The sequence below is a fragment of the Anser brachyrhynchus genome (assembly GCF_964034855.1).
Source record: "Anser brachyrhynchus genome assembly, chromosome: 1".
Taxonomy (NCBI): domain Eukaryota; kingdom Metazoa; phylum Chordata; class Aves; order Anseriformes; family Anatidae; genus Anser; species Anser brachyrhynchus.
Genome location: NC_137694.1, coordinates 111,403,520 through 111,547,698, shown reverse-complemented (window position 1 = coordinate 111,547,698; position 144,179 = coordinate 111,403,520). Strand labels below are relative to the sequence as shown.

Genomic DNA, 144,179 nt, shown 5'->3' with positions numbered 1-144,179 from the left:
TAAGAACCTCAGCCTTTTCCTTACCCTCTGTAGTCATGTTTCCCCCTGCATCCAGTAAAGGATGAAGATTCTCCTTGGCTCTCTTCTCGCCATTAATATATTTATAAAAACATTTTTTGTTATCCTTAACCACAGTGGTCAGGTTAAGCTTGTACTGGGCTTTGGCCTTCCTGATCTTTTCTCTGCATATACTGGCAACTTCCTTTACCCTCCCTGAGCTACCTCCCTTCTTCCACTGGACATAAACTCTCTTTTTCTCCCAGACACTCAGCAAAAGTTTCCAGTTCAGCCATGCTGGTCTTCTTGCCTGCGGGCTCATCTTATGGCACACAGGGACAGCCTGCTCCTGAGCCTTTAAGATTTCCTTCTCAAGGAGCGTCCAGCCTTCCTAGACACCTCTGCCCTCAGGACTGACTCCCAAGGGACCCTCCCTACCACTGTCCTGAAAGCCTATTGTCTGGTGAAAAGTTTCTAGAGCTTCAGTTATAGCTGGAGGTCAGCCTAAAACATTCCTGGACATAAACACCAGCAAAAAAAATGTCAAAGTTTCAGTATTGTAACTGTACAACACAAGCTGAAGAGTAGAGAGAGGTACTTTATAATTTCTAAAGAACTAAAGTTAGAAACAATAACACTTCTGGTAGAAAGAATATATATATATATAACTGAATAAACATTGTTTTCTAAGGTGTAGTCAGTTTTTCTAGTCTACAGAAAAAAATGTCCATCCTTGGACCCTTGCCAAGTGACTACAGCTAGTCATTTTCTAGCAGTGCAACTTTATATCGTGTCAGAGTAAAACTAGGTCAGAAACTGTCCCAGATCCTAGAAAATGTTACACTTTTTACTAATGCTTTTTCTTCTATTTCGAAGAGTACATAAAATATCAGTACAAGGTAGGTCTCTGCTAATTCGTACTTAAGTAAAGAGCACACAAATACATTCCTTATGCAGAATCTGTTTTCACTAAAACTCTAGGGCCTGTGCATACCTAGGTAGGTTAACACTCAGCTACTGCCCCTCTTGCACTACTCAGTAGTCCTTTTCATTCTCCCAACATGCTCATTGTTTCTGAAGGGTTCCTGCTGCAGTATAGAGAGAGGGAAAATTAGTCTCTAATGTCAGTTGACTAATAATGGGTCTGCTGTCACTGTCACCACAGCAGTGCTCCAGAAAATAAATAAATAAAATAAATAAATAAACAAACAAACAAACAAACAAATAAATAAATAAATAAATCTTGTACTCTTGTCAGGAAGGTGTTATCTTTATGTTTTGGGGTTTGGTTTTGGTTTTGGTTTTGTTTAAACACCCTAAAATCACTAGTGCTGGTTTTCACTTATATACATAGTTACATTTACTGACAGGTTTTAAGACGAGTCAGTCACCTGTTAGCCACACTAATTTATTTTCTGTGAAGACCTCAACTCAAGATTGTACACAATATATCTTCTTTTGTAGCCCTTCCAAAATCAGCCAGAAAGACTTCAGTCATTGCTTCCTTATCCTTTTCCTGTCATATGATCCAAAGTGATGCCTATATTTTACAAAGTACAGCAACCAACTAGCCGTGATGGCCTTTTTTTTCAGTATCATTTTTCAGACATTTCAAAAGTTTTTGAGGCAAAGCTCTGCTTGTAAGTTGCTGAGATGCAGAATGTAGAAGGTAGCTATGGCATGCCATTTATTGTCAGCTGATTTTTTAATACTGAAATTTCCTTAAGGAACTGAAGTTCTAAGAGCTCCACAGAAGAAGGTGGAGGGGGTGGGGGAGAAAGAGTTACCACTTCTTTCTTACGCTTCCAGATTTTGATTCATATCTACATTTGGGAGTGGGAGGGAGGGGGGAGGAATAAAAAATAAATAAAAAAAGGATGTAGGATGGTTGTTAATTCATCCAAAATGAGGAGTTCATTGTAGCTATTCTGTTCCTCTTGAAAGCAGCATTACAAGTTGCAAACACTGGAGACTCATCATAATGTTTTGTCCATCTTTTACTGGTGATTATTTTTTCCAAAAAATGTTATCCTATGTGGTCTTATGTTCTCCCCGTGATGACACCATTCAGTATTAAATCCTATATAATATTCTGCAGATTTGTAGGAGTTGCATTATTGTTTTGAGACTGACAATATAAAGAGACTGATGCAAATTTTATTTTTCTCAGAGAAACATCTCAGAACTTATCTTCTGTCTTTATGAAAGATCATTTCTCTTGGAAGTCATCTATTCTCTTTTGCAAGACCAAACCTCATAGCATAAATATCTACAGCAATCTTTCTACTGGTTTAATTTGAACTGTTTGTGATTTAATCACAAATACTTGGAGTAGAAAGTAGCTTTGGTTATGAATATTTGTACCTTTCATTTTGTATTATCATTTTTAGTTTTCCCTTACTTTATATGATATATCATAGAATCATTGAATCATCTGGGTTGGAAAAGACCTCTAAGATCATCTAGTCCAACCCTTAACCTAGTACTAAAGTCAACCTCTAAACCATGCTACTAAGTTCTACATCTAAATGTTTTTTGAAGACCTCCAGGAATACAGACTCAACCACGTCCCTGGGCAGCCTATTCCAATGCCATACAACCCTTTTAGTAAAGAAATTAATATCATAATAATTAATATAAAATTATATTTATCATTATTATATTGTTTTACTTTACACCTTATTTAGACTTGCTTGCTATGATTCTGATTAAGTCACAGTCTTTTTTTCTGCAAGGTATCAGTGTCTCCATCTTTCAGAACAGATTTCAATTTCTTGACATTTACTTTTTTTAGTATCATTACACCATGTGTAACACAGAGTCGAAATATGGCAGGATTTAACCTTATCAAGCCAATTCAGCTGAACGCATTCAAGAATCTAATTAGAAGATGTACACCAGATTTTTACTCTACATCAAAACTGAAGACTTGCCCTCTCTTCATTTTATAATTGCATATTATTATTTTTATGCTACTACCTAAATTTTAGTTTTATTTTTCTCTTTTTCATATCTATTTCTATACACCTCTGAAATGTCTTTTTTCTTTTTTTCTTTTTTTCTTTTTTTTCTTTTTTTTTTCTTTTTTGTTTCCTTTTTTTCCCCAAATAGTTTCATTTTCTAATTGGTACCTATGGGTGGATTCAATCTATAGTAATTCTCAGCAACAATATGGCACTAAATATTTTCTATACTGAATGGAGTCATAGTTTGACTCCATTTAAATGCACCGAAAGAGTGTACTCTAACTGTGAGAATACTCTGAGCTGTGATGTTTGATTCAGCTCAAATTTACACTGAGAGGAAATGTGTCAATAAAGCACTCTTATTGTGGTGTGCATGGGGGGATGGGGATTAATGACTTAATTTAGCCATTAAAAGATTCCACGTGATTTCAGTTCAGAACTATTTATCCAAATGCAAGTGCCATATTCCTACTTCCCTGGTACTTGTCCAGACTGTGCAATGCCACATACTGCAGACAAACTATTTTTTGCACACTATTGCATTCAAACTTATTAATGCCAACTTTAAATGATATAGCAACTCAGCTTGGCAGAGCACTGTTTATCTACAGTAGTGCAAGCTCTAACAACTCAGAGCACCACTGCCATGTTGAACCCATGTTAATAAGACATTTTCCTCAATGAGTCTCAGCTCCTGTGACTCACCCTAGGAGCTTTATGTTATCAAGATTCCAGACAATCAACCCTGTGTATGTGGAGTAAACTACAAAAGAGAAGGTATGTAAAATTTCTTTGTGTTTTGCCATTTTTTAGTTTTTATTATGATTATCATTTATCCAGGAAAGTAACCAACATGCAATACTTTAGAAATAATGTTCCAATGTCTCATCAACAAACATGATGTCAGTCATTGCTGAAAATATTCAGAGGGTGCTCCAGCCCTCTGACCGTCTTTGTGACCCTGCTCTGGACCCACTCTAACAGTTCCATGTCTTCCTTGTGCTGAGGGACCCAGACCTGGATGCAGTACTGCAGCTGGGGCCTCACAAGGCAGAGCAGAGGGGGACAATCACCTCCCTGGACCCGCTGGCCACTCCTCTGTTGATGCCGCCCAAGATGCAATAGGACTTCTGGTCTGTAAGGTCACACTGCTGGCTCTTGTCGAGCCTTTCATCCACCAGAACCCCTGAGTCTTTCTCTGCAGGGCTTCTCTCAATGAGTTCCTCTCCCAGTCCGTACTCATGTCTGGGATTGCCCCAACCAAGGTGCAGTACCTTGTACTTGGATTTGTTGAACCTCATTAGGTTCATGGGGGCCCACTTCTCAAGCTTGTCCAGGTCCCTTTGAATGTCATTCCTTCTTTCTGTTGTATTGACTGTACCACTCATTTTGGTGTTGTCTGCAAACTTGCTGAGGGTACATCATACAAAATGCATCATATAATTTCAGTCACATTCAAAGGTTCTGTTATAACTAGTCTCTCTACCATGAAAAATTTAGCAATGCTTGGCTTCATATACAGTACTCTTCATTCTTTAGTCTCAAAGCCTTTTCAGGGAAGGAAGTACTTTGTGTCATTTCCAGATGAGGTAAATTAGAAACTAATTAGTATTCCCAGCACCTCATAAATTGAGCAGTAATAATATTTCCACTTTGATTATGGGGTAGCTGAGGTACAAAGAGACTAGTTTATTTGTGTAAAGTCACTCAGGAATCAATGGCAAATAGGGGAATAAATGACAGATTATTTTTCTTTTTTCAAAAAAGAATGTTCTAACCACAAGACATTCTCTTTTTCCTCAATAATAAAGTTAAATATGTGAAGTAAAATAATGAAGTTGTTCTACAGATTAAATTCACAGTAATAACAGATGTTCAACAGTTTTTAATTTCTCTGTTTCAGTAATGTGGTCTGTGTACTGCCTGAAGCAGGATTTAATTTGTCTCATTGCGTTATCAGACAACTAAGCTGCTGTCAAAACAGGCAGATCAGGAATTAATGAAAACATTTCTATATACAGTTCTCTGATTATAGTATAGACAGCTGTATTTTAATTTCCAGGCATTTGAGTTTCACATTCATAGAGTTTGGGTTTAAACTAAAATCAGATAAGAATACAGGCTAAGGCTTGCTTCACATCTGAAAATCTGGTGTGAAGGGGTGAATCTACACACAGACCTACATAAATACTCATTAATAATAATGTTTCTCAAAACCCCTATCACAATTGGCATTGAATGAAACCTTTCATTGCCGACTAGTCTCAACAGCCAGAATAGGGAAAGACAACACAAGGTCTCATGATCCACACAAAAATAGTTCAAAAGCATGTTTAAACCAGAAGGATTAGTTAGCTGCCTAACTTCTGCGGCTATACTTACAAGAATTCGTGTGACCTTGACTAAGCTATCTTCTTCCTTATCTCTCATTGTAGGTCTAAGTCCTTTAGTTTGATATAGTGTTCAAATCAGTGAGCTGCACTTGGAAAAAGCAAACTAATAAAGTTCCTCAGGGCACTTTGCTATCATCATTAACATGAATAAACCTGTAGTCTGGAATTACTGGTTTTGGTTCCTACCTTTTATGCAACTTAGCAACAGTGTCCTAAGTCCAGTAAATTCTGTTAATATCTTCAAAATGTAGTCTTTTAAATATTTGCATTTTAATAAGCAACTACAAGTGGCAATTTAAACATTAGATCCTAAAATCCCTCTTCAGGAGGTGCCTGTCTGTCTCTATTTACTATAGCGAGAACCAGAAGCATTTGGGTTATGAAGTTATAAAGGGGAAAACTTCAGCTTTATTCTTCAAATGAATTTGTGTGTAATAGAGTTCATGTCTGTCAAGATTCACAGAGGTGCATGTAGTCAGCAATACTCACCAGAAAGCTTTGGTGTGATGTTCTGGATCTTTTTTAAATGTAAAAATGTTTCTTTTCTAGTAAATTAGGAATGCTGGTGCAGAAATCTGTAAAGCCTTTACTGACCTGATTTTTCACGGTCCTTGGACTCCTGCTTAAGCAATCTCCCCTTTCTGCAGCCACATATTTTTCCTGCATTATCCCTTAGATTATTCTGGGACAAATGCTTGTACTAGTGCACAGAGTGATCTAATGGGAAACTAATCTGACAGAAATACAGTTCAATCTATGCCCTCCTTTCCTTCTCCTTAACATAAATAAATAAATAAATAGAATTACTATGCTGCCATAACACAATTAGCAAGAGTTAGACAGATGTTGACTATCTATGCCCATCCTGTCACCAGAAAATATTTGTTCAATAACATCCTTAACCTGCTTGCACAAAAGCCCATTCTAGTCCAAATTTCATGCAGTAGTTATAGACCTTGTATTAAAAGTTACTGATTCAGTGTGGAGAACTGCACTTATCTCTGTTTCCATTTAATTGTTTATTGTTTTCTGATACCTTGAAAATTAGGAGTCCTTCACTCTAGTTTAATGCTATCAGAAAATCAAGAATTGGATTGAACATTGGTTCAAGTAGTACTTGATTTCAAGAAAGATAAAAGAAAAAAGAGTGACATGGACATAACCTAATGAGATACCTACCATCTATCTAATGCAATTAAAGTCAAGTGAGTATATTTTGGGTTATGGGGAAACATGGATGTTACTTTTTCTTTTATTGCAATAAAGTAGATGTTAAGAGGATGGCAGGTTATAGCATATTAAAGAATCAAAGATTTGTTTCACTGTGGGTTTTTTGTTGGTGGTGGTGGGGTTTTGGGGTTTTTGTTTGTTTCTTTGAAATTAGACGTTAACGTCTGATTAGGCTTTTTGCATGAAAGTTCTCCAACATTGCTAAGCACTCTCCTGGGAAGGAAATTAATTAGTAAACTGAATCACTTAATTATTTAATTAGTAAAATATGTACCTGATTGATTTATTTATATCATACCTATACTGGAAGAGACCTCATTAAAATCATTATTATTTCTGTATTTTAAGACATACCAAGTCCATGTGTTCATCCAGTTTCAGTCAGCTGTTTAGAAGTTTAACACTCTGGCTGTTGACCAAAATAAATGGCATGCTCTTGATATAACATCCCTGTAAAATCTGTACTCACACAACAAAATCGATAAGTCTTGAAGAGAAATTAAGACTTTCATTAATTCTTCTTTCATGTCTTCAGCGTGGCAAGACATTACAAAAAAAAAAAAAAATCCTTCTTTTCACCCTCCCTCCAGCCTTACAATGTAATATATGTGTTGGCTCCAAGTAGCTAAAATATTCATTTTAAATCCGAAGGTCATAGCACTGTGTCTGGATAACATACCATTCTTGATTGCTGTTTGAACAAAACAAAAATGCTGTTTGGCATGGTCAGAAGTAGAAAACCAAAATTATAGACCACAATAAAGTCTGCCTGTAATAATCTACAGTCTTTAAGAAGAGACAAAACATATGCTGTGATTTCAGTATTCTTATCTTCCCTGGGGTTCACTAGCAAATGACATTTCCCTTCCCTTACTTTTCCGTAAAGTCATTTTATTAATAATTAATTATAAGCTTGCATATATAAAGTATAGAGGTTGCTCTCCAGCCCCCTCCAGATAGTATGGATGCTGCTGCAGAGTTATATGGCTTATGATGGCTTTTCAACTCCACTGTTGTATACAAGCACACAAACACCCCAGAGGGAACAGAGGAGAAAATGAACATGACCAAAATGTTTAGTCCACCTGGGATGTAGTGTTGTGTGAAAATCCTGAGCAGCACTTTCAACAAAGAAATTCAGCCAGATGGATTCAGAGCAGTCCTGAAGCTGTGCTAGCTATTCAAACTAAACTGTGAAGAGGTTAGGAAAATTCAAGGAAATAAGGAAGTTTTAAACATCTTGTGAGAGAGGTACAATTATTGTGACAATAAAGATGGTTGCAAAAGGTTTCAGTTTCCTCTCAAAGAGAAGTTCTCTCTGAGAAACTCGGGCACACACAGTGCAGCTAAGAGACATCCCATCTTTACATGTCAATCCAATGCAGTTGTTATGGCAAACAAAATAACCAATGATGGAAATGGTAAGTGTTCCTTTTCTCTGCACAGCAGTCACAGTGGGAGTGATGCTGCTGTCATTCAACTCTTCCACACAGAAGGCTGATGTAATCAAAAAACAATACTGAAATCTTTTAAAGCCCTTCACTGTCTACCACTTAAGTACAGTCTCCTGGGAATCAGTATAAACATTTGGTCTCTGGTTGCTCTAACTTATCATCTTCTCACTAAACATTTGTTTACTTTTAAATCACTGCACCCCATAGGAAGTGTGGAATATTTCCAAAATTAGAGCATGAATTACTGGTGAGGCTGGCCGAGGCACAAGGTTATGTGCAGTGGGAGACTGGAACGATGCAGCAGCTTCCAGTGGAAAGACTGAGGTGGTGATTTTGGTCCTGCTAATTAACTCCCAGTGGTATTAAGGATGTTTTCTCCTCCATACAGTCAATAAAATAAAAATAAATAAAATATAGGATATGGTTATATAAGTCCTTCACAGCTGGCATACCACAGAGCTTAACAGATCAAGGAGATATGTTCCAGTGGTCCAAAACCTTTCTTTACGCCCATCTGATATTCTTAAAATGCTTAGTAAAAGCTGATGCATGTCTTTGGACACGGCTGAAGGATCTCTGTGTTGTGGTAGATAATCTATCTGTAGTATCCATGTGATCTGTAGTGACAGTGTGAAACCTAAGCCAAAGCTGGGGACACCTGTTGCGGTTGCTTCCAATCCCCATGCAGAGAAGAGCTAAGGCGAGAAGAGCTAAGAGCCAGATCTGCACACTTCACACCTTGTGCAGCCAGCACAGCAGTTACTGGCATATCCACAGTAAAAACAAAGGGCTTTTTGTCCCCTGGAGCGCCTCCACAAACACTTTCTGAAGCCCATGTGCTTCATCTGTGGCCTTTCCAATAACTACCAGAAAGCAGACAGAGATAATGGTTTATGTTGGTTAAAAGTAGAAGATAGGCCACAGAAACACAGAATCACAGAATCGTCTAGGTTGGAAGAGACCTCCAAGATCACCCAGTCCAACCTCTTACCTAATACTAACAAGTCCTCCACTAAACCATATCACTAAGCTCGACATCTAAACGTCTCTTAAAGACCTCCAGGGATGGTGACTCAACCACTTCCCTGGGCAGCCCATTCCAATGCCTAACAACCCTTTCAGTAAAGAAGTTCTTCCTAATATCCAACCTAAACCTCCCCTGGCAAAACTTTAGCCCATTCCCCCTCGTCCTGTCACCAGGCACGTAGGAAAATAGACCAACCCCCACCTCTCTACAGCCTTCTTTAAGGTACTTGTAGAGAGCAATAAGGTCGCCCCGAGCCTCCTCTTCTCCAGGCTGAACAAGCCCAGCTCCCTCAGCCGCTCCTCATAAGACTTGTTCTCCAGACCCCCCACCAGCCTTGTCGCCCTTCTCTGGACTCTCTCAAGCACCTCGATGTCCTTCTTGTAGTAAGGGGCCCAAAACTGAACACAGTACTCGAGGTGCGGCCTCACCAGAGCCGAGTACAGGGGGACAATCACTTCCCTAGACCTACTGGTCACGCTGCTTCTTATACAAGCCAGGATGCTGTTGGCCTTCTTGGCCACCTGAGCACACTGCTGGCTCATATTCAGCCAACTATCAACCAGTACTCCCAGGTTCTTCTCTGCCAGGCAGCTTTCCAACCACTCATCTCCCAGCCTGTAGCGCTGCTTGGGGTTGTTACGCCCCAGGTGCAGGACCCGGCACTTGGCCTTGTTGAACTTCATACAGCTGACCTCAGCCCATCAGTCCAGCCTATCCAGATCCTCCTGCAGAGCCTTCCTACCCACGAGCAGATCAACACACGCACCTAACTCGGTGTCGTCTGCAAACTTACTGAGGGTGCACTCAATCCCCTCATCCAGATCATCGATAAAGATATTAAAGAGGACTGGCCCCAGTACTGAGCCCTGGGGGACTCCACTAGTGACCGGCCTCCAACTGGATTTGACTCCATTCACCACAACTCTTTGGGCCCGGCTACCCAGCCAGTTTCTAACCCAACAAAGCGTACGCCAGTCCAAGCTACAAGCAGCCAGGTTTTTGAAGAGAATGTTGTGGGAAACGGTGTCAAAAGCCTTACTGAAGTCAAGGTAGACCACATCCACAGCCTTATATGTCCTCTGCCACACCTTGAGCCAGACCTCCCAAACTGCTCAGCAGCATCTATAATCTGTAATTTATATTATGAAGGCTACAGATTTTAAAATGAAAGTGCTCTACTGGTAGGGAAAAGTGGGACTCAGCTGTAGGTACTTACTATGCCTAGGTCTTGTCTTCAAGTACACTCCAATGTCTGTCATGCACAGCATGTGTTGGACAAATTTGGTATAGAGCAGGAAATAAAGCATTTTAGAAGCTTTTAAAGATATAACATCAAAACTCTACAATAATAATCATCATCATCATCATCATCATCATCATCATCTTGGTTTTGGTAGCTTTTACGTTCACTGACCTGAAGCCTTAGAAGTTGTGCTCATAAATACAATGAATGCCTCCAACCACTGCTGGAAGAGCTAGCAAATACAATTGATGGTACTGAAGTCACTTGTTCAAAATACAAACATTACATGTTAAGTGCCATAAAGATAACAGGTTAAGCAAACCATATATACTACATTTTTTTCAAAGCCTGATTGTCTATGTATGCATAGGCCTCTGTGTTGCAGAAAGAATCTCCTGTGATGAAACTGCAGTCTGTGTGAGTAAGAAGGTTTATTTCTTACCCAACCAGCATCTGGTATAATGGCTAGATAACAATTCCCTGATTACCTAGTCCCAGAGTATTTTAGATGAACTAGATAAACTTTGCATAACTGCTTTTTCTATGTGTAAAACTGACAGCGATATTTAATACAGTTTTAGGTCCTTACCTAGATGTAGGTTTGTTCTTCAGCAAGTGTTTTGTCCACAGTTTCTTTATCAGCAGATCATATGACTACCAAAGTACAATATAATCATATGTAAGCACAACAAGGGATCTCTGAAGCAATCCACATGCATGCCAAACATTTCATCATTTTGTAGCAGTAATTAACAATACTTCATACAATCTTTTAAGGTCCAAGTAAATACTCAGTATTATTGAGCTAGAAATATATCCTTTTATTATTAATATTATTTTTTCTCAAAATAGCGGAAGCAAGTAACAGAAACCAACAGTTTTATGAGGAAAAAGAACTGTTTTCCAATAACAAAAATTAAACATTATAATGGATAGCCTGATCTTTTATAAAAATCAAAATCCATTCATTTGTGATTGCTAGTATTAAAATCTATTGATTCAAAAGATTCAGCAGAAAAGGAAGTATGTGGTCTTGTTGTTTTTTCTTCCCTGTAGTATATTTGTTCATAACATGTCACTTAGCATGCCGCTTAGAATTATAGGGCCATACTCACACAACTTTGTGATATTTTATCTTATATCTTCAAATCTGGCACTTGTTTTAAGAAACTATACATGATTTGTGAAGGTTAAGAGAAATATGGTGGGGTGGAATTTTTTTTTTCCTGTAATACAAACTGAGTGTGAAATTACCCTGCAGAACTTCCTCTATGAGAAAATGAGTTTGTGTGGTCACTTAACCACTGACCTTAATGCCTTCTGTCCAATTTAAAAACACTTCCAGAAAACCGATGGAAATGACTATTTAATATTTCCTGTGCTACCTCTCCCCATGCTGCAAAACCATTGTAAATTCCATGTTTTCAAGGTTCTCCAAGCACAGATTAAGATGAATAAACCCAGATTTTTTAATCAATTGTGAAATGATATCTGAATACATTTTATGGTCAGGTTTTGTAGACAGTAAAAGGTAAACCTTTTTGAAAAGGAGCATAACATAATAAATTGTTGTTCTGATGACCTGTTCAGCCCAGTTCTTTTGCACAAAGACTGGAAATATGGAGTAGAGCATGCTTGCTTCCCCTCAGATAGGGCAGCATGGATGGGATACAATCCATCTCTCATGAAGTCTTGTCCCACAACATAGGTTGTCCTGACAAAACAGCTGATGGTTCCATTTGCATAGCCAGCACTCCCCAGGCCAAGCTCTAGCTCACAAGTAGCAAAAACTTTGTCAGCTTTCTAACCCTCCCTTGAAAAAAAAAAAAAAAAAAGTCTTTCTAAGCTGGGAGATGATTTTTTTAAGCTGTATTCTTATAAGGCTAGAAGGTATTGAAACTAAACTCACCAGCCTCTCTAGTCATGTATATGCCTGTGGCATGTGAATTATTTGCTGAAGTCTGAACTTGGCAAAACAAATGTGAAAATGCTAACCAAGATTCACATAACACCTCCTCCTCTATAGACAAGGTCAACCAATGTATCACTTTAATAAAGAATGGTTATTTTAATAGCATTTTTTTAATTGCAGTGGAAGAGGTAGAGAGAAAAAAAAAATGTTGTTCTGAAATGGAGCAAATGTATACATATAAATTACTAACGTTCTAAAGTGTGTTTCAGTTCTTGGGACTAAAGGGTGGAATTTCTCCAAAATATAATTCAGTTCTGAAAAAAATGTATTATGATTCACTTCTATGCTATCTGATTTACAGTTTAGCTACTTATGATAAATAGATAGTGTTAATTCTTATAAGTAAATTATATTTTCTGATAGAAGAGGGACAATTCATTTACAGGACCTGATAAATTCCACCATGTTGGTTTTATATTGACATGACTTGTAATTGTTAACATTAATTCATAAAGGAACTGAATTCCTTATCATTGATGCTCTTCCTTTATGAGTCCCTACCCTCCAAAACGTTAAACCTTTAACTTTCCAGCAATGTACTCTGCATTTATTAAGATTGCTCAAGCCGTGCCTTGGAAACATCTTTTTCATTTTTCCTTCAATAATTTGTTAAAAGTAATACCATGTTTAACCCTAATCTAGCAAAATATTTTAGCATACTCTTAAAATTAACCCTACCAACCTAAGAAAAAATGAGAATCAGCTTTTCAAAATGTAAAGGGGAAGAGAGGAAGTAGCTGAAAATTGTCATGACTGTGATTTATTTTAAACTGGAAAGCAGGGATTTTAGTAGTTGTTTGTTTATTTATACCTTTTCAATGTCAGTTCAATCTTTCTGATCTAATATTTTACACCTATGTTTCTCTGGTTTAAATTATTTTAAAAGAACAAGGTAGAAGACAATCTCCATAACAGCTTTTTTTCTTGTGATAAGGCAGTATCCATAAGAAAATATCTTCTTTCCAAAACACTCTTTAGGCTGTGGAGCAGAATTGCCTCTGCTTTTCACAAAAGATTTACAAGGAAACTTTAAATGTGTCTGATCGTCAGATTTCTCATAAAAGCATACACCTTCATTCATCTTCCACTGAGATGCAGGGGCAGAATTTTGTGAAGGATACAGCCTACATTTCAAGTGCTTCGATGTAAAATAGAATTGTCTATTACCTTATCTTTTCTCCTGAAGTGTTAAAAGTGCATCCTCCGTATGTTAATGATGATGGTTGATTTTTCTGTGATTTACACTGGACAACTGAAAGTTCAATAGCTATAGTAATGAGTGGTATTTATTTATTTATTTTTGGCCTGTAGCTAAGAATTCTTTTTCTAACCTTTCTAAGGTTTTTTTTTTTCTTTTAATATTGATTGCTTTTATCCATTTTGTGGGAGAAATGTCATGTGCTTCTGTACCACTGAATCTGACTGGGAAGACATCAACAGTAACAATACTTTCTATTCAGCTGTTTGTATTTCTTATATAATATTTGCTACAATTAAAATAATATTTCCTCCTACTCTATCCCCTTTATTTTTGACATTCTTCTAACCTTAAACTGGAAAGTAAAAAAAAAAAAAAAAAAAAGCTTAAAGAAAAAAGATGCACACTAAGTATCTCTCTCACATCTGTGGTGTTTCTTAAACAACATAAAAGTTTAGGTTGTATATATTCTTACAAGGTTGACACCTGGAAGTATAGATCTCCACTTGTACCTAATCTTGCTAATGAACTTTACACTTCCTTACAGATCAGAGAACTGTTAGCGGGAATGCAAACTTTGTGTTTATATACAGTAGTAGAGCTGACATAGCTGACTTGTTAATGGAGATTTTTTTTCATAAAGTAAAAAGAGAGCTCTTTCCTTTTTATATGGATTTATGCTGAGCCAATATGAAATCCCCTGGTCAAAATACATACAGAGCAACACTTCTTGTACTTTTTTTACTTAACCAGCTTTGTCTTATTAGATGTCTTTTCCACCACAGTTACAGGTTTCATTTTATTAGGAGAGTGTGACCACTGGCTCCCCAGAAGGGAAAGGCTTGTTTCCATATTGCTTTCCAGACCACACCCTTCACTGGGAATTAGGTTGCCTGCTTGCAACAGTAAAATAATTTTGAGCTCATGTGAAAAAGCCATTTGCATCTTGGATGGATTTCACAAAAAATCAGTTCATAGGGTAATAACCAGATTAAACAGGCCATTCTGTATCTCATAATGCATGAAATAATGGATTCCACATTTTTTAATCATCAGTTTAATCACTGCCGATGAGACAAGATGCTGAAAGACCAAACTGCATGAATATGTTGATTTAATAAATACATGTGAGTAGCTGTCATTTTATTGACAAAGACTTGTACTTTCGCTAGCTGCATTGACAATGCAGTTGTCTCTCTGTATCAGTTACTTTATACATAAACATTCAATGCTCATTTTGCCTCTCTCATTAGAGATGTATCTTTTTGATACTGTCTAGATGTATGTTGTTTCTGATAACCGTTGTATGTCCCTGAATCACAAAAATATCTTTACGTAGAGATAATTAAAACATTCTAATTTTTTGTTCCAAGATAAAAGTCATTCAGTACATTTTTAAACTGCTTTAATTCGTTTTCCTATTTGTACAACAAAATAATATGTACTCAGATTCAAACAAAAGTCCTTGTTTCTTTTTTGGGGGAGGGTGTGGAGGTAGAGGGGAGGGAAGGGTCCTTTCACTGTTTCTACTGAAAAAAAAAAAAAAAAAGTCAGGAGAAAATTACATAGATTCCTAAGTAAATGAAAGCTGAATATTTTCAATCAAACCTCTAATACTACTTTATGGAAAACTATTTCCTTTTGCTTTTTTTTTTTTCCCCCACCCACACATTATATGACCTATTTCATTAATTTAAGCAGTTCATCATGTATTAGTGCTGTTCTTTAGCAAGGACTCTGAGGCCATGATTTCACTGAGGTACTCTGATTAAAAACTACAAAGGCATTGAATACCCGAAGTTGTATAAGCTAGTAATGTTACAAAGGCTATGTCAAATGAAAAAGAAAAATGTTTTTACTCAGTAATGTATATTTGATGTTATTTTGTTCCCATTAAGTGCATGAGCAAAAAGTTTCAATTCTGGACCAGATTTTCATTTCTAACCTCATTGATGAGAGCATCAACACTTTATCTCGCTACTAGTTGAAGCAGCATTTTCTGTCTAATGGAAAATACCAACCAAATAGGCATGTTAAAAGACTTCTTCCCACTAAAGAACATCAGTTTCATCATTTAAATTGGGCAAGAATTTTACAGATCAAGCTAATTTTGACATCCATAATGTAAAATACAAAGACTGATACATCAGGGTCCAATACATTTGTATTGAACAAAAACGAGTCAGTGAGAATGAGCATCAGCAGCACATTGATAGACTGGGCATGGCATGTCCCCCAGATATCTCCCCAAGGATGTGACACAGCTGGTACTGGAGGAAAGGAGAATTGGGGACTGAAGCCAACTCAGCCATGGCAGCTGAGAGCCCCCATGGAGTGTGTGCTCGGGCCCCTGAGCTCCTCCTGGGAGTAACAAGGGGAGTTGCAGGCTGGTGGTTCTTGTTCAGCCAGTGGAGAATCCACAGCTGAGTCAATAGCAGTGGGCTGGAAGGAAAGGTCAATACATGTCCAAGTACATGCACATTGTTTTGTACATAAAAACAATTTGGTCTCTCTTTGCCCTGGGGAGCTTATAGACGAAGGGTAGCAATGCTGTTTTCATGCTCTGCCCTGGTCTGTGGTCTCACTGATTGGGGTCCAAGGAATGTGAGGATATAAAACCTTGTTCCAAGAAAAGGTGGGTGAGATGCTGGGGGAGAATTGGCAAGGATGTTAATCTGCAAAACTATGTTCCTGGTTAGGGAAAGACCACAGTGTATTTTAAGGTTTCTGCCTTCTTTACCTCCCTATGGGGGCACTGCTAGTGTATACCAGGCACAAATATATATTTAAAGTCTATAAACAAAAATAGGAGTGCAAATGTTTTAATAGGAGTGTGGATCTTTAACCTGGGCAGTTATGAGGCTGTAGCTGATTCCTTCTTCATAGTGTTAGCCTCTGGAGTCTGCCTGTCCCATTGCTTTAATCCTAACTAAATATCATATCCATCTGTGGCTTTTCCATTTTTCCGTGTAAACTGAAACACTGTGCATTATCTTTGATTGTTCTTCTAGGAAAATAACAAAACAAAACAAACAAACAAAAATGTTTGTTTGTTTTACACTTCTCCTTCTTTTACAATTATATCTGAACCTCTGGAGAACACAAGACGCGCCTAAATATTTTCTTCAGAACCAATCTGACCAGTTCCTCAGACTAAGATACCAGTGGCCATCCATCATGATGCCTTTCCCCCTTTTAGATCTCTGGTTCAAATATAACAGCCTTTGAATCATGCGTGTGATGTGTTACCATGTGGATGGTTCTTCAGCTTTGAGAGGAAAAACTGGTACAGACCTATTCCCATTAGGTGTTTACATCACAGAAAATGGCAGCATCACTTGTACTAGCTACGACCACATAATTTTTATTCAGGTTTAATTAAAGAGCTCTGGAGATGGAATAGGAATAGCCACAGCCTCTGAGGAAGTCTTGTGAGCTGATGTTGAAGCACTTTTGCAGAGTAGTGGAGAAAAAAAAAATCCCCGGCATTCCTCTGTCTTGTGGTGTATTTGATCTATGGGAAAAACAAGGATTCTAATTTAATTTTACGGTCTACTGTGATATTTTTATGAAGGGTGTGATGCATGCACTATTTGAGTTTTTTTCTCTCTTTCTTGGGTTGCCAGTCTAACACCTTTCACAGGAATTAAATCCTAATTTAAAATGTGGAAAGCCAAAATATAGAGGATAATGCCCAAATATTAAGCACTGACAGACAAAAACTGAGAGAAGGTTGTACGCTTCAATTATTTTACCAATATCACTGCATACTTGTCTCTCTCCTTAAATTATACAAAACTTTAAAGGAAAAACAAGTTTGGCATTTTTTTCTGAGAATTTAATTTTGCATGTTAGTCCTAATATATTGCAAACAAGGTGAAATATTGTACAAAGACTACCTATAATTTTTATTCCTGACTGAATTCTTCTCTGCTCATCCACCATCTCTTCCTTTCTGAACCATGTTAGAATAGGCTAAGAGTGATAAAAAAAAAAAATCCCTTGACAGCAGCAAACAAAATCATTTTCTGTAGGAACACTATCTGCAGTTTCAGTATCCCTTCCTCCTCTGTCTTTGCATTTTTTAAAAACAGTGCCTACCTGTGTCCTAAAGTATTTGCTCTCCATCAATAGGTAACATCATTTCTTTGTAAAACCACCTTCTTTTTCACTCCTTGAAGAGGGAAAAAAAAGGCACTTGCTGCTTCCTGGACACTAGACAGTAGAATATTTCCCACTGCTCTGTTCTTTCCCTTTAAATAGTTTCAAATGATAGGACTTACTGGGACAATGGACCAATTCTTCAGACATTTACATTTCTTACAGGCTTGAAGAAATAGGCAGTATCCATCCTCAAATTAGATGTAAAAAGATACAACTTTTTTATATATTTCTCCTTGACTGCATTTGAAAAGTGGATGTCAAAATCAGCATGCAAACTTAGTAAGAGATATGTATCTTTTAGAAAAAAAAATAATAATAAAGCCAACTAACTAAGTGTATGGAAAACATCTGAGCACAGACCATTTGTATCAGAGTGCTAGGGCCTTTACACTCACAGAATAAGAAGTTCTTCAGCACACAGGCTCATAACATTTCCAGAAATAGTTCCACCCTTAAATTAGTGGGTTAGGAATTGAGTGTTCCCAATGCAAGAATGTTTTACCCGTTCCACTTATGACACAATCTACAAAGATTCTGCTGGATGCAGGGGAAAAAGCAAAATGAAAAAGACAAAACCTATATGTGCGAAACCAACAAAGAAAATAAACATGAAAGAATATACAGATATAATCAGGAAATATTGGACAGCTAATCAAAATGTTATGTCCTTTGACAAAAAATGCTGAAAGATGTAATGATGGGCCAGAACTGTTAAATAACAGTGCCTCATCCTTATTGCTGCATACTTTAGAATAAACGCTTTGTAAGAGAAAATTTATAACTGTTGAAATTATTACTGCTTAGGAGATACAAATTGTAAGTTTCAGGTCTGCTCAGTATTAGAAAAAATTAGATTTTCACTTGTAGTTTTTCTGTGTATTCTTTAAACATGTGGCATATATTGAGGACAAAGTGTTGAAATATGTAACATATGTGAAGTTGGAACAAAATGCATAGTGCTTGCTTACATTGCCAAAGGTGTTTATTTCATTGTTTTCACACTCTGACAAATGAAAACATATTATTCTGAAAGTAAGACCCATGCTCCTCTGAAGAACAGGCCTTTTTACCCATGCATACACAAATAATCAGGAATGCTTGTAGATATATCTACTTTTTCAAAAACAAAAAAATCATTCACAAGTTTATTGATATTTCTTCTTGAAATAACATTACTAAATGGGGTGAGGAGTGATTTCATAATTTTCTGACAAAATCAGTTGAAATTTTCCATAGTATTTACTGAAATGACATAGTCAGTGATGAAAGTTTCTATTCCAGTCCACTTCAAAATAAAGTAAAAAAAAAAGTAAAAAAAAGTAAAAAAAAAAGTAAAAAAAAAAAAAAGCTTGTGAGCTAAACATTTTGACCAGCATTTTTGCACATGCTTTCTTAATTCTTAACTCGGTGACTATAGAAATCAAACTCATAAATATACATCATTGTGGGTGAGCTTTAAATCAGCATATCCAACATTTCCACACCGAGAATGAATAATGCATTGAATGACTCTTGCCTTCCTAGTAACACTTTGATTCTGAGGTAGTGAGATTGCTTTCCTGTACAATAGCCTGTCAAGTCATATAAGCACATATATTTAGCTGTCTTCAACTCTGGATTACTGGCTAATTAATGCCATGTATTAAGTCTTCTTTGTATGTGTAAGGTCTTTGCAGACATTGGAGATAAGATTTTTAAACTCCTTTCCTGATCTCTAGTGTGGAGATGCTGAAAGGAGCAAGATAAAGATCTGATTTAATATGTGTCAGCAAGATTGCAGCTATGGTTGTTTCATGTGATTATAAAGACAGATGAAACAAACAAACAACAACAACAAAAATGACCCACCCACCTAGCAAATGTTTATACTGACTTTTTTCTTTTCCTTGGAATGATACTTCAGAATAGACCTCCCCATTACATCTGAAAACATTTCAAAACACTTAAAATTTCCTAATCTTCTTTCTCAGCAATTTCATTTTAAGTGCTCCTTTCTACCAAGACATAGCCCTTGAAATAGCATTTCTTACAAAAGCAGTCAAGCTAGGGCATTTTTCACCTTTGTGTTTTGTCTTTAGTGACATTTCTGAAGATTTTATTCATTGCTGTCTGGCCTCAGCTGTAGCCACCACATATGCTTTTGAGAAGAAACTTATTGAGACTTGGGAGAAAAATTTGTCATGAGGCAAAAACAGAGCTAGTGCTTGTTTCACTTAATCATTTCTAACATTGAAATATCACTGTTAAGTCTATGTGAATCACAGAATCACTTAGGTTGGGAAAGATCATCTAAGATCAACAAATCCAACCGTTAACCTAGCATTGCCAAGTCTACTGCTAACATATGTCCCTAAGCACCACATCTACAATTCTTTTGGATACCTCCAGAGATGGTGACTCCCTCCTGGGTACTTTTCTGGGCAGCCTGTTCCAATGTTTCTCAACCCTTTCAGTGAAGAAATTTTTCCTAATATCCAACCTAAACCACTCCCAGCACAACTTGAGGCAATGTCCCTTAGGGGTCTGTCTTGGGACCAGTGTTTTCAATATCTTCATCAATGACATATACGATGGGATTGAGTGAACCCTCAGCAAGTTGGCAGATGACAAAAAGCTGAGTGGTGCAGTTGATACCAAAGAAGGAAAAGATGCCATTTAAAGGGACCTGGACAGGCTGGAGAAGTGGGCCCATGTGAACCACATGAAGTTCAACAAGTCCAAGTGCAAGGTACTGCACCCAGGTTGAGGCAACCCCAGACATGCATACAGACTGGGAGAAGAACTAATTGAGAGAAGACCGCAGAGAAGGACTTGGGGGTTCTGGTAGATGAAAGGCTCGACAAGAGCCAGCAGTGCGTACTTGCAGCCCAAAAGGCCAACTGCATCCTGGGATGCATCAACAGAGGCGTGGCCAGCAGGTACAGGGAGGTGATTGTCCCCCTCTACTCTGCCTTCATGAGGCCCCAGATGCAGTACTGTATCCAGGTCTGGGACCCCAAGCACAAGGAAGACATGGACCTGTTAGAGCGAGTCCAGAGGAGGACTATAAAGACGACCATAGGAGCACCTCTCCAGATGATCATAGGAGCACCTCTTCTATGAAGAAAGGCGGAGAGAGCTAGGGATGTTCAGCCTGGAGAAGAGAAGTCTTTGGGGAGACCTCATTGCAACCTTTCAATACTTAAAGGGGTCTTAGAAAAAAAGATGGAGGAGGACTTTTTATTTGGGTAGATAACGATAGGAGAAGGGGGAATGGTCTTAAACTAAAAGAGGATAGATTTAGACTAGACATAAGGAGGAAAATCTTCACTGTAAGCGTGATGAGACATTGGAACAGGTTGCCCAGAGAAGTTGTGGATGCTCCATCCTTGGAGGTGTTCAAGGCCAGGCTGGATGGGGCCTTGGCTAACCTGATCTAGTGGGTGGCATCCCTGCCTGGGAATGGTGTGGGGGTAGAGTTAGATGACCTTTAAGGTTCCTTCCAACCCAAGCCACTCTATGATTCTATGTTTCTATGATTTCCTCTTATCTTACCACTTGGGGTTTGGGAGAAGAAACCAACCCCCACCCTGCAACAACCTCCTTTGAGGTAGTTAGTTAGGCTGATAAGGTCTCCCATTAGCTTCCTTTTTTCCAAGTTAAATAACCACCATTCCCTCAGACATTTCTCAAAGGATTTGTTTCTCAAAGGATTTGTTCTATACACCCTTCACCAGCTTCGTTGTCCTTGAGACCCTGAAATGCACATAACTGAATGCAAGCAGAGTTTGTTTGTTTGTTTGTTTGTTTGCAAAATCTCTTTTTATTGTTGTCTTTCACATCAAATGCAAACCAACTGTTTTTTTTCTTTATTCAGTAGAGCTAACTCCCTGTTCATATTATGAGAATACCTCAAAAAAATACTTACTTTCAGCTATACATTTACCAGGAAAATTGTGCAACCACCCACCCTTCCTCACATCTGTGAGTAGTCTGACATGAAATTATGCCTTTGCTCATATTTCCACCAGGTATGCATTCTTTATCCTCTCTTTGAAAAATGGCTCCTGTAGTATGTATGTAAGCATTTTCTTTTCTACATTATTCCAAATATATCCTTTGGCTCCATAAATCTTTGTGTTTTTAAAGATTTCCCCAAAATGGTGCATTTTTAAGGTTCTAAATCTCTTGCTGTTCAGTAAAAACAGTCATTTTTAGGTTGGTGGTCTGCATTTGTTCTTCCTCAAATACAATTTTTAACTGAATGTTTAGAATTGGCCAGAATCTTAAAACGGTCATGTTATTTGTTAAGAGGTCAACCAGCACCAGAGATTGACTCTCTGATAGTGCAGAGATTGACTTCAAGTCATGTTTATGTACCTATTCTCTTCCCACTAATGATCTGGTAGCATTGTTCAGGGCAATCTCCCACAGAATTGTAATATTAGGGAGGTGCTTCTTGTACTTTTTAGACCCAGTGGTGCATTTTTTCATACAGGGACATATAGGCACCTAATGGCCACAGTTCAGGAACAATTTTTTAAGTTTTAAAATACTTTCAACCTATGTATTTTTGTTTTCAATATCTTTGTACAAAAAAAAAAAAAAAACACTCTCCTCGGAATTTCAGAAAGTACATTAAAGCACTCCATGCCTGTTTGAATAACCTGGACATTGTGAGCTGCTCTTTTTAACTCATCCGCAAAGCTCCAGTTTCTTTCTTCCTCTCAATGCTCAGTCAAACTGCTGGAATCTTTTGTTCTGCTTTTACTCCCCCTCCTCTTCCCACAGTTTCAGTTGTCTGAACAGTGCATACAAAGATATCTGTGTTACTCTTCCTGGAAAGGGAATAGATTCTTCAGTCTTGTAGTACTCTGAGAATTTATCGAGTTTGAGATTTTAGTTGTCCCTTGCAAAGATCACCACACTGGCAGCAGAACTAGAGTACATTGACAAAGGTATTTAAAACTTCCTCACTTAGGCTGGTGGGTCAGAGCTCACAGTCCTCTTTTTCTCAAAATAAATAAATAAATAGATAAAATCTTGTTCCATACTTAAGACAAGCATAAGAAAGTCTCACCAGGATGAAATGTCCAATTATAAAAGCTAGGTAAAAATATCAAGATGTTAAAAAAGCCCTATCCAATACAGAACCAAATGTAATATACGACAGCAACTTTTTTTTTTTTCCTGAATCTGATAGAGCCTCATTTAACTCAGATGTGATTTCTGATATAACCATAATTGTGAATCTGAAATTTTGGTTCCATGTTAGAGTCTGAATGCAATCTCTCTGGATCCCACTGCTGAACCACTTCAATGCCTCATTGTAGTTACATCTATCCAGCAACTCTACATTTTAAATTTTAAATTTTAAATTTTAAATTTTGTTATACTATTATATTTTATTTTAATTTTAAATTTTATCTCTAAATCTTGGTGGCTAAAAGTAAAATTCAAGAGTTAATTTCATAAAACAGCTTCCTCACTTAAGAAAACATTCAAACTGATTTCTAAACCCAGAGTTTCCAAATCAGTAGCTAGGCCTGACCTTTGTAAGTTTCCTAGAAATGTATTATTATTATTGTGGACAGCTTTAATGTAAATAAAATGATCTTTAAGGGAGCCTTTTTAGAGGTCAAACATGGGTTATTTGAAAAGCTTGGACATCCGTTTGTTGTATCAGTTAGAAAGTAGTCTGAGTAATTCCAGTGTTTTACTCATACAGTCCCTACCACATCTGTTTTTTCATTCCACTGGCAGATCAATTTCATATTTCATTTCACATGTACCCCATATGCACAACTATAATTTGTGTACCTTTCAGCTGACTTTATGGAGTGAACTGATTTAACTTTTCCTCAGGAAAAGGCATCATAAAAGTAGGTGTTGGTATGCTGAGTCCAAGTGTTTTTCCTCAGAGTGAGCTATAGCAGTTCCTGTAGGCACTAAAGTCTGATAAGAACAGAGTTAAGATTCATTTCAGATTTAACCTAGAGAGATTTGTTTCCTTGTACAGATTTTTTTTCTGCTTGACATTGAGCACTGGGTAGCTATTTCAGCACTTTGCAGGCCTCAAATGGTCTGGTATGACTCCTGGGTTTAGGTTAACTTAATACACCACAAGTAATGTTTCAGTCTTCTGTAACAGTGCCACATTATTTCTTTCTTTGTTTTCTGATATTAAATAATTAGGCTTTTAGAAACTTTTTAACTAGTTCCATAACAAATACTGAATGCAAAAAGCAGATACCATTTGATGTTTCTGATAGCAGTGGAGGCTCTCCTGTGTTACATTTCTTTACAATTAAGAGGAAATACATGCTAACAAAAGACTGGATTTTCAAGCAAGAGCTTTTCACAGTATAAGACTTAGCTCTGTCTTGCCAAAATGCTGGATTTGGTGGGTTCATTTTTGTTTTAATTTAGAATAGTTGAAAATGTCTTGAAAGGAATTTGGAAAGATGTCGTGTTTGTTTGTTTGTTTTTTTTTTAAGAGAAACCGTCATTACAAAGGAACTTCTTAAACTCTTCTGTCTTGAATGTTGCTCTGGTATGGACTTCATGATTCAGCTTCATGATTCAGTATAACAGTCTAATTTTTTCTACCATCAGGGTGGTATTTTTGGCTTCATTTTAGAAAAGAGAGGAATCAAACATTCCAGCCCTAGGTAGTAAACAGTTTGCAAAATACTCTGAGGTGATGCAGTTATAGGTTGCTGGACCCCTGATCATCTCATATCTCCAAGCATGAAATTCATGGTCTCCTGTTGTCTCGTATCCACAGATTTGATAAATATATATGTATATATATATTATATATATATATAAATGGATTAAAGGCAGCACAGCATATACTTATGAGTCAAGTCAATAAAAGTCTAAATCAAAAGGACTGTAAATCTATGAAATCTTTACTGACATGTTAATGTTGTCTTTTCCATTTCTAAGCATACTCGGAGCATTTCCTGTGATGTTAATTAAACTTTTTACATTCTGTTTCTGCCCATTAGCCTAGGTGGCTGCTCAATCAATCAAAATTTGAGGCTGTGAGGGGGAAGCTGCAGTGTTAGGACTTCCCCTCACTCCAACTCACATGTTGAATCTCCTGAAAACAAACATTTATCCAGCTCTGGAATTAACAGTGAGGGCTTCATTAACTTCAGGGAGCTGTCTCACTTCATACAACTTGAGGCTCTTGCCCCATTGACCTTTAAGCAGTAACCTTTTTTTCAGAAGGGTTTTATCATTCTGGTCTAAATTTGAACTCATTTTAATTACCATTACCTAAAATCTGTACTGGGTCAGGCTGGGATGTTAACTTTCCCTGCAGCAGCCCATACAGTGCTGTGCTCTGCACTCATAACTAAAACAGCAATGGTATCACACCAGTGTTGTGTCTGCTGCTGAGCAGTGCTGGCACAGCATCAGAACTCTCTCTAACCCCCCTAGGGGTGGGCAAAGATATGAGAAAAGAAACATCACCAGGGCAGCTGACCTAAACCAACCGAAGGGATATTCCATACCATATGATGTCACACTCAGCAATAAAAGGTGGAAAAAGGAGCAAGAGGGGAGGGATGGGCTCTCGTTGTGAAAACATCTGTCCTCCTCCCGAACACTGGCTATGTGCGTTGAGGCCCTGCTTCAAGGATGTGGTCAAGCATCGCTCATTTGTGGGAAGTAGAGAGTAATGTCTTTCCCCTGCGCTTCCACATAGCCTTTACTCATTTTGTTTAGTCTTCCCTTTCCCCCTCCCTTTTCCCCTTTCCTTTTTCCCCTTTAGTTAAATTGTTAATTGTTTAGTTAAATTGTTTAGTTAAATTGTTTGATTAATAATAATCTTTCCTTAATACATATTTTTTTCTTCTCTTTAATTAAATCATCCTTATCTCAACCTGTGAGTTGTTCTTTCCTTTACTTCTTCCCCTCCTCATCTAAGGAGGGGGAGTGAGAGAGCGGTTGTTGTGTTCAGCTGCCTAGCACGGTAAAACCACCACAAATCCTTCCTTTTTTTTTTTTTTTTTTTCAGCAGTAGTTAGTTTTGTTTTGTTGTTCTTAAGAAGAAGTGTAGTATTCTTTTCTCCTCTATTGAATTGTATTTGAAACTGTGGTTTCCAGGGCCAGCAGCCAACTCAGCAATTGCCTCTTAGAATAGAGATTTGACTGGGCTTTATGGAAGAAATATAGGTGTGAGGCCTGCAAGCAAGCTCTAGCTAGGCCTGCTCTTACAACAGAATCTTTTGTCCTGCCTGTCATGGAAGTTAGGTATGTAAGCTCAGGGATCGTTGTGATGGTAGAGAAACTGGAGGTATTTAAACATGGAGAAAACCAGAAAATTGACCCTTTGGATTCTAAATGTGCAGATGGAGCAGCTCCATCAGAGCCTCTGAATCTATTAATGCCTCTGTTTTCTAGCTGGCAGGTCAGGATTCCTCTCTCTGCTCTTTGCACTAGGGCTAGTGGCAATCATTGCTTGCTCTAGAGGAAAAATCCAGATACCATTTTTGCTTTAGAAGAGAAAATTCATCCCATACAAGGGAAGAAATTATACAGTATTTTTATTTTTTCCCTATGCATCTCAGTTCTTTGTCCTTGCATTGGAGAAACATATAGGTTGTGCTAAACAAGTCCCCGTAAAATTTCTTGCAATGCAGCTGCTCTTTACTTTGGCCATTTTACAAATGCACTGAAGATGTGGTGACATAAGGAGAGGAGCAAAATTCACCTTCTCTGTTTTGAAAGATAAAGCAGCTTGACAGCACTTTAAGAACAATCTTGATGGATCTCTAAGACAGTTGTGGAGTTTGATGACTGTCTATCTCAGAGCCAAGTCTACAGCAGCTGCTGTAGGATCAGAGAGTTGTCACTTAGTCCTCTTTCTACCCACCTTTTTGTGCTGAATACTTTTCAAAACAGGAGAGAATTCAGACAAGCCTGACAGCATTTCAAGTTAGTGATTGCTCCTCTGCAAGCAGTTACAAGCTCTTCAAGGGAAGAGCGGCAGATTGCTGCTAAATTGACAAGCTGGTGGAGTTACTCAGCACGAAGAAGTCAGCCTCAGTGGCAGCTCAGTGGAAAACAAAAGATTTACAAGGGTAGAAAAATCAGAATCAAAAGACCTTTCCCTTGTCAGTTCATGTCTCAGTCTCAGGCTTGAGCCCAAACCATGATGTTTTGCACTTCCCTTCATGCCGACTGTCAACTATTTCTAGCTTGGAGCAAACCAAGAAGCAGCCACAGTTTTAAGCAGTGTCTCCCTTATGATGGGGACCATATGAGTCTCACATTCTCCACTTCTCCTAAATAGGATAGATACAGCCATCTTAAAGCAAGTGGTAAACAGAGAACTGGAGCTCATTGCTCTATGCATGGTTGTAAATGACAGTGTGTGTATAGGCAGGAGGTCCAAGACTATATAACTAGAAGCTCAGAACTTAATGTTTGCTTTTCTCTATTTGTGGTTTAGCTTCTAGTATTTCTTGATTTTTGTTGTAAATTGCACTTTGAATTTACTATAGCTTTGGTTTACAGTTTAAGGTCAACAATATTTTAAAATAATACAACATCTACGTAGTCCTTCCATGCCTTCTACTGCTCTGAAAACAAGCCTGTTTTCAATTTGAATGATATAAACAGTTTTGTGCCCTCAGACTGCTCCGTCACCACAGTTAACCTGGGTCACACTAAGTGGTGTGACATGGACCTAAAGACAAATTTATGTAAACTCTTTTCATTCTTGACGAGGAAGTTGTGGTTCTGGCCTTGGTAGGATCTTTATATAAGTAAGATGTTTGTATTGAGGGTTTCCAATCAAAACAAAATGACAAAAAACTTTCTGAATCTAGCTGAGGTTTGAAGTGTGCTTGTAATGTGTACTTGAAGTAATTTTAATGATGGGGAAAAAAAAAGAAAAAAAAAAGGAATATAATTCTGAAGCTAAGGAAGATGAGCAACAAGAGCAAAAGAGTTGATAAGTCAACAGGTTTGCCCACACATTCACATTCATACAGCCTTGCTGTACTCATGTATACTGTTACATTCACAGTCTTGCTCTTGCAATTTCCAATTAATGCTATTTACATTGATGTTGTGTGTTTATTTGGTTTTATTTATTAATTACAATTTTAACTATTCTTTTCCAAATCAGCTTTCTTTTGTCTCTCTTTCAGTCTTCTGTCTCTTCCAGAAGCCGCTCGCCATTTAATAAAAACTGTGCTACGTAATTTTTGAGATACCTGTACCCCGGCTAGCAACAGTGATTGGCTGAAAGAGTATTCCCAAATGGGTCAAGGAAGAGCACAGCCAAATTTTGCGTGTTGCCAATTATTCCTTATTCTCAGCTGGTGATCCCTGTTGGGAGGGAATGAGAAGGGTTCTGCAGATGCACTGAAATTGTTTTTTTTTTTCATGCCTGAGTATGTAAGACATGCAATGGTTCTAAAGACAAAGTTATCTACAGTGTGGTTTGAAAAGAAGGATCTGAACAGTATCCCCATCTGGAAAGATTTACAGGTCCAGCTTTTAAATGTGATTGGCTTTAGAGCACGTTGGTGGGGTTGGAAGCTTGGTAGGTAGAAAACTTCACTTCCCAAGAAATTGATAACAAAGTAATGTCCAAGTTTCTGATACTAACTAGGGTTATTATTTAATATCTGTCTTGGAGAGCAAGCATTAAAAAAAAAAAAAAAGCTGTCCTTTTACAAAGTTAAGACAATACCATTCTTCATGTCTGAGGTAGTCCCAGGAAGCATGAAGCACTGGGCAGTGGTTCATGCTGTCCCTAAAATCCACTGATACCAGAGTTGGTATCACAGACTGTTTGTCTGATGACAAACCAAGCCCAGAGTGACTAAATCTGTACAGAGCTATTACTGCTGGCTTCTTGACTATAGGACCTCTTCCTGTGGATATTCATATAGGGCTTGTCTACAAGATCTTTTTTGTCTTACAGGATTTTCTAAGCACTTTTTTCCCTTAAATTTAGTGCATGACTAATTCTGATATTGGTTGTTACATCTTTATATGTCTGAGTACTTTCAAAGAAAGGCTGAGTCTGTCTCCAGCCCTGTGTATTAATTTATTTAAATTTCAAATTCTCATATTTATTCAACCTATATTCAGAGAATATAACGTTTATTTTGAAGAATACATCCTATATTTTTATATGTTAAAGACAGCAGAGCTCCTTTAAAATTCAGCTCAAGCTAGACTATGACTGTTCGTCTAGGGTTTCTTTCATATATTTGATATAGGTTAATTTTAATACTATTAAATTGGCCTGCTGGATGTATCCGGTGTTCTCAAGCCTTGTCAGAGTCACTGTACTCAGTCACATTTACATCAGCACAAGCTGGGGCATGTTCTAACTTAAAAATTAGTCCAGTCAGAAACAGTTCTTGACAAGATTTTAAATGCACCTTACAGCTAACAGCATTTGTCAAATGACTTTTCTCATTAAGTTCAATTTGTGTCTTATACAAAGTTCCCTTGGAGATATCTGTTTTCATCTTTCTCAATTACTAAAGAGTATATAAAGAGTATAAATAGTATTTTAATTTATCCCTGGGGAACTGCAAATCTGAAAAACTGCTAATTTCTCAACTAGGTTCTCCCAGGGACATGAGCTCTTATCTAAATGTAAAGCTATAAGATGAACATCACATTTTAAACACATTTTTTGTTTCTGTGCTTCTGTTTTAATTGGACCAAAGTAAAGAAGAAGAATAATGAGCAGAGATTTTAGTTTTGCATTTGTATCAGGAAAAGGGCAAAATACTGATCAACTTTAGGATATAGGAATATGTAGAAATCAATCAGGCATTGTAGACTGGGAGTGTTTTGCTTTTCTTCGTATAGCTACATGTAACTCCTACTGTTACTCTCTTCACTCAGCTTTGACCATGTTGGTGCATGGCACACTGCATTGGGGCTGTGGGGCACTTTCATTACCACTGTGTATTTTGGGCCAAAAAGGAGACAACAACACCCCTGACAACTTCCAAATAGGTCTTCTGTAGGAATACATCCCATTCTGGCTATTTGCCACCCCTATTGCCACTTTCAGGGGCAGGGAAGGAGGTGGTGGGGAGCCAATCCAAACTCCTTAGCTGCCAGCAAAATCCTATTTTCCTCCTAAGCATCCCATGAGGGCCCTGAGGAATGAGGTAGAACAAGCAGGAAGAAGTAGAAAACAACAGCCTGGGGTGCAGGCCCTCTATTGCCACCTTTCCTCTTGTATTAGTATGAATGAAACAAGGTTTTCCTTTAGTCCTGTTTTCCCTTTGTGCTTCTCTCCTGCAGCAGAGTTATAGCAGGCATTATTTGCTATCTTCCCTACTGCCCACAGTGGGTTCACAGTGGTACATAGTTTTTGTTTATTCAGAAATTGTTTCACAGTCCCTCTTCAAAAATTGATTAGGAACTATTCACAGCACATTAAAACTCATGAGACATTAAGCTTCATGTAATACTTCCTGAAAAGTTCTGGCACCTAGCCTGTGTTTCAGGAAGGAGTTAACCAGGGATACACAAAGGGAAAGTGTATACATAAGGTTGTCTCCACCTTTCCCTTTCCAATAACAAAGCACAGACTTCTTCAAGCGGAAACTTGAGAAAGTCATTCATAAACAAGTCTTTCATAACATATCACTACCTTATATATTATATTCTACAGGTCTGACAATCCAATCCCACTCTCTCTTAACAATTTTTATACCAAATTGAGAATGTAAAAGGTCCATCTAGATTTCCTCCGGTTTTTCCTTCTACTATTATTCAGTCTCTTATTTCTTCAGTCTTTGCTAAGCTGCTGGAACACGCCCTAAAATGTCACTAATAGAACTTTCATATTATATACTGATAACATTAATGAAATAGAGTTTGCAATACAAATACTGCCACAGACATATGCTGAGGCAAAGTATTGAGGCTCAATTTAGAAGCTGTAAATTATTACATAACTAAAAATTCTTTTCCATTCCTGCATTAATGTTGTGCTACACTTAAGTAGAAAAAAAAAATAAAGACACTACAGTTTTCTAGAGCAGTTATCTGTATTCTATTTGCTATAAACAAGAACACACTGATGACCATGGTGTTTCTACAGCTATTGCTTCTATCTGTGACACCTACAACTCAAAATGAAAATCCAGTTCCTCAGCCATCTAGTTGAACTGTAGATTCCTCAGAGATGTTTAATATTTTCACTTTCTTGTGTTAGTACCTCTTATAAAAACAGCCTAGCAAAATCACAATCTGGTAGAGACTTAGCTAGTACTAATGACTAACAGATTGTTTTCTTTTACTAAATCATGTTCCTTCATTGAGACATCATAATCTGTCTTTCATAAGACATAGGAAAGCCAAGTTCTACCAGAGCACAGCAGGGAGGCAACTTCAACTCCAAAGGAGAAGAAATCATTCGCTGTAGGTCCTCAGGCCAGTATATCAGAGAGTTACGTCAAAAATATAGCCATTTTCTGTCAAAGTTGATGCTTCCACAGATACCTGCAAAGGTGTGTAGAAAATGCCTCCCTTTGCTGCAATTTGTAACATTAAGAATTATAATGGGAGCTGAGGAAGAGGCACTCTCTCACTTCCTTGCACATTTTATATGCCCATCTTCTTCCAGGTTTCATGGGTGGACTGCATAAATTATTATCTCTAATTTGGATCTCTTTCAGTTGAGTTGCATTCATTTCCTGTAAGTATTTTCCCTCATGAGTCAGGCATCTTTCTAAGGCTGAAGACTAGAATGGAGAAAAGAAGTCTGTATACCTTCAGATAAGAATCTTTTACAAAATAGTTTATTTCATCATAGAATCATAGAATCATTAAGGTTGGAAGAGACCTTCAAGACCATCTGGTCCAACCATCCCCCTACAACCAATGTCGCCCACTAAACCAGGTCCCTAAGCACCAGGCCCAAACTTTCCTTGAACACCCCCAAGGACGGTAGCTCCACCACTTCCCTGGGCAGCCCATTCCAAAGCCTGACTACTCTTTCTGAGAAGAAATGTTTCCTGATTTCCAACCTAAACCTTCGCTGGCACAACTTGAGGCTATTCCCTCTAGTCCTAGCACTAGTTACCTGTGAGAAGAGGCCAACCTCCAGCTCCCCACAACTCCCTTTCAGATAGTTGTAGAGAACAATAAGGTCTCCCCTGAGCCTGCTCTTCTCCAGACTAAACAACCCCAGTTCCCTCTGCCGCTCCTCATAGCACTTGTGTTGCAGGCCCTTCACCAGCTTCATATCATATTTCAATTTGTGCTCTTAAACTCTTCTATTCCCATTCTTTCCCACTCTGTATATGGTATTATTACATTTGTTTAGCATGAAGTCATGCTGCTCAGCAGTAAGAAGTTAAAGATTTGAAGGCTTTGATTTTTTGTACAAGGTCCAAACCTGAATAAGAAAAGCTAGAAAAGAAAGCATATCTAAAATGCAGTATGTTCAAGCTACAACCTCTTTTGTAACCAAGGAACAAGTTGCTGAGGGTGATATGAGGCCTCTGTGCAACTCGTGTATGCTATACAATTTCAAGTGAGACAGAGAGCACATAGTTATGAGAAGGGAAAACAATTCAAATCACTAGTCTGAGAAAAACTTCAGCAGTAAGCCAACAGGCACTGGATGCTGTAAGTTTTATATTAGCTGCAGTCTCCAAAAATTCTGCTTGTTATTTAACTCCCATCCCTTTATGATACTACACAGTTAATATTAACTTTGAAAGTGGGCTAAGATATCATGAAGTGTGCATTATTGCTTGGAGAAACTGTTACGTTTAAAATTATGAATAAAAAGTATTCGGTTTGTTTATTTTTCAAGACATAGGTTTAACAGAAGAATTAGTCTTTTTTTTTTAAGAACTAGTCTTTTTTTTTTTTTTTAAGAATCAGTCTGTTGAAAAGTGTAATTACTTACAAATGAAATAATAATGTTCATACAAATTTGAGTCCAACACTCACAAGGACCTTTCTGCAGGATGTCTTGGTCATTGATGCTGCAATCCTTTGTATAGAACCATCTATTCCACCTGAAATTCAGTTTGAAATTGAAGGTTAGGTCTCCTTTTAAAACAAACACACAAAAAAACACCCAAGAAAGAATGAATCAGTATGCCAACTCACAGCTGATGATTGATATACAGATGATGAACATTCATAAGTGCACACACAGTGATGTTTCTGAAAATCTTGGTCACTCATTGAGTATGATTTCTTTAGGTATCTCCATTTTTGGTTACCCAATTTAAAAAGCTGTAGAATAGCTAGAAATCCTTTATAGCTAAGGCCACGCCTACTTACACGGGAACAAGTAATCATGAGCACTGAACTAAGTGGCAGAAACTAATTTTTATATGGAGAAGGAGAGATATATTAACTTCCTAAAACTTGTCCCTAAGTTGAGATACCTAAAGACTGACTGCAAGAAGAATGTGGGCACTGGTAGGATTCATTCTTAAAAACGCTTTTGCAAGTTAGGTGCCTTCAACATCTTTGGGCATCTACACACCTTCATCCATTAATCTGGAATACATCAGGAAGCTTTCTGAGTACAGGAAAACTGAAGTATGTATGATAATACTAGGTACTGTGAAAGGAAATGCTTTTCTTACATTTTCTCAGGAAACAGCTGAAACTTTCTCAGAGATGCCTTGCAAGCCAAAGACGAAAGAATGTAAGATGTTTTTATCCCTGTTTTTGGACAAAGAAAAGAGATACAGTAATAGTAACTTCGAAAAAGATCTGAAAGATCAATAGTCTAGCCCTTTACAGACAAGTATGAGGTTGTACAACATCAAGCAGGCAGGCAGTGATATGGGAAAGAGTACAGAGTAGTATTTTTTAAAATACAGTCATTACATTAATGAAAAACTAAAAAAAATCAGGCACCTTAAGGGATGGGGTATCTTTTTTTCTTTTTCTTCTTCTTTTTCCAGGATTTCCTTTAAAGGAAAAAATAGGGGAAGAAGAAGAAGAAGAAGAAGAAGAAGAAGAACAACAACAACAACAACAACAACAACAAAGAACACGAAGAACAAGAAAAAGAATGCTGTCTGTGCCCCCATCCCATCTCATTAAAACCCTTCTCACCCTCCCTCATGGCAACAAATGAAGTTTCTGGGATTATACAGCGAAGTAGCAGCTGTGCAGCCCCTCCTGTCATACCAAGCATTTCAACGTAACGTCCATCTGTGGCACTACTGTTTCTGACTGACAACAGATGCTGGCTACAGCTTGGAGAGGGTTTCTTCAAACCAATCAACATCAATTTTGCAAGAAGAAGTTAAGACACTGACCACATTTGAAGTTTCATTTTCATGAGCCATGAGCAAAAGAAAAAGACTTACAGTTGTCCTATACTGGCTGTGTAATAAAACCACCCTACAGGGCAAATATTTAAAACTTGGCTATGATGTCACCAAGTACTAATATTAATCACAACACAAGTGTCTCCCCAAGATTATTTTGGAGGTTCCATTTAAGCAACTGTACGCCACAAGACGTAAGAGGTGTGTTGTTAAAAGAAATGCATTTGAGCACTTTTGAGCTGTAAAAAATTGTTTTATCCCTCATCTTCTTGGCTTATGCCTAGAAAACTTTATGTAACTCTACCAAAAAAAGTCAGTGTGGCTTGGACAAAATTATCTTCAGCAGTCAGAGACTGTCCTATATTAACGATCTTTGAAACTCTTTTCAAAATGTGTATTTCCTCTATTTCAGCAACCCTTTGCTCTCCTGTACAAGACCAAAAAAACAAAGTCAAAATTGTGATTGTTATCCTGGGTATTTAGTCAAAATGTCTTCATGTTTTCCTAGTAAGTGTTTATATATGTATATATATTTATGATAAAGGACTGCTGACAGGATAGTAGTTGTGAGAACAAATGAAGGTATTGAATGGTACAACAGCATTATAACAGCATTAAAGAATCACATCCAATAGAGTGTTTACAAATGGGCCAGGTTTGTTTGTGAGCTTTCCAAGTAGTTGTGTTTGACTTCACTGCTGCAGCAATGAAATATTTAGTGCTTACTAAACTATTATCTCTGGCATAATATTCTTAAATATGGAACGACAAAATGAGGATACCACTTAATATATAATCCCATAGCATAATATTTAAAACTGACTAGGTAAGGGTATTTCAGTACAGCCATCATGAGACATACTCTGTTATGAAGACAGGCTGATCTCCTGTGAAGACCAGCTAAAGACATTGGGGTTGTTCCGTCTGGAGGAGAGAAGGCTCCAGGGAGACCTTATAATAGTCTTCTAATACCTAAAGGAAGCCTACAGGAAAGCAGGGGAGGGACTCTTTGTCAGAGAGTGTATTGATAGGACAAGGAGTAATGGCTTTAAATTAAAAGAGGGTAGGTTTTGATTATATATAAGAAGGAAATTCTTTACTCAGGGCGGTGAGGCACTGGAACAGGTTGCCCAGAGTAGTTGTGGATGCCCCATCCCTGCAGGTGTTCAAAGCCAGGTTGGAGGGGCCTTTAGGCAACCTGGTCTAGTGGGAAGTGACCCTGCCCATAGCAGGGGGTTGGAATTAGATGATCTTTAAGTTCCCTTCCAACCCAAACCAATCTATGATTCTATACTGAAACTGTCAAAACTGAGCAAATCTAACTTCCTGAAACTATGATATGTGAGCCATTGCCATTCTATTTACTGCACTGAAGATGGCAAAAACACTGAACCATGACAAAGTCACAGACAGGGAAGGAATATTATGTGAATTTTATCTTCAGGCAGCCTGCACAGATTTTGGAAAACTGTAACCAGAAGTTAATGTGTGAAAATCTTTTTCAATAATGATTGGCTTTGCTGTCATCTGTGATCATCCAGGGAGGTGAGAATGAGAGCAGTCCTTTCAGGAATGCCGCTACAGTAGAGCCACATGAGCACACTCTTTTGGTGATATTGTGTTGGTTAATGACACTTCCAGACACGATGGTGGAGAACAGAAGTATTTCTGTCTTGTTCAAGTGAAGAGTTGGGAGTGAACAACGTCCAGAAATGACGGCACTTTGTTGTGTGGTAATAGATAGTTAGGATCTGAGTAAACAGCCAGTAAACAATTTCCACTGGGATCACAATACTAGAAGGTACACTTACTCCTGTGACCATTTCATTAGATCTGAAATAGTATCAGATGTGTAGATACCACTCTCATCAAGGGCTTCCATAAATTCTCTTTCCTGACTTAAGCTTCTGAAAGGCAGGTAGCTAATCAAAGCCAGAGGGCAGTTCATCCCATCACAAAAGCACCATGGTTTTAGGTGCCGTGAGTTGTAACTCTATTGAGTTACATTTCTGTAAAACCACCATCAGGAAGATGAGAATTTGCGTAAAAAATTCTGAGTGCAAGAACTGAGATTTAGATCACAGCAGTTGCTACGAAGTGCACAGTCTGGTCCAACGACAACAAAGCAATATACATCACAGAAAGGTGTGTTGTTTTTTTTTCTTGTGTCACGGTAGCAGGCAAGGGCACTTTTTAGAGAAGCAAGATGATAATAGGAAACTATGATAGACTAAAGCAAGGTGAGTGCTAATGTTGTCATATCCTATTTTGTAGGCATGCAGTTAATAAGCCATTGCAGTGACTAAAGAATCCAGACGATTCTGTGGCTACAGCTCTTAGTTAGACCTGTCCTCTGAAGTGAGAAGAAGAATGAGCCTGTAATAACATATAATTCAACATGCTTCACTCAGCTGGCCATCAGAAATAAGAACTGTTACAAAGCTTCTCTCATGGCTTTCTTAAAGTTCCCAGCTACAGCTAGTTGATGAGCTTGTCTAACTATAGAAAGTTGAGTTGTGCAATTTATAAAACACTGTTTTTATTTTAGACCAGAACTGTTGATCTCCAAAACCCTGCAACACAGGGAACAAAGCAAATATACCCTTTGATTCCCTGCATGTGATCTTGATATTATCATTTTATGTACATACCAGGACTTCATTCGGCAGAATTTTTTCAAGTCCTCTCTCTCTCCCATACATATTAACATAAAAGAAGACTATTCTTTAAATGCAGATTTCCCTTCCTCTAAAAGCCGTCTTGGGGGGGATGAAAAATATGATTCTCACCCTGTTCTCGTTGCCAGACAAGCATTTGGAAAGCCGTAAGATTATGCCTCCACATAGGGCCATAAGTAGTGACATATTTTTGTCATATAACTATCTGTTCAAGTTCAAGATGTGAGAAACTTGGCATCCTATGACACAGCCTAATCTTTCTACAGAGCTGGTTCACCCAGTAAAGAGGGTCTTCCAGGCAGCACACTAAAGCCGAAACTCTTGCAGTAGAAATTACATTTTTTCTTACAACATGGGTTATATTTAATTTGTTATGTAAAGAGTAAAATTACTTCTTATGAGTGTCCTTCTAGTATATTCCCATATACACTGTACCTTGGTGCCAGGGTGGTGGCATGACAAGGGAGTTAACTGCAAGCCATGTGGAGCCCATTTTGTAAGAACAGCTGGGCCAACTTGTTTTATAACTCATTTCATATCCTACATGTGAGACAATCTGAAATGCTGATCCACATGCATAGTTTCAGCTTCCTTACTTTTATTTTTTGCATGACTTTGTTTTAAGTACACATTATAAAAAAGAAAAGGAAAAAAAAAAAGCTTCAGATTTAACTATAAATTGCTAGCAAATCAAGTGGTAATGTTATTACCAAGTAGTTAGCTGCTCCTTATTTTGACAGGAATGGGCTAAATAGAAAGTCTTGTAGTGTTACATCCATTGTTGAATGGATGGGGAAAGCATGAAGACCAATGTGGGAAAAGAAGAAAAGAAAAAAGAAAAAAGAAAAAAGAAAAAAGAAAAAGAAAAAAGAAAAAAGAAAAAAGAAAAAAGAAAAAAGAAAAAAGAAAAAAGAAAAAAGAAAAAAGAAAAAAGAAAAAAGAAAAAAGAAAAAAGAAAAAAGAAAAAAGAAAAAAGAAAAAAGAAAAAAGAAAAAAGAAAAAAGAAAAAAAGAGAGTTAGCTACTGACATGTCCGTAGAAAGCTGTGCGGAAGAAAATTAGAAACTAGCAGGCTTTAAAAGTTGGGAAGAAAATAAAGGTGCTCATCACACCTGCAGTGTATAATTCAATATCTTGGAGTTACAGTTGAAATATTTTACTAAGTAATATATTTGAAGGAAAACATATTTTAGATAAAAGTTGCAATTTTCACAAAACAATGCACACTTCATAGCAAATCCATGTATTAGATAACAAAACTGAAAAGAAGATCAACAGGAAAAATATCATCATTCAAATATAATTTATTATTAGTTTAAAAAGGTAAGCTAATATCTGAAGTCTTATTCTTGCACAGAAACTAGGTTTCTTACAATATGTCAGCAAACTTTAATCCCTTGATAAAATTAACTAAAGCTTTTTACAAAAGTCTTTTTTCAAGCATTCATGGTTTGGGTTTTTTTTGTGTGTTTTTGTTTTGGTTTTACTTGTTTTTGTTTTTGTTTTGTTTTGTTTTTTTTTGACTACAGCTTTTAGTGGGAAGAGAATAAATTTTCCTCAAAACTTGTCACAAAAAAAATAATTATATTATTATGTTTTTTGCAATCTTTGTCTACCATTTTGACTAAAATTAAATGTTACCTTGCAGAAACATCTGTGGTAATGGACTCAGTTCAAAACTAACAGAAAGGAAAGTGCCTTAACATATTTCGTAGCATCTCCAGTTTTGCACACTTTTCAGAAACTTGCATGGGCTCATATTAAACTCTGGTATGTTATCTGAGCCTTAATAATACATATGTTTCTTTTCCAAAGGGATTTCAGGTTGGTCTTCTGTTTCAGGATTATTGATAAAAGAATAGTATTTATTTTGGGCAACAGTTGGGGCTGGACTATGTTGATAAGTGTTTGTATTAGGTCAGTGTATGATTTATTTGGGGGCTGCGTGATAATTGCTGTGATTTATTTTTTTCTCTTTTCGTTTTTAACTGTTTCTTATCCAGCTTTTTTAATGATAAGGCTTTTTCCATTATGTATTCCAGAATTTTTTTATTATTTTTTTTTCCAGGCAACTTCTTTGTTGAGTTGCATGGAACAGCTGCTGGGAAATTACAACCCAGAGTAAGTGACTTGCACTCCCTCCCTCTCCTGTTTTTCCTCCCTAGAAGGATAACTTTACTTTGTAAGCACAATGATTATTCTGGAATAAAGTAATATTTACTCTATGATATAGTGCTCCTGTGGGTGCAGGGGTATGCTGAAGTTATTCCTAAAGAATACTACTACAATTGCTCTAGTTAGTTTTCCTATTCACTAGCTTTTCATGCTTTGGAAAAAAAAAAAAAAGTCTTTTACCCTTTCCTTTTAAAGAAGAAAATAACTATGAGCAGGTGAAAAGGGGAAAAGTACAGCTCCTCCATTTAACTACAAGTCCAGCAGTTTCTTAAATTACATCTCATAAAAATTGGATTTATGAGTCTGTCTCACTCATCAACCTATATTTTTTTCTTTTCTTTTCTCAAGAAATATCAGATCCTTATGATAAAGTAAAGCAAGTGAAAGAGTGAGGAAATTAGTTGACCAGTTGAACTGTCGGTCTACAATGCAAGAAGAAAGATTTTGCTTCTTTGAAAATGGCTGTAGGTGGGGAAATCTATAAAATCTTGACCCTTTCTCAATTTATCAGTTGAGAATAGTTACTGAAGTGTTGAAGATGAATCATGCAAAGCTGCCATATGGCAGCAATTTGAGTAATAGTCAATATCTGTCTGGACATATTTGAGAAGTTTGAGGAAAAGGATTCTTATTATTTTATGGAAAAGTATTTTTTCTTTCATCCATGGTATCTTAAATTCTTCTGAACTGAATTATGCTAATCTGTGATCCCTAAAACAATCCAAAGATTTGTAAACCATTGCATTTCAGCTGAAATGAACAGTTTTTCAATGTTACATAGTTTCTATTGACTGAATGTTCAATTACAAGTTGTTGGGATCTGGAAAATTTCCTATATGTGTTCTGGGGAAAAATTAAACAATTTTATGTAGATGGCACATGTCATCTTGGAGGAGGAACAGAGGAAAGGTTTTCTGTGGCCTCCTTTGCACCCGTAATATATAGATGAAAAACACATGATCATATTTTGCAGCAATTTTGCTGGAAGAAACCACTGTCCTGGAAAAAAGCTTCACTCAGATTTCTCTTATTTCTTATGTGTTTTTTTTTAAATATTGTTTTTAAATGCCGAATAATGGAAAGCAGCACACATATCCTCTGAACTACGTAGCCTACTGACTCTGTAGTCATCCTTATACCAGTTCCTTTGTAAAACTAAAGATAAACTTGTGACGGCAGAAATAAATGGAATGAGGGCTCAGATAGCTATAAAGAAAAATGCTAACTGCATTTTTTTAGTGTAGTTAGACTTTTTTATGTTGAAATATATCTGAATTTTTGTGTAAAGAAATCATGGGATGTAGCATTAACAGGGCTGTAGATCAAAGTCAGCTTCATATTCATGGTGATTTTTCATGTGTTTTCTGTTTGATTTTTCAGGACTTCTCCTCCAGATTTTTGTGCCATGACAACTTTAAAGGTTGGTGATGCCAGCACCACAAGATGGTGCTGATGGCTGTCTGTCTGGACATGTTATTTGGTTTTGAGGAAGATCAGTCATGAGAACTTCTTATGCAGTCAGGCATGCAAAGTATGCATGCTCAATAAGAGATCAGCCAGAGGCCTGTAATACCTATGAGACCTTGACTACATGAGCACTGAGAGAAATTGCCAAGCAGACTTTGGAAGCACCACTATAACCCATAATTTGATGAGTCTAGAAGATCCTGAACATTGGCTCAAACTCAGGTAAAAAGCAGTAAGATATTTAAAAAGTCCTTCAGTTACCAAAGTCAAAAGACTGTTTAATTTCTCCCATTTGGGGGTGGATTTTGATTCTGTCATGATTCTACTGATCTCTATTTTGTTTCTTTCTGTTCTCCCTTTCTTCCTGTAAACTGGATTAAAGGCTAGTATGATTGTTACATGCAAAAGACTGAATTCATCAAGCACCAGATTAGGGTCAGAAGGAATTTCCATTAAAAGAAAAATGAAAATAACCTGAGGAAGCCTGGAAAAGGAGCAGAGGGGGAAGGAAGGGACGGTTGAACAAAGATATTTCTCCAGAGCATTTGGAATGGATCATTCTCATATTCAAACAATAAGCAAATCACTCTGATATTGCAGTTTGGAAGACTTTATTACAACACAGTCTCTGATATTCTCCAGTGTTCTTTCTTAAAGCATGTAATGCAGCATGGAGAGGCCATAATTTCAGGTCTTATTTTACTGAGGAAAAGAAAATCCCAGGACCAAGAAATGTGAAGGGAAATTGAGACAGAAGGCACCTATGTTTTACCCATTTCCACAGGAATTAAAAAGATTCAACCTCTCCTTTTATTGTGGGGGCTGAAGGGAGGAGGGATTTGTTTTCCTTTGCTTGTAAATAATTGCTTTCATAGGTTCATTTTTAATGATTTTCTGTGATGTTTCACAGATGAGTAATTAACAAATACCCCTTTAGCCAGGTATGTCTTAAATAAAGATACAGCCTTTAATTGTAATATTATTATGTGGAACATTCATTTGAAAGCGACATGCACAATCACAAAGCTCACTCATTGCTTTAACTTCTTTCAGAGAAGGTGTGGCTTAACCAGGAGACACGTAGAGAGAGATACTTAACCATATGCCAAGCTGACCTAAACTAGCATAACTTCATTTATTAATGATGTTATAGTAGTTTGCACTAGATAAGAAACCAGCCATCAGGTGTGATCAATCATCATCAGCACACTTTTCACTTTTCAATTCTCCATAGTCATCCTTACACCAGTTCCATGGCAAACTCCAGCAAATAGGCCAAGGAACATATTTCCCAGTATCATGTTCTAATGTGGTCATTGTGGTTCAGAACCTGGAAATGCAGAAAAGCATAATTGAGAATATGGTCTACAGGAGAACAAAGAGTCTCTGTTACGGTTACTGAGTGAAGGAAAACTGTGAACTTCCTAACGTGCTTCATTTTAAATTATAACCACAAAATATTAATAATATACTTTTTTCCATTGTTTTTTCTCTTAGCATTGAGGACTTTCAAATAGGGTTCTTCCTGGATACTTCAGGGACCAGATTTTGCTGGAATATCTATTCTACACTGCACAATACATGGCAGTCACTTAGGATGAACAGCCTTTTGCATCTACAGCATGTGCAAGCAGAGGTTAGAGACAAGTTAATACTTGTTTTATATTATCATTTGTGTTATCATAATCTGGTGTAGAGTTAAGAAAGTACCTACAATTTTTCTCTCTTAATACCTGGCATTTTCTGGCAGGGTAAAGTGTTGAATTTGGCCATTATGAGAACTGCACAGGGAAAGTTTACATGCATTTGTAGACTTGACTAGTGCTGTATGATCTGAAATGTCTTTGGTTCATGGTACTATATCTGTGGCTCAAGAGTAAAAACCTGGAGAGAAAAAAAAAAAAAAAGGAAAGAAAGAAATTTTGAAGAAATAGATTTGGAACTTACTGATCACTACTGGTTTCAATTTGTCTGCAGAAAGAATTCAAGTAAGCAGAACTGTAGTAAAAGTAAGAACTGAAAAAAGATGTGGTATATTAAAACCAAGCATTATCGAACATTGGCTCTTATCTCTCAAAAATATAATAAATCAGTGACTGATGAAAACAGAAAGCTCATTTTACAGATCAGATTAAGCAGCCCGTACAAATTTATTGCTTTTGGATTAAAAGTAATCACGCAACATTTGTAATCAACAGAAGAAAAAATAAATGTGATGCTTCTTACCGGGAAGGAGCTGAATTAATTGTTCTATTTATGTACTTTCAATCACACTAATAATTCCTAACAAACAGGTATCAGGTCACAGATGTTATTTTTTTCCAATATTTCTACCCCATGCATACACTTTTGTTTTCAAAATGAAAAACTCCTTTCTGGCAAAGTTAGTATTGAAGAGAGAAAGCATAATGTTTCATTTTAAAGTCTGATAGGAAGCCAGTTTAGGGACATGACTGCTTCACATTATGCTGTGAACTTGGAGACCTCAGCTGTGGAATGAATCAATCTGGATTCCTCAGCCCCCTACTCAGCACAGGGGAAGGGTGGGACCCCATTGCTTCATTTTCAGCATCCCTGGCAAAGAGTGCCTGGAGCAGCCTTCCTCTTGGCTCCAGGGAAAAGGCACTAGCAATGTCATCCTTTGGAGAAGAGGAGCAGTGCTCATCAAAACGCTTAAGTTAAATAATCAATTTCATGAGAAGCAGAGCTAATTCAGAATGAAGAGGTGCTCACTGGCATGAGCTAGTGGCCATGCAATGCATCTTACAAATAAAGTAACACTGTGTGTCTCTTGATGGAAAGAAGTTTTCAATATTTACAGTCCTACTCTTTGCTCTTGGAAGTCAACAGGTGTGACATTTTTATGGTCCTTTCTTGACCAATATTGATAGGGAGATATGCTGTGTAATAATTAGAGAACAATGTTAAAGGGGGGGGGCAAGGGAAGGATGAATTAACATTTCAGTTTTTCAGCTGAAACCAAAGAGAAGTGAATGAGGGAATAAACTATATTAGTATTAAGGTTAATTTTTCTTCACTGAGAGACTAAATGAATGAGTTCTGCCTGAAAGAAAATTCAGCAGGTGACTATTAGTTAAAATTTTCCCGTTGGATTACAACCTCTGTTATGGAAATTGAGGACATAAATGCAATTACATTGGAATTCATGAATATGACAACTCCACATGATTTATTAAGAACTGGAAATTGAAACATTTCTGCTGACTGGCTTATTTTGATTGTGGGTGCAAAATTCCTTCTCTGTGTTTAAAAAGTATTTGAAAAATGTAAGATAGAGAAACATAAGCTTAGATGTTGTCTGGTGAGAAAAACATTCAAATGTGATTCTGTACCAATAAAATTAGAATATGCATCTAAAGCACCAAGTGAATTACCTCTTTAAAACAGTTTAATGTGTGTTTAATCAGAATGGTTTTTCACTGTTCAGAGCTATGGGACCAGATCACTGGAGCCTGAGGGAAAACCCTACTTTGAAATGTTTTCACTGAGGTGAATTACAGCTAGCTTGGGGAAAAATATCTGTTGTTAATGGGTGTTTCTTTGTTGGTGTTTTTTGTTTGTTTGTTTGTTTGTTTAACTCTAGTTCAATTGAAATCTCTGTCTTCCCTCACATGGTACTGTAAAAACTCCAGAAATATTTCATATTGAATACAGGGCAATTTACTAGTTTGACTTGATTAATAAACTACATAAAAACTATGCTGCCATGAAGGAAGTATGACCACTGCATGAATGAATGCAAACACCTGAATATGAACCAAATACTTTAACTGAGGTTACAGCATTTGCTTATGGGCTAAAGCTTAGCGTGATGATGCAGGTTCTTGGGAATCAGCTTCTAAACAATCACAATGGTTTTCTCTGTATCCCAGGAGCTCAGCAGGTACTTGCAATATAACAAAATATATATATATATAACATATAAACACATATAAATATATAAAATATAACAAAAACAGAAATTACACTGAAGTTGTGAAAGTACAAGAGTTATTAAAACAGCTATGTTAAGTAAAGTGATGGATGCATTTTTTTGTTTCCTGTTATCAGAAAATATCACACAAATGATTTTCAGATGATTCATGGGAATTCGCTGATACAGGCCTGAACAGTTAAGATAAATATGATTTGAAGAATGTTATTGCTCATTTGTTGCCAGCCTTAAGTATTCTGCCAGTTGGTGGATCCTCTGCATGGGTGGACTGTCCTTGGGCCTTGCAACTCTCAAACTGCAGAACTGTATTCTGCTACTGAAATAGAACTCTGAATAAGTAGGGACTTTAACATTTTTATGTATACATATAATTACATAAAATATTTCAGATCAAAACAGATGCAATAAAATCAGAACATACATGTCAATTGTCAGAGTAGTTTTGTTGGCTTAGATGTAAAATGGAATAACTGACCTTTTGCTTCCACATTTACATAGTTATCAAGGTATTCATATCAGCAGATGTAAAACAAAAATAAATTCATTTTTATTAATGTACTGACAAAAAAAAATAATTAAAACATTTATTATGTTAGCATATACAGACTACAGCTGACAGATAATGTTCTGAAGTTCTGGGAGCTGCACAAATGCTTAGTAAAAGTCCCTGAAAGATCTATTTTGAAGCATTTGATTACAGTTATGTGACTTTTTTATTATAGTTTGTTTCAGAGAATGGAAGAAAAGCAGGAGCCCACTTCTTTCTTATGCACTGTAACAATCAAACCCAGTTTAGGAGACACGGTGTTTCAAGTGCCTTGTTGAGGTTTAGACAGCATAACTTCTTCATATAGAGGAGTCCAAGTCCAGTCATGGATCCACAGACTTAGAAAGCTGAGGAGGTAAAATGGAAATGATGGGACAAAGTGAAGAACTGATACCCACAGTTAACAGAGGGGAACTAAGTAAGATTGGCCTCAGTAGCATTTAACTAGGTTTCAGTCTGACCTGTTGAAACCCAGCGACTACTCACAGCAGTGAAGTTAGGAATTTGAATAAGTATTTTCAGGAATGGAGCCTGAGCTATCTACCCAAGAAAAAGCCTTAGGAATTAAAAGAGCAAAAATAACAATCAAGTCTGTTGTATCATAATTAAACTATTGTCTCAGAACAATCTATTTTCTTTCCGAGAATATTTTCAAGCTGTTGTTTTTGAGCGATTTTGTTTGTATGAATAATCAGTCTTTTGAAGCATGCCTCCAGTGTAAGGTCAAAGTTGTTTTTTATACTCTCCAAGCAGCTGAATTGCTCTCTGCTTATGTAATACAGATGTCAAGCTGCCTGAAATACTTATGCACTTTTGTGACTGTTAAGAAAAAGAAGCAAGTGCTCTCAAGTCCAAATGATTTAGTCAATTTGAAATTTTGTTTCTCCTTTAAAATGAATTTATAAGTCTCACCAAGCTTGTACTTGTGCAAAAACCACCTTCCTTACTAACAACACATAGTAATCACTAAGCTTTTAGCAATGAGTTTTTGTCAGAATTTAACCATGTTCTCATTGGAATGACAAATATTTCCCTATTTTTAGTGAGCAAATTTCAAGTAATTTGTAATCTTCTCTGAATTTCATTTTAATCTGACAGTTAACCGAATGTTTGTTTTTCATCTTGTGAAAACCGTAAATGTAATTCCAGTCAGAGAGAATGACCTATTGGTCACACTGAAGTTGTATAGGTTTTGTCCCATTGGGATTATGCACATTTTGTTGTACAAATAATAATAATGGTAAGGCTAGGCATAACAACAATAGTGTACAGCATGTTTCAGTTGAGATGTTTAGTGGGTTCTTCTGTTGGTTTTTGTTTTATTTTGTTTTGTTTTGTTTTGTTTTCCAGATATATAAGGCTGCCTATATCCATTGACTTGTGTAAGCTTGGAGCTTGCCTGTTACAGACCAAGACCAAATTTACAACACATCTTCAGAGGTAGGCTTGTACAGCCTGTGTATCCTGGGGCAATTCAATGTCTACATAACCAGAAGGCTCAATCTAAACTAGTCGTCTATTGTTAGGGGTGTAGACCCAGCCTCTGGCAAATTGCCATGTAACAGTGGTTAGACTGCTCCCAGTCACACAGGGCTATTCGGTATATCACATGGCTCAGATTTTCACTAGCTCAAGGATATTTGCACAATTGTCTGTTGTTCTGTATAGATAACTCTTAGGTTTTGCAGTAAGACAGTAAATATTCCCCTCCCCCCCCCCCCATTCCCAAGTAATGGAACTGTAGAAAAACAGAACTAAGTTTTTTAGAATCTCATAGGTATCTATCTCATAGATATCCCAACCAGTTAGAGGTTAGAGTTGGGAGTAGAAAAAAAGAAAAATTTAACTTTATATCCACATTCACCTTCATCTTCACAATCTGATCTGCACAATGTAAATGCAAATTACAGCTTCTCAGGAGAATTTAAGACTCACCTTTTACTAGAGATCTGAACATTTAATCTCATCAATGATGACAGAAATTGGAAATGCTGCGGTAATCTGTTTTATTCATCTTTGTCTCATCTTCTTCTTAGGATAGGTTTGACTCTCACAGGAAACTAAGGAATTCGAATTGGAAACTGCCGCTGCCAAATTTCTATGTTGTAATTTGGGTGGTTCCTGTCCTCTTCCTAGGTAATGTTCAGCTCAAAATTCATCTTTTTCAATGGTACACAAAATCTCCCTTTTGATTTGGGAAGTTATCTATCAGAGGAGTTTAATTTCATCACAAATAATCTTATTTGGCAAGGTTGGTATTCACACACACACAAAAAAAAAAATAAAAAGTATATGTTTGGTAGCTGAATTGGAATTAAAACAGAATGTCTGAACCATATGCATCTATTTTAACAAAAAAAAAACTATCTTTTTTCATTTTCTTTGAAGAACATTTCTTTAGAAAGCAGATTTCTTCACAAACTGAGCTTTCCTATCAAACGGCTGTAGATCTAAGAGGAATGTTGTATTTGTATAACAGCCTAAAATATGGCTCATTTCTTGGCAGATGATATACAGAAGGCCATATCTATCCAGTCTGAGAAGTCCAAATAAAGAGAATCTGCCATAGCTGAAAGTTTTCAGGCTGTAGAAAGAAATTAACTTTAGGAATAGAAAACTGCTCAACAGCAGTGACAGAATTACAGAATAAGCAAACTCACAAACTGCTAAAACAGCCTAGCTGCCAAAAATAAATTAGAAAAATCAATTAGAGATGGAAGAGAGTGAGATATGTATGGATATATTGAAGTAACAGCTACAGAGATAGGAGAGAATCAGAATGGAAAGTAACACTGGCTGGATTTATACCTTGAAATGAGGTGTGCCCACATTTAATGACCTAAGTATATCCAGTACAAGGAACATTTACATTGTCTGCCTTGGTAGTTGCCTAAAATACAGCTGAATACAGCTTGAAGTATCTCTGAAAAAGGGTGTTTGGGAAAGCCTGGCTGTGAGAAAGAAACATACTTATTCCATGAGCTGATGATGTAAACTGCTTATTGGTATTTAGTCACTATAATCTTAAATCCAAAGAAGGAACTATCAAGGAGAGTGAACCAAGATAAACTGGACAATCAGGAAAGAAATGAAGAGTAAGGTGACAGAAATAAAAACGAATATATGCTCAAGACATTTACAGGCAACAGAAATGATGGCTTGGGTGCTGATTTGAGAATTGTTGGGTTTAAGAAAGCTGTTTGGCTATATGAAGTGAGAAAGTAGACTGGTGTTGCCAGAGAATAAAACAGAAAGAGCAGAAAAAGGAGAAGAGTAAAATGAAGGATGATATTTGAGTCAAATGTCTCATTAAAGGAAGAGAATTGGGAGGGGAATGGAAACATAGAGGAGTGTGTTTTTCTCTTTAAAGCAAACAAGAAGTTAATACAATATAAAAGATTAAAAAAAGAAGAAAGGTCAACATTTTAAAGGGAACTTATGTTCCCATAGTTATGAGATTGTATCATGAATACAATTAGGGCAGGGATATTTCCCACTAAACCCAAAACTTTAAATGATAGTTCTTCAAATGTTTTCCAGTGTTTTATATTTCCTGTAATGGAAAATGTTATCCATCATTAAAGCCCAGCTATACTCTTTGTATTTTCCATCTCATTTTCTATTTTCTACTGAGTCTATATTATTATTTAACAGCATTCTTGATTTTCATCTTGCCATAAGTCATGAAGAAGTATACCAAGTTTCCCTTCTATATTTTCCTCAGAATTTTAAGACTTCTTTCCTCTGAGTAGAGTACAAACCCAGAATGCTTGCCAAGAACTTAAAGAACTACAAAGAAGATAGGTAAAGAATAGACATGGCCCTTCTGTGCTCTTTCCCTTCTCTCTCTTTCTCTCTCTCTCTCTGTCAAACTGACAATGGACACATAAGTCTTTCTGAAGTCTTTCCCTAAATATCTCTAGCTGTGACTACTGTGTATTCTGTTACTGGTTATTAATCTTATTAAAGTATCATCTTATAAGCCTTAGTTCATACAAATTCTCTGTTGAGTTGAATACGAAGTGGTGCTTGCTCTGAGAAAGTCCCTTCTCCAGACATTTTTAAGTAAAGTAAGGATGGAAAGGGAGGTTAAATATAACAGTGACTTAGACTCTTAGGAATTACAATATGTGTGTTGTCTCACAAAACCAGTCCTGATGCTTCAACAACATTAATTCTGTCTTTCCTTGAGCACAACACATTGCATTCAACATACACATTCTTCAGTAAACTGCCATTCTTTATGATACTTTGGCTGTTTAGCCACTGTAAATCGTCAGTACAGGCATTTCTTTTTCCTTCGTTACATACAGAAAATGTATAGCACACAGGAACCACTCTCAGCAGTAACAGGGTCCAGAATATTACACATAAGGGGTAAATTACTTGGGCTGCTATATTGGCTCATTGACACAAGCATCTAGTTTGTATCTCAGTTTTAGGCATGAAGAAAAGCAGCTGTTCTGAAGTTCATTATACCATCAACAGATATGCTTTTGAAGGCCTTTATATGTTACTTAGCTGAGCTGTGGAATTTTTTGTGGATCCTAAGAGTTTATATGGGTTCAGAAAGTAAATGAGTAAAGTCCTAGAATAAAAATCCCACTAAAGATCATTAAAGATCATAAAGATCATTGAGCACAAGAACATTAGCATACAGTTAGGGAATCTCTCTGCTACAAACTGCTGGACGCTGCAAGAGCATCCTGGGGGGAAGTATTCTTACACACCCATTTTTATGCTCTTTCCTACACAACGGTCAGAATAAAAACATTTTGGACAAATCTTTGATGTCATTTAGGAAGGCTATTGTTATGTAAAGAACTTCTCCAAATGGTGAAAATTTGCATGAAGGGAAAATGTAAAAAATAAATAAATTGACCCTTTCCCCATCCTCTACTACATTTTATAATAGGCTGATTTCAGTTGAAAATATTCAGTTTTCAAATACAGTTCCTTTAAAGTAATGAACTAAATTTTCTAGTTAGTTTTAGAGACAACTAATTGAAAGTCATATGGGATTCTTTGTTTCTAGGTTGTTATTTAAATAAGTCTTTTAGGAATAGCAGCACCAAGCAGAACTGTGCCATCTGCTACTCTCTGACCTGCTTTCCTTTTCACTCTCTGGTCTGTTCACTTGCTGTTATTGCTGTCAAATGCCCCTAAGCAAGCTGTCTAAGTGGGAGTTAGTGAGCACAATAGGGTACGAAACTGCAAGTGACACAATCAGAGAAAACTGTTAATATCAATTTAGAAATAGAAGGTACTGGTAAAAAGAGATTCCCACACTCTGACTTACTTTTATCTCTTTCATTTATAGTATCCACATCCAAAACTTGAAATGGGAATAGAATTGATTTCTGTTGGATCTCCCATTCACTTCACTCCTCAATTAGCTCAACTGTTTTACATTTTTTTCACAGTTAACTGCAGCCATTTCCAAGACTTACTTTGATTAATTACCTGTTTGTGTGTTTGATTCATTGTATTTTTAAAAGGTTTTACTTAAGTTCTATACAGCAAGATCTTCTATAGAAAAACAAAATGTAATATTAGAAAGCTTATCCCAGGAGCATGCAGGCTACAGAATATTTAAAGTTACAAGAACACTTCTATGGACTTATAGGATTTCTATAAGTTGACATACACAAAGTGTGCTTGTCCTTTTGTCTTCAAGAGAGTTAGCATGGTTAGGTAATCCATTTTATCTGGCGCATCTTTTCAATATTTAACCTGCATGAAATCTCCCTAAATTCTCTTTATGTTTTTCCAAAAAATAATATGAGCTTATTTCAACATGGTCTTTTTAATGTTTGGAATGTGTTTCCATTTTCTCAGTGTTTTCAAGGTTGCATTTCATTAACTAAGAAAGCTCTGACTACAAATGCAAATATCAAGAAAAGAATGAGTTGAGTGAAAGTCCATGTGTGGCATGTGCTTTCGAAATTTGAGATCTTTTGAACCTGTTTCCTTCTAGATGCTGTTTTTGCATGCTGTAACATGAATTTCTTACCTTTGGCAAAGTCAAACAAATACATAATGTCACTGAAATGAATCTCTAGCACATGTAAGCATGAAATTCACAGAATCACAGAATCACAGAATTGTCTAGGTTGGAAGAGACCTCCAAGATCATCTAGTCCAACCTCTGTCCTAACACTAAGACCTCCACTAAACACTCCACTTGTGCAGCTCACAAGATAGGATATTAATTTTGGCAGTGGTAAAGATGGGTTTTCAGATAGAGCTGATGAGCAGATATCTGGTGAAAAAGAAGGCCTTAACATCCTACAGCTTTTTGCATTGCTGAATTTAGGTTGGGGTCTTGAGCTTTTTGATTAGGTCGCAACCCATTTACCAAGGCAGCAGCTGAAACAACATTTTAGATGAGGCATTTGGACAACAAATTTCCTCACGATATGCAAAAACCTTGTCATCAGGGCTGAACACAAACTCAAAAATTTGTTACAGGAACAGGGAAATAAAACTTCCAGCTTGCCAGTGTGAATATATTCCCAACGAAGCAAAGCTGAGCTCCCCAGCCACTGGGGGAAAAGGTAAGCTTAAACCAAGAACAGTGCCCTGGAGTCAAACTGAAGAGAATATTCAGCCACCCTCCTAGTAGAGTGTTGTCTGAACATGTCCAGTACTCCGTAATACTGAACACACCATATACTTTTAAAGAATAACATAAAGCTCAAGTCTGTGCATTCAAACACTGGCTGCACTTTTTATCTTTGCGTAGTTTTGAAGAATACCAGAATTAACTACAATATCTTTCAGTAATGAATTTAAGTGTAGCTAATCAGTCCATTATGCAATAAGCTCAGTGTTTAAAATCCTTAAGCATGCCACTCTAATTTTGACAGTTAATTTTTTTTTAACGCATTTTTTCAATTTTCTTTTCAAACTAGCTCTCTAGACATCCAAGTTTCCTAAATGCTATTTCTAGTGTAAATTATCATCCTTTCCACATTTAGACACTGGAGATCAAGCTTTGCAAAACATTCATACATAAAGAAGGAGAAATCAAACTCTGGGAGCTGCAGAAAATAAGTGTTTAAGCTTTATCTTAGCAATATATTGGGGTTAATTAAGAAAACATTTATGGAAACTTTCTTTGCTTGGAAATGGAAATAAATTGTCATTTCAGTAATACCTCGGGGAGGAAAGAGGAAAGTTTCTTTCAAATATTCCTTTGGAAATTACAAAATGTTGTTTTTAACCTGTTCCTCACCATTTGCTAATGTCCATAGGAGACAATTTCTATGATCTACCCTAAAACTGATTTCTCTCTCTCTCTCTCTCTCTCTCTCTCTGTCTCCTAGCAGTTTCAGATAAGCATAGGTGACAATGTCCATACAAAAGACAGATAAATTAAAAAGGAAGTCAGATTGGCTATGGAAATCATTTGGACCCAAAATAATGTTTTCTCAGATACTTCTTTATTATTTCGAACAAGTAGGGAACATCTGTGTTTAGAGGAAAGTTTTTAAACATCACCCATAGTGAAATTAGTTCAAATACATACATTTTTAATTATCTTCCACCCTTTCTAGTTGTCAAGAATAACATACAGATAACGCAGTGATATGTAATAATTTGGCTAAGGTGTAAACTCTCAGTAAAATGGTGTATGGACTTAGACACTATATATTTAACATTGCTTTGGAATTTATCATGTAATATGGCTACTCTACTGGAAGCAGTCAGTAGTAAAATAAAATTAAAAATAAAAAAATAATATGGAAACTGTATTACATTTCAATTCTTGTAGATTTTTTTTTCATAAAAAAAATGCTTTCAGATTTACATTTTACTTTTCCATATAATACAGTTCATCTAAAATTCAGACTGTGAGTGAAGTGCTATTTGGAGAATTGATACAAGCACATATGCAATACCTGAACAATCCCAAACCAGTAGTCATTTCATGAAAACTTTACTTCTAGCTACCTAGAATATTTACTTCAGAGGCCTGATTCAGACACCTAGTGCCATTTGAAATGCTGTACAGCACCCATCAGCAATGGGCAGGCAGATGATATACCAGGTTTGCAGGGGACTTCTATCCTCAAGTACAACTGAATGCCATGAAGGATACCCTCAAGTACCAGGTACCCATGTGTAGGAAAGTGGATGAATTCAACGGCATTCTTATCCATTAGTAAGTCACAGATTTCTGAACAAATACAGTCAGACATGAGATTACTCTGGCCAAGCCAAATTGGCCAGACATAAACCAAAATGCAACAAGCAGTTAAAAACATAAAATAAAAATGCAGGTCTCTGCAATACATTTCAGTGGCTCTTAGAATTTCTGTGATTCCTGAGTCAGAGTGCTTTCTAAAATTAGCTACTTTTCCTTTGCTGTCTTCTAAGGTAATCAAAAATAAATCTCTTCCAATTACTTTAAAATATTTATTTATGCCTTATCTGAGCAACACTAGGTGCATACAAAAGCACAGCAGGTTTCCATGATAAAAATGACTATTCAGTTATCAGCATTTAAGTATCTCTGTATCCAAGAACAGTTATGGGAACATGATGCTCTATGGTTCAGTAGCAAGTTTAGTGCTACATTAGTTTCTGTACCTCTTCTGCATTAGGTAGAGTTTGGACAGGAGTGTGAGTTCTCAAGGTTAACTGATATTTCTTGTTGTTCTGAGGGGAAAGTACTTTTAAATTGGGCTAGGAGAGGAAGTAAGTTATTTTTCCTATGTAATCACCAGAGATGATCATCAAAACTGATCACCCAAATTTTCACTGCTTCTGTATCAGTTAGATGACATTTCTTCCATAAAAGTTTCCTGTGCTCTCTGAAAACTCATAATGATTCTGACTTTACCATGTTAATATCATGGCTTTTCTCTTATTTATTCTGATAAGATTTTAATAGAAAGAAACAGTTACGTATCCATTTAAGATCCTCATCTTAATCCAGACTCAGTATACCAAAATTTGTGTTATACATGCTGGAATGAAAAGACAATGTTTTATAATGGTGTTTCATCACTGTAAAATAAGACATTACAAGGGAGTCATTGCCCTCACTCTTATGTGGTACTGACAAATGTGAAAATAAAAGTCCAGCTGGAGCATTGGAGAAGTGCATGGAGCCAGACAGAAGTTTAAACATGCTTTGCTGGAGTCAGAAAGAGAAGAAAAGTAGCTGTATGATACACTGATCCAGTAATTTCCACGTTTGGTTTGGCCACTATTTCACTACAATAGGTTTTTTCTTTGCCTCCTGGCTGAGACAGTCTTCTATCCTCTATACAAGAATGGAGGCCATTCAAAACAGGCAAATATAATTGGGTCAAGATATCTAAGCCCTGAGGCAGGATTCAGGCCCAAATCAAAAGCACGTTTGACTACACTCTGCCATCATGAGGCCACTGCATTCTCATATTGTTGTATAATTTCTACTGATTTATCACTGTATTGCTTAGAATTTTAAGGCCTAGAAAAGGTTGTGTACATACAGATATACCAGATGAAGCACCATATTCCAAAAGAGCCAGTACAGTTGAACCTGACACTCTTCAAAATCTTAGTATTGTATAAATATATATATTTCATTAAACCAGAGAAAGCTGAAGTAACTGAAGGAAAATCCATCCAATTCTATAGTCTACAGTTTAAGTGGGAGCAAGGTGGTGAAAGCCTGAAAAAGAAGATGGGAACTGACTTGCTCAGCGACAGGTCAGGCAGACCCGTTGAAGCAGGTTTTGTATTTTGTAGGCTTTGAAGGCTGGTAGAGCCTTTCTGCCTGTGGAGTTTCTGTGGGGACAAACTTCTGTTCCTTCCATGCAAAGATTATTTTGTCAAGGGCATATCCCATGTTATCAGTCCCCTGTGTATTTTATTCACATGCAAAGAGTGTGGGTCATCTGTTATGCGATGCAGATCTCTTCAGTAAGGAAAGCAGGAGCAGTATCTGATGTTTGCAAAACTCTGGGTGATCAACTGTTCCTAATTTCCCCAAATTGTTCCGTTTTCTAGCCCCTTTTCCTTTGTTCTGTAATTAGGCCCACATGTTTCTATTTTTAACTCTTCTAGTCCTCAGGCCCAAAACATGTTTCTGATTGTAGATGCTGACCTTCTTTGAACCTTTCCCTCCCTGACTCAGCTGCTGGGTGTCTGAGCACTGAAGTACTCCAGTGCCATGTGTAGCTTTGCCACACTCTCTCTGTGAGCCGAATTCATCATTTTTTGTGCTTCCACCACCTCAGTACCCTATCACAGCCTGCAAGAGGGGACAACATGTCATAGAATCATAGAACATGTCATAGGATCATAGAATCGTAGAATCGTAGAATCGTAGAATCACAGAATCATAGACTGGTTGGAAGGGACCTCATAGATCATCTAGTTCCAACCCCCCTGCAATAGGCAGGGACGCCACCCACTAGATCAGGTTGCTCAGGGCCTCATCTGACCTGGTCTTGAACACCTACAGGGATAGGGCATCCATAGGCTCTCTGGGCAACCTGTTCTAGTGCTTCACCAAACTCTGATTGAAGAATTTCCTCCTAACCTCTAATCTAAATCTCCCCTCTTTTAGTTTAATACCATTCCCCTCATACTGTCATTATCTGATTGAGCAAAGAGTTGCTCCCCATCGTTTTTATAAGTCCCCTTCAAGTACTGAAATGCTGCAATAAGGCCTCCCTGGAACCTTCTCTTCTGCAGGCTGAACATCCCCAGCACCCTCAGCCTTTCTATGTAGGAGAGGTGCTTCAGCCCTCTGATCATCTTTGTGGCCCTCCTCTGGACCTGCTCTAACAGCTCCACATCCTTCTTGTGCTGGGGGCCCCAGACATGGACACAGTACTCCAAGTGAGGCCTCACAAGGGCAGAGTAGAGGGGGCAATCACCTCCCTCAACCTGCTAGCCACTCCTCTGTTGATGCAGCCCAGGATGCAGTTGGCCTTCTGGGCTGCAAGAGCACATTGCTTGCTCATGCCAAGCTTTTCATCCATCAGAACCCCTGAGTCCTTCTCTGCAGGACTGCTCTCAAAGAGTTCTTCTCCCAGTCTGTACTCATGCCTGGGACTGCCCTGACCCAGGTGCAGCACCTTGCACTTGGACTTGTTGAACCTTATTCGATTCACACGGGCCCGCTTCTCAAGCTTGTCCAGGTCCCTTTGGATTGCATCCCTTCCTTCTTTGGTATCAACTGCACCACTCATCTTGGTGTCATCTGCAAATTTTCTGAGGGTGCACTTGATCCCACTATGTCATTAATAAAGATATTGAACAGTACGTTTGTATGAAGACAGGTGGGGCTGCAATGATGGAGGCCAATGTGAAAAAGTTATCATGCTCATGTTATCAGTAATTATCACAGGACTAACATGAGCTGGGGCCTTCTCAGGAAGAACAGAGATTCAGCAGTTTGAGGTCTTCTGAGTCTTCATGTAGTATGTGAGTGTTTTTTGCTAGTATTTTTCTATGTGTAGCAAGAAAACGAGAATTTGAAAATAAATTGAGTTATTACAGGGTAACTTTGACAAAGAGAAGCATCTGACAGGAATAAGATGAGGATAACTAAAAAGGGAACAGCTGAAATCATAGCAGAGATGAATAAATAAAGTAAAAGGTAAGTTAAGAGAGAAAGTGAGAAAGACTACAATGAGGGGAAGAGAGGAAGTACAAAGTACAGAGGAATAGCAGCATTACAGTGAGCATGGAACAAACAAAGAGATACTGGGAAGAGAAAGGGAAAAGGAAAAATGTAGGAAAAAGAGAGGGAAAAACAGGGGGAGGAAACGGATACACAGCAAGTGAAGGAAATCACCCTGCATTTTTCTTTGGAGTAGACAAAACGCCTGGATAGTTTTCAGGATGCTCAAAGGACTGTTCCAACAGCACTACCAGAAGCACCCCTGTGGGCTTGGGTATGTCTCCAGGAGTTGTAGTCCCAACCATGTTGACAGGTTAGATGTGCCTTTGTGCTGGGACATCTGGCTCAGTAGCAGCTGATTTAGAAATCAGCAAGTACAGGAGTGCCTGGGAAGAATCTAACCATATGTATCATCAGAAGTAGGAAAACTGGGAAAGCAGAAAAGGAAACCCACAGGACAGTTAATCCAGTCTCAGAAGCTGCATGGCCCCGTGCTTAGCATTACTCATCAGTCTGTGGGAGGAGTGCTGAAGTTATATTTTTGTCTAAGAGGTTATTGGCTAAGGATATTGTCACTCCTGTGGGGAGGCTGTGTGTGTTTGGAGCACGGGCTTGGGCCAGACTGTCCTGTCCCATTCCATTCCTGCTGGTCATGCAGCTGCTGTGATCTTCCTCGTAAACAAGTTGATTATTTGTTTTGTTTTTTTTTTCCCTCTTGTTTGCTTCCAGATCCTCATTTCTTTTAACATAACAGGAAGGATATCAGACACCTTTGAGATTTGCATTTTTTCCAGTTAGCATGTTTTTTTTCCTACTTGTTTTTCATAGAAGGGAAATTTTCCAATTGCTTTTTCCTATTCCTTTTCATTAGTCATTATGTCATTGCCTGTCTATAGCTGCCCATTATAGCCTTTTTACTTGTCTCCAGTAGGGTATAAATAGTCTCTGTTTACCTGATTTGTACTTTTGTTCCTACTTAAAACATTTCCTGTAACCTGAGGGATGTCTGCATTTCATTGTGAGTATTATACCTGTTACAAAGATTACTAATGAAGACCACAAAAAAATAGTCACTTTTGTCTCATCTTGTGATATGGTTCTGTTAGCAATCCCATCATTACTGTCATTCTAAGACAAGACGATATTTGCCATGAATACACAGAGACAAAAAGAACTCTGATACATTTTTCTTTGAGAAACTGTTAAAGATTTCCTCAAGCATGGATCTTTACAAGTTGGTCTTATGCTTGGAGATACTTTTAGGGGAAAAAAAAAAAAGTATTAAATTAGAAAATAATTAAAAGTGTAGAAATTCTTGAAAAGACAATGTGAGTGGTAGTGGGGTACTTTGAACAGAGAGAAATCACAGAAATGTTGTACCAGAGGACAACCATCAGGATCTCCATGGAATCTGCATTTTGCATATACACAGTATATGTATTTGGGTTATATATGTGAGATGAATACCAAGTTTTTGCTTAAGACAAGCTGCAATGCATTTCTTACAATTGTTTTATAGAATAAAATGGTGTTCAGTGTGGTATCCTCTCCATCTTTGCATTTCTGATGTCCAGTTAAGATCATATTACATTAATGTAACAAACCAAATAGAAAGGACAAGACCTTTGTATCATGTGTCTTTGCATCATGATGCAGCACTATCATGTCAAGAGACCTAAAACACGTTTCACCATCTGAGGAGCCTAATTTGAATCAAGGATGTAGCAATTTTTTAATGAGAAATATTTGTATGCCACTCTGCCAGTCATGGATTCAGACCAGTTCAAGGAGGATTATAGCTAGAGAAATGAGATTTTCAAAGCAACAAATGGCCAATTGTTGTATAATTCCCAGTGCATTTCAGTAATAGTTTGACGTGTGTCTTTTGTCCCTTTGAAAATTTTTCTGATTGGATTTTGGAAAGACGTGAAAAAATTCTTTTGATAAGGCACATTTTTCTCTGAGGTACGCATAGAGCAACTTTTGCATTTATGCTCATTATATTCCTGTGAGGTAGGAAAAATTCTACCTATAAAATGTCCCATTTTCCAGTCTATAAATCCAAGTCAAAAAAAAGTAGGGTAGTAATACATCTGTGCAATGCCATGAAAAAATACCAGGGGAAAAAAAAATACGACATGGATTGCAGTAGTTTGCTTAGACTACACAAATATTCTCAGAAAGAAGCCAATATTTTAAAATTTTAGAACTGTTTTTTTCTTCTAATACTTAGGCATGGTTCTCTATTCGTGTTTTCTGGTAACAGGCTGACTCCAGTACAGTGAAGAAATGGGCCTGTGTATGAAATGCTAATTGCAACCGTGCAGCAACTCATTGGTAATTGTGAAATAATGATCAAAGAATAAAAGACTTTAAGTAGAAGAAAAATTGAGCAGGATACAAATGTCATTGAAAATTCTCCCCTTCCTATTTAAAGAAGAGTTACAGAGAATACATTATAGGGAAGATCTCATCAAAGTTTACAGTGAAAGGCTAAAAGGCAACAATCATGACTAGCAATGAAAGAAGCCCTAGCCAGACAGAAGGAAACACTGATTCACCATAACAGTGGCTGAGCACTAGCCCAGATGCCCAGGGAGGCTGTAGCATCTCCATCTTCATAGGTTTTCAGAATTCACCTGGACAAAGTCCTGTGTAAATTTGCAACTACCCTTCCTTTAAGCTGGAGTTTGTACTACCTGTCCTCCAGAGGTCCCTTCCAACCTAATTTTTGCTATGGTTTTCTGATTCTGGAATATCGCATTGAAATCAGTTCCTGAAGAATTCAAAATAGCAGTAGTGACAGGTTAAATTACAATCAGACTGGGTATGTTTACAACATGCTGGGTATGTTTTCCTTGCACTCTAACAGTCCAATGTAATGAAGGGAAGGGACGAAAGGTTAATGTTTCACTGGCAACAGATGGCATCATGTAGAAAATGGTGAAAGTGAGTGGTTATTTTAGTTTTGACTAAACGAGCTGTTGGTGTACACAATTACCCACTCCTAAAACGACATGAATTTCGTGGGCACAATTGGCAGAATTTAACATCCGTCTTGCATCACGGCTTCATATAGTATTTTCATGGTCATGCTGTCACTGGAAGACCCTATATGCTGGCAGTCTGATGCTGATATACAGCATGGCTACCTCACCCACTTCAGGAAGGAGCTGCTTTACAGTGACAGTTGTGCTCTGCATGGGCCCTCATGTTTCCATCTTAGCTCACCAGGCCTACCAAGCGTTTGCTTCACAGATGGCCTGCACATGCATGACAAATCTAATGTATTCTGGGCATACTGTGTGCATGCAGCAGCCATTTGTCCTGGGCTTCTGGGTGTCAGGCAGCCTGGTTCAGCTCTTGCCCCAGCTGGCCTCCCTGCCATCTGGAAACCCCTGACACACAGCCAAGCTGTTTTCCCTCCATCACCTTTTTCCTACCCATCTACTCCTTCCCTGTCCACCCGCTTTCAGTTAGCTATGCACTGAGGAAGTTTTGGAGGGGTGAGTCCTTCAGTTACAGAGCATTAACAGTCCATGATCTTGGCACAGATGGAAGTCGGGAAAGGTGAAGGAAGCAGCTCCATGCACCATTTCCTGCAAGGCACAGCTGTATAAAGACTGGGTGAAACTTACTTCTGCACCGCTGCTTACAATAAGCAATGGAATGCTACAACAGGTGTTTGCATTTTTTTTTATTTAAGGTAAGCATGATATGGCTCAACTGCAAGTGAATGACTATTTCCTGAAGAACAATTTTATTTTTTGTGTTAAGCAAAGGCCAAGCTTGGATCTCTGCAATTCTTCACACTCAGATTAACATTGTTGCCCTACAATTAGACTATTTCATGTAAAATATTGATGATTGAAGAAAGGTTCATTATCAAACCAAGGTCTATGCTGTCTTCTGTCAGCATGTACCCTGGCAAAGATCCCAGAGGCAATGCGAATTTTGTGCAATTACATGCAAAAGCAGCTAAATCCAAACATGTGGTGCCTTCTCAGCTTTTCTGTTGAGACACAGGGACAAAGAGAAGGGTTAAATTTCAAGTCCCAGAATTTTAGGATAAACAAAGCAGGAATCATCTGATTGACTGTTCCGTTTCTGGGGTCTTCTGGCAGCAGGGATAATTTACAGTGTCCTCTGAACTCATCAATGGAAAATTGGCTTGTCTGCCATCTACACTTGTGCATCTGTTATTCCATTTCTTTTGAGATCGCTAACCACCATTAGGAATCTGGAATAAATGTGTACCTAGAAGAAGTAAGAAAAATGACTTACCAAGTCCTGACTGTTACTTGGAAACTTTTGCACATGTAACTAGAGAGAATATTGCAAAATGATCGTGGTTTGCTTTACAGATTTTGAAAGTGAAGAAAGCACTTGAGTCACCACCAAGAAAAGAAAAACAACTCAAAAGGAAAAGACCACCTACAACTGATGAGGGGCCAGACACCTGCCTTTAATTGAGTGCCTAAAGAAAACACTATATGGCCACCCTTTAATTTGTAATGAGTTCTGACTTGCTTTGACACAAGCTATGTGAACTGCCATGTGTGCTGTTAGTTGATGGCAAAAAGGAAATTCTTATGCTGGAGCATGTTATGTGTCTGTGCAGACCTGAAGGATGGTCCAAAATGTGAAAAACAGAATAAAACCCTGCTTGGCTGAACAGAAAGTGTAGAAAAACTGTGGTACAGGATAAACTGGACAGGTAAAGTAACTCTATTGATTGAAGGGCAATAATGTGAACCCCTTTGTTGCAAAAATTTTCATTCTGTGTTTTTCTCCTCCTTCCTGAAGCTAATGAGGGAGAACATAGTGATTTTATTATCTAATATGGAAAAGAACATTACTTGTTTACCTGCTTGGAAATTAAGGAAAAACAGATGCAAGAATACAAAAGGTCAGCCTTAGCCCTGTTTTTTGTTTTGTTTTGTTTTGAACTCAGGCTGCCTCCTTTCATCTATTCCCTACATCATTGTCTTTCTGATACTTACTCCTGAAGAGTTTATCCTAAATATATCATGGCCAGGATCTTAACCCACTCTGCATTCCTATCTTTCTGTTACTGCTAGAAATATTGCTACCCTCCTACCCTACTGAATTACAAAAACGCTGTCATCTGTCACTGCTCTCTTTGTCACCCCACATATCTAGCTCTTTTTTGCTTTCCTCTCAAACTATTTACAAGACATTCTTCCACTGCCTAAGCAGCTTTTCTGCCTTCCAACTTCTCTCCCTATCATGGCCTTCTCTTTTCCTCTTGAATGCATGAGTGCACCTGTACTTCCTGCCAAAATTGTCTTCATAACTGCTAATTCTGCCTGTCAAACCTGCCTCCTCCAGCCTTTCATTGCTTTCCCCTTCACTACTTAATCTGCTCAAGCTCTTACCAAAAGCCAGCAAGGCCTCTCACACCTCTGCCCTTCTCCTTGGCTCCCGTAACTGACTGCCCCTTCCCAGTCATTCAAACCACCCTTTTAGCTATCTCCCACTGGCATGCCTGCAGCAATTAATAACATGCTCCTACAAATAAAATATTTTTTAATACTACTGTGCAAAAAACATTTTATTATCTTCCTCTGAAGGTACTAAATAGTAGCTGGATAAATACTGTCAGTGTCTCATCTATTAATTAAATAATCTGCTATAATTTGAAGACCACTACTTTTTAAGCTAGCTGCATCACATAATTCAGACAGTGAGCCTACTAATTTGCATACCATTTTTACTTCAGTCATAGGCCTGTTCCAGTCCTTCCTTTTGCTGTTGCTACATGTTTGGCATCATGATCTCGAATATCTTTTCCTGTTACTTTGTATTTATAGTTAATGTTGTGCAATATCTGCTACAGGTAGCACAAGATAAGGAAGGAAGAGGTAGTTCCTGAGAGTGAAAACATGACCCTAGAAAAAACTTAATATTAGTTAATTGACTTTAGGTCAGATATGGATTTATTTCCTTTACAGTTTATTTTGTAAATTCAAAATCCCTGAAAGAGTGCAAGTTTTCATTTGATACAAGGATATTTGATCCTGGACAATGATGTTACTTTATCATAATTTACACTTACAGACTTGTGTTAAATTGCTTTGGACTTACTTCAGAGAAAAAATAATGTCAGCTATTCATTGTATATTTTGCCTTACATAATAAGGGTTTTGGCTAAGTACCATCATGACATTTCTGGTCTGAAACTGCTCTTTCTTTAAACCAGAATCCATCAAACCATAGTAGTATGGAATAACGTTGAAGAACAACAGTAGCCTTACTTTTGTGTAATTTTAGATATATAACAGCCCCCAGATGACTCATTAGTATGTTGATGTTGCTGAATTAACAAATAAAGCCCTCAAACTTTTAATTAGATCTGTTTGGGAAGATCCCTAGGTTTTACAAAGTTGCACTGGAGCTGGAGAAGTTATTCTTGTTATATATTTAGGTGTAAATTAAAGCGTAGTTCATTTAAGGCTAAGCTTTGAGTATATTTCCATACAAAGCAAGAAATATGAGCTCAGGTTTTTAGAGTGCTTTGTATTTGCAAGAGCTCTCATATGGGTAATTAGTGTGCAAGAGATCTTCAGTGTGCTTGATATAAGAAACACAAACAGGTCTTTCATCATGCTCATTATACAAGAGTAATCTTTATATCAAGTACCGACTGATAATGTTAATAGCCATGATAAAACACAGTATAATGAGTAGTGCCTTCCAACAGTAAATCATGCAAAGCAACTGACTTAAAAGGGCTATTCCACATCCTTTCATTATACTTTTACAAAGCAAAGTTGAATTTTTAGTAAGCATACAGTGCAGGAGGCCTTGAAAAGGAGGAAAATTGGGCTTTGCATTCTGCTAGATGAAGATTGCTTAATCTTTCAGAACTTCCCAGCCATGGGCTGAGATATCATTTTACAGTGACTATTGTATGAGAACAAATTCAAAGGCTTTTAGATAGACTTCTGTGTAGCAGTGATGCCAGACACTATTTTCTTCTCAACTTATGGCATTAAAAGATGATGTAAAACAAGATGTGAATGATCTGGAATTTTCTGAAGCTACTATAGGGTCATTTTAATTAAACATAAAGCATTATTTTAAAAATAAAGGATAGACCCTTGAGAATTACAAGATTGGTTTAATCGAAAGATATCAGGAAAAAAAATGTTATCTTTAGTTTGATTCTCTGTCTTTTTTTAATGTCAGTTTCTTCTGCTGCTGCCTTAGCATTTGATTGGAGACAGTTCTCCATTTTGTTTTACTACCATTTCTTCCGAGAGTAAAATTGAATAAAAAAGAGCTTGTAGAGCCTAGAGTAGGAGTAGCATTATAAACAAAAGAGCTTTTAGGAAAGGTCTGCCATTATAGTTTTCCCATTTTTGTTTCTGTGAGACATGGAAAAGGAAAATACTTCAAAAATGCATTCCATACTCTGAAAAATAGCATGAGGGTTTCAGGTCAGACGGGTTTCAGTGACTGAAAGTCCAGTGAACTCATCTGAAATTCTGCTGCTGAATCCAATAGAATTACTGTTGTGATTTGTTTTAGATTCATTCCACATTTCATTTTTAACTATTTCAAGTTTTTAACTATCGGATATATTTTAAATCAAAATAAACACACTAAATCCCATAAAAATTTTATGCCTTTTTTTTTTTTAATTTCTCTGAGAGACTTTGGGTGTATCGCAGTGTCAAGAGAGTTCATCATTGTTTACCCTGAATATTCTGAAAACAGAAACAATAGGTTAAAAAAAAAAAAGTATTTTTCTCCAGTCCAGGCTGACAAGTTTTGTTGTACCAGATTCTTCCGTTAATGTTTTTCCTCTTTCTTCCTCTCTCCTCTGTGCTATTTTCCATTTCCTGTGGCACAAAAACTATATGGTCCAGATGTTCCCACAAACAGAACTCTTTCCTACCTTTCACCTATTGAAAAAGGGATAATTGATACACAGACAGAGGAATATACTGTAATGAAAGACCCTTAAATTCAGATTTCTCAGCAGAAGAATCATAGCAATATCTGAGACAAGGAGCCTTGATATCAGCTCTTCCCCTCTCTCAGGTTTCTACAGCACAATTTCAGCTCAATCAGCCTAGGAGACTTTAAATGTATATTTAAATGTCTGAGTTCCCCCATCCTGCCCAGGGCCCAGAACCCCAAAACATCAGCCCCTGCCCCAGTAAGGCCACAGCAGGGCTGGTCTCCAGCTCCCCACTGCTCTACCCTGCCCAGCCATGGCTCCTGCTCCACCACACTGATCCATGGGACCACATCCTGGTCCTGCCTTGGCCCAGCCCTGGCCCCACAGCCAGACCCAGCAATTGCAGGACCTGATCCTGGCCCTGACCTGTGTATTGACTTCCTGGCTTGACACAGATCTCTCTCATCATCACAACATTACCTTATGGTGTGGACTCTTGGTTGGGCCTTGCCACCACCTCTGGGCCTGTCCAGTTCCCTGTCTCAAGTGTTGTGGGAGAGACTGAGGAACAGGACTTGTTCTGAGGTGACATTCAAAATGTTTGGAATTGGTTTCCGTTACTTGGAAGATCCTAATCAAGGAGAAATGTTTGTTAATTAAGAGTGTAGACTAGCAACTTGGTATGTTTTATCATTTCTATTTTTACCTCTCCTTCTGCCACTGTCTTCATTCTTCCTTCAGAAAGCACACCCTCTTCAAGCAGGTTTCCCTGGTCCCAAACTGCTGCTTTTCATTAAAAAAGGCTTACAGGGTTCTGAAGACACACTCATCTGGCAAACTGTACACCACTGTCGGTACCAATGAAAGACTTTCAATGCTCATGCTTGATGGCATAGGTCTTAAGAGACCCATACAAATTAAATCACATAAACCTCAAGATATGGGAGGATAATGATTTCAGGCAATCCTTCAAGGAACATCCTAGGAGAACATTTAAGGATGATATATATGTTTCACAAAAGGTCCAGGGAGAGGGACATATGCCCTCAAAAGGCTATAAACCCTTGTTAAGTACCTCACAGCTCATTGCTGTGTTTTCTTGGAATGCACTTGCAGAGTGCTAGAAAATCACCAAATATCATAGAATCAGGGAATTACAAAATGGTTGGGGTTGGAAGGAACATGTGGAGGTCAACTGGTCCAACCCCCTTGTTCAAGCAGGGCCACCTAGAGCAGGTTACCCAGGACCATGTCCAGGTGGCTTTTGATTATCTCCAAGGAGGAAGACTCCACAACATCTCTGGGCAACTTGTGCAGCTCTCAGTTGTTGGCAGAATTAAGTGTTTTTCATGATACATGGAACATATTCTTGCAAAGGATAGTAGTAATTTGCAATTGCTCAGGAATTAGTTACACCGTTCAATGGGACTTTTTCTCAGAAGATGACAGTGGTGTTACTGACTGAAAAGTTGAGCTTTGTCTCAAAAAAAGTCAGGAATGAAATGGGACCTTCCTCAGGAAATTTTGACGGTGTTGCCTGTCAGCTGGGACCCAGAACATTCTGCTGCAGAGAAGGGAGCTGTGATGGTTGAATATTTGTGGTGGTTTTACTAGGGTGGGCAGCCGAACTCCACTACAACCTCTCTCTCACTCCCTCTCCTCAAAGGGAAAGGGGGAGAAAATACAATGCAAAAGGCTCAAGGTTTGAGATAAAGATGGGGAGATCGCTCTACAATTATCATGATGGGCAAAGCAGACTCAGAGTAGGGAGATGGTAAGATTTATTGCCTATTACTAACAAGCTAGAGAAGTAAGAAACAAAGGAAAGAAAACAAAAAAAAAAAACTTCCCCCCATCCACCCTCTTCCACCTCCTCCCCCCGAGGGGTGCAGGGGAATGGGGAATGGGGGCTGCGGTCAGTCTCTAATGCTTCGTATCCACCACTCCTTCACGGTCACTCTCTGCCCCTGCTCCACGTGGGGTCCCTCCCAAGGGATGCCGTCCTTTCCAAACTGAGCCTGCGGGGGCTGCCCACAAGCAGCTGCTCTTCAAGAACTGCTCCCACATGGCTCTGTACCACGGGGTCCATCCATCCCCCAGGAGCAAACTGCTCCAGCACGGGTCCCCCACGGGCGGCAGCTCCCCCCAGACCCCCTGCTCCTGCGGGGGCTCCTCTCCACAGGCTGCAGCTCCGGCCCGGGGCCTGCTCCTGTGGGGGCTCTCCATGGGCCGCAGCCTCCTCCAGGCCACATCCACCTGCTCCACCGGGGGCTCCTCCACGGGCTGCAGCGTGGAGATCTGCTCCGTGTGGGACCCGTGGGCTGCAGGGGGACAGCCTGCTCCACCGGGGGCCTCTCCACAGGCCACAGGGGAACTTACGCTCCGGTGCACTAACCCTGGTGTCTGCAAGGCTGTTTCTCACTCCTCTCTCTCCGAGTTGCTGTTCCCCAGCAGGTTTTTTTTGTTTGGTTGGTTGGTTGTTTTTTTTCCCCTTTCTTAAATCTGCTCTCACAGGGGCGCAAACAACATTGCTTATTGGCTCAGCTCTGGCCAGCAGCAGGCCCCTTGTCTAACATGGGGCAGCTTCTGGATTCTTCTCACAGAAGCCAGCCCTATGGCCCCCTGCTACCAAAACCGTGCCATGTAAACCCACTACAGTATTGCTGCTGGTCTTGCCTGTCTCTGTACTATGGAGTCTGGTGGATGACCTAATCTGAATTTTGAATGAAAGCAGCTGTAAAAAAATGAAGGGAAAACAAGAAAATCATGATCACTAAAGCAGACGTTTCCAGGTTTCCCGCTTTAATTGAGCCGAGTCCTTTACCATCTACCACTCTTCCAGATTACTGGTTTGAATGTGTCTTAGTCAGTATTACAGACTGATTGTTAATTAATTTTGTAAAGCCCAGAGCTTCCACATAGAGAAACAGATGAAGTTTGTACCTGACTAAAACAAAACATCAATTCTTAACAGAACTAAATGAAGATCAGGAAAAAAGCATACATCAGTGCTGAATGTACTCTTCTTCTAGCCAACAGAATATAAGTGTTTTCACAATTAATATGGGGCAGGAATTAGGCTTGTCTGCTATAGCCAATTTTTAGACAGACATATTTTTCTTCCCTTTTAACTGTGCTGCACTGACTTACACGAAGTGTGTAAAATAACTCATAGATGTAAGAGCAGGGTGGCCTACTGCCCCGTAAAAATGTGGGTAAAGGAGCTTTAAAATAGAACGCTAAGTACAGTCTCCACTACATTTAACAAACTCCGTATATATATTGTCTTTAGACCCGTACTGCTAAACCTATTTCTATGCTGAAGGTAAGTGAACCGTGTGTGAAGAGCATTTGAGTAACACCATGCAGACAGGATGATTTAACTTTTTATATGATTTATATGTTTTAACTTTTTATATGTGACTCAGTGGTGGCAATAATATGGTAATGCTACTAGCTTTCCTGGCCCACTGTGTCTGTGAAATCACACACCATACACCAGGCAATATTTCTCTTCATCATGTTCCCAAACCATCCAAGGAAAGCAGAACAATCAAAAGGGAGAGTATTTTCTGCAGCAGAAAATCTCACAACAGTTCACTCTCTCTTTATGGAATTAGGCAGTATTTAATAAGGCAGGTTGGCAACTGGAGAAATTATTTATAATCAAAGCTATTTTTTAACTATTATCACTGTTTCCAGTGCAGTTTCACATAGCATTTTAACAGAAGACAAATTCTGCCCATTTTTTAGTTTGTTTAAAGATTATTTTTAAGAGATTTTTGGTCCCTATTTAATTTTCTCACTGAGAGGCTTTTTGAATCATTCTCATCTTCCCTACAACTGAAAACACTCTCTCTTTCAGAGATTAGATTACCACCAAGTGACCCTTCTTTGTCAGGGCCACCTGCCTGATAAAATGGTTTCTTGCTGCAAGCACCGGTAGCAAGGCAGAAGTTTTAAAACAAGAGAGTTACTGGGCCCCACTGCCTAACGCTCTGCAGTTTCCATAAAGCCTGTAAATCATCCAGGTTTTCAGTGTTACTGATTGCTCTTTCTGTCCTCCAGAAGGCCTTAATCCAAGATTTAATCAAACAGCAGGGGTTCTCAAGCTTAAAAAACAAAGCAACTCCTTTTTAGAGCTAGAGTAGTTGCATCTAGAAAATAACTTTTATTACTATAAAGGTACACAAATTAATGTTTGCTCATTTACTCCACTTCTTTCAATGAATAGAAATCAGACAAGAAAAGGAAATGAACTTTAAAGATATTAGTACGCAATGGTCACTATTAACTTTTTTCTTTTTTATTTTTTCATTGTTGAAAAACAAATATTCTGTTTTGGGTTTTTAGAATGAAATTTTATGTTTTACTGCCTTACCATCTTTGAAAATAACCTTTCTGTGTTGTCACAGAGGTAGTAAGTTCAAAGCCAAAAGTGGATGCATACAAGACTTCTGCAAATTACTCTGCATCTCTTCATAAAATCAAATCACAGTCCAAAGCAATACTCAGTTATATTTACTTAGATCAGTTAGAGTTACTTATTTAAAATTTACTAATAGGTAATGGAACCTGGAATATATATGGAGCATAAGGTATTTGCTAAACATTCCATAAAACATATAGGCTTTCCAGGAACCCATATTCTAATGCATCTAGTTCTTCTGTGTTCTGAGCTATGAAAAATTCTGTTTCTTCAGTAGCTCCAGTATTGCAAAAACTTATGATTTTTTTTTAATGTTTCATATTTTTATTTTTGCACTTTTTCTTTTTTATACCTTTATCTCCTAAAACTATGTATGTCCTAGAACATAACTATGAAAAAAAACCTTCCAAGCATTTATAATTATAGAAAGGAGCTGATCAACATAGAAAGAGGGTGTCTTAACACGTTAGAAACAAGAATGAAAAATTAGAGACTGTTTTTTTTTTATGACGTATAATGATTTTAAGGGAGAAATGAAGTTGATTTATATGTTTAAAAATATAGTGTGACATCAATATGGTTTACCTATTCACTTTTCCAACTAATTGTTTTCAGCCTGTGAAGTCTAAAAGCTCGTCCTTATCTCATTACCTTTATTAGGAGTGTCATCAGTGTAAGTTGAATCATAGAATCATAGAATCATGGAATAAAGGAATTGTAGAATCACAGAATGGTTTGGGTTGGAAGGGTCCTTAAAGATCATCTAACTCCAACTCCCCTGCCATGGGCAGGGACACTTCCCACTAGACCAGGCTGCTCAAAGCCCCGTCCAGCCTGGCCTTGGACACCTCCAGGAATGGGGCAACCACGGCTTCTCTGGGCAACCTGTGCCAGTGCCTCACCACCCTCTGAGTAAAGAATTTCTTCCAATGCCTAATCTAAATCTACCCTCTTAGTTTGAAGTCATTACACTCTGTCCTATTACTACACTCCCTGATAGAGTCCCTCTCCAGCTTGTAGGCCCCCTTTAGGTACTAGAAGGACACTATAAGGTCTCCCAGGAGCCTTCTCTTCTCTAGGATGAACAACCCCAACTCCCTGTCCTGGTTTCATCTGGGATAGAATTAATTTTCTTCCTATTAGCTGGTATGGTGTTATGTTTTGGATTTAGGATGAGAAGAATAATGTCAATAACACACTGATGTTTTAGTTGTTGCTGAGCAGTGCTTAAACTATGCCAAGGCCTTTTCAGCTTCTCATGCTGCCCTGCCAGCAAGGACGCTGTGGGTTCTCAAGGAGCTGGGAGGGGACACAACCAGGACAGCTGACTTAAACTGGACAAAGGGATATTCCATACCATATGTAGTCATGTGGAACAGCAAAACTGGGGGAGTTGGACAGCGGGGCTGTCACTGACTGGGGACTGACTCGACATCAGTCAGAAAGTGGCAAGCAATTGCACTGTGCATTACTTGTTTCTATTATTATTATTATCCTTCCTTTTCTGTCCTATTAAGCTTTCTTTATCTTAACCCATGAGTTTTACCTTTTTTCAGATTCTCTCCCCCTTCCCAGTGGAAGGGCAGGGGACAGGGAGTGAGCAAATATCTATGTAGTGCTTAGCTGCCTACTGCATTAAACACAACTCTCTCGGCCTCTCTTCATAGGAGAGCTGCTCCAGCCCACTAATCATCCTCATGGTGCTTCTCTGGAATTTGTCCAGCAGGTCCCTGTCCTTCTTATGGTGGAGGACCCAGAGCTGAATGCAGCATTCCAGGTGGGGTCTCATGAGAGCAGAGTAGAGGGGGAGAATCACCTCCGTCAACCTGCTCATCACACTTCTTTTGATGCAGCCCAGGATACAGTTGGCTTTCTGGTCTGCAAGTGCACTGTGCCAGTTCATGTTGAGTTTTTCAACAAATGACACACACAAGTCATTCTCCCCAGGGCTGCTCTTAATCCACTCATCACCCAGCCTGTATTTGTGTTTGGGATTTCCCTGACCCAGGTGCACAACCTTGTTGAATCTCATGAGGTTCACACAGGCCCACCTCTCAAGCCTGTCCAGGTTCCTCTGAATATCATCCCCTCTCTCCAGTGGGTCAACAGTACCGCAGAGTTTGGAATCAGAATTATGCCTTCTTTAATGGGAGTGCTGCATTTCAGTACTGATTCAGTGGCCTGAACACAGGTGTTTAGGGACATTTGAGCTGCCCTAGGGATCCCACCTGGTCTCTAACTGCTGATCCAGAAGGACACAAGATTCCCGCAGGACATTTGCTAGTGCTGCCAACCCTGCATGGATGTCACAGCTACTTCAAGACATTTCCAATAACACAACTTCGCTACACTTATGCAACCGAGTCCTGCCATTTTGGACTGCCCCTGAAGAGCACCAAGTTTTGTGAGTTTCTGTTGTAATCAGCAAATAAGAGTGGGGTTGCTTTTGACTTTTCTACTTCTGAAGCCTCGATGTTTTCTTTATGCAAATCAACTTCCTCTTCAACTACAAGGGAAAAGGCCTCAGTGACTTTGAGAGATGAAAAGAGTTAATAGATGTTTAAAATGAAGAAACATACAAGTCCACAAAAGATTTTTAAAATATGATATATGCCATGTACCTCATTATTTACAAAGGTCAGTTTGAGGAAGAAATATGAAAATGGCTTATCGGTGAGAAAGGATGCTTTTTAAGAGATTTGACAACAAACTCTTAAAGACAAGTTAGAAAAATACAGCTGATGCACAGTGACTGCATGTACTCAGGATCAGAAGCAGGCACTCCTAAAAGTTGTCTTAATTTTGTGTGTCATTAAGTGGTGTGTAAATTAAAACCGCAATATAAGTATATCTTCCAGATGTTTTATTCTCCAGGTTAAAATTGTTCTTCTGGGGAGCAGCTTCTCCTATGGGAAAAGAAATATTGGAAGGAGGAGTTCTGTATGACCTTGTTTCACTGAGACAGTAAACCTCTTTGGGACAGTGGCTGATGTTGGCCACTGTCCATCACAAGGAGGTCTACAATGACATTATAGACTTTTTACCTCACCAGTGAAGGGTGTAACTGCATAGAAAGCCACATGAGAAAAAGAAGGAAAAGACGAGGAGTAACAACACAAGAACATTTAGAGCTGGAAGGGGTGGTGAGAGGAAAGGTTTCCAAATGATAGAGAGGTACAGCCAGAGAAATTACTCAATCCTTAGGCTGCTCTGGAATGCTTAACGCAGAACAGAGCTTCCCTCTCAGTTAATTGCCACACAACTGTGTCGAGAAAATGTGATAATGAATTGAGTGCAGTGAAAGCAGACATGGTTAGTGCATAGTAAAAGGCACCTGTTGACAAGTACTATAGTTATGACTATGAAAGTGCTTTATAGGGTAGTAACTGCTTGGAAGCAAATTTTAAAATAATGGAGGTTTAATAATAGTAATCATGTCATTGTTATTAGAGGGTTTAGCGTGTTTAAAATTGAAAGCTTAAACTCCCTAGCAGAGAACAAGTTATTTGTCCAATTATGCAAATGTGTGTTTAACACTCTCTGTCTACTAGATTAGCAAGCAATTTGACACTGCAAGGGCAGATGGTGCTCAGTCCCCTACCTGTTACATGCAACACAGGGGTTTTACTTTAGATTAGATTTAGTCTGGGCTGCTGCACAGAACATCCCCATCACATCTGAATCTGCCAAAAGGTCACATTGTTGCTTTGGGCTGTGGTCTTCATTAAGAGCTGAAATACAATTGGTGTCCAACTGGAACAGAGCATCCAGCTTAGGTGCCTCTGAAATGAATCAGTTGCTGAATCCCCCTGAGAACTGAACCAAAGTGTAGTAAGTGAAGGCAAGCAGAGCACTTTGCTTCAAAGCCATACTGCAGCTCCACACCAAAATACAGTTGTAGAAAATGCTTTTGTCTCTTTCTTTGTTAAATATCTTAAACTCAGTGTGATCCAGCTTAGATTGCAGGTGATCTGGGGAAAGAGACATGCAAAATGATGACCATTTGCAATAGCTGATATCACAAGGTACTCGTGGTATTGCTTGTGTCTCATTTACTTGTGAGATGGGCAGGACCATATGGAGCTCTGGTCTTCCTCTGGTTACAGTCTAGCCTGCTGTGGAAATAAAGGTGTGACAGTAAACTGACAGATTGGGAAGTCATGAAGTGTCAGACGCTTTGTTAGAGGGGCTAGGGGAGAAGCTGGGATGTGGTAAAGCCATTCTTCCTGGACTGATTCTGATTCTCATTTATTTATCCTTACTTCCCCCTTCCTCTTTCCACTGTAAGAGAGATTTATAAATATGGAACAGATATGATCAGGGCAAGAGAGAATACTTTTGCTCTCTGCTGAAAACTACTGATGTGTACGAGAAAATTTTCTTTGGAAAAATTTAACTTTTTATTGTAAAATCAATGTAAGTCTCTGAAAAAAATAATAAAAACAAGATGCTGGCAGCCATAGAGAAAATTTAAACAGTTGAAATCTGTCAAAACCATGAAAAAAAAAATAGTTTTCAGGTGAAAGTCTGTTTTTTCACAGAAAAATTTGTTACTGTTTTAAAAGGAAAACACATGTTTACAGGGTCTAATTTTGTTCTGTGAAAACACACATTTTTCTGAACGGATGGAGGTGAGGGAAAAAAAAAAGGTGTTGGGGAATTTTGGGAAATTTCTCAATGACGTATGTAGATGTTATCTTATACAATTTTGTGACTACATTACATGCTTTCTCTAGATTATTTTTTCCAGATCTTAAAGAAATAATTTCCAGGTCATATAAAATATTAGAACTTATTCTCTGGTCTTGAACAACCTCTTTGCAAGGGCAATATATTTGTTTGCAACCTATTGCACAGACTGGAAATTTGGAGGGCACATTTGAGCAAGATATGTGCTTATGTCTGTTTCCATTTAAATTTAAAGATATAGTTCTATGCTTGTTCTTACCCAGTACAGCAATGCTAAGCAGTTCTCTGGCCTACAGATGTCAGGAGTTATTTGATATATTGGGATATTTGTGATGTTCATCTTTAAATAGTCAGATTCCAGTGCTCCCCCAGTTCTTCGAGCAGAGTCACCACTTTGCTGTTATTGCTGCTTCAGCAGATGTCAGGAAGTTGTATGCCTTGTCAGGTACCATATGGGGACTCCCAGAAGAGGCTGAGCACTCTCAACTTCTCAACTTTTATTGCCTTCCCAGAGTTTCAGGTGACTCAGCACCATGCAAAACTGAACCCTTTAGCTGATTTAATAATGACCTTAACTTTTATTTAAAAAAAAAAAAAAAAAGAGAGAGACAAAAGAAGTAGCAACATATGTGCTGGCTCCAATATTTCCATTCTAATCCAGCCCAGCTTCTGGGGATGTTAAGTACGTGGCCTCTTTTGGACTTCAGAATTAAAAAGAGTATCTGAATAAAGCTTCGTTTTATTTGAGAAGAGAAGCATTCTTTTGAAACTGTCTCAAATATCATACTTGGCTGCCAGCACATTTTGGGAAAGACAGGTGAGAAGTGAAGCACATTCCTTCCATTATGCCTTTTGCCACAGTGTCCAGCTTTATCATTTCCTCTTATTGTTGAGAGTGTAAGACAGACACGGGAAAAATCTCTTGTATTGGAACATGCTTTGAAACAACCTGGGCATAAAGGACTCCCTCTTAATTGTTTACATTAGTATCTTATATTAAGTGCTCCAATACTGTAGTTAACAGATGATTTCTGAAATAGTGATAAACAACTGTGGCCAAGAAATGCTACCTACCATTTTAACAATGTTCATACATTTATCTGATATTTCTCTTCAGCAGTTATACATCATTTGTAATAACTACCTAAGAGACCACAGTCACTATATGAAGGGTCTTGCGCAGTAAATGCATTAAATGTCAAGGTGGTGTACTGCCTCTTGAGGGGCCTTACAGTCATACAATATTTCATGACCACACTGAAGTAAGAGAGAACCTTCAGTAGTCATGGGATCATTCCTATTATGTGTTCCTTCACGTGTTTTTCAAGGTTGGTTTTGTGTGGGTTTTTTTGTTTGTTTGTTTTTGTGGTTTTTTTTTAAGATTGCTAGGTTTCACTACCTAGTATTTTCATAGTCTTGTGCATGCTTCAGTTATCCTGGGTCTCATACTTTTTATGGTGTTCAGTGTCATAGAGGGGATTAACAGGCTATTCAGGAGGATGTTCGTATATGGGGAGCAGACATAGGATTGCTATATGCTGGTTGAACAATACTTATATTGCATGCCAGCTGTTCCATAGGCTTATGGAATAGCTGGGGAGCTGATCGCTTGGTTTAAGAGATGTTAATAATGTGTATAAGAAACTGACTTTTTAAGAGTTTGGGAATGAAATGTAATAACCTCTGTGAGACTGAAGTTAATAAATGTTTTTCTTAGTTTTTTTCAAAGCAGTCTTCTTGAGCAAAATGCAGATAGTCTCCTGCCCTCTTACATTTGCTATTTACCTGCTTATATTACAGACCCATTACAGAGGTAATAAGGTCCTGACCAGATTCTCCTTAATTACCACTTCATAGTACTAGAAAAATCAGTTTATCTTTTCTGGGGAAATCTTCTTCCTGAATAAAAAATGAGTCTGTGGTGTGCAGTATCTGCTGTTTTTATAGAAATGCCCTTGAGAGTTTTTACCGCTTTGCTAGCAAAACCAAGACCTTGAACTGAAAGGCTCATGTGCTGCACTTCAGTGCTGAGAGGTCAACATGAAGCCAGCAGGACTGGTGATTATAGTTCTCATAGTAAAATTCAGTTACTGAGTGGTAGTATCCTACATTTTTCATTTGGTTTTCAAGAGAAATACTAACACTTTAAGAAGCTGTAGCTGTGCTCAGCACATACTGTTTTCTCACAAGCTTCCCTGTCCCATCCACACCAGAGAAACCAGTTGGGCATGAAAACAAGGAGAAAAGAGGCTTATGAAAGGTTGTGGATATTTGGTTATTTTCTTTTAGTTGGGGTTTTAATTTAATTGACACTTATTCAGCAAAGCAATAGGGCCTGCCTTTTCTTGATTTAGGGCTTTAAAAACAAATGTTCTTTTAGTCCATAATCAGCTGTCTTCTCTAGCTAAACTTTACCAAAGTGCTCCGAGTCCTTCCAGAGGATCAGACACTGGTTCTGTATGATTCCTCCTGATTCCTGACAGATATTATTGGTATAGTGTAATAATATCTCCAGGAATTTTCAAACCTCTACCTCCTTATGTCTGTCAACAACTAGCCTGTGCACAAAAGCTCTTTGGCACATGCAAACTCGTAACAAAATAGGGAGTTTGAATGCCTGGCTTTCAGTCATGCTGTGTATGCAGCTGTGTTCGTTCTGCCCATAGACAATGCAGGGAAAACCTGAAAAAAAAATGCTATAAAAGGAAGAAAAATTCCCTGACAGATTGGATTGAAGGTGAAAATGAATGAAAACTACTGGCAGGTCTACATTAGTTATGCCAAGCTGGATACAAAGAGAGAGTGTTTTTTCACCAAACTATAGTGCAGACATGTATCTGGTTAGTAGACAGATAACAGAGGAGCAGAGGAAGTTCAAGTTTTACTGAATTTTATCAGTACATATGAGAAGACTTTGTTTCTTGTGCAATTAGCTGAGAGAAGAATATTCTCGTGAGCATATCTAGAATCTCAGCTTTATACAGGCAGCATTGAAAGAGAATCCTCTTAAAGAGAATTTGCTGAGAGGAGTTTATATTAGCTCCCTCTTGAATTGAAAGCTATTCCACCTGCTATCTGGCAGAACAGCAATGTGCATAATTAAAAGCAGACATTTCCAAGACTATGAGTACCCAGCAGGGTTTTGAATGCTGGGAGTAGTGAAGGGTTCTACCTCATCTACACAGTATTTCCATGCTTTAAGGACTCTGGAGACATTAAATAGCAATATTTGGTTATTATTAATCCTTTTTACAATGGAAAGAGCATCTCAAATAATTTTTGATGCCAAGAATCTGTTGTTTCAAGCAATTCACTAAGCAGGCTCAGATACCATGATCCCTCCCTATTTAAAGCTTCTTTGGCTTAATTTATTCCAGAAACTGGACCAGAAGTAGCAGAAAGGTGAAAATTTAGTGTTTGGTGTCCAGTTTAGTGGGAATGAGAAGTTGTTTTTCTTTTCAGGCTCAGAAGATAATCTGATTGTCATAGAATAAATTCTTCCTAGTGAAAAGGGTCTATTGGTATCACAGTCAAATTTGCACTTCAGGTAACTAATTCCAAAATACTTTTTCTTCAACAAAACCACGTCATTAGAAACTACAGATTTGTAGTTATTTCACCTGAAATGTAATTTGTGCTTGTTCATAAATTATCTGTTCTGAATAACAGATAACATTGCTGAGCTGGAGAGTCTAACATGTTCAGAGAATATCTTTTTGAATAGAATAAGTAGTAGCAATTAAAAGCAAATAAAAATATAATTGCCTGCCCACTATAAGTTTTCCATACTGGAATACCCATTCAACAAAAATAATCTTTGGATCAGAAATGGAAAAGCATTGAGTACATTAAAAAGCCAAATATTTAAAGAAATTACATGCTGATGGCATCCTTTATTGGCCATATAGTAACAGACTCTTTTTCTTCTAAGAATGTGAGAACTAATCACCAACTAATAAAAGTGTATTTTATGTTAATAAACTTAATTAGCACCAGACAAAGTTTCCCTTTCATTCTTTCTCATTACAATCTATAACCTCAATGGAGATGTGGAATGGATGACCACTTCATAGGTCTCCAAGGCTAATTTTTATGGCTTTAAATTCAAGTGAATATTTTTTAAAGTATTTTCCTTTCACCCCAGAAATATTATATCTGCACTGTTTTCCTCATATGAAAGAAATTCACATATAGTCTCCCATTTGGTTATTTGTCTGTAAGTAATCCTTTTCTGTCTTGAATATTTTATCTGCAAACAATACTGACTTTTTCTCAGAAGGTCCGATTCTGAAATGCATAAACCATATAATAAAAACCAGCATTGATTTTAAACAGTTATTCATATGAGCATATGTATTTCCATATGAAAAGGGTTGTAGAATCAGGACAGAATCATGCAAGTCACCACAGAAGGATGGATTATAGGATTGGAGATGGATAAATGCATAAACCTGTAAACCCTGTTGTATTTTTTTACTTTATTTTGAATGTCCTTTTGTATTAAAATTTTACAAGGTATAAAGACAGCCTATGAGAATTGCTAGACAGTGCTTTAATAAACATAGATCCTGCCTGACCAACCCTTCTACACATGCATAAATCCAATTCATTTCCTCTAGTATCTGATTTCAGCTGAAGTTGAAACCTGTCAAGGAACTAGCTAGCCCTCTGCACAACTGGGCCAAGAGAAATGAAACAGAGTACCTCTGTAAATGAGTAAGTATAATTAAACAGGTAATAGTATGCCTTAAATGGGTGATATACCAGAGTGGGACTTCCCTATTTCATCCTCTTTCTCTCCACCATCCTAGGTCAGCCTTGTTCTGCTACAGCCTTGTTTTTCTCCATAGTGTCAACATGGAACTCTCACATCTCCTGAATATTGACTTACAAGCAGCACAACTTTAAAACCTGCAAAGGTTCATTCCCTGCTCAAATATTAGGGAGCTATGAAAGAGTGGTCAGTGATGATGGAGAGAAGAGAGTTTCTCCTGGCAATTTGGGATTGCACTGAGCACTGTAACCACTCACAGAGGTCCTCTGACATCCCTGCCTCTGCTGCAATAGCACTGGGCAGTCAGCAGCCAGAGCAGCCCTTGGCAGCCTAAATGCCCTTAGACATATCCAACTGAGAGACAAGGTTTATGTAGCTGCACAAGTGGAAAGAGTGCTGATGTTTCTATTATGGCATACTTTAAATGTTGGGAGTTATTGCAAGAGTGATCTATTTCTCTATATATGTGAATAGTACATTAGTTGTCTGAATATGGCAGTCAAAAATAGGTGTCTGGCTAACAGAAGAGTTCCTGAGTTTTACGAGATCAATAAAACGTGTTGTTGCACAGAGCACTTGGCTTTCTCTGGTAGCCTCTTACATCATCTTTAATCAGGTTTCTCTCTGCATCATTGTGTGGGAGGCAGTACGATGAGTTTTTTCGACAGCTGTTACAGAAAGTCCAATGTGAGCCCAGGCTTAATGGCCCACTGGAATGAACGGGGCTTATGGATGAGCTTGAGTGCTTTGCTGAACCAGGGCCAGCATGGGTGACATTACCTCACCAAGGAGCCAGGCGCCTGGTCTCACTTGCTTTGGAGACACTTCCATGGTATGAGGTTTGTTGTGTTTTGTTTTTTTTTTTCCTTTTATGGGTTTTTGTTTTGTTATTTTTTTTTAATCTGGAATAAGCTCTCCAGAATGAAAATGTGTGATATCCCCTTGTATATGGAAAACTTCATAAATAAAAACAGATGCTTCTCATGCAGAGGCATTATAAAGGCATTTCTTTAGAAAACAACAGTTAGAGACTCTTCATAACTCTCCTCCTTTTCTTGGATGATGAAATCGTTGAGCACTGAGACCTGAGGTGGGAAGGCCCACTAACCAGTTCCTTCCTCTATAAAACAGACACTAAAAGGGAATTTGATCCAGATCCTCTCTTTTGCACATACCACCACACACCTTGGGTCTGAGCTCAAAACCACTGAGGTCAACTGGATGACTCCTCTGGAGTTCAGGGAATATTGTATCTGGTGCAGACTTGGAAAAAATCAAGGAGGCATTCCCGGTTTTGCTAAGGATGTGGGTTGGTCTCATTAATCATGAACTCAGAAACAGACAATTGGTGCTACATTTAAAGTAAAAATTTAGAGAAAACTAGAAAAGAAGCAATTGGCCCATTTACATTCACATTCCGTTTTTCACATCACCAAAATATAAAGCAGGGCCTAAGGTGAAAAAAGATTTTGTACTTGCTTTCTTCTAACACAGCTGTGACAAATGGTATTATACCTTTTATTATTATTATTAAAAAAAAAAAAAAAAAAAAAGCTAAAATGAGACAACAGGGAAAAAAAGATCCTTACAAATAAAGCTCATGATCTCCCATACAGTCTGCACAATGGGTGCCTCCCTTGTCCCTTGCTCCTGTAGGATGGATCCCCTCCAATTTCCCAGGTTACTTGTTTAAAAGAAAAAAAGAAAAATAAAAAGAAAAAGAAAAAAAAAGAAAAAAAAGAAAAAAAGAAAAAGTAAGGAAGGAAGGAAGGAAGGAAGGAAGGAAGGAAGGAGGGAAGGTGGGAAGGAGGGAAGGAGGTAGGGAAGGAGGGAAGGAAGGAGGGAAGGAGGGAAGGAGGGAAGGAAGGAGGGAGGGAAGGAAGGAGGGAAAGAAGGAAGGAAGGAAGGAAGGAAGGAAGGAGGGCGGGTGGGCAGGCAGCCGGAGAGGAAGACCTGATTTTTGCAGCAGAATAAGGTTCTGAACAGGCTGGCATATAACAATGCCATTATAATTGGGTTTAAGATGATAGGCAGCAAGATGAATTCATTTACTGCATTATAATATAAAGCATAGTTCAGGTTGGAATGTAACAAGCTGCCTTCCGTTTTACCAAGGGAAAAACTTACATTTTGAGGTATATGAAAATTCTTCTTTTTAATGTTATATTACCATTAAAATTACCCTATTTAGCTGGATAAAGACTGTTTTAGTTGAAACCCTGGCTTAGGTGAGTCAGTAAATATTTGTATGACTAACATCAGTAAAGGAAAAATTATGCAGGGCAAGTTTGCTTTTGTTTAGGCAAACAGAATTATAAAAATAAAATTGTGTCATGTAAAATTAATGCTTTGTGAAATCTTACTTTTTCAATTGCTGTTATTAGGCAAAGCTGTAGATTTGTCTGCATAGTCCTAACATCAAATGCATGAAATAGCAGGACTGTTTTCAATATCATAGTGATAATATTAATAGGTTTTAGAGGCTTTTAGACATAAGTAAGAAAACTGTGCTTGAAATTGGTTGAGTACTAAAGAGCTCATCTGTTCCAAGATTCGAGAACAAAGTGAGGTAGAGGTTCAGGAGAAGATAAAATATGCTAGCTGAAGTCTTCTAGAACTAAAAAGACTAGCCTTTTCACAGGTTTTCCAAAATCTTCTGTGATTTGGAACAATAAATCCACGTTAATGTTTTTTTCCAAAGTATGTGATTTCAATGGATTGCTGAATGTATTACTAAATTATGTGGGGTTTTAGAAAACACCATAGCCATTTCTCAGTGACTTTCAATGGCATGTAGGACTTCCAGAAAGGCCTTAGGCCTGGAATCTGGAATGTGAGTTTGGAAACCTGTGGAAAAGATTTTGTTCAAATTTCCCGAAAGCTGTCATGTACATTATTTGCAAATTTTAATGGTTTTGGTGTTTAGATGAGGTTCTGCCATGTTCAACATATCCTGAAAAAGTCCAAGAACAACAAGGAAAAATATATATATACGTTATGAGTTCTGAAAGATTCCTCATTTCTCACAGCTTCGAGGCCCATCAGCGTATCACCGTTCAGCCAGGATGTCCAGCTGACACTGTACTGGCCTGCCTCTCGTTTCTTTGTGCTTTGATCATCAATGAATCTGCAAGCCAGAAGGCCAAAGACCTGATCCCTTACATAATGAAACAGCAAAAGGCAACGCACAGAGCAGCGTGAAGTACTTGAAGGATTCAATCAGTGGTAAATGAGGAGACCAGAAGATCCTTCGAGGCATCAGCGTTGCCCTTTCACTGCTAGCAGGCAGCTGCCCTGCGTCTGCTCGGGTGCTGCGGCAGGGCGGGTGCAGCGAGCAGGGTGCTGGGGAGCAGCACAGCCCTCCCAGCTCCAGCACCTGCCGTTCCCGGGACTGCAGCCCAGCCTGCTCTCATTTCACAGCCCGTCAGCAGGTCTCAGAGGAAACAATTTATGATAATGGGGGTCACTGTGTTCCCAGGTCAGGCTAATGTATTGGTCCTTGGCTACTTGCTGCGCTTTTTGTTCCTGTTTAAATGAAAACACCTTTGCTGTTGGGCTTGCCTTGGCTCTAGTAGTTTGTTTCTCCAGCCCAGACTTTCCGTGTGACTCTGGCCACAATACCTGATGTTAAAATACCAGCTTTTCTCAGCTGCTTTGCTTCAAAAGGAGAGTAATGTGAATGTCCCTGTGGTGCAATGCCACACTGCAAGTGACTGCAAGAGTCTCAGATGCTGTGATAAAGGGGACCTTGGAAAAATAGATGCTGTTCAGGCTCCTTGCCTGGTGTCAGTCCCTTTATGAATAATTTCACCTGTTATTAGCCTGATTACATGTTTATCTACTGAATCTGTGCAGCTTCCTGCTGTGACTATTTGGTGTCCAGAGGAGTGGAGAAATTGGCAATAAAAGAGCATAGCGGTGATAGGGTATAAAAAGCTAGCTTTTGAATATGCTTGTTTACCAAGCATAGCACTAAAACCATAAAGTCTACAGATTTTTATGTATATTCAAGAGGCAGTGGATATTTCAATACCACTGTGCTGTGGCCTTAGAGAGTTCTCCAGCTTCCAGATCAAAAGCTGCTGTTTCTGAAATCTATAGAAGCAGACAATAGCCTTGCCAGGTACCAAATCTGTACTGGTTTTTAATCAAGGAACTTCTGTTGGTGTCATGCTAAACAAAAACAAACAAAAAACAACAACAACAACAACTGTGGCCATTAAGCTAAGGACAACTTCGTTATTTTGTGACAGCTTATTTGTTTATTTATTTATATTTTTTTATTGCAATTGGTCTCATTTAATTTCAGCTCCTGTTTCTCAACAAGAAGACGCTCCTGCCTCATCCCTGCTCCCTCCCCAGCTCCATGGCAGGGAAGGGCTTCCAGGCAAGTGAGAAGTCAACCTGGCGGCAGCCACCAGCCCTTCCCAGCAGGACACAGCTGGAGGCAAACAGCCTCATGGCCATTGGGAAAAGGTGGAAAGAAGCCACCAACCCACACAGCCAGGGCAGCTGGAGGCCACGCTACCGGTGCTGCCTGAGCAGAGGACACTGTGCCTGTGACTGAGACCAACAGGAATACTGAGGCAGTACCTGTTAGTGACATTTCTCAAAAGCGCTGCTGGCTGGAGGTAAGGGAGCTGGAAAGCACAAAGTGTAGCAAATGTAGTTTCACAAAAATCTCTCTGGCTTTCGGTGGGTTTTCATCCTTTCTTTATGGAGGCAGACAGAGGCAAAGAGGAGGGAAAGCAAATACAGGTTGAACATTCACAGTCACTAGATACTGCTAACAATCATTAAGCACAATCACCTGAGTCAGTAAAATACCTGTTGTCTCAGCCTCTGATTAAAATGCTACCTAACATCCTTTTGGAGTACACCCTTTTTACAGATGAGAGGTTTCATTCTTTTTGGTTTTGGTTTTGGGTGAGTTTTTCCAAAGCTGTGGGCAGCATCAACATAATGTAAAAGACAGACATCCATAAGTTTGACTTTTCAGGGTAAAAGAAAAAAAAATAAAAGCAGAGGAGTTATTCTGTACATTTTTTTAAGTGTAACAAAATTTTCATAATTATTCAGCAAACCTCATGTAGAAAGACTTCCCACTACCACTTTCCTCCTGCTCCTGTAAAAATGTTGTGAAAAAAAAAAAAAACTTGGAAATGATAGATTTAAATTCCATTTTGATAAAGTAAGTAGGCTGCCAATGACAAGGAACTTTACCTAAAGTATCTTTCTGAGCCTCAAACAAAACAAAGACTATCTTATCTCCACATCAGTTTACATGCTGTAATCCAGAATGCTTCCATGTTTCATTTTGTTTGAAGTAAAAAAGGTTTTACAGGAATTTCCCTCATTTTAAAATGACCTAATTAGTCCCAAAGTTTGTGTAGATTTTAAAAAAAAAATGTGCAGTGAGACATGGTCATTCTTTGCTTTGTTTACCCATCTGTTTCTCTGCACTGGGAGTAAGGGGGGAATGTGGCAGAACTACTTAATGCAAATGGTACTGAGAATATGGAACAAGTTACCAGTGCTGGGAGTTCGTGAAGAGCATACATGTGTTCAAATTACCGGAGATTTGTTTCTCTGGTAGGGAGGATTGAGGGATGAAAACACAAAACCATAGGATTCAGCTAAACTAAACAAAGGAATTGATACTGTATTTTGGAACGGATGCCTTTTTCCTGAAAAGATTTTGCTTTCCAAATGATTCAGGTGCAAACTTGTTGTCTGCAGAGACCGAGAGCCTTTGATATTGTTTCTGGGTGTGACATGTGACTTCAGGCTAGGGTTTTTTTGTTGTGTTTTGTTGTTGTTTTCCCTAAAGCAAGGCTTACCATTCTTATCTGTGAAGTATGTGTACTAGGAAAGGAGTTCTACAAGCTTCAGTTGAGGACTGGATTTTGGCCAGGCGTGAGTGGGTACAAAGGAAGAGAAAGATGGGCTGGGGGTGGGGTTTGGTAGGGAGCTGCTTGATCTTCCCAGGAGAGGCTGCTGGGTGCAAGCAGGTACTCTCTGAAGCTGGGTGTATGCTGAGCACTGGTTCTGTAGAAAAATCTGTTGGGCAAGAGGAAGGGTTATGTCATATGCATAACAGAAAGTAGAGAAACACGTATTCCCTTACATGTTTTTCTTCTGAGGCAAAATTCCTCTGACATCCATGGAGGCAACGTGCTCTATATCACCTGAGGACTGAGGTTTACCTACAAGGCATCATCTCAACCCAGATGATTGCAAGGACTTTGATATCTGCTCAAACACAGAACTGAGCTAACATGTCTACAGGACTTCTAAATTAGAGCTGGCTCCTGTCCAGGCAGCTCGGAGCGTAAGCAAAGGAGCCTCAGGTCTGTCTGCAATGTCCGTACAGATGGATTCTCAGATAGGATGCTCTGAAGTGTTGCCTGTTGTGGTTACAGCTAGCATGTGGGTGGCTGAGCTCTCTGAATCACACATTGTAAAAACAGCAGTTTGACAGTCCCATTAACAATATAGATGGTTTTGGTTTCAGTATGAAAACCCTTCTTTCTGGAATTCCCCAGATCTGAGGAAAGGATTGAAGGAAAAAAAAAAAATCTGATGCAGAACTTGAAAGGAATTCATGTCTTTCCCACAACATTTACTATTGGGAAACATTACTAACTTTTACTATAAGAGCTATTGACCAATAACTCTTCTAGCATTTCCCTGCTATCCCAGCAAAGTGTAAGTACAGAAGCTGGAGTGAGAGAGATTTGCTTTCCAACACTGAAAAATAAAATCATCTCCACCATGTGCAGCCAAATATATACACCTACCTACTGCCTTCAAATCTGCAGAAACTCTGAAACTCAAAATAGTGGTTGAGCTTACTAAAATTCACCAGGCCAAGTGAACAGAGGGTGCTTACACCACAACATAATGAAAGCCATCAGAGCTCCAACTTCATGTGGCTTTCATGGACCAACAGTGTCTGCTTACTTTGTTTTGGAATTTTGCCTCTACCCCATGCATGTCACTGCTTCGAGAGAAATATGTGAAGGAGTCACTTTGGGTTTGCAGAGCAGGAGCAGCAGGAACATCTGAGCTGAGTTGTTCTGGGTGCTTGTAAAAACAGGTTTAACCAAATGAGGGAGGAGAAAGGTCCATAAGGGATATACAGCAGAGAACAGACAGTCTGATACACCACTGCCTTGTGCTTTTGTGCAGTCATTAATTTCCTCATGTGCAAACTGGGAGCAAGACTCTGCTGCATCGTAATTCCCTTGTCAGTTATAATCTACTCTGTATCACTGTTAATGAACATGCAGATTTAAAAAAATAAAAAAAAAAAAAGAAAAGAAATAAAAAAAGAATAGAGGGCCTCAGCTTTGACTCCCTAAGGGAAAATTAAAATGGAGAATACAGTATATGCACAGTGATATGTATTAAGTCTTTTTATTGAGAATATGCAGATTTTCCTTCCCTCACCAAATGTATTTCCCCATAATTCTTAAAACATAACAGGAAGTGAGACAGCTATGCTGCCCTTCACTAGAAACTGGTCTGAGTTTGACTTAAGAGTAGAGTTAGGAGGTGAAGGTCACATGAAAGTGTAGACAGACCTTCTGAGTAAGAGAAAAACATCTGCAATGAGAAATTACCAGGAGGAGTTCTTCAGAAGATGCAGACAGGAAAATATGGGGGTTTGTGTGTCTCTGAGAGATACAGGAGGGAGGTGCTATTTGAGCTCTATAAGTAGAAGCATGTAAGTATGAACAGACAAAACAGAGTTGGAGTGAGGTCACGTCTTTGTCAGTGCTTCCCAGGAAGCATCACATTGCTCAGTGGGACCCCGGCAGCAATGTTCTAGACAGCAGCCATGGGCCTGAATCACAAATGCTCCAGCAGACAGAGGAAAAGAAAGTCACTGTAAGACAGACGGCTATTATTCAGCCTTATTACAGTGTAGTTAGTTGCTCAGTGTGGTTCATGTGGATTTGCCTACGCATAGAAAATATGCAGCAAATGTTGACTGTCGAAAACTGATAGACCTCAACATGTGATTGTAAAGAAGAGCTCATTATCAAGCCAGACTTTTCTGCTGCATACCAAAGACCATTGTTCTTGGCACAACACAATTTTGTATTTTTATCAGTAACCTAGAAATAGGCATAGAATCATAAAATAATTTCAGGAGGCAGTCTAAGATTTAAAACGGGCTGGTCGCTGACATGAATGTAGGATCCTGAAGAATAACTACTGGGCAAAGCAACACATCTGGAAACAAGGGATGTAAGCCCTGACCTTAGAAGAGGGACATGCTCTCCAGAGAAGCAGGAACTCTGAAGAAGCCCCAAGAGGAAGAGGCTGTGGCAGTTAATAGCTAATGTGAGCTCACGGTGTGATGCTCTGCCCAACGGGGTTACAGCAAGTCAAGCTGTATGTGTATTCTACACTGGCGTGAGCAGCATCACTTTATCCAGATGCAGTAGCTGCAGCTTAGAGAGGATTTGCTAAATTGAAGGAGGCTAAGAGAAGGAACCTGAGAATGACCGAAGTATTGAAAAATATGTTTGCATAGGCACAAGTTACTTATTGCATTGTAGCCTCACAAAGAAAAGGTTAGAGCAACATGGCCATTATTTGTAATTTTACAAACTTGGTAAAAAGTAGCAGATTCTTCAGACTGGCAGGCAAAAGATTTACAAAGTGTGATGGCTGAGCACTGAAGCTAAATGAATTCTGACTAAAAGTCAACTGCAACTTTTAAATGGTGTAGGTTAATATGTGTGGGAACCCCAATGGCTGTCATCTCCTCCCTGGAAATATTAAAATTTTGTTTAGAAACTTTTTTAGAAATAATCTGTTCCAGCTAGGGACAAAATCAGAGAAGTCCAGTGGCATCATTAGGCAGTGGGTCAAGTTCTGTATTTTGGGTGTAAGCATATGGCCCCTCAAAACCAAACAGACACTATGTACACTCACCCACATAACCTGGAGGCTCAGCTTTAAGGCCTTCCCAGACACAGCAGAGGAAGAGGCTCAAGCACAACTACCCCTTAACACCCTCTTAACACCCTTCTGCCCTCTCAGTGCCTAGGGCGTAAGGCACTGACCACATTAAAAGGTGGAAAGGCTGACAACAGGATAACTTAAAGTTGCCAAACACAAACACAATGCTAACTCTCATCCTTTCTTATGCAATGGCAGAGAGAAGCTTGTGGTAGACCAGGTGATCACAGTGGTCTGGTTTCCTGTGTGAAAAAGTTGGGTTTTGGTTGGGAAGGGTGGGAGAAGAAGGTTTGTTTTGTTTCTTACTGTGTTTTGTTATGTTTTCTTTTAAAACATGTCACCATATGGTTTCTGTGTTTTGAAGTAGCAAACTCCTGCTCTGTGCAAAAGAGAATGGCTTTCCTACTCAGGGGATGGGTGAGTTTTTATGAAGCATGGAAAGTCATGCTGTTCATTGGCAAGGGCTTGAGTATACACATTTTTCAGTTCATACTGGAGAATATAAAACCCCATAAACCTCAGGGAGGAAAGGAGGCTGTGTGGTGTGGTTATGATCTGGACCGTGACATGCACATTTCAAAATGTCCTCTTGGGAGAAAAAATATCTGAAAATATTACAGGCAGAGGAGCAGAGAAGCAGAAGGGTTCTGAGAGATGGTAGGTAATTTGGGAAAAAGCTTTGAAGCTATGATGAAATTTCTGTAACTCAGATTAAATAGGAGAACAGAAGTTTTGGTTGATTCAGAGGTTTCTTGCCCTTGTCCTAATACCGATATTTTTATACTGTGTTGACAGGTAAGCTGCCTCCATGGATGCCTGTCTTTTGCACACTGCTTTGTAGATCTATTCCAGGTCAGATGAGGTAGGAATGGCATTATGTAGAATGATGCATATTAAAGGTATGGTTGTTGTCTAGTGGACCTGCTCTGATTTTTCTTTCACTGAACTTCATGGTACATGGATTTGATACACTGGTTGCTCAGATCAACATAAGATCAAGCTATTCTTTGCTCTGCCCATATGATATATCTGCTGGTAACTCCATTTGTTTATTTATCTGCAAATTTATTTGCAGCATAGCAGCTGAAGTTTGTCAAGACTCGTATTTGATGACATTCTGAGTTTCCAGCAGAGTGGGGAATCATTTCCTGTGGTACATTACAGTATCATGTAATACAGCTCCAGTGAGATTTGCCCACTCCTTTAACACCCCACCCCCCACTCCCCCTGGAGCAATAGTGAAAATGGAGTCATGATACTTAGGGATTTCCACCATTTCACTTCCTGAAATGGAAACCATAATGAAATACCATGCATGCTATAATACCATATGATCAGGAAAACTAGACAAAGTCTTCCATTGTACCAGTCTGTTTGTTACTAGAGAGGATCTGCCCACTTCGGTGTAACAGGATGTGCTGCATATTTTGTAGTTTTGCCCAGTGCTCCAACCCCTCTGGGCTAAACCTTTTCAACAAAAGCAATAAAAGAAGAAAAAGATTGAGGCCCTTCTCTTCTACCACTTTTATTTTAGGGGGATATTAAATACAAAGAGTTTCACTCTTGGTGGAAATTGTCCAAGTGACTCCAGGATACGGTGTAATCATTAGGAACTGGAAAAACTCAAACTGCCTGTCTGTAGTGGCTTGGATAAGACCTGCTGGGTGCATTCCAGAAATGAATACTGCAGCTGTGATGAGACTTACGCTAGGTCTCCTCTTTTAGGGTGTATTGTACCCTTATGCCCAAGGCCAACATGAGTCTTATGCACCTCTTGAGAACCACTTAAGTCCTCAAAATAAGACTAACATAGCATTTTCATGTTACATGGACCTCCTGGCCATTTTGAAGGGGGTGCATGCCTTACAGCATAAGTGCTAATCATTAAAATGTATGCTTTTCAGCATTAAAGATAGTAAAATATATTCAGAAGACTACCTCCCTGTCTTACGTATGTGTTCTCTTATCATTTCTTTGTGCAGTGTCCTAGCCTGCAGAAGTATCTAAAACATTTGCAACTGAGAAGGAATATTGTGCATCATTTGGCTGATACTGCAGCCTGTTTGTGTCCCTCTGATGTTCCTCAACAGTAGTAACAATGACTGTCTGCTTTAACGAGTAGTGCAGGTGGAGGAGGAGGAGTGCAGAATAGGAGAAAAGGTGGATTTATTTGGGTTATCTCTAGTGCAGTTCCGTGCCTTTTACACCCATTGAAGCATACCTTCTGGTTTAGTTTCATCCCAAATGGATCCCATTTGTGTGCTCGATGACCTCTACCTAGGGTACACCAGAACAGAGCAAGCAGAAATGACTGGGAGAGTCACTCCAGAAGCACATTCATGACCGTCCCACAGATGGCACGTGCCCTGTGCACACCCATGAGCCTTCTGAGACGAAGGACAAGACAAAGAAGTGCTCACAAAAAGCTCCCACCTGTAGGTTGCTGTTACAGACATTTCTGTGGGAGAGGAAGTAAGCTCTCAAACTCTCCCTTTCATGGGAGAGGTTGTATTTTGAGTGAGGACAAGTAACAGGGAGATCTGTGCCAGGCAGTGGTGCCACCTGACAGCGCTCCCCCCTGCCTCCTGCTTCAGAGGACCTGCAAAATGCTCTCTCCTCAAGTTCCAGGGCAACTGGGATTCAGATGGAAAAATCTGTGCGCACGGCAACCAGAACTTGATATCTTAAGTGGTGCCGTGTGTGTATTAATGCCAGGTGAGATCTGGCAATTGAATGTTTGTTTTAAATTTCTCTTTAATCACTCTTTCAGTTTTAACTTTGAAGTCTAAGGAAGTACATTTTCTGGTTTATGCCTCAGATGACATGGAAAAAGATATTCCACCTACAGTACTGGAATATCATTTATAGATGTGTAAATTCATAAAGCTATGCCTCTAACAGTTTGCCCACATGGAACTATCCCAATTTGTATTAACTGAGAACTTGACTTATGTTTTTTTATTAGTAGTATATTAAAAAAAAAAAAATCAGTCATTTATTTTGTTGTAATTGCCCCAGTATTTCAGATCCAGCTATTTCAGGATATATGCAAGAACATATACCCAGCCTATGTGCAAAAAAAAGAATGAACAAGATTTGGGTAGAGGGGAGGAGAACAGGTTATTTGCCTGATAAATCGGTACTGAATTCTTTTTTGTTTAGACATGGCTCATTACAGCAGGGAGGACAGGGAGAAGCTGAATATACAAATCTTTGGAAAACTGTTTAAAGAAATAATCATAAAAAGGGGTAAGGTTTGGAGGGATACAAGTATACTTGGATTTATTTAAGTTCTGTTTTTCTACTACAGATGTTCTGCTAACTAGAGCAGAGATGTTCAGAGGCCACATACTGGCTGTAAAATTCTAGGACTGAGATTAATTAAATGTCTGCTGCTCTTCATACAAACTAGACTCCAGAGTTTTTCAGGCCTTCTAGTCTTCTGAAAGAACAGCTGTAGAATACATCATGTGCATGTCTTGCACTCCTAAAAGGTATTTTTATAACAAGTGTCATTTTTTTATAAGTTTAACATCTTACCCTTCCTCTGATTATGTTGCTGCTGTTCAGAAAAAAAAAAAAAAAAAAAAAGGATAAAAAGGATAAGGGTCTTATACTTACTACACTAACATCTGATACTTCCTGCAGAACACTACCTCCACCCAACATGTGTTTTTAAACAAAATTCACAGTAGGTTCAATGGTCACAATTATTCATTTATGTTATGGTTTATGTGAGTTCATTTCTTGCATCAGTTGTAGAAAGGTGAGGGACTCCATTCCAGTCTTTTCTCCAGGTCAATATCTAGGAGATATGATTTGTAATTTGTGCCTTCTTTTCCTACTGACTGGACAATGTCATAGCTTCTTTCAATCAGTAAACACATCCCTCCTCCAGATCCTCCTATGCAGGCAAGAGACATGTTTTTATGATGCGATACATTTTTATATATGATTAATCTTACAAAAATCTTACTATTTTTTTCTTTTCCTCCCTATAAGTGGATACCTTAACAATTTGACTTCTAGCCAGGCCTCAGACAATTTCCTTTTTTTAATTTGATACGGTACCCACAAATTCACAATATTCTTGTGTTGTTACACTAAAACAATACAGCTATTTAAGCTGTGCCCAACCCAGCCTTAACACTACACCCCTTAAGGCTGCCTCCTTAGCCCTTATAGAGAAATGAAGCTGATGTCAAATGTAAAATTTTCAGCCTGCTGGAACTGTTATATACTTGATACATTACTTACACATGCCACTTATAAAAACATAAACCCCAAGCCAAAGGCGTCTCCTTTGCTCCCACATGGCTCTAGTTGAAGAAGATGTCATTGACCATAAAGAAGCAAGTAAAACATTTTGCCTTAAAGCTACAGTGCTTCACACCCAAAAGACTTACAATTTTTACCAAATACAACTACTTTAAGCTCATGATTTTATTGTAACTGAAGACATTTTTATTGTAAAAGTGGCCAATTAGAGCAACCACAGCTGCTGGTCATGTGCAGTGGTGGCTTGTCGGAGGCACGAATGCCATTCGGGAGCTCACACACCTAGGAACACCAGTCTGTGTGTTTTCATTATGAAAATACTTTCTAATTGTTTGAGTTTTCTGAAGTTAAAGTCTGAGTTTTCATTACTAGACCTTTAAATAAATAATTTAGGGTCTACAAAAACTTCGTCCTGGACTCCATAGAAATGACAACCACATACAGAGGAAATGCCAGCCCTGAAAATGAGACAACGTACAGCCAAGAGCAAACTTCTCACTACTGTCTTTGCAACATGCAATATGAGAAAGAGGAAGAAGTTTGCTCAGTCTGCAGAAGCACTCAGTTCCCGACCCATCTGGTAAGACTGGTGGGAAGGTACACCAGTAATGGTGATGTTGGCTTATTTATCAACCACAATCCTACTTCAATATCAAAAAGCATGAGTTAGACTCAGTCAAAACAACTACCAGGAGGTCTCCATCCTGTATGGATTTCCAAAAGTATTTAAGCCACTTAAAGACACATAGTCCAAATAAGGGACACCATAGACTATGCCATTTTCCTAGGATAAAAGTCAAAAGCTGTATGGCTTATTCCAAATACCAATATATCTAGACCTTTCCAGAACATTAACCAAAAATATATATTTTCAGAAGTTCTTTGCAAAATGACTTATAATGAGTATTTTATTTAATAATGAGCAGTTGAGAAATAAATGTCTTCAGTGGTTTTAATGCATCACCATAGGAAATCTTTAAAATGAATAAACTTGACCATTATAATCATAATGTTTGGATTGCTAAAACTGCTGACAAGACCAATAAACCATGGTGAATTTGAAAGGTGGTTAAGTATCACTGATAGATTTGTGTGAGATAAAGACTGGAACAGCTTCTTGTCATGTGTGACCTTGATCCTGCTGATATGCATATTTAAAATGTCCCATAAAGTAAACAGAGGCTTTCTATTCTCAGGAGAGACAAAGCTGTCCCATGTTAGGAAGCATGTTGCTGCAGATAGATGCTTGGATTGGTACTTGCCAAAACCTGGGTCCAGTTCCCACCATCAGGTTTGTGTTGATCAAAGTTGTGTTATCAAATGTTGCATGCTTTATATTACTTTAGATCATATTGAGCAGGGGATTTGCTTGTGTTTGATTCAGTCTTCCTATAATTTTATAGAAAAAAAAAATAGTATCCCCCGTATCAATTCATCTGTGCAATTACAGGCATTCTTAACACCTAAACAACAAAACCTGAAGAGAAATTAATTCCCCAAAACAAAGAGTTAATCATACTTAAGAATTAAGTTCCATGGACAAAACCAAAGGCTGAAATGCAGCCTTAATGAAAGCAGTTTGCAGAGTCAAGAGGACTGCATCTTTTTACATCAGGATTGAATTTGGTCCAAAGTGCACAAAACTTTCGTTGTGTCTTAAAGCTAATTGAGGATTTGTGGGTCTCTATCTCTCAGTTGGGAAAGGTCAGTTTTGTGATTTCCAGGTCAGAACTGTTTGACAAGGATTTAGTGCCATCCACAACTCAGGACATGCTAACAGGCTTTCTTGTTTAAAGGGTATGCTGTAACTGTAAAAAGAGGGCAAAACTGGGAGGAAAAAGAAGACAACTTGTTTAAGTGATTTATCCTTCAACTTCAAGAGTCTCAGACTAGAAGAGGCTTCGTCTTGTTATATGAGGCATGACTGACCTATCTTTCCACTGTTGCACTGCTGAGTTATTACAGTTTCGAAATGTAAATAGGAAATACTTCATAATCTATGGGGTAATCTGCATGGGTTAATTTGTATCTTCCTGGAAAACCTAGATCCTTGCCTGGCGAAACAGGATGTTGTGGAAAGTTAGCCAGCTTTTCATCTCAGTTGGGAAATCAAAGACAACACAGCAGACAAGCAATGAGACGCACCATTTAATTACCGTTAACTCATCTAAGCATTTCTCTTTTTCCTAGGCTATATAGCTGGACAGTTGGAATTATGCTGTAGCATAGGAGAACATTATAGTGGCCTCTTGTGTGCTATATGCCTATTCATGGACAAACTAACAGTTTTTTAATGAGAGTTTCTGAGGTTGTTATCCAAACTACATTCTGTATCCCAGACCTCATCTTTAGCGCCTCTCCCAGAGGTATTGGGCAGTTTGGACCCAAACATATATGTGAATCCAGGACTTGATCAGGTCCCACTGAAGTCAATAAAAATTTTGGTGTTGCTGCACACTAGGCTTAAATGAAAACTAAAAGCCATCCAAGAAAAAGTAGAAGACAAATTACAGGTTCTTCTTTTAATCAAAACATGTCTTATTCTTCTCTGTCTTTGCCTCCCTTTAGAGCGAGAGAGAGAAGAGAAAAAGAAAAAAAAAGAAAAGGAGAAAGAGAGAAAAAGAAAAAGAAAAAGAAAAAGAAAAAGAAAAAGAAAAAGAAAAAGAAAAAGAAAAAGAAAAAGAAAAAGAAAAAGAAAAAGAAAAAGAAAAAGAAAAAGAAAAAGAAAAAGAAAAAGAAAAAGAAAAAGAAAAAGAAAAAGAAAAAGAAAAAGAAAAAGAAAAAGAAGAAAAAGAAAAAGAGAAAAAAGGAAAAGGAAAAGAAAGAAAAAGGAAAAGACAAAAATATCTTAACTTTATAACTTTAAAATAACTGAGAAAATGTTTAAATTTGAAAAATGTTGAGTAGCGTTGGATCAACGCCCCAAAAATGTCATGTGACCTTCCTGATACATAACTGAGTTTTGGCATTTACTGACTCCAGTCAAGAACTTTGGTGATGGCAAAATGCTGAAATGCTGAAATGAAAAGAAGTACCAGAAGTCTGAGAAATGAACTTTTGTTTGCAGGTATCACTGTTTCCAGAAAAAAAAAAAATGGGAAAAGAAAAAAAGAACACCTGCAAAACTCTGGTGCGTTAAATATTTCATAAGCATAACCCCAGGGCGATCTAATTAAAGATTGGGTGTATGTTAATGTAATCTTTTACCCGGGAATATTATTTTTTGAAACGTTCGTGGCACCAGTTAACCTGTTCTTTGCAGAAGGGCTAGGCTCTGGAGGTAGAGCACCGGTGTGCCACCCCGGCGCACCCCACCACCACGGGCCTGGCCCCGCATCGCCTTGGCCCCACACACATCGGCCCCTTGCAGCTGGAGCCGTCGGGCCGGGGGGGTTTTGCAGACTCGGGCGAGGCTGGGAAGCTGCCTCCCTCTAGGAGTCCCGCAGCTACGGAGCACCTGTTCCCGGCACCCGGCTCGAGGCACAGCAGGAGCCGAGAGCATCCTTGTGCCTGCGGGGGGACAGAGGCACGGAGAGGCACCGGCTGCTGGGGGGTGCACCTCGGCGGGGGTCGTGCACCCCCTCCTCTGTCCTGAGCGAGCCGCTGCCCGTCTCCTCTGCCTAGGGGCCGTGCCAGCGTGGGCAGGGCAGATGAAAAAGTCAGCCCGGACGTCTGCCCTTTGTGCTGTCCTGTCGGAGCGCGGAGCCGGGAGAAAGGGGGCAGGGGGGCACGGCGCGAGTGGACGCGTGTGTCAGCCCGCGGGGGATGATCTAAGCATCTGAAGTCATCCGTAAGGTCAAAGCGAGCGCTAACTCTTCCCCGCCCTCTCTCCTCCTCGGGGGCTCGGGGGAAATCACGGTCCGCCCAAACTAGATGACAGCTTGCCGGGACTTAATGACAGCCTGGGCGCAGGGCGAGCCGCGGCCGCGGAGACAAAGGAAGGGGACGACGAAGCTCGGCGCTGCCGCTGGCCCCGGCAAGGTGCGGGGGCAGGGGACGAGCCCGGGGGGGCAGCCCCGGGGCTGTGGGAGCCCGGGGGACCCCCGGACGGCTCCGGCCGCTTCCCGCCCCCCCCCCCCCGGCAGCCGGGGGCGAGGCTGGCTCAGCCCCCCCCGAGGCTCCGGACGAGCGGCAGCGCCGGGAGGTAAGCACGGCCCGAGCGCCCCCGGCCAGTTGTGAAATATCAAACCGGCGGGCGCCGCTGCGGCTTTAAAGCGATTCAAAGGAAATCTGGTGTTTTCCGTGCACAAACATTTTCGGCCGCTCGCTCCTGCCCTCCCCGGCTTCCTCCCTCTCGCTCGCTCCCCTGCCGCCCTCTCCCTCGCTCCCTCTCCCTCCTCTTCTCCTCCCCCCGCGCCCCCCCCCCCCCCGCCTTTCCCCCTCCCCTCAAGTTTCTCTCCCTCTGTCTGATTAAATGAGAAGGAAGTGTGGGAGTGGTGGTTTTGAAGCTCTCCCTTTAAGAGGCAGCCTGCAGTGACGAATTGTTGAAATTGCCATTGCAGGATGGCATTCCGCTATAAATTCATTGTTCCACCTCCTCTCATCTTCACATTTCTCTCCCTTCTCCTCTTGTTCACATCGGCAGACTGGGGATAACAACAACAACAACAGAAAAAGATAAAGGGAGGGGGCTCGCACAAAATTCCGGGACGTTTTCCGCTTCTTCGACTTTTTTTTTTTTTTTTTTCCTCCTTTTTAACCATCATCTCACCGGAGACGATCGAGACGACTTTTGGTGCCTGATTTTCTTCTCTCCCCTTCTCCTCCTTCTCTTCAAAACAAAAGGGGGCAAAGGAAGGAAAGGGAGCCACCGGAGCCCGAGAAAGTGCCGAGTCGCAGCAGACCTGCCCCCTGCCCCTGCCGCTGCCGCTGCTGCTGCTGCTGCTGCTGCTGCTGATGGTGATGATCCAGTGACTACAGCAGAGAAGTGCAAGAGGAGTGGGAAGTGCTCAAACTTCTCCGCTTGCCGGCTCCGAGCCTCCTCTCCTCCTTTTCCTCTCTCCCCCCCTCTGCCTGCCCACCAGCAGCGATTTGGGATTTTCGCCTCTCTCTCTCCTTCCATGTGCTCCCGGCTCTTCCCTGCAGAGAAACACAAAGTTCACACGCGAGCGGCTTTTGTTGACATCCTTACCTCTCCCACTCACACTTGACTCGCGCTCGGGAGGGACACCTCGCCTCTTCTCTCTCTCTCTCCTCTCCCTCTCCCCCTCTCCCTCCTTCTCCCCGCGTTCCTGTTATCGCCACCGCTGCTCGCTCCGCCGCCGCCGAGCCAGGCATGCTGCGGGGGCTGCTCTCCCTGCTGCTGGCCGCCCAGCTGCACCTCGCCGCGGCCCAGCCGCCGGCACCTGCCGCCGGAGCCCGGCCGCCGCCGCCGCCTCCCCCGTCCCGTCGTGGCCCTCCCCCGGGGCCGCCCCGCGGGGCCAGCGGCGTCGTGCGGCGGCTCGACCCGACCTACGCGGGGGGCGGCAGGGCGGGCTACGTGCTCTACGCCGGCGGGCGCCGGTTCCTTCTCGACCTGGAGCGCGACGAGGCGCTGGGGCCGCGGGTCGGGGCCCCGGCGCGCTGCTCCTACCGCGGCACGGTGGACGGCAGCCCCCGCTCCCTCGCCGTCTTCAACCTCTGCGGCGGCCTCGACGGCTACTTCGCCGTGGGGCGCGCCCGCTACACCGTGAGGCCGGCGCGGCGCGGCGGGGAGGCGGCCGGCATCTACGGGGAGGGCCCGGCCCGCGTCCCCCACCTCTTCCGCAGGGACCGCTTCAGCTTCCAGGCGCTGCCCGCCCGCCACAGCTGCGGCACCCGCGACGCGGTGGCTGTCGAGGGGGCGGCGGGGGGCGGCCGGAGGCGGCGGCGGCGCCGCTCCGTCTCCCGGGCCCGGCAGGTGGAGCTGCTGCTGGTGGCCGACGCCTCGATGGCGCGCAAGTACGGCAAGGGGCTGCAGCACTACCTGCTCACCTTGGCCTCCATCGCCTCCCGGCTGTACGCGCACGCCAGCCTGGAGAACCACGTGCGGCTGGCCGTGGTGAAGGTGGTGGTCCTGGGCGAGAAGGAGAAGGGGCTGGAGGTCAACCGGAACGCCGCCACCACCCTCAAGAACTTCTGCAAGTGGCAGCACCAGCACAACCGCCTCGACGACGACCACGATGAGCACTACGACGCCGCCATCCTCTTCACGCGTGAGGTAGGTGAACCTCAACAGCACGACATCTCCGATGGGGTGACCCGACAGCCGCTCGCCATCCCGCAGGTGTCTTGGGATGCTTGCGACGGAGTCCTTGGTCTCTCCCATGTCTGGAGGGCTACCTTGGAGCCTCACCTGGTGGTTGCCTTCCCACTCATGCCCTTGGCCTTTTGGTCCCCGTGTGACCAGCACCCAAGTGTACCACCGCCAGGGATGGATGAAGTGGGACCAGATACCTGGCACGTTGAGGCCATGTCTGTGCGTGTGCCCTCCCCTGTGAGGTTGTCCGCACCGCGGTTCTGCGGTCATCCATGTCAGTGTGGTGCTGGGACTTCTGCCAGGGTGGGGAGGTGGCAACCTGTCTGATCAGGGGGCTTGGCTGGCGCCGTCCAACATAACCCTGCTTGAGAGATGACGGCGTGTCCTTCCCTAGCAGGCTTTTCAAACCTCTCTCTGGGAGGTGGTCTGCGCAAGGGGCTGGCAGCGCTCCCCGCCCTGTGTCAGTCCCCACATGAACCCATTCTGCTGTTAGCAAAACTGCAGAACACCTTAAAAGTACACGCGACTTCCTTGCTGAGTGGGTCGACACGCTATTTCCAGCATGAAAGGGTAGCTCCGCTGCAGTGGAAGCCAGCAGCGTTTGTGGTTCGAGGCTGGGACGTAAATGCAAACCGCAGGTAAACAGAGCTGGAGAAGTCAAGTGAGTTGGGCTGCTGGTGAGGGGATGCAGCCTCTTTCCTGTTCCTCAAGTGAGAAGTGGGTGTCCTGAGCAGCTGCGGGTCACATCCTACCAGTCACCCACGCGGAGCTGTGCCTCGCTCCCTGCCCGGTTGCTAATTAACTGCATTGCCAGAGGTCGTTAAGGGACATTGCTGTAGTAGACATGTGGTAGAGTTTATGCAATGAAGTTCTTCTGTAAGAATATTCCCTCAGCGGTCTGGGTTTGGTGTTTTCTTTTTTTATTTTTTTCTTCCCCAAGTACGAAAAAAATAACTGCATGACTTTCCGTTAGTTCGAGCTCTCCTGCTTTTCTACATCACAGGAGCCTGCCAAAAAGGATGCCTTGGATGGTTTGTGGAAGGAGTTGCTCCAGAAGTGGGGAAAAAAAGTGCCTGGCTTGCTTTTATAGCTGTAAATAGTTGAAACATTAGGTTCTGTGTCAGTCAGGCATCAACTTGTGCAACAGGAGCCTTTTTTTGGCAGTTTAAAACCCATCAGTTCAATTTGCAAGCTTTCGTTTTTTTTTTATCATTACAATCTGAATGAAAGCAGGCTACCTAGGATGGGTCATACTGTTCTTATTTTTTGCTATAAACATCCTTTTTAATGGGTTATTAATTAAGCTTGGGCCAGAATCCATCACTCTTTCACTAAGGGGTGCGTTTCCCTGCCAGTATTCCAATTTATTTCCCTGGGTTTTCTTGTGATTCAGAAACTCTTAGGGTGGCAGACTGTCAATCCTAACGTTAATTATTTAATTTAGTTGGATTAACGTAGGATGTGGCTTTAAAGTGCACTTGCTTTACAGGTACTTATTTGTAATTCTTTGGATGGATGCCCTCGCACCAGAGTAAGAGTGTGCTGATCAGTAATCCACTTTCAAAGACTCCAGAGTAATGCATCTTTCACGCGTAGAGTTACTTCTTTTCGATGCATGTAGTACGTAAACTAAATGTCGCAGTGCCTGTGATCACCTTCCCCTCTTAAGATGCAAATACCATTTCTATTGTTGCTTAGGGACATAAGTACATTGCAAGAGAAAATCACAGGCCTCAGTTTGCCTGGCTTACATTTTAATGCATCTAACAGTGCAATCCAGTCTAACTTAATCTGTTTTAATGATTAGCTGCGTGCACAGGGACATTGTTTGGCATTGTATTTCAGTATTTGGCTCAATGAAACTACAGGACTGTAGTTTCTCTCTACATGTTTTCATGATGTTCTTTGTAGGGAGTCCACGCGATTGTTATATGCTTACAGTCAAAATGTCAACATGAAGCTATCTGCTCTTCCTGGAATGTAAACAAGAAAAGGGTTAAAGAATGAGAAAGGAGCAGAGATGTTTCCCGTAGAAAACAGCCACACTTTGAGCTAAAAAGAGATTTTTTCCAGTTTAGCTTTTCAATGAGAGTGGCAGCAATTGGCAGGAGGATCCAACTTTTACAACTATGTTTTGAATGTATGAAGTGCGTTGCTTAGCTACGAGACGCCAAGCCATGGCTGCGTGTTTTGATGGGCTCTGAATACCATCATGCTAATTTTTGAACATCCAGATGTCTTCCTCTAAATGGCTTGTTTTTGAGGCACGGAGTAAATGTGTGAGGTACATTTTCCATCTTTGTTTACTAACTGAGGCCACCTCGAACTTTGTGTCTCTGCGTCAACAGAATAATATTTGCAAATCGTTTGTCAGTCGAACATGTGTCCTCAGCTGTATGCAACTGTTTATGTGGAGCTAGAACCTGAGTTATGCATGCCTGTTGCTGTACAAGTCTCTAATATAATAATTATCTTTATCCTGTATTGACATTGACTTGGGTGTTATTTTGACACCAAAAAAGGCTCACTCACAGTTCAGCACCATCACTTCCTCCTCTTCTGTTGTCATTACTTGTTTAAAGATAAATGAATAACCTTTGATAGACTAAGAATGCTGGCAGCTCTCCCTTATTATAAAATTAGTACTAGTGGTTCAAATCATTATCATCATCATTCATACTAGAAGTATTTCCCATGGAAAAAGATTTTTAGAGGGAGATTTACTCATTCTGGATTAAAACGTCTATTCACTTTTGGTCATAATTTAATCTGAAAAGTGTTTTAAAGCACTCATGCTGCAGAGTATAATAAATAGTAAATAAACATGAGCATGAGTTCAGTTTTGGGTGATACAGGTGACTTGTGTTAAAACTAAGGTAATGCTCTATATTGCTATCAGTGGGGGCACAGACCATGTACCTGTATCCATTAGCTGCAGTAAATCCCATATTTACTCTGTAACAACCAGAAAACTACAGTAACGTCTGGTCATTATTATCACCTGTATAGGAGACTGCAAAACTTCAGTGGATGCAGAAATTATCTATTACTCAATATTGCAGAAACTCAGTCGGGCTCCACAGTGATTATTTTAAATTCCCCATATCTAAGTTTCCCAATCTGTTATTTTGACCCAGTATGGCCTGTATCAAGCACAACGGTGGTCTGACTTCTCAGTACTGAAATATAACGAAAGGTAGTAATTTTCTGATAAATCCTGTGAGAGCCCTCATTAGGGCCGTATGGCCTTAACAACCTTAGAGAATACATGGAGCCCCTGCTGATCAACTACCTCGTGGCTGAGTCCTTGGCAGGAGCTGTAAGTCCATAGGGCAGGTGGATCCTCAGAGAATCCTCCACAGAATACAGAGATGCAAGGGTTCAGTCATCTGGAGGACAGGCAAATCCTCCACCCTGTGTGGCAGTAGAGAAACGGCTGCATGGTGGGAAGGAAGAAGAGCTTGTAAACCCCTGTTCCCCTAGAGATTAGCTCATGTTGTTCTCCGTGTCAGTGAAGTCAACAGCAAATTTCATCTGCTTTGGACTCCTTTATTGTCAACAGTTCTCTGAAGCTGGAAACAGGTTATCCTCAGTCTTCAGGTCTTTACCAATGCAGAAAATACGTGCCAGATTATTTGTCATAGTACAAAAACATATTAGTTGTGACTTGCAAACTGCACTTGAACTCCAACTGTTCTTTTCTGAGGTCCAGCCTGCTCTGTAATTATCCTCTAGAATTCTTCCAATCTATTTCATTAGTGACTCTTAGTTAAATTTCAAGTGAACTATTGAGTGCCCTTGGACAAAATCCAGTTCTCTTCCTTTCCTTTTCCCCCAACTCTGAATCATGTGAAAATTAAAACACATATTTCTCACAGTAGATATAGGCAATGAGAAAGAATACTTTCCTAAGTGCTTGCAAGTATCATCTGTGACAGTGCCATCAAGCCTGGCTCTAACACAAAGTTCATACTAGAGCCAAAGGCCACTGTCCTGCCTTTTTCCACACAGTAATTACATGGGTCCTGTGTGTGTGATTTAGTTTAACTGTCAATCGGACAGTGCAGTTGAAGTTTAACAGCAAGCTTTGGATTATCTCAACTCAATAGATAATAATTTAATTGAGTGGAGCACATGCTTTCTTTGGCTCTGGTTCTTTTTTTTTTTTTTTTTTTCTGTATTATCATTCCCTCACAATTATTATCCTGTATTAGTAAAATAGGTCACCGTACCAATTGTCAATAGAACATATTTCACTAATGATTATTTTTATTACTTTGAGGAAATTATAATGTGATATCGATCAGTTTTGTAGGTTTTTCACCAGTTTTGTTCCAAATCTATTACTTTTAGATAATGTCCCAGGGAAAAATAAGGTGGGCCATTTTATTTGTGTGGGAGAAGTAGTATGATTCACGCCAACCTACAGAAATTGTGTGGAGTTTCTGCACTAAAGATTTATGGGATAGGAAAGCTAAATCAAATACCAGCCACCTGTTTCACGTCTGAAATTGTTTGCCCTTCCCCTCCCCATGCAAAGTGCAAAAGCTTTCTGTGCTTTTTGTCAATATATTAAAATAATCTGTGCTTTACATAATGCTACTGCATTTTCTTTATATGCTGTAGGAATAAAAGTAGTTTTGTTACTTTGTCCATTCAGAGCAAAAAGACTTAGTCCAGTTTAGACCATTTCTAATACTTCACTGCAGGGTGTCCTGGGATGGCAAGGGAAGAGTAAGAACATGTCTAAATTACCAGTAGGTCTCAACAGGACATCAGAGATACCTTGTATTTTCTTGAATTTCTCCTCACCTAGAATTCAGAAAGACTACTCAGTATTCAAATACGCCAAACTTATTCCTGTCTTTAACTCAGTAACGTGAAAGGAAGATGACTTCAGTTTTTAAGTTAAACTACTGAAGGAAAATATATAATTTTTAGTTTGTTAGGTATGGCAGTTATCGCCACTCCTGTGTTCCCCAAAAGTTAGCCAGGCTTCATTCTTTCCACTCAAAATATAGTAGGGGATGACAAAGCAGTGTCTCAGCAGGTCTGACTGGAGTGGGTCTGACCGCTTCACAGCAATGGCCAGGCCTGCTCCCTTATGCCCCTACCTGGATGTCCCCATCAGCCAGACCCAGCAGTTTCTCAGGAGGAGGACTTCTCACAACAGGCTTCCTCCAGAACAGCGTTGAACCATTTGGGCTTGTAAAGTCTCGCTTTTTAAGTGTCATAGTATCAGTTGAAGGGTAAAATAGACCGTTCCCTAAGTACTTTGTTTACCAGTTAGCCCTTGTTTCCAGTTTACCGTTAGTGGTCTGTCGATTTCAGTCTTGCACTCCTTTTGCCCTCCAGACATCATGCTCTCCTGGGGTGATACTGGTAATCCTTTCTGTTTGGATGAGCCTTAGTCTTTCTACTATCTTCTGTTTATTAACATTTGTCTCCAAATGTGCTGTTCCCTGTTGCCGCAACATTAATAAACTTTCACCCACTTTCCGGGGTTGAGCGCGGGAGGACGGATTTGTGGGTCCCGAGTACGGAGCGACCCCACCCTCCTTTTATAGGCCTGCGGTGAGAACACTTGTGCAGGAAGTTGGAAAGTCGTGTTTAATTCCTTCCTCTGCCTGAGGGATTTTAGGTCTGTATCGCCCACCTCCCAGGAGAGGTCCTTAACCAGTAGGTTGTAAGCTGTTCCAGGTGTTAAGGAAACTTTCCACCCCTCTGACCAAAGCTATGTCACTGTTTAGCAAGTAATTCAAGATACATGTGGTGGAAAGGAGAGAAATCATGACCTGAAGCTGCCGATTGGAGTGCACTGCTTCAAGCAAGAAGGCCTGTGTTCCCAAAGCGTAGGGAAGACTGTTTCTGCAATTTACTGAAGGGCTGTTGAATGTAAATTACAGAAGTAGTCTGAGGAACAGGGACCAAAAATGAGGTCCCTCCATCAAGTGCTGGAAGCACTAACTGCAGTCTGGGCTACGAAAACCTTTGGCACGTGGGCTGCAACAGGAGGATCCCTGACTCCCCGCATGCACAGACGCATGCATGACTTCATTGCAGACCATAGTCTGGTGGTTAGGGCACTTTTCTAAGAAACATGCTTCTATGTGTCCTCATCCCTCAGAGGAATTTGAAGCTGAATCTTTTGGGGCAAAGTCTTTAATTGCTGGGCCATCGTAATGAAAGCAGAAAAACAAGCAAGCAAACAAACACAGAGATATAAAAGCTTTTAGCTGTGATTTAAAAGAAGGTGATGTGGAACCGTGTCCGATAATCCCATCTCATAGATACGGTCTGAGAGCATCTGTAGGCTGGGGTTCCCACAAAGGACGAAGGCTGAGAAACACTAAGTATCTGCGCTTTAGTATAAGCTAAGTGCTAAGCTGCTCAGGACTGTAAAACTGTGGTACTTTGGGGCCCATAAGGTCACAAGCTACAAGCCCCATGAAGGATAGGGAACTCAAAGACCAGGGGACACATGAGCCAGTTTTGTTCTTCTGCACTTACATTCCACCAAACTGTTTGCGCTGGTGCTTAAATAATGTTTTGGATCCAGTCCACAGGCTCTGGTCTAATATCAGGTTCCACTAAACAGTTTATTCTCATTTTTAAGGCTACTGCACAAATGAAAGAATTTCAGGTGTAATAAATGAGCTGTTTCAGCAGGGAGCCACGACAGTTATCTTCATTCACAACAATGCCACGTATACTTGGCTAACAGCCAGCTGTTCTTGATGTACTTACAAATGCCAAGAAAACTTGGCCTCTAATAGGCTGTCTAATTAACTACTAGTCTTATGATGTACAGCTCATTTTTCCTAAGTCATTCATTTGCCAAAGCTTAAGGCTTAACATCTATTGTCTCCCGTGTAGCAAATGCATTTCCTATTCATTCTTCTATTTTGAAACTACTGTAATCTAGATCAAAAGCCAGACTGCATTCCTTCTTTAGAAATATCAAGAAACACTTATTCTTAGAAGTTTCTGCTGCTGTTTGGAGGCAATTAAATGAGTATTCAAATCTGAACAAGCAACCAACTTTTTAAATGGAAGCTACACACCATGGAGAAATAATTGTTCAAAACTGATTTTAAGCATCATGTGACTCACTGCTGTCCTAGTGCTTTAGCTGGAGTTTGAAAAATTAAAGAGATGCACATGGATTTTCTTAGATTACATCATTATATCAGGGCCTGTTTTTGAGAAATTGTTATAAAGGGAAATGAGATCTTTTAATGTCCCAGAAACTACTTTAGAAGAGTCTGAAACTGCATTCCAAAAATGTCCAGGAAAACTAAAAATGCAGGTATTGATTCTGTTAACAGATCATCTGTGATGTCAAGGAGGTGTAAGTCAATAGAAACTTTGCCTTAAAGATCTAAATGAGTGGAAGTGTAAACAGGTGTGATTTTCCATAAGAAAAAAAACATGCTCTTGGGAAAGACTATGTAACTGGGGAATGAGTTAGGAAAGAAAAGACCCAATAGTAGAATTTTCAGAATATTTGTCTCAGAGGTGCCATGTGATACACTTTAATTGCCTGTGTAGTATGTACCATGGGATGTTATGAGAAGAAATATAGTAGAGTTCAAATCATACAGAGGCAAGAGAAATAACGAATAAGTGAGACTGTGAGTTGAGAACACAGTGGAGCCAAGCCCCGGATAATCTGCCTGATTATTGACAATGTCAGCATTAGTTTAAAAAGTTCATCTCGTGCAGTCACTGAGGACTGACATCTGCAATCAAAACCAGAAGGCTCTGTGCATGTTCTCTGTTCAGAGTTTAGTCACACACTGCTCTGCTAGCAGATGGGCAACCTGTAGACATCCCTCCAGTAACAACTTCATGCAAAGAAGCTAACACCAGAAAATATTTCCTGTCCCTGTTTCCAAGACCCTTTACGATCTTGCTCCACCACTGCCCAGCTGGAATTCAGTAGCTGGCTGCAGGACTACCCACGCCGTCTTGCTCAGCAGTCCAGATGTGGTCACTTAGCTGGCTGAAGGAAATGCAGTTTTACTCAATCAACCCACAGCTTTCTGTGCACAGTGAAGATGTTCTCCTCTCTTCTCCCTTACGGGATCTCTGGTCCCACACCACCACCTTCCCGCTATCTGAGGACAACCATTTTCCAGCTGCCCATGGGATGTTGCAGGAGCTAGGTAATAGGTGGGATATTCTAGGAGTGACCATTAACTAATAAACTCCATCAAGAAATTCACTTTATCTGACCTGAAGTTCAATTATATCTAAAGAAAGCAAAAAGCCTGCTTTGTTATGTCTAGACAACTATTACACAAATGAGCTTGAAAGTTACGAGTAAGATGTTGGGATGTTTGTATATGTGTCACACTCTGGGAAGTTATGGAAATGGAGGAACAGCAGTTTGATGAAGTGACTGGGCATGCAATATAGTGTAATGTCAGTAACACATAACATATGAAAAGTAACTGAACATTGTTATTTCCTTTTGTGGTTGCAAATGTGCAAAGCTATTTTTTTGATGTCTAAAGAAGGTGGCACAATACAAACCCATGCATAGCTTTGGAAATTTTTAGAGTAGTGTTACTACCCAGCCAAAAGTCAGTGTAGATGCTTATGATTAACAGCCCTGTCATAACTTTCCAAAATCCACAGATCCCATCAGAAGTAACTCTAAAAAAGTTTCTGAGATTGCCTATTTGGAAAGACTGTATTATTTTAATTATACTCATGTTGTTTAATCCAGATAGTCACTGTGAGGTCTGGTTGTGTCTGCTGGTATAGCTCCATAGCCATATCACTGGCTTAGTTTCTTCTTGTATACAAATGGAAATAAATCATGCACTGGCACGAGGCGTATGTGTGCTGATATAGTTGTACCACACTGGGAGTAGTCCTGATGTAAGCAATAAAGAGTAATAAAGACACCCTAGGTACAACCGAAGAGCAAATGACATAGAATCTGCATGTAGAGACAAGGCCCGAATTAATGTATTTTATACCATTCTTGGCACACTCAACATGAGAGTAGTTCAGACCTCCTCTAGTAAGTTGCTTTCTGTCTGATTTATGTGCTTTTTGGTGTTTGCATAAGAATTTCAGTTCAACTACTTGTGTGGATTCAGTTAAAATTGAACTACTATAAAGGTATCCTACTTCCTATACAGCTTACACTCATTCATTTAGACCAATTATATCACCATGAAAAGGTATTTATACTGGTACAATGCCCATGTGTTTTTCTGAGTTTTGTTACCTGAACTATGCTGCTGTAGGTAAACCACTTAAAATCGCCTTACATAAAATGTACCCTTAGGTTGAAAGGGCCAGGTTCAGAGTGGTGCATAGAGGGCTAAATTGATACAAACCTAAGCAAAACTAACACAAGTTTAAGTATTGCATCTTCCTTGTTGAATATGCCCCAGATCATAGACAGTATACTAACATGACCTCAATTAGGGCCTCTCCGACCTTGGTTCAGAAATGCTGTAAATGATAATATTTGCCCAAATAAAATTTGAAAAACTATATTTCTTTCAGAGTACTTGGAAACATGCATCCTTATTCTGTATCTTCCCATAACTGGTGCAGATTCAGAAGCAAAGTCTGGGGATCTATTTGGATGCCCAGGTTAGAGAGGGCTCTGACATAAATGCAATTCCCTGCATATTATCTGCATTGCTGCGGAGAGGAAGTTTTGCTTAAGCCATACCTGCAAAAATTTGGGAATTGAAATATTTTTGAACTTTATTCCTTCTCTTCTGGTAAGACTGTTTTGTTCGTTGGTGTTTTGGCATTTAAATCTCGACATTAAGTAGCACCTAGAGTGCACTTACAGAAAAGAGTTCCCAGACACCCAGACACCTGGCAGCTGGAAGAACTGATCAGAAATTCTTGCTCCTTATATGTAATATTGCATGTAATTTGAGCTTGATTTTTTTTATTATTTTTTTTGGTAAAGAAATATTCCCTCAAATTATCTGTTAATTCAGTGTTTTCTTTGACTTCAGTGGGACTTGAATGCATTTTCAAACTTGCATGCATTTGAAAGTGCTATAATCAGTGAATATTGTTGACCTGGAGCCTCATACAGGATATCTGCAGATGGATTAATTGTGAAAGGTTTCATTAAAGAAATTCTTTATAAAAGGAGATCTGAAGGGAAGAACAGAGTCTTAAAAATGAAGGGGAAAAAAGTACTCTTTGATCATTTTGATAATAACATTTGATGATACTGTAATGCCTTAAAAATGACATTTTCATTCAACCACAATGAAAAATCTAGGAGTGCTCCAAATGTCATGGTACCTACTTTTCCTTTTCAACCAAAAAAAACCCTATGTACATCTGTCTATTCAAACTGGTATTCTTTCCTCTGCTTCAGCAGCCGTACTGAAAAGTTATTACTGACAATTAAAACCCTGTATGTCTGACCAAAGCTGCCTCTTTCAGTAGTAGTGGTATCCTGGAATGGAAAGAAAAAAACTAGTGCTACGTGCATGGTTTCTGGAGACACCCCATATCTGCAAGTAGAAAGTACGTGACCTAGCCATTGAGCTAGTAGGACTAGGAATCAAGGGGGTTTTACACTCTGTCCTGTCACTGACTTTTTAAGCAACTTTTGAGAATTGCTTAAATACTTGGTATATTGGGTAATACATTATTAATCATTGTACTACTTGACAGATGTGACATGAGGTTTAATATATAACAATCTAATTTCTTTAGGTACAAGTATAAGACTTGCCTTTTGAAAAGGAAGGCAAACTGTAGTTCAGGAACTGATTAGGAATATGAAACTTGCTCTCAGTGTCTGGGTTCACCTTCTGTAAATAAAGAGGATATTTCTTCTATTTTTATAGTCAACGGATAAATGTTTCTGTGGCATGTGTTTTGTGTACCTAGCTCAATGCAAGCTTGAGCATCTGTATGCAGAAATACAAATGTAAATAACAATAATTAATTATAGATCATATCCAAACCCCATTAAAGTCAATGAAAATTCTCCCATTGACTTTAGCAGGGATTGGATTGGGACATCATGCTTTTAAACTGCATTGAGATCTTGAGGTGAAAACTTCTTTTGCTGGTTTTATCCGGGTTCTGCTGTTTGCAAAAGGCCAGTGACTTTAGCCTGTTCTTACCTATGGGTGTAAAAATTTATTTTAATGACTTTTTTTTTTCCTTCCTGGTCAGGATTTATGTGGGCATCATTCATGTGATACTCTGGGAATGGCAGACGTTGGGACCATATGCTCTCCTGAGCGCAGCTGTGCAGTGATTGAAGATGACGGCCTCCATGCAGCTTTTACAGTGGCTCACGAAATTGGTATGTAGTGCCTTTTCTGTTCGCTTGCCAAATCAAACACTTGTAACAGCTGCATTAGTAACCAAAATACTTTGCAATTAATTCCAGATTTCCCCTGGTCCAGATACTCGCTTGGGGATTAAGGCTGTATACATATGCACTTCAGGGTTAACTAATAAGGGATCAGAAGGCAAGTGAAGGCGCACAGTAGGTGTTTCCTTTCTGACAGTGTCGTTTTTAAGCAGTAGTCAGAGTGAAAATTCAAAGGCTGCTGCTACTGTCCAAAAATGTCAATACATGTCCCTCCAGAGAAGGCGTTTAGCTTATTGGCTTACCTGTTATAATTCATATTCGTTTAGTATACACAGTGGAAAGCAGCATACCTTTTTGAACTACTTGCATGCTCTGTTGTTTTGAAACTTTCTTGGGAAGGTGTACTGCCTGCAGACAAGGCTTTAGTGGAAAAGAAAAGCAGAATTCTAATATTTTTCTAATGGTATTGAAATTCCACCTTTATAGTAAAATGTGGTACTAATCTAAATCCTGAAATAAGTGAAGTAGTATTTAGGTGCTAAAGATTTGTTTAAAAAACTGCTTAACTTCGGTTAATTTCAGTCTCCACTTCAGTGCACAGCAATTTAATGTAGCAGCCTTACTTGTACCCTTCAGAAAGATCTAAGATAGAATTAGTGACAGAAGAAATTTTGTATTCTGGCATTATACATTCCTTGAGGGAGACTGCTGCCATCTTGCTTATTTTTAATTTACTAATGTTTCGTGACCTGTATTCACTGGAAATACATACGGTATGTGGGCTATTCATTTTGGTGAGTGAACAGCAATTTAAAAGTGGAGAACATTCTTTTTTCTTTTTTTTTTTGACATTCTTGGAAGGAAATAACAAGGAAAGGAGAACTTTGAGAGAGCCAATTTCTGAATTGCCTTGTACCTCTTGCCAAACCAAAGTAAAGTTTGCTTTGGGAGTATCATTGCAATAGTTCAATTTTCAAGTAGCTAGCAGGTAGAGCCTAAGAGTTCTGTGTTTGCTATATACCTGGCTCAGCAAACAGAGGTCACCAAGTATGAAAAATCAGCTTGCATGTTAGTATCCAGGCCCTTCAGTGATTAGTGATACCAACACTACAGCTTACAGTGCCTCTAAGAATTGAGGTCAGAAGCTGGAGAGGGATCATGTGTTGCATGAAAGTATAAAATCTTACAACACAAGGAGTCCCCAGACTAGATACTTTATTTCAATAAACAAAATGGTTTGGTAATAAAAGAAAAGCTCTCTGAAATTGCTAGTTTGGAGCATTTCGAGATAAGTACAGCAATACATCAAAGACAGCTTAACAACAGAAGAGTTTAGTGGCATCAAACCTGGATGACATAAAGCTGACAACTCGTCATGAATCTGATCTAGAACTGGGACAAAACGATAGATTGGCTCACTTAGTCTATCAAGCAGAGGCCGCCAATCTGATAGAGGGACTGCTTGTATCTTCTGACATCCATAAATGATATTTACTGCTGACAGTTTGTGGGCATTGTCATAGTTGTCTGAAGGACCTTTTTGGGACGCTCGTGTTGTATTCCTGTTGTGTGAAGCCATGGGCAATGTGTCTGGACTGTCATTTTATCAACAATAGATATATATGCAATGGATTAAAAATGAGAAACATAGATCAGTCAAGATAGGGATGAACAGAAAATATGCATATTATTAGTTTGAATTCCACTCAAAGAGAATGTAAACACAAGTGAATTATTTTTAGTAATCTAGAGGCACATTTTTGAAAAAGAGCCATTTTCATACCTTGGAAGTTTATAGGAATCCATAAAAGCTATAATTTTCAATGTAAAAAAGGCACGAATTGAAACAGTTCGATAAATAAGTACCCTAATGGACAAAAAAACTCTAGTTTGAGGTTGTTTAAAATAACATCCTTTTTTTTTCTCCTCACCATAAGATTTGAAGAAAGGAGGGGTGTCAAATCACAGAATGACCTTTGTGTGTGTGGCCTCAAGTGGGAGATGTTTGGAAGAAAACACAGCTAAAATTGCTTGAGTACTTATATTAAATTAAAGGTCAAAAAAGGATGAAAAATTGAAGTGTGGCACGGATACTCTTTAGTTAAGCACTTTGAGGAAAACCTTACTTTATTTTATTTGGAGACCACATTTCTTCTTCCGATCCAGAAGTCTTAAAGTTCCCGCTTGTCCTGTGGGTAGAGTGTAGTTTTAATTTTACAGCAGCTTAGTTATTCAGTGGAGTTCACCTTGCAGGGTAGGAGATGCCCTGCAAGACAGAGGGGATTCTCAGGACTCAAAGCATAAGCTGCTTCTTTTTGTCAATATGAAGAGCAAGGTGAGCTGCTAAGCATACTGGAGTCACTGTCTGCAGTTTTTTAAATAACTCTGCCATGTGTGCATCTGTAGTAGATGCAGCATCATTAGTATGGACTTGTTCCGAAGAAAGGCTGTGTGTCCTTACTTTGACTTCAAGGTGACCTGAGTGCTCCTGTTTCCTCTCTGAAGGATCCAAGAGCATTTTTGAGGATTGTGTTCTTTCCCTGGAAGGCAACCAAAGTAAATGGAACTGCAGCTCAACCAAACAGGACAATGCACAGCCCAAGAGCTCAGGTTGGATACATGCACAGGAAGCCAAAAAGCAGCCTGCTGCGGAATAAAGCGTGCTGCTTGAGTTGCCAGGGTTTCTACCACATTATGTATTAAATGTTTATTTTATTCCTTTTAGAAAAAATAGATGGATTTTGACTGGTGGTTTTTGAGGGGGAGAATATGAATGAGCAGCATAAACAGGCAAGATCTCTGAAGAGCTGTAAACAAAAGCACAGAAAGAAATAGATACAACCAAATTCTTAGTACACTGGTTAGATGACAATACGATGTGAAGACCTGTCTATAAAGATTGACAAAGCATCTAGAACCCAAATCTTGTCCTAGTTGCATGTAGCAAAATCAGGAATAATTTCTGTCCAGTGTCAAGTGCATAAAATGAGGAAAATATAACAAAAAAACAGTACTAACAAGGGTATCTTGCGGCTTTGAAAGTGATAATGTGGTCTCTCCTCAGAATGAAGAGTAGCAGTGCTTACATCATAAATGTTATTTTAAAATCAGAGCCTGTCAAGACATTCAGCCACTAATGGTAAATCCATATACAGTTATTTTCTCACAGGGGACGCATTGTTTTCAGTTTAGACAGTAGTAGCTTTGCTGTCACAAAAACAGTCTTTTGGATTCTTTCTTGAAATCATGAGTTCAACTCCATGTTGTGGCACAGAGATGTCTTATGGGACTTTAAGCAACTCCATAGTATGCCTCCATAGCTCTGCACTCCATAGCTTCAGCTCAGAACTGTCTTAGGCACAGCATATAGATATTCTCCAAGTCTTTGTTATCATCAAACTATGGACTATAAAAAGAAAAAAATGTTGCTTCATTATTTCATGTACTTCCCTGCATCACAGAAACATCTGGAGTAAAGTGTTAAAGAACCCATGATTACCCATGATCTCAACATTTATTTAACATTTTTTCATAGGTCAGTGCTGGCATACTGCTAATCCATATATCCCTTACTAAAATAACTGTCAGGAAACAAAAATAACTGATTTTAATTTTTACTCCAATACTCTAGCCTTTTGATAGGAGATTTTATTGCTTTTATGATGCTGAATTATAAACCAGCCTGTGCATCCCCTAAAGATCTGTAGTATAACATCTTCGAAAGATACAATCAACCCATTTCAAGTTACGTTGAAACATCTCTCATGGTGGGATATACGCAATATATGACAATTCTCTGTTTAGAAGCCTGGTGTTGTGTTTTGTCATGCAGTAGCTTTCAGAAGGCTCTGATGACTTCAGCCCTTCCTATGCTGGAGTCCTGCATGCTTCAGTGCAAACAATCCACCAGCCTAAAGGGTGTATCATCTACAAAAACAAAATAAGAAGAGTTCAGGAGAAAAGAACTGGAGCTACTGCCCATTTTATCAATCGGTAATTGAGATACAGAAATTTGGTGACTGCCAAAGTCACAAACTAAGTCTTAAGGAAAGCCAAGGATTAAATTTGCATCTTGAGTTTCAATCTACTCCTTAAACACAAAAGCATCCTTTCTGCAGTCTTTAAGCAGGCAAGACTCCAGTTTAGCTCAGAGAAAATTACATGACTTTAATAACTTAAATTACATGCATCTTTATTCTTTCCATCAATCTTAAAGATTATTTTTTTTAAGAGGGGATACAGAGAAAGCTCTGCCTTCTTGTGCATTTGACCTTTTGCAAAGTTCCTATTTCTCTGTTATGTAATTGTGCTGGCATGCTATTACTCCTTGTATCCTCCTGAGTAATATGGTTTACTGATCTTCTTTCCAAGTATTTTATTTTTAGATTATAGCTTAAAAAATTCTACATGGAACTAATTAAACCTCTGTTCATTAATTTTCTTTATCTCTAACATGTGACTTTTGAGATAGAAAGACTAAAGGGGAGACATAAAAGCAGTCTTCAAATATATCTAATAATAGTTGCAAAAATTTACATAATAAATTATTCTCCATGTCCACCTGGGACAGCACAAGGGGTAATGACCTTTGCATTGCAGTAGGGGAGCTTTTCTTTAAGCATTAGCCAAAGTCATCTAACCATACAGACAGTTCAGCACAGGAACGAATTGCCGTGGGAGGCTGTGAAATCTCCATCAGTGGAGGCTTACAGGAGTCAGCTGGCCAAACAGCCATGGCTTAGGGGATGCTGATCCTACCTCATGGCGGAGGGATGGACAAGATGACTTTTCAAGGTCTCCTTTCAGCCTCATTTTTTTATGGTTGTGTGATGTTATTCCAGCCTCCTCTCCAGCTGTGTTACATAGTTGAACACCTAAAATCAAGGACCTGTACAGAAACTATAACTAGAGAACAACATTTTTAATGGCAAATCTTTTTCTGTATGCCATCATTCTCTGGCATCTACCATCACTGAAGACAAAAATAACATGAATGCTGTCAACAAAGTGTAGTGATTTTATTATAGAGCACAATTTTATGTAAGGAAACCATTTCAGAAGTGAGGTATCGCTCCTGGAGTGAACTGAGGCAGTTCACTGAAATACATCAAAAATACCATTATACAGAGTTCTGAGTGGGGTTGAAAGTATTTCTTCAGGGCCTGAGCCTGAATTAGAGTTGTAGAAAGAGGGCCATGTATACCACATCTAACCTATGTAAACTTTACTAAAAAAAAATGTATGACTCTGACCCTTCTCCAGGAGAAACTGAAACCAAGAACAATGTGTATGATGTTTAAGTAGTAGTCTTGCTTTTGATGTACATAGGAGAACCAAAAAATACTCTAATTCCCTGTTTTACCACACGTGGTCATTTTATATACACTCAAAGTAATTAGATACAGAGTCATCTTTTCTTTGCCACTGCTGAACATTTAGCCCTTTGATTTCAAGGCTGTCAAGATAAAGCAGATAACAGAAAGCTTCAGACTTGACAAGTACAAATCTTTTGTAGCCTTTCATTTCAAGGGGGATACATTGCCAAGGGCACAGAATCTCAGAGGAACATGAAAAGATGGTGAAGGATATTTGACTTTCATATTATGTTTCTTTCATGACAGACAAAGTTTAGGCAAATATCCAGGTAATGATAATTAGGCAGAGTTGCTTTCTTAAAACAACAAAAAAGGGAGTGTGAGAGAAAGAGTGTAGAGTCATCCAAATCTACTCTGATGACATACATCAGCAGTATTATTTGATTCCTTCTCTTTGAACCTTTTTCAAGGTTCTATTTTAAATTCTGTTAGCAGCAGCACTTGATTTAGGCTCTCATCAACATATCCCCTTTGATTAAGAGAGAAGATGGGGAGTCAAAACTTCATGAGAGGTGAAGAGTAGGGCAGAAGCTTTAAACGATGTTTCAAAACACAAGTATCTGATGTACAAAAGGGTGCTGGTTAAAAGTTTTGACTAAAAATTCCTCATTTGTCCAACAACAGTGTAATTAACTTCAGTTATATGCAAGGCATAATAATTGTTCCACCTGCAGCACACATGGTGATTAAATCTAGCATTTTTAGTGAAGCTGAGCCAGTTTGTAATGGCCTTTGTGTGGATAACTGGAGATAGGGAAGGAGGAAATTGGTATGATATGGAAAAAAATGAGTCCTCAGGACCTGAATATGCTTGAGCTTTTCTTTATCTACCATGTACTGCTGAGTCCGACTAGGTTAGGGATCTTTGCCTTCTCACCAACTGTGAAGCTATCCTGAAGAGAAGCAAAGGGGTTGAGGGCAAAATTCTATACCAGAGACTTCAGGAAGTGACTCAGACACAGCAGCAGCATTGCCTGAGTTTTCGGAGGTTTTCTGGTGTTATGTTGATCTTTGTATATGTGTAACCTCGTGAAGAATTGGATTAAACAGTGCGATGCTTTGAGAAGCTGCTGTGGATTCTGAAACATCATAACATGAAGCAAAATAGGTGGAGCAAAATATCAGTATCTGTGCAACCATAAGGGAATTGAGAATGAAGCAGGGTTTTGCCTAATGTTTCAGAACAGTCATTATCAATACAAGTTCACTTTGTCTGTGTGTGCCTGAACCCACAGTCTTCCATATTGCAGAATAAAGTAGGGATATTCTTTCTTCCTTGGCAGATAAACACTATCATGTAGTTTTTGTGAAGTCAGTACTCCAACCATATAGAGGAAGGCAGAATTACCCAAAAAACAGGCAGCAGGCAATGTAATGTATTCATTCTTCCACTATCTACTCTCCTGGAGTGCATTCATTTACAATGCGCTACAGCAAATTATATTCCTTGTGAGTTACTCTGAATGGGGAGACATGAAATGGGAATCACCACATCCCACTTCATTAAAATCTTGACTTCTCTTCTACATGGCCCATAGCATAGCAGATGTAGCATGGACCACATCTTTTAATGATAATTTGAGTCTTTGTGGTCGCAGTGGTTTCTATTGCCTAGTCTGCATTGCCTGGACAGAATCTTGCCTGCAAATTGTCTGTCTGACTGAGGTTATGTATCTGTGATCTCCCACAGAAGTCTGTTATAACAGGACATTTCAGTAGAAGTTTGTTTTGTGTAAAGTCTGCAGGACTGGTGTATGAATGTCTGATTGTGGCTTTTTTTATGTCTGCTCCTGAAAAGAAACTGCACTTCAGACTATTGTTTCTTTCAGTCCGAAGAATTCTTTTAAGCCAGAAATATTAAAAACTGCCTCTGGGCTGGGGATTTAAAAGAGAGAGTGATTTTTTTTTCCTTTCATAAGTGATGGATAGCAGTCAAAGAAAAAGAACATTGGAAGGAAAGTTCAAGTATGAAGAAAGGGGAATAGCCGGTTTTACATTCTGTGCATGTTTTTTGTAAGCTTGTGTAATTCAAAACACTGCTGTTTTGTAAAAAAAAAAACAACAACAACAACAAAAAAACCTTTATTAATTGTTATTGCTTAGGTTCATCATTTGTTACTCAAAATTCCCATGACTTCAAAAGGATTTCTATCTATGAGTGATACCAGTGTGCAGTTCTTAATGAGGAGCCAAGTACTTGCACAAATTGGAAAAACAGTGCATGCAGAAAGAAATGGATTTATTTTAAAAGAGTTACTGCATGCAATCTGTTATTAGAAAAGGATAGAGCAAGAGGGTTGCGCAGAATGCATGGGGTGGTGATTAGACCAAGGAATGTTGAGCCAGGAGGTTCCTGAATCCTGATCCCAGGAGATACGGTGACTCACTGGGTAACCTTGGGCAAGTCACTTGACCTTCTGTTGTACCTCAGCCATCCCCACTGAAAATTAGGTGAAAGGCATGAGCTCACTAAAAAACACGTGCTTAATCTGCACTGAGCTTTTCTAAGAAAACAAATTACAATGGCTGTAGCATTTTTTAATGTGCTGTATCACTTTGCATGTGTGCTGTGGTCAAATTCAGTGCAAGAGCAATACTTTGGTATGCTTTTCAGATCAAGCTCTAGAGATCTTGGTATGTCCATAAACAAGGGTGTTCCCTCCAAAAGAATGAACCATCATGATTTACATTTTAGCAAAAGCTGGCCTTTACTTGCCATACATTGGTGCTTTTTTTTTGCTTTCTGTATTACCATGCTTGAGATATCAATGAGATTATTGTAATTTTTGCACACTATTGACTCAGAGAACCTCTACAGATAGTCTGACAACATATTTTAAGAAAATTCGGAAATATCCAAACTTCTGTTTTGCTTCCCAGTGCTCCTGGGAGGAAAATATTTGCTGTATAATGTGCTTTACCACATTTCTAACATGGTTCTGATGTGCTCCAGATTTACCAGCAGAGCTCTTTGCATCCTAATATTTAGCGAGGACAGAAACTTTAGTTGACTTGCCATAAATGCTTTGGAGTATTTCCACCTTAATTCAGGAATATATACCCCATTCCTACCAGATGCAGGAATTCTTTTTGATCCCATTGGGGTTATTCCCTGTTGGGCTGTAGTAGGTGTTGGCCTTCAGTAGTTGTTTGGGTAAGGAAGCTTGTGCAGTGCAAGGTTCACTATCAGGAATGCAGAAAGTGGAGGTGAACTAGGGTCCGGGGGCTGATGGCTGCTGCTGACTCTTTCATTTCTTGTTTGAGGATCTAAACAGACTGAGCTGTGCCAAGAGTCTCTTGCAGATTACATTCCAAAATATATTGGGGTCCAAAGTCTGCAGGTTGCCTTCATGCTGTTCTGACAGTTTACTGATGTAGTCACACCTGCTCTTACCTCAGGGGGAGACGAAAGGCTGTTAGGAAAAGCTGTCAGTTCTTCTAGCCGGTTGGTCTTTTGGCCATTTGGGAAGGGAACGATCTACAAGAAGACTAGCTCCTCTTCATTTGCATGAAGGGTAAACCCCTGCCTCTTCTCCATCTGTTTCTTTTACCATTTTGTGCATTCCTACAGCATAACTGAACTAAACACCATCCTGCTGGTAAAATTATATTATGTCATTTTCACTCAGTGGGAATTGTCAACACCAGTAAGATGCTTCATTAAGTAGAAAACATAGATGATCTACTAACCCATTCTCAATCAGTCATCATTTTACACAGCTGCTGGGAGCCCTTTTTCTTTTTTGAATAGCCTGGTTTGAAGTTCCCTAAATTCGGCATAATTTTTAGAAGCTTTCATTATAAAATTTGTGTTCCTTACATCTCTTAGCTTTTGCCCAAAGCTTTCACTGGAATTAATTCATGCTTACATAGAGGATCTCCTGAAGAATCACCTATAACCTTTACACTTTGGTTCTTATGACAAGAAGCACCCTACCACTAAATGCCAGTAACTACCCTAATATCCTGAGTAATATGTGATAATACCAGCATGCTCGTGCATGTGAATGGGAAAGGGACAGACTTTTCAAGTAGAAAGGGAAGTGTCCCTACTTTAGTTCTTAGATCCAAAAGGATGAAGGGCACCAGTGCAGAAGTACTCTGTTGCTGTTACATCTGTACTAAAAAGAGCATACCTTGGAGATCACAGGTTGCTGTGATATTTTGAATTTTGATTGTTTCTAATGAGAAGCCAAAACAGTTTTAAGAGTCGTTGGAAGTTTGTCATGTTTTAATCTGTTTTGAGTCTGGCAGTAATGCTTTAAAAGTAGAAGTTAGGATGGAGAAAAATTTAGGTTGTTATAAGAATTGGGAATTTTAGTTTCATAAAATTCTTTAAAATTTGTATTCTCAGTGTTTGTAAATATACATACAAAGTTAACATGCAAATCAATATGGAGAGATAGAATTCATATATTTAATGCCATGAACAGATATTACCTTCACTCATGTCACTGATGGCTTATTTAGAAGCTCAGATCCAGACAATCAGAGTTCAATATTTTGGAAATTCTTCACTATTTCTTTTCTTATGATTGTTCAAAGATTTTTTTTGAAAATTTTTAAAGTAACCAGAGACATTTACAAATACTTTGAGAAGCTTCTCAAAAAGCTTAGGTATGCTGTGTCTAGTGTCTACTGTCTAGTTCTCATCATGCATTAGAACAATGGCCTAATTTAATATGACAAAGTAGACACTTTTAATGAGGTATGTCCTCAGTTCACCTCATTTATCACCATGAAGTTTAGAAGTTACAGTGCACTCTAATTAAAGGTGAAGCCAGTAGCTTGACACTTTCCAGAAGATGACCCTTTTTCAGTTTCCTGTACTCTTGCCAAAGTATTTAGGCTGAAAAGTTCTGTGTTGAATAGTTGCCTGAGAAGCATTTCATCTTATTTATTCTGAACTACAGAGACTGTCCAGCCATTTCCAAGAGGGAGATTAATTTGCAACCATTTTATGGAGAAACTTGAAGCCTCTCTGCTCAAAGAAAAGGTCTTGAAATTTGGCTGTAAGGTTGCTCCTTGTTTATGATGGATATTCTTTTTTGTCCTATACGGAGGAGGAAAAACGAAAGGAAGTAAACCAATTTCAGTATGCAGTTCAGGAGTTAAATTCTGCATAGAGACAGTGCATCTCGGAGGCATTGTAGCTCAGGGCTGTTGAGTTTGGTCAGGGCTTTCCCTCAGCCTCAGCAGGCTGCTCCACTGCGAGGTCCCCAACACCCCAACATCAGCTGTGCTGATTCCTGCTCAGGGAGAGGTCCATCCTCATTGTGCTCAACTCACAGGACACAAGAGAGGATGGTTGGGCAGGAGAGAAAAGAGTAAAGAAGCACAAAAACTACACCATCTTTAGGCCTGGAAGCCAGGAGCAAGCTCAAGCACGACGTACTCCCTGGCCTGCGCATGGGGCATTCACATTGCCCAGCTATAGGATATCGATGGTTTAATGTGCTGTGACCAGATTGCTCCGACAGCTAGGTAGCCTAAGCTAAGGTTTTTTTACAAATCTCATTGCAAAAGGAGCAGGAGCTAAAAAATGTGGGAAAAAAAGTTTTGATGTAGGATTTCTGTCAGTTATGAATACTGAAGAATGATTAGGCAAGAAAGGGATTCTTACAGAGAGTGAAGTTGTATCCTAAGTAAGAAGAGCGTTGCAGAGTGGTACAAGAGAGTGTTAATGTTAAGAAACTTGAATTCTGCCCTACAAGACTGAATACTTCATATCACTGAGTTTGGAGTAGTTCTCAATGATAGTACAAAATGTTGATCACTCTGAAGAATTAGGCTCTCTAATTGCTGTTTCAGATCCAACTATTATTCATATCCTACACCAAAAATGCACTCTGTGACATATAATGTTACTCAGACGTACCTTCTAGAACTGTCCTCCAGCTTTTGTTATTCACACAGAGCTGTTCAGTACCAAGTCCAGTGGCTTAAAATGAAACTTCTTTTCCACTAACAGAACCTCATTACTTTGTTTCACAGACATGCTGCAGTGAAGTAATTTCTTGCAGTGTTACAACTATGGGCCATCTTCGGACAATAAATACAAAAGCATTCTTCCTGCGACCTTTAAGCATACAAGCTGTCTCAGAGAAGGTTGCTATTGTGAGACTTAGGTCTAATCAATGTGGTATTTTCATGTTTGTTGGGCTTATTTTGTGCAAATATTTCTGTTTAATTGGTTGGAAATATATGCATATTCAAGTGGACAGATTCAAGTAAATCACAAGAAACTGGCTGAAACTCCTGAAGAACTCAGCAAAACAGTGTATATGTAGACCTGATCGAACTGTGGCACCACACTGTATATACAGGGGTACCTCAACAAAAGTTAGTGGATGAGTCTAAAGCCCTCTACAGTAAATGTTTGCTTATGTTTGCAGAATACTGATGAAACTTGCTACAAAGAGTTACGTAATGTCAGCAGAAAATTGTTCTAGTTATATTACTACTAGACATTTGTTGAGGTTCATTAACATGTCAGCTGTGTTTGTTGTTCTTCTCAGAGATGAGGTGTGACCTGGTGCCATTCACTGCAATAGCATGAATACAAGCATAGTGATAACATCGTATATAAAGGCAGCCAAAACCAACACCATCTTCACGTTTCCTGAAGATATTCATTGTCAGCATATTAAGACTTTGGCAAAGTTGGAGGTAGCCCTCATTGGCACAGTAACTGCTGATTCATTAAATGTTTAGCCTGTGACACCCGGAGAATTTGTTTGAAGTTAGAAGTGATGCACTGATTATTTGGTTACTTTGTCAGAGAAATGTGTCTGTTTGAAATAATAGTCCTACTAGTGAATTCTTTTGCTCAACACCAGCTTTTGGCTTAAATAAAACAAAGATGTCATCTCTTCAGAGCAGGTATTTTTATAATGCTATATCAGATTGAAACTTGACGTGTACCTGCTGACATTCAGCCTGTGTGACAGTGCAAAATAAAAGTAGCATTATCTGGCCCATATATAATAAGTATCACCAGAGGAAAGTGTTTTTACCTATAAGAAAATAATAGTCCTGAATCTAGCATATGAAACATATGAGTAATTAGACATGCCTTTCGTATGAAAGTTTGAATCATTGTGTTCTTGTGGGAATATATTTGTGGGTGCTACAGTGCAGCATGGCAATAGCAAATAGCAGCAAGGAAAGGAAAGGGTATTAATTATTTGACTCTTATCACCATTAACCCAGGTAGCTTGAATAAATTCTAGATATCATGTATAATTGTACAGGGCCTTTTCTTCAAATAGTAGCTGTAGTTGATTGATGTTGGTTAATTGATGGTTAGACCAGATGGTCTTGAAGGTCTTTTCCCACCTTAATGATTCTATGATTCTATGATAATGTGTGCACAGCAGAAGAGAGGAAAAAAAGAGAAATGCTCTCTTCGTTCTCCTTCTCACCTCCCCTCCAGTGCGGATTCAGTAGCTGTGGAAGTAAGACTGGCTGCTCTTTGTCATCACTGGTTGAACTGAAATGACAGATCAAGGTCCTCTTGTCACATCTCTTGTAGTTCCATCCTTAGGTCAGGAACCCAGCATCACTGGGAGTAAGGCTGCCAGAAACCATGATGTCTGGTCTTCTGCAGCCTTACCACATATTTCTGGTCAGATAGCTACTTTCCTAATCTCAAGTATGGCTAGACAGTGAGTTTTGCCTCCTCTTTCCTCTTGGCTTCTCTCCAAAAGCAGATGATAACAACATATCAGAAAATTTATATAAGGCAAATAGATATTTACTGATATTCTGCTTTTTCCAGTCTGTATTGTAGGCATTGTAATTGTTATTATTGTTGTCATGGCTATTACTGTGGATATCAGAGTATGATATTCTGCCATCAGTGTTCCAACTTTTGCCACCTTTAAGCTAGGGTACAACAGTTATACCAAAGCATAAAACTATGTCAGATTTATTCCTCTGCAGTGGCTGTGATGGGCTGGTGGTCTTTGCCTTTATTGTTAAAGACCTCTTGGTCAAACTCTGGATGTCCAACTAACCATCTCCTGGGCTGCATTGAAGACTGTGAAAGTTAAGTTCAGGCTTGAGCTCCCTCCAGCTTTGGTATCCATTCAGTCTTCTACCTCTTGGATAGTAAATTGGCAATGAGATAATCCATTGTGGTCATGGAAATGTTAAACAGGATGTTTACAGAGGGTACAAAGTGGGTTGCCTACAATCTGTTATTGTTGCCCAAAGGCTAGAGAAGGTAGGGATCTTTGAACTACAGTGAAAGTTGCTGCCACACTTATAGGAAATAATCTATCACTGGAATGAACTCTACCAGATATTCAGGATTTTTGCAAGTTACAACATGTGCTGTTCTGTGTTCACATTGTTTTGTGTTCTGTAGTCTAAATACCCAATAATATATCCATTTAAAAATAAAAACTAAAGCCCTAACCAAAACAATACTAAAAAGCACCCTCCCACAAAATAAGGCACGATACATGGAAGAGGCTATTGGAAAACATTATTCAGATCGTTTGATGTGTTGTAGAGGGTAGAATCATAGAATCATTTAGTGTGGGAAAGACCTCTAAAGGACGGTGACTCAACTACTGCCCTGGGCAACCTTTTCCAATGCCTCACAACCCTTTCAGTGAAGAATTTTTTCATAATATTCAACCTAAACCTCCTCTGGTGCAACTTGAGGCCATTTTTTCTTGTTCTATCACTTGTTGCTTGGGAAAAGAGGATGCCTCCACTCTGCTACAGCCTCCTCTGAGGTAGGTGTAGAGAGAGATAAGGTCTCCCCTAGGCCTCCTTTTCTGTAGGCTAAATAATCCCATTTCCATCAACCGTTCCTCAAAAGACTTGGCCTCCAGACCCCTCACCAGCTTTGTTGCCCTTTTCGGGACACACTCCAGCACCTCAATGTCTTTCTTGTAGTGAAGGGCCCAAAATTGAACACAGCATTTAAGGTGTGGCTTCAACAGAGCTGAGTACAGGGAGACAATCATTTCTTTAGTCCTGCAGGCCATGTTATTTCTGATACAATGCCAGCTACTGTTGGCCTTCTTGGCCACCTGAGCACACTGCTGACTCATGTTCATTCAGGTGCTCACAATTGAATATGGAGTGCAGTATAAGAAGTCACATATGGTTTGCTTAGTTACTCCATAAATACAAGCTGTTGTGTTCATTTAGAAAAATCCTGCAACATCTTTCTAAACAGTCACATAACTTCTTTACAGAGTGAAGTATTAGTCTTTCTTGCTGCAGATGATTTGGTAAACATTGAGAACTAAATTCATGGCTAATATAAAAAAGTACTGTTCACTGTAGTGTTCATCAGATCTAAATCAGCACAATTTGATGGCATATAAGCTGCTGGCATTGCTATATGTAATGATATAAACTATCACAGCTTTTTTGTTTTTGAGCAGAGATACCAGATTTTAAGTGGCCAGCTTTGGGCTGCTGTTGGAAATTTGAGAACAAATAATGCATTTCATTTTACTTTGACTATGAGCTCCAGCTGGTAAACACTGTTATGGATAATCATTTCATTTTATTTATTTGTTTCATTTCTACAGGCCACTTGCTTGGTCTTTCCCATGATGACTCCAAATTTTGTGAGGAGAACTTTGGCTCCATGGAAGATAAGCGCCTTATGTCCTCCATTCTGACTAGCATTGATGCTTCCAAACCCTGGTCCAAGTGCACTTCAGCAACTATAACAGAGTTTTTTGATGATGGTCATGGTATGTATCTTTTGCTTCACACGCTTAGCGTCAGTTTTTGCTGCAGTCCATTTTTGGAATAAGAACATTTTATGCCAGCTTTTTCATTCCTTGCTCATCTTCAGGACTATCTTGGAAGTGCTTGCAAAACAAGGCAAAGGTCTAAAAGGCTGTCAGGGTCTCACCCCCACTTTGCATGGTTCAAATGCAAGAGAAAAGAAAAGAGTTGATGGAATGTGTGCTGGCAGTAATTTGTTTTGAAAAATTGAGTGTTTTTTTTTTTTTTAAACATGAAATTAGACTTTTCTTCCCTAATGCCACAGATAGGAGTTCAGAGAGTATTTTAAACAGTGGACACAAGCAAATTCCTTTTCCTCACAGCAATTGAGGTTACTATGGTCTACATAGCATTAGACTACAGATATGAGCAAAGGGTATGTGTTCTTCTTACCATTTACAGCATTTATTATTACAGTATTTATTATGTTTATTAGAGGAGCCATAAGCAAGTATTAAGATTCTTCTATTCTGTATATGAGAAAAGTCTGCTTCTGCCCCAGCAGCTTACCCTCCAAGTCATATAAGCAATATTTGATAAACATGTCATTTACCCTTTGGAGAATAAGTACAAAACTTTCATTTTTTCCAACAAGTAGTAATAATAAAGTATAGTCTGCACTCTTAAATGAATTTTAAAGTCTTCATTGTGCTTCCAAAGCAACTGCAGTTCTTAAACCATTCAAATTCCAAAAAGCTGAGATAAAAATGACATAATTGAATGAATGGATCAAGTTGTTATGGTAACTGAAATACTTATGGATAAAAAGTATGGTAAGTCTGCTGAATGTAAAGTTTTTGCTTTTAAATATTGTGTTGGCTAATTTTAGTGCTCTCTGAAATACTTTCTCCTTTTTTCTCCTATCTGGAGAATGACTTCATTTTTTCTCTCCAATTTTATTAGATCCATTAATCTGTGCTGTCCTATTTTATGGTCCATATTGCTCTGGCATTGACTTAATATTACCAAGTTAGTTTCCACATGTGAAGAGCTCTTTCCTTTTTGAGTTTAGTTACATTCATTGCCTTTCTTCTCACCTGGGAGTTTTACAGTATGTGTTCTCTGGGGTGTAAAAGGGACCTTCCTCACCACCCATATATAACTCTGTACAAAGTGTAAAGATCTATGAATATGTCTATCTATCTATATCTGTTCTCTTCTGTTCATCTCCTATCCAAACTGAAATGTTGTATTCATTTTTTCCTTTTTTTGTGATCTGGATTTTTCACCTCCCTATGCATCCAGCCAGCTACTTCCTCCAACAGTAACAAAAAGAAAGTGTGTTCTCCCACACACCTCACCTTTGGCTTGTTTGCAATACAGAATGCTCGAAATTTGGACTCTTATCCATGATCCATATCCTAGTCTCAACATGGAAATAAACGAGGCTGTAACAAACTATCCTACAGGTCTAAAAATATAATTTTGCCATTTTTTTTCAGCACAAGTTGGTAGGAGCTTCAAATCCTTCAGGGCTGCATTATGGTCTCCACGTTCAGCATGAGTGTTGCCTTCCTGCACAAGAAGTTTAGCAGTCCTCCATTGCTGACACTTTTCACAAAGTCATGTATTCTTTGCTGCACACAAAGTGCTTAGGATCTGTCAGTTTGTTAACGGATGGGTTAGGGTATATTGCCCTTTCTGATACTCATGAGTAGTTACCACTCAGGCATGTAGTCTCGAAGAGTTATCAATAGGATGAAATAACTCACAGAAAATGTGAGCTTCCAGTCAGATCCGTGAACTAATTTTGTTACTGACACTATTGGTACAATTTCAAAACTACAATTTTTAGGAAATCTGTTTTCTTGATAGATTAGGCCTTTAGAGACATTGTCTACATAAGAGTTTTCCTTTTCTGTTGAAGTTTATCATTTTTAGCTATTTATTTTAAATCAAAGATTTGTCTTAGCAGAACACAAATACAATCTATGAAATAATGATGGTCAATGATTTAAAGTGCAGTTTCTTCAAATTATTGTGCTGAGAGGACATGCATTATTAAAGGAATGGAACTGCTTCTGGTTTTATTTTCTTCCAGCCAGTGAATAAATCCATAGCTCTGTAATTCTCATTTGTAACACATACTGAGTATACCAAAAGCCACAGAACCCTAGTAGAGCATGACGCCACCTTTCAGACTGCTTTGGGCTGATAATAAAACAGCGCAAATGTGCCATATTTCCATGTTTCCTTCAGAATGAGCATACTTCTGCTTTTGGGGTTCTTAGTTTTTTTTTTCCTTAGCTGTGGCAGATGTACTTACTTACTACTTGTGTAGTTACCATGCTTTCTCTCCCTTTTTGTTTTAGATAAGGTGCTCTTTTGCAGTCTTCCCATTGAAAGGAGAAAATCCTATATCTCTCGAGTGCTGCTAGCAGAGAACAAAAAAATTACCCATTCAGATGTAATTTTGAGGAGTGCTGCAGGCATAATGTAGTCAAAGAAGGCACAAAATATCAGTTACAATAGAAGGATGAGAAAATGCAGGTCTTCATATACCAGGCTTTCTTTTAAGATGCTTGTGAGTGGTTTTTGTATAGTCACAGGAAGTTTATATGGGAAACACTGAGCAAGAAGAAACTCTTCTATTCTTTAATATGCAACATAAGCACTCTGCACAGTGCTTTTGGTCTGAATGGGCATGAGCTTATGCAGTGTGCTTTGTGACAAACCAGGCATGGCCGTATTGGTGTGAGGAAGTAAATATATGAAGTACTTCATCTGCTGCTCCTTATGACTAAACAGAATGAAATGTGAATAAAGTCCAGAAACCTGGATCTTTGAGTGGTATTTTATTATAAACAAGTAGTCAATGTTGTATCAAAGCTTTAAGTAAGTTATCCATATAGATTTAGATACTCACCCCATACCACTCCAACAGCAAACATCATCATCTTAACTCTTGAATTTTGTGACATCCATTTGTCAAGAACTGAGATTCGTATTTTATGTATTTGGAAAGTTGTATTGATAAGTGGACTCATCTTATAAAAAGTGTATATTTGCTATGTAGGTAGCTACACCTAAAGTGGATATTTAAGTTCCTATCGCATCATGGAAGGGTGCCATCAATGGCATTAGTGGTTTGATGTCATCAGTTGCATTAGTGGCACTGAATTACACCACAGGCTCATTTGCCTGTACTAACTACTAAAACATCCGACAGCTGACTGAATTGCAGACACCAGCATTACATACAGTTATGGTCAGCTAAATAAATTTCAGTATAAATGTCTCACCCAAGGTCAACCAGGAGGGCTGGGGATGATCAAGGTCTCCTGAGGCCCACTCTGAGAATTCTAATCATCGTTATCATCATATCACCATTTGTTTTACACTCATAAGATGACCCCAGACAGCAGTTTGACATTTAGAAAGAAAATGTTCAATTAGTGTCCAGAATACAGTGACATTTATTTCCATCTGTTTTTAGCCAACTCTTTCCTAAGATAATAATTGTCTTTATTGTCATGCCAGCCACTAGACTGTAGTATTATTGCTTGCAATTTATTGTGTTTAGTCAGAGTGTTTGGTGTTCTTTGTAACCTGAAAAAAAAAAAAAAGAAAGGACTATTTCTGTTTTAATTAATTTATATCCTGGTTATCTGCTTCCTGCACAAATTTTATTCTGCCTTCCAGGCTATATTGCACATAACACTGAGGAAAGAGAATGAGGTGTCTTGATTAATACTGTCATCAGTCAAGTATGTTGCTCTAGACCAAGGCACCCTAATGTTCTTTGATACTCAGGACAAAAAATGAGAGTAGTAGTACATACATGTTCTGTACATTATAATGTAGTGAATTGCTGTTCTTGCTTTTAAAAAATAGATTTTTGACAACCCCAGGAAGAAAAAAAATCTGCGCTTCCTCACTTTTTACCATGTCTTTAACATTTTATTTTATAAAAGACTTTGAATGCTAGGATAGTTTTAATTGTCTTTATCTCATGGTACCCAGCTCATCAGTTAGCATTGGCACACCTTGTCTTTATTTAAGCTAGCATAATCCAGATGAAAGATAAGGCTAGAGTAAATCTGGGTCAGCAAAGGATAAATAGAACAGCAAGTTTAACAAGATAACTTTTTGGTAGTAAGCGATGATGTAGAAAGACTTTTTGGCTCATTTGGCTAATTGTCCTTAGCCTTAAGAGGAAAAAAAAAAAAAGAGAATAGCTACAGTGTATGTTCTGGAGGGAAAACACAAGGCATTGAGTAATGGGGTATTTGATTTACTTAAATTCACTGCTATAGCTTGAATTTCAGTTCCAGTTAGTTTGAATAGTGAAGTTTTTCTAGATAGCCCTTTTTCACTCATGATCCAACCAAAGAATACTGGTGTATGTTGCAAAGTGATGTAAATTGTGGTAAGTTATTTTGGCCAAGGATAAGTGAAGCTGGCCCAGACCACATATCCCTTTCATGGGGTGTAAAAGAGGTTATGCTGAATAAATAGTTCTGCATGTCAACAACTGAGTTTTTTCAATAGTAAAAAAAAAAAGAAAAAATCTATTAGTAGCTTGTCTAGAACCTAGATGCAAATTCTCATTTTTAGAGTGTGTCAGACAAATTTTTACTTCTGCAGTGTATCTCAACACACATATTCAATTTTGTATTTTATATTTATGCTATTTTTTCCTTGTCTGTCTTTTTTTTTGTGTGTGTGTGTGTGTGTGTGTGAGAGTGCATTTTTGTATAAAATTTATAGCGCTCTTCAAGCTAATTCCAGAAGCTGCCAACTATCATTCTTTACAAGGGAAGCCCAGTCCAGATTTACCACCACCATTAGTTTCGATATGCAACTTCTGTTTTCCCTTTGATCTTTTTCTGTTTTGTTTGTTTTTTTGTTTGTTTTTATTGTTGGTGGTGGGTTCTTTTGTTGGTGGTGGTTGTATTGAAGTGTATTTAAGTGCCTCATGGGCTAGATGTCTGTTCTTTGTGATTTTTCTGGCTTCCCTTTCTCAGCATTACGGATGTTCTGGCTCAAAATTCAAATGGGAATTTTGTTTACTTTGCCATGAGTCTTGATCATTCCTTAAATTGATTCCACATATTGATAGAGTGGAATGTATTCGGAGTCAATTCAAATAAAGGAAAACAGAATGAAAGAGCAAAGAGACGTGAATAAAACTCGTTTACACTCCTGGATTGGAAATAGCTTGGCACCTGGTATACTCCTGGGAGACACAGCAGTTGCAATAATATGACCTTGTACAAAACCTGATGACACCTCAGAGAGCCTTTCCACTGACATCAGTGTCCTTTGAATGAGGTTCACTGTCATTATCAGTTCTTGTAACATGAATGACAGACTTGTAGCACTGCAGAGAAAACTAGGTAATGAGTAATAATAGATTGTATTGCTCTTTTAGGTAACTGTTTGCTGGACCAACCAAGAAAGCAGATCCTGGGCCCCGAGGAGCTTCCAGGGCAAACCTACGATGCCATTCGTCAGTGCAAATTGGCATTTGGATCTGAATACACAGTGTGTCCCGGTATGGATGTGTGCTCTCGCCTGTGGTGTGCAGTTGTTCGTCAAGGTCAGATGGTATGTCTGACTAAGAAGCTGCCTGCTGTGGAAGGGACACCATGTGGAAAAGGGAGGATATGCCTCCAGGGAAAATGTGTTGACAAAACCAAGAAAAAATACTACTCGGTAAGTTACCTGCTATGACCCTAGGGAATTTTAGAAGGAGTAACCCTCAAAGGCACTGATTTTTGTGGGAGTGAAAGGGACTTGACAAAACTCAGATTGAAAGTTACCTTATATTTTAGCATGTAATTGGAGTGTTACTGGTAAGGGATGCAGGAAATATGCTACTGAGTTTCAGGAAGTTTCATTCAGGAGGTTTTCTTCTTGAAGTACGGAAGCCTTCGATCATGGAAAACTGAGAGCACCCCTTCAGACTAGAGGACTCACCCATTCAATAAGTCAGGTCTCAGAATGTGTGGAAAGATTCTCAAGGAACTATTCATAGCTTCCTGACTTCTTGGCAACGGACTCTGAGGTAAATTAAATCTGTAAATTTAGTTCACAGCCCTCATCCAGAAGTCTCCAGGGACCTAACTCTAGTGAAGAGAAAGACCAATGAAATTCATACATGATACAATTTCTGGATCAGATAGTTTGTACTTACAGTGACAGAGTCCCCTCTGTCAACTTAATACCTCTTAAGAGTCCCCAGGCTCAAGAGAGTGGCCAGATTCATGAGATTGCCAACTGCACAGTTCAAATGCTTTGAAATTAACTTGGAAGACAGTAAGTAGCACTGCCCCTTCTGTTATACCTACAGGAGAGAGACAGACTTGCAGAGCTTTGCGAAGATACTTACAAAATACTAGTTATTCAAATCAAGCTACAGCCTTTATAACACTGTTTTTTATAGAATGGTATATTTCTTCATGCAATGTCTGTTAATTGTTGCAATATTGTATTTAGGGAGCCAAAATAGCAGAGTTGCAAACTATCTGACGGCTCCACCTCTTGCCAGTACTCTTGAAACGTTAACTAGTTGGTTCAGAAGGAACTTTTACTCCACTTTCCCTGCCAACATTTTTGTTTTATGCCTTCATTTACTGCCTTTAAAACACTCTGAAATTCAATATGATTTATTTACAAAGGGAAAAACAGCAACAATCACCTAAACTTAGACTTAGGAGACTACTACTGCAGTTTGGACAGGTAATTCATTTGGCAAAACTATGGGTGGTTTGTTGTGTTTGTAGCATGTGTGTGAAGTAGGTCTTTGGAAACAAAACTCATCAACATAAGGGATTTTGTCTCTTGTCCTTTAGAATTCAACATTGAGGTATGCTTAAGATTGCTTGTATATGTTGTTTAGAGCAATACCTATTCATCATAATAATTGCATTTATTATTTGCAGGTAGCCTTATGAACATGTTCTTGGAGCTAGTTTATGGGGGCCTGTTGGTGGGAATAGCAAAAAATAAGAGAGCAGCACATGAGAATATAGTCCATATTTCTGGTGCATGTGTGTCTTCCATGAATGGGCTGAAGCTGGCTTTAAGAGTAAGGCCTAGATCGCGCTTGCATGCACAGTGCCAAATCAGGTGCCATCAATCTGCAGATAAAAGACAGAAATAAATTTCACTGGAAAAAAGAAGGCTCCAAAGCCTTTTATCCCCAATTAAAATGACCAAGAAAGCGCCTTTTCAATTGTGGGAAACACTATCAGTGTCTCTGAGATTTAGCACCTTTGTTCACACCCTTACCTCCTACTGTTCTGTATGTTTCAGGCATCAAGCCATGGTAACTGGGGATCCTGGGGACCTTGGGGACAGTGCTCCCGTACCTGTGGTGGAGGCGTTCAGTTTGCATATCGTCACTGCAACAATCCAGCTCCTAGAAACAATGGCCGGTACTGCACTGGCAAGAGGGCCATCTATCGCTCCTGCAATGTTGCACCCTGCCCAGCAAATGGTATGTTACATACTTGCTCCAGCCTCTGTTTTCATAGATAGTAAATATTGAACATCTACTGAGAAAGGAAACAACAAAGATCTATTGTATTTTCTCTAAAATGTGCTTACCAAGGCAAGACATTAATCGTTCATACAATATGGTAATTCTTCCCCTATCCCTACACTGACCACAGACAGAAAGGACATTGAAATGAAAAGAAATTTGTCCCGGAAAAATGAACCATCATGCTAGCTTTAGTCCTTCATAGCATGGGAAGATTGCTAAAAAAAGTTAAAAAGAGGTGAAGTGTTATAACTTCAAAAATTAAGTTAAAAAGAAATTGGAATAATAGGTGTGAGTGCATAATGATTTTTACAGCATGGTCTGCAATAATCACTAATGATTTGAATAATTCTACAGCTAAATCTTTTCGACAAGAACAGTGTGAAGCAAGGAATGGCTATCAGTCTGATGCAAAGGGTGTCAAAACGTTTGTTGAATGGGTCCCCAAGTATGCTGGAGTGCTTCCTGGAGATGTTTGTAAGCTCACCTGCCGAGCCAAAGGAACTGGCTATTATGTGGTATTTTCTCAAAAGGTAATGGCATCTTCAATCATGACTTCATGTTCAAGCTGAGAAGTGTCCTTTATCTTAGAAATCTTTCCCTACAACAAGCGAAAATAAGTTAGTCATATGATTCGAAGTTTTAAATGTGTGATTAGATATAATGGTTTGATCCAGAGCTTATACAGTAAGACCAAAATTGACCTCTGAAATTAGTCAAGTATTTTCACATTTCAGTATGCATGTTCATAAAAATACGGGTCTGATAGTGGATTCTGCACTAGTTTCTTGTCATTAGTGGATAAAGGGGTTTCTGCCTGCAGACTCATCCGTGTGTCTGGTGGCTTTTGGAGGAGACGGAGTGCCATGAGTAAAAGAATAAATTTTACCCTGAGTTATGTTAAGGGAGTCTAGAGTAACTCATACAAAGCCAATTAATATAAACTATTTAGCCAATTATTATAGATGTGACTTGTGGTCAGTTTGTTATCTCAGATGCAGTTTGAACTAAAATGTCTCCTACACTTATACTATAAATGTTATGAGGATATATGTATTAATAAGGTGAACTGAAATGCTCAAGTGAGAGGCTATCTACAAGTACTGATATCGTTATTACTAATAAACTGTAAGCTCATCATTAAAGTCAGGGTCATTTTAGTGTTTTATGCTAGAGTCATCTGTCACTGCTTTCAGCCCCTGCCTAAACTTCATCTGCTTTAGTGCTGTGAATGCTAGAGAAACTCAGTCTGGGCTGCCAGGATAGGAGCTCTGGTCTATATGGGTCATGTAAATAAGTAACTTTTTTCCCAGTCAGATTCACAAAATTTATTTTTGAGATTCACTTTTTTTTTTTTCCTGTGGTAATTTTTAACTAACAGGCATTTGATTACCTAGGTAACTGATGGTACTGAATGTCGACCGTACAGTAATTCGGTCTGCGTCCGGGGAAAATGCATCCGAACTGGTTGTGATGGCATCATCGGTTCAAAGCTCCAGTATGATAAGTGCGGGGTGTGTGGAGGAGACAATTCCAGCTGCACAAAGGTCATGGGAACCTTTACCAAAAAGAGGTATTGATCTTGAGTATTAGTAAATATTTCAAAAATACTTGCTGTGCAAATAGTATCTCTACTTATCTGTGCCCTCCTTCCTTCCTTCCTTCCTTCCTTCCTTCCTTCCTTCCTCTGAATTCAATTTACTTTCATATGAAGATTAAACAAAAATGTGCATTGCCTGTGCTTTATTGCACTTTTCAGATGTTTACAGCTGGCCTCTTAACAATACCCTGAAACTTACAAATAATCACCTGTCAAAACACTGTGCCCAGTTCATTTCTGACATAAAGTACCAGTGATTCAGGTGAGCACCCAGTAATAGGAAGTCTGCCTAGACTAAGGCATAGAATCTTATGTTATTTGCCAGTTTTGCTGTGGCAGATGGCTTGTGGTTTGTAGAGGAGAGAGAGAAGGGAAGAGAGAGATGCATCAGACAGTTGTTGAGGTCAGAATAATCTGTATGTATCTGAAACTCTGCATTTCCCAGGTGGTGCTGCATTAGGAAGTTATGCACTGGGAATGTGTTTGATCTCATCTAACTTTGAACAACACTAAAGATGTCCCACCTGATTAAGTGGCAGACTCCTTGTTAGTGGAGAGAAGCATTAGACAGCGTTAGAGCACAGCTGTAAAAGTCATCCTTGGCAGCTGAGAGGGATTACACCCTAAAAATACCTTTTCACACCACTCAGTATACATGGAGCTTAGACGACTAGATGAGATGTCAGAAGTGGCATTTTCTACATCCCTTCATGTTCACTAGGATCATATTGATCTCCAGATGTACTTTTTTTAAGTTAAAATATTTATAGCAGTTATCTGTAAGACATTTTTCTGTCAGAATTCAGCTTTTAACTACAATACATCTTAATATGAACAAAACAAAAGCAACATCCCCATGGTTTTTCCTAACCATATTGAGAGCAGCAGCAAGCTTTTTACAGATTACCAATGTCAAATAAGTCTGCCTTCTGTCTGAATCTTGTTTCCCTCCCCCTTCCATTCTTAAGGTTTATAAAAGGATGAGGACTTTTTTACTATCATTTGTATAGATGCCAATGTTTTAGAGGACCGCTGTAGTGACCTACTCTTAGAAACTTTTAGCTGAACATTTATACTCAGCATCTTGCAACTGAATTAGTGTACCAGCTTTTAAAATTTACAGAAACTTTATTTTGCTTAGTATCTTCCAAATTCTTACATAGCATATGGAATGCTACTAGAAGTTGAAATCTGACTCCTGAAATGACCTTTTATTTCTATACATTTCAATATACTGATTAATAGCAGTCAAAAATATCTTTAAGAGTGTTTTTTTTTTCTAAAAATAAACATAACCAATCTTCTTCTCAGTAAACCAATGATTACTCACCTAGGGATGACAAAACACCTCTTCCAAAAAGAATGACTTTCCATCTAATTTAGTACTTATATAAACCAGATCTGTTCTAATCTGTAAATATTGAAATGTCTGAGATGTCTAAATGAAGAAGACAGTGCAAGATATACTTCATGTGCTTTAGCAATGATCCTTGTGGTGCATACCGGGCTCCAGCAAAGATGCTAAAGGGACTCCATGAATTTTAGTGAAGCCAGATTTGTAGTGTAGATATACTTGGAATCAGTGAGATTCTACTGTAATTATTCCTATGAAGGTACCACCTTATTCCAAAAATCATGACTTTAACTGAAATGAGACCAGTCAGAGAATAAAATATTAATTCAACCTCAGTGCATTTAAAGAGCTGTTCCATATAGAAAGTAATAAATAATTGAACAGTTCTAACTTGATTTTGATTGAATTTGGGGTCTCAAGAATTTATTTTTTACTGGGAATATTGTTTGAGATGACTCCTTTATGCAAGTAATTGACTTCAAAAAAAGAAAAAACAAAAACTTTATTAAAATAGTGAAATCTTAATTGTCTGCAAACTGTTTTTGTATATAAAAGGGCAGTGGCACTAGTAAAATTATCTTTCTCCACTGAAAAATAGCAGCTCCCTCTTTGCTATCCACTATAAACCAAACTGTAGCAACCTGTATTTTAAATGTACGGGGAAATTATTAAATGTGTAAGAGGAAACTAGTATTTTCCATTGTAGACAATTGCCATAACAACATTTGTTTGTACTTTTTTCCCTTAAAGCAATCAAAACACAATCTTCTGGAAAACTCTTTCGTAAGAACTTATTTTAAAAGGCTGTAAAGTTAAATAGTCAGAAGTTGGGAAATAGGAGAATTAAAGATGCACGTGCTTTTTGCACATGAAATATTGAAGAAAATGTTGCATTCTCTAGGATTTCTTTTAATTTTTGAACAAATGATTTTGTAACTTTAATAACTTGTTTTAACAGAGCTCTTTTGGCAACTGTTAAGTAAAAATATTTGTGCAGTGCTGTGGAGCAGAGTCACCCAGCCTGTTTTTTGCACCATATTCCTTCATGTTTATAGAGGTGCTAAATCAAGGGACTTTTAGTAGTTGTCCTGTAACTGCTTGAAATAGCATGGGAATAGCACTAGTGTTTAATCTGCAGTCTCTGCAGTCTTTACTTTTGCAACCAAAAATTTGCAAAGGTAGTAGTCTATTCTTTAAACAATTCCAAGGGACCCCATTCACTTTTATACATTTTAAGTATATTTTCTCATTCCCTTTCCTCTAGATGTTTCAGCACTAACCTTTTTAGATATGAGGTACTTGCAGAATAGTTTTATCACAAAATTAGAAATGAAAATAAATGTTTCCAAAGTCCAGCTGGTAGCTTACAGCTTTGTGCAGTGTTCAGACTTTTCTCTGTTTATCCGTATAGTTAAAACAAATAATATACTTGAGATAGTAAAAGTTTTAGCACACTTGCAGGTTTTAAATGCTTGTCACTTTTGGTAGAAAAGTTAAATATCTTCTTCTAAGTCTGCATTTAAACATTTCATAAGTAGAAACTAAGAGAACTTTGTGGTACAAATTAAACATTTGAGTGTACCTTGTGTTAGACACTTAACAATTAATCTTCAGCTTTATGAATTTCAAAGTAAACAAATTTTTTCTCAGTGATCAAGATTATTTTTAAATGTTCCCAAGGTACCTCTATCCAGCTGTTACTCTGCTCATGCTTCCCTTAATCATCATTATAGCAAAGACAGCAAGAAACAGCTGTAACCAATGCATATCTCATTATCTTTCGTTGGCAGGCAGAACATGCATCGTATTTTATATCTCCCACCCTTTGTTGAAATATATAAGCTATCTGTTATTCTTCATTCCTTTTGTATCTGACTCATGTAAAATCATTACTAATGCTAAAGATTAAGCAATTTGAAGTAAGTGCAGTAGAAATTTCTTCAAGAACATAAAGAACAGTACACAAGACAAATAATGAAACCTGGTTAAACTAATCTTAGATGTGCCGCTAGCCAGATGGATTCAAGTAAAGATGCATCGTACCAGTGACTTCATTAGACTTAAGGTTTATTTCACACCAGCTACTGAATACTTTCTTTTTTCTTTTTTCTTTTTTCTTTTTTCTTTTTTCTTTTTTCTTTTCCCCCTCATTCAGTAAGGGCTACACAGATATAGTGAAAATCCCAGAAGGGGCAACTCACATCAAAGTTCGGCAATTCAAGACTAAGGACCAGAGCAGGTTTACTGCCTACCTGGCCCTGAAAAAGAAAAACGGTGAGTACCTTGTCAATGGAAAATATATGATCTCCACTTCAGAAACAATCATTGACATCAATGGGACTGTCATGAACTATAGTGGCTGGAGTCACAAAGATGATTTCTTGCATGCGATGGGACACTCTGCGACAAAAGAGGTTCTTATTGTGCAGATACTTGCGACTGACCCAACTCAACCCGTGGATGTCCGTTATAGTTTCTTCGTGCCAAAGAAGCAAGGGCAAATGACTAACTCTGTCACCAGTAGTGGCAGCAACAGCAAAGTAACTCCACAGCTCATGCAACCCCGGTGGGTTACGGGGCCATGGCTTTCTTGTTCTCGAACATGTGACACAGGATGGCACACCAGGACTGTCCAGTGCAAAGACGGGCATGGAAAACTAGCTAAAGGATGTCTTCTCTCTCAGAGACCATCAGCATTTAAACAGTGCTTGTTGAAAAAGTGTTAACCTGTGGTTGTGATCTTCTTTAAAAGAGGTTTGATGAAGCCATTGTTGACATACTGGTATTAGGTCTGCCCAGACAGAGAGAAGCAAAGGCTTCAATGTACTTACATATAGTCTCAAATTATGGGCAGAATCTGCCTATTTGGACCAAATGAAGATGTGCACTGCTTTAAAAAATAGTAGGGTGATCTTAATATGTCAAAAACCTAAGCATTAAAGTTGTTATAAGCCCTCTGCGTCTGCAAAAATATAAAATAAAACAATAAAAAAGAAGAAAAACTAGTGAATGGAGGATCCTGGGATATTTGAAGGTTACAGAATCATCTCCCCCTTTTTCACCTACCTCTAATACAGTATGTCCTTAGAAAATGTCACATGTACCCATGATACCACAGTAGCTTACTTTATGCTGTTTTGTAAATATATTTGATTTGGTATGTCACTTTATATCACTTGGTTCTATTAAAAAACTCAAAAGACAAACTATATAAGCAAAGTGATTGACCAAAGTATATCTGCAGCCCTGTGGACTTGGTCGAGTCTTCAGAAATGGCTGCAGATGTTTTACTGGAAAATGAAGAGCTTGCTGCTGGTTTTAAAAAGTAATACCTTTTGGTTTTGACAAAAGGAAATGCATTTTTGTTCCAGGAATTTCCTGACAGCAGATCATAATTCTGACAAATACTGTGTTTCCACCAAGAAATTCTCAAAAGGAGCATTGCAGCAGTTCACAGACCAGGGATCCCCACAAGTACATTGCTCAAATACCAGCACCATCAGCAGCTCCTTACTATGTGTATGTCAGATAGCAGGAGGTTTTGGCTGCTGGAAAGAATGTGTGTACCTTTGACTTGGTAAACCTTCCATTAGCTCCAGCTGTGTCACAGCACGGGGTCCTTCTTGTCGATGAACAATAGCTGCTAGTTCCTTCTTTCCATAAAACAAAGGCATACTGTATTTTGTAGAAACTAGTTAGAGAACCAAAAATTACAAGTAAGGTAAACAAGTGTCTTCTAACTCAGATATTCTGAGGCTGTATACAACTGCTTTCTCTGTTATTTTCTCTATGGCTTCCACCTTGAATCTAACAATGTGTAATGTACCTACATCTTTTGAAGAGGCTATAAAGGTCAAAAAACACAGCAAGCAGTTAATATTTTATCACTGTTCTGTCCATCATGTCTAACTCTGGTATTCATCTTACCAGCAAAAGTTTGTAACTATTTGTCTTTTTGTTTGTTGATTTTTTTGTTTTTATTTTTTTAAGCTGTAGAAGTTATTCATATTTTGTATATCTACCACATTTGGGAGGAAGAGGGGTCATTAGAAAGTCAAACCACATCAGGATGTGGAGGACTTACCCAATATCAATAAGACTGTTTCCACAGTACAGGCAGTAGCTAGTAAAAATTTTCTTTGGCAGCAGCTTCTGAATCCCATTATTGTCCGGTGGAAGTTGTGTGACCGAGGAAGGGTATTTCAACATATGCAGGTTAACAGGTGGAGGCTTGACACCAACCCTGTTAGAATTGCTTCCTTTTTATCACCAGGTTTTGAATAAAGCTCTAGAATAACATGTACCAAAAGAAATGGTTGTGATCTGCAAATGAAAGTAGAAGCCCATCTGTCTTTTATTTTTCAATTCATCCACCCAGGACAATGTGAAACTGTAGGAGCGTTTTCAGACACTGCTGTGAGTCAGTGGTACTTGAGCACTGAACCTCCCTAGACTCTTCTAGGAAAAATCCCAGTCATGAAATCAGTAAAAAAACATGTTGGTTTGTGTAGCGAGGTCAGATCTCACTCCAGGCGGACATAAACATGTTTTTGCAACTGTGGCGTGTTTGTGTGAATTCTAGAAAGCATGTGATGATTTAAAACAGCATAGAGTTGCTACATCTACCAGTATGAAACTGGAGAAATATCTGTTTTTGTACTCTATTACAAGTAAACAGGAATAGCGTTAGGGCCTCATCCTCCCTAAAAATGAATTACAAAGGAATGTTACTAGTCATCGTCAGCTTTCAAGAATGGTGTGACCTAATAGAAAGAAGTAGTCCTATAAAAAAACATGTGTCTTGAGGAAAATTCCCCTGTTAATAACTGATGTCATCCTAATAACTTAGATCAAGGCTCTGAATATTTGCAAACTTCTCGAAAGTTAAGATTTTTGCCTCCTCTACCTATTACTATGTTTGAAGTGTCTTATTTATGATCATGTTTGAAGTGTCCTATTTTCATTTAAAGTAATCTGATTTTTATACTTATATATATATAAACACATGTTCCAGAACCTCTCACGAAAGTTCATAATAAGTAGAAACCATCAGGAGAGGAAAAATAAGGAGATTTAATGTGCATAGACTTAATATTTGTCTTGGCATACAGCTGCTTTATTAAGTGGCATTTATTTCTCCTGTGTTTTATCAGAATAGAGAGAGAATGTAAAGTATTTATGTTTGCATCATAGTAATAATTTATTATATAGTGAATGAAATGAGTAAAGCTTTTGGATGCTACTCAGATTCCAGAACAATAATACCATAAGCTGGTATAAATTTAAAGCTTTCTTAGATCAAGACTATCTTTTTCATATTTTCAGATTATTTATAAAAATTAAATAAATATGGGAACTAAAGAAAGCAAATATACGTGCAAAAGAAGTTTCCTTTATATGTTGAGAGGGCAAAGGGGACAGACAAAGGAAGCAATCCTAAAAATGCAAGATGAACTAGACCAGCCTGCTCTGTTTAACACTTGCCTTTTAGCTGATCTTTGTAATCAGACTCCAATTCCCAACCTTGCTTTTTTCAGTCATAGCTATTTCATGTAACTGATGAATGAAAAATTGATGCAAGGTATGTGACTTTGTCATTTCAACTTGTGTTCCAAACTAAATTCTTTGTTGGTCACACTGTTATGTCATTGCTTATATTACTACAAAGTCATGCCAAACAGGATTCATAAAATGCTTCCACTGGATAGAGACACTGTCTAAGAAGCCCAGAGTATTACTCTGTGCATGGAGATAAACAACAGTCAGTGTTGAACTCACTGCAGGCTTTTGGGGACACATCTCCGCGATGCCTTAGGTGGAGTTGGTCCCCTTAGAATCTGTGTTGTTTAGAGCATCTGCTTTTCAAATATGACAGCCTCATTAGGAAAAAGCCTATCATCTATCATCTTATCGTCTGTATACCTGAAATTCAATTTAGCTACCCTCCTGTGGAAACAGTTTTATCACAAGGGAGAGAGGGAATAATCTTGTGGATTAATCACAATTGTTAAAAAAAAAAAAAAAAAAAAGCAACACAGCACTGAAAAAAATAAAATAATTTATTGTTTTTACAACTGGTATGTGAACGGATGTAATGAATTTATTTATTCTTATTTAACAAAAATACCAATTGTGCAAATTCTATATTTAAAATGTTTACTATCGTCTCTGTCTCTCTCTTTCTTGCTCTCTCTCTAATTTATGCTTCAAATTTGTGTTGAAAGTACACCTTGTGAGTTTACATAATGTATGGCACTGGTTATTTTTTGTTTGTTTTTATTTAGAAAGCTTTCTGCATGAAACAGGAGTATATGTGTATACGTGTGTGCACACTGTATAGATGTATATTCTTTTTTCTGCTACCACCTTTCTTAGACAAGTTGTAGATTTCTAAGTTTGGGACACCTCATGCTCAAATGCTCAAAGGAGCTTTGTTACACTTCAGCTCTAAAATCTCTCAACTAGCAAGTCATAGAGGTCTGTGAATCACCAAAAAAAAAAAAAAAAAGATACAGGCTCTTAGGCTCCTAAAGCGATCACACAACAGACTCCATAAAAGTGCGTGCAATTCTTGTTACGCACCTCGGTAATTTACCACTGAAGGTGGTAGGAGTCTTACCATTTGCACCAGTGGGAGCAAGCTCAGGCTTGTAGTGAATTAGAGTCCTCCATATGTGAATGAGGTTTCTCTGAGTTTTCAGGGTGGCAAACGAGTATTCTCTCATGCAGCTTCTTCTACTTAAGGGAAAACTCTGCAGAGAAATTCTTTTGTGTGCCGCTCTGAAAATATAGCTGAAATTATGTGTGATTTGGTTTATGAAGACTGAACCATTAAAAAAGCTACCTTTTCAGTCTTTTCACCATTTATATACTTACATACGTATTTATCTGTAGCTATAAAAAGTCAAAAGCACAATTTGGGAGGCTTTGCAATGTTTTGCTTCATTGTACTCCAGCTCTTCACACCATGTCAGGCAAAGTTAGACACTAAAATCCAGCCAAGCATGCATTCCAAGTATTTCCTTGAAAATAATGGTATCTGCTTACTTCCACTTTCCGTCTAGTCCAAATTCTGCTGAACTCAAGGAAACTTGCACTGGACTCATTGTGAGGTAAAAAATGCAATATAGATAAACCCATAAAATCAATTTATTTAACAATACAAATTATTTCTGTAACCACTTCACTGTAAGGACAGTACTACAGACAGCAAATAATCTATTTCAAATGACCAAAAAGTACCTTTCTCATTAGTGCCCAGATTCACACAAGTTAAATTTCAGCTCAGCCTCTGTGCCCACTGTTTGCTGCCGTCAAGGCACTACCCAAGACCCTGAGCCAGCCACAAGGCTTTAGATAAAATTACGAGAACCAGTGGGTAATGGCCTCCCTTAAGACCCACTCCAAAGTGCCAGGAAATGACAGTAAGCCTCGAATTTGATAATCTTTAGGGCAGGCTTTAAATAGGATTCATAAGGATGAAACATTAATAATGGTGGGTTTTCAGCAAAACGTTTAGGTGACTGTTTTTTCTCATGTTCATGAATGCTGTGCTGTTCTTTGTCACTGAGGAAGATGGAGCCTACGGCAAGAGCCAAAATTAGATTCTCCGAGCATGGGCTGCAATTTTCAGGGAAAAAAAAAAATAAGAAAAAAAAAAGTTGCTGATTTTGAGGCCTTTGTTCCTTTTTTTAATTAACTGATTAGTTTTTATAGAGTTGTGAGAGTACATCATTGCATTCATACTTGTTATTGGTAACATTTTCAAGAAGGTTTTTTTGTTCTTTTGTTTTTTGTTTTACTCTGGGTACACTGAATGCTAGCTTGTATAGTAAAGGTAGTTCAACATTCTTGTTTCAAAAAACATTGCTAGCGCAAATGTTTATCATTTGTAGTGGTAATGCCTCTTAACCTGAGACAACTTATCAGATACTCAGTTGGCATCACAATATGTAGCTCTGGAGTAGCTCTGCCAGTTTTCAGCGACAACATACAAACACTGAAAAGCCCCAAACACCTTGTTAATCTTCTAGGTAAATGTCTGCAGAACTTCTCTCCAGATACCCTGTATCAAACATCTTGATAGCGTCCAGCCACTCTGCACGGTACAGAGTTACAGATCGAAACCAAAACTCACAATGTTGTTTGCCCTGAAAGCTGTCTGCAGAGGCTCACAGTAGCTGTAAGGACACTAAAAACATTTCCACATATGTCAGCTAGAATCTTGCATAGTCTGTGTTGAAACAAATAGGTGGACACACAGAACTTAGCTATAGCTAAATGGAAATGTATATTTTTGTGTGTGTGCTTGCACATACATGTGTATGTATAAACATGTTCACATACGTATACACACGAACAAGTATTTGGGTCTCCATTAGTCCCATTCACAGGGCAAAATACATAGGTATAACTAACACCAGTGCAACTAAATTCAGAGTAATTTTTTTTACATCATTTGGCTTTGCAGGAGCTGCTTCAGACATATACCACTTCAAGTGAAAACATAGTTTCTCTTGTAATTTATAGGAACTGGTTTACACAATTTATCATATGAACTGTGAAGTTTCCTAATAGTTTTATCGTATGAAATTTACTCCTTGACAGTCAAGCTTATATGGATTGCTAAAATCTCATCAGATACGGGAAATAATACACTGTATTCAAGTAAATTGCAGACAGTGTGTACCCCTGTATAGCAATAAATATACTTAATTTCTATTGTCAGGTCATTGCCTAACATCAGATAAAATTAGAGAGGTATTCTAGGGAAGACTAACAGGAAAGCACAACCTTTATTTTTTCTTAGTTTATTTCATGTGCCTCTTTGTACACTCTATTGGTGTCAACATATTCTGGAAAGTGTCACTTTGTGCATTATAGATAACTTGACTGAAATACCGGTACCCTTTGAAAACTAAGATGTGTCACAAAACTTTTTTTCATTCTAATTTGTGTCTAATCAAAGAGAATTAACATTTTTAGAGCACTACTATGTCAGCCAGTTTACACCGTAATTAATATGTTATGCAAAATATAAATTCATTTGAACTGAATTGTACAAGGTCTACACTGTACTATGACACATTGAAGGCCAATATTTTGTTTTGTAAACTATTACATATGTATAATTTACCAGTTGTAATCTTAAAACATTTGATTCTGTGATTTCAGTAAAAGTAATAAATATAAACTGTATTATAGGTCCAGGTACTTGTTCTATATGGTATATTTGTGGGCTATTGTTTGCCATTTGTGACCCACTAAAATCAGGTAAGCTAAGAGAGACTGAGCTGATCACTAAATTAAGGCATATATATTACTTCTATATGAAAATATTGCACTTGCAGAGTTCTGTGAAAGTGTTCTTTTGTAAAAAAAAAGTGTAACAGAAAGAAAGTGTAACAGAAAGTGTAACAGAAGAGTGCAGAAAACAGCATGCGGTACCTTTCCAGAGCCTTAGACAAAGTCCAGTAGAGATGGTACACACTGGTGATCTCTTGAGCCCCTAGAAAGTTCCCATGAAATCTGTGAGACCTGTCCAAAAGCATTATCCAACAGATTTAGACAGTGGATTAAGATAGTCAG

General features: G+C 38.9%; 2 protein-coding genes and 1 long non-coding RNA gene across 4 annotated transcripts; 2 read left to right on the top strand and 1 right to left on the bottom strand.

The window, feature by feature from the left end:
* Positions 1-79,007: 79,007 nt before the first annotated feature.
* On the bottom strand, positions 79,008-97,332 carry LOC308185324. Its single transcript, XR_013943290.1, has 2 exons — positions 97,203-97,332; positions 79,008-96,544 (listed from the first exon to the last, which is right to left on the bottom strand). It is a non-coding gene; the product is annotated as an uncharacterized lncRNA (long non-coding RNA).
* LOC308185296 (uncharacterized protein) lies at positions 89,794-96,167 on the top strand (the record flags this gene model as incomplete). 2 transcript variants are annotated; one of them, XM_080573220.1, is made up of 3 exons in its annotated part: positions 89,794-89,902; positions 92,662-92,756; positions 94,034-96,167. In XM_080573220.1, 3 exons carry the CDS (start codon positions 89,794-89,796, stop codon positions 94,334-94,336), a joined length of 507 nt encoding a protein of 168 aa, XP_080429346.1. In that variant the 3' UTR covers positions 94,337-96,167. The 2 variants fall into 2 exon arrangements, with proteins under 2 accessions (XP_080429346.1, XP_080429345.1); XM_080573219.1 differs by lacking the exon at positions 89,794-89,902 and adding an exon at positions 91,893-92,045 and having other exon boundaries at positions 94,034-94,333.
* On the top strand, positions 96,544-143,794 carry ADAMTS5 (ADAM metallopeptidase with thrombospondin type 1 motif 5). Its single transcript, XM_080573105.1, has 8 exons — positions 96,544-97,643; positions 108,867-108,999; positions 123,944-124,111; positions 129,523-129,806; positions 131,409-131,592; positions 131,995-132,170; positions 133,035-133,210; positions 136,747-143,794. Exons 1-8 carry the CDS (start codon positions 96,741-96,743, stop codon positions 137,315-137,317), a joined length of 2,595 nt encoding a protein of 864 aa, XP_080429231.1. The 5' UTR covers positions 96,544-96,740; the 3' UTR covers positions 137,318-143,794.
* Positions 143,795-144,179: the final 385 nt, after the last annotated feature.

What these genes read in the sequence shown, in the direction of transcription:
- ADAMTS5 (XM_080573105.1), top strand. Translation starts at nt 96,741, where the DNA reads ATGCTGCGGGGGCTGCTCTCCCTGCTGCTGGCCGCCCAGCTGCACCTC. An exon ending in CCATCCTCTTCACGCGTGAG is followed by an intron (nt 97,644 to 108,866) that starts GTAGGTGAACCT and finishes CTTCCTGGTCAG; the next exon opens with GATTTATGTGGGCATCATTC. An exon ending in CCAAGAAAAAATACTACTCG is followed by an intron (nt 129,807 to 131,408) that starts GTAAGTTACCTG and finishes TGTATGTTTCAG; the next exon opens with GCATCAAGCCATGGTAACTG.